This window comes from Dendrobates tinctorius, unplaced genomic scaffold (genome assembly GCF_039654945.1).
Source record: "Dendrobates tinctorius isolate UK_male_01 unplaced genomic scaffold, ASM3965494v1 ptg000202l, whole genome shotgun sequence".
NCBI classification, from domain to species: Eukaryota; Metazoa; Chordata; class Amphibia; order Anura; family Dendrobatidae; genus Dendrobates; species Dendrobates tinctorius.
In genome coordinates this window covers 7,382,155-7,526,333 of record NW_027361869.1, presented here as the reverse complement: position 1 = coordinate 7,526,333, position 144,179 = coordinate 7,382,155, and the positions used below count along the sequence as shown (strand labels likewise).

General features: G+C 47.5%; 6 protein-coding genes across 6 annotated transcripts; 3 read left to right on the top strand and 3 right to left on the bottom strand.

The window, feature by feature from the left end:
- Positions 1 to 34,584: 34,584 nt before the first annotated feature.
- LOC141057137 (lysine-specific demethylase 8-like) lies at positions 34,585 to 80,842 on the bottom strand. Its single transcript, XM_073553682.1, has 8 exons — positions 80,283 to 80,842; positions 75,259 to 75,341; positions 73,715 to 73,875; positions 56,231 to 56,363; positions 36,683 to 36,730; positions 35,198 to 35,347; positions 34,887 to 34,979; positions 34,585 to 34,785 (listed from the first exon to the last, which is right to left on the bottom strand). Exons 1-8 carry the CDS (start codon positions 80,764 to 80,766, stop codon positions 34,621 to 34,623), a joined length of 1,317 nt encoding a protein of 438 aa, XP_073409783.1. The 5' UTR covers positions 80,767 to 80,842; the 3' UTR covers positions 34,585 to 34,620.
- A 10,792-nt stretch (positions 80,843 to 91,634) lies between these two features.
- Positions 91,635 to 94,359, top strand: LOC141057135 (histone H1.3-like). Its single transcript, XM_073553680.1, has one exon. It carries the CDS (start codon positions 91,682 to 91,684, stop codon positions 92,297 to 92,299), a length of 618 nt encoding a protein of 205 aa, XP_073409781.1. The 5' UTR covers positions 91,635 to 91,681; the 3' UTR covers positions 92,300 to 94,359.
- On the top strand, positions 93,677 to 94,359 carry LOC141057136 (histone H3). The gene has a single exon (XM_073553681.1). It carries the CDS (start codon positions 93,896 to 93,898, stop codon positions 94,304 to 94,306), a length of 411 nt encoding a protein of 136 aa, XP_073409782.1. The 5' UTR covers positions 93,677 to 93,895; the 3' UTR covers positions 94,307 to 94,359.
- Positions 94,360 to 98,554: 4,195 nt separating this feature from the next.
- On the bottom strand, positions 98,555 to 98,866 carry LOC141056998 (histone H4). Its single transcript, XM_073553471.1, has one exon. It carries the CDS (start codon positions 98,864 to 98,866, stop codon positions 98,555 to 98,557), a length of 312 nt encoding a protein of 103 aa, XP_073409572.1.
- Positions 98,867 to 100,830: 1,964 nt separating this feature from the next.
- LOC141057134 (histone H2B 1.1-like) lies at positions 100,831 to 101,302 on the bottom strand. Its single transcript, XM_073553679.1, has one exon. The coding sequence runs from the start codon at positions 101,260 to 101,262 to the stop codon at positions 100,885 to 100,887; it is 378 nt and encodes a 125-aa protein (XP_073409780.1). The 5' UTR covers positions 101,263 to 101,302; the 3' UTR covers positions 100,831 to 100,884.
- Positions 101,303 to 101,546: 244 nt separating this feature from the next.
- LOC141057133 (histone H2A type 1-like) lies at positions 101,547 to 102,024 on the top strand. The gene has a single exon (XM_073553678.1). The coding sequence runs from the start codon at positions 101,580 to 101,582 to the stop codon at positions 101,970 to 101,972; it is 393 nt and encodes a 130-aa protein (XP_073409779.1). The 5' UTR covers positions 101,547 to 101,579; the 3' UTR covers positions 101,973 to 102,024.
- Positions 102,025 to 144,179: the final 42,155 nt, after the last annotated feature.

Genomic DNA, 144,179 nt, shown 5'->3' with positions numbered 1-144,179 from the left:
TGGATTTCTGGGACTCTTAAAGGACTATGGTTTTGTGATCTGGCACAAGGATTGTCGGGAGGTGCCCCCGAATCAGTTTCCTGTGGACTTATTTTGGGACTCTGCAAATTACCTTTGTGTTGTTCCTGTTTTTTGGTCAATAAATCTGTTGGATTATTCCCAGGCCTGCTGTCCCTCCTTGCTCTGGAGAATACTCCCGTCACAAACTGGTTGGCAGCGCTGGGATCAGAGCAGAAGGAATGGAGGACAACGGCCCATCAACATCTGGAACCAGCACCGCAGAGTACAAGAACTGGACTGTGGTGAACCTACAAACAAAGGCCCGTGAACTGGGAGTCAGCTACAAGGGACTCTCCAAGGAGCAGCTGATTGAGGCTTTGGAAGCAGTTCACCTGCAAGATGATGCTGAGGAAGGATCCTCACAGCACAGAGAGGAAAGGCGGCAGTCGGAGGTAAATACCCAAAAAAGTCAGTGGGTTGTGTGGTACGAGGAGGAGATGGCCTTGCTGGGAGAAGAGGCTACCATAGAAGATAAGAGGGAGGTCATGCGCACAGCCAAGGAGAGGCAGCGCAGGATGGAGGAGAGGGCAATGTTGGAGAGGGAGATCACTTTGGAGGCAGCGAGAAGCTCCAGACAGACTGTACCCACAGCATCCCCCATGAGGGAACTCCCCAGAGTGTCCCACAAAGACTTCAAGCCGTTTAATGAGGCTTCCGGTGACATTGAGGGCTTCTTCCAGGACTTTGAGCATCAGTGTCGATTAATGGAAGTCCCGGAAAGGGAGCGCGTCCGACATCTTGTGGGGCTCTTAGAGGGTGGAGCTGCCGCAGCCTATAGAGCTATGGACCCTCGGTTGAACTGTGAGTATGCGGAGATTAAACAGACTATTCTAGAACATTATGCTGTGACCCCAGACACTTACAGGACTCAGTTCCGTACTTTAGCCTGTGATGAGGAAGTGTCCTTCAAGATGTATGCTCACAAACTCAAACATATATGTCATCGCTGGCTGGAGGCAGAGGAGGCCATAACCTGGGAAACGTTCCTGCAGGTCATCCTAAAAGAGCAGTTTTATTTTAAGTGCCCCGCTGAGATACGGGAATGGGTGCGTGAAAGGAGACCAGCAACAGTGGAGGAAGCTGCAGCTCTAGCTGATGAGGCTCTCACCATCAAGCCTCAGTGGAAAAAAATACTACTCAGGGAGTAGTTAATCCTGAATGCTATCTATGTGTTTTCAACTCTGCAAACTTATATCTGGTAACCAGCTTTTCCAATCTCTGCTCTGAATCCACTCCTGTGTCTCCATTCAATGTCAGCAAGCAGTTAATCCTGAATGCTATCTATGTGTTTTCAACTCTGCAAACTTATATCTGGTAACCAGCTTTTCCAATCTCTGCTCTGAATCCACTCCTGTGTCTCCATTCAATGTCAGCAAGCAGTTAATCCTGAATGCTATCTATGTGTTTTCAACTCTGCAAACTTATATCTGGTATATAGTTTTTTTCAACTTACTCTGCTAGTGCCCTTATGTTGTGAGGTCAAGAAACTTTTCAAAGTGCTTTATGATCCATGTAGTGCTGGACATGTGTTTATTTGACCACAACATTTTATTGGGTCCTGGTGTCTCAATTTAGTGTGATTGATTAACGAGAAGAGAGAGCCAAAAAAAAAAAAAAAAACTTAGCCTTAACCTCCTATATATTCAGACCTAGCTAGGGGGAGCATTTATGCAGGGGTGGCATTTATGCACATGTAATCGAAGTACATGTATCAAAGTACTTCTGGCAGTTATAACATGGCAGTTAGACAGGTAAGACATTTATATACATCTACTCCCTGTACATTTGGAGTACAACAAATATATACCATATGCATTTGTGTAATTTATATCCTGGCCGCTGCATTCACACACATCCACCGCCCTGGCATTAACTCTCCACACTCCATCCATATTGGCCCCTCGCTTCTTTCCTCTCCTATGTATAGCACTCACGCTCTTTTCACATTGTTAAATTGCACAGATCCAGGCAGTCCCACCATTCAACACCAGAGACGCTCTCACAAATCACTTAACCATCTGCTCACTCTTTCTATCCTCCTTCTCCTAGTCGCAGGAGACATTGCTCCCAACCCTGGTCCCCCATGTTATAGAAAGTCAAACCCCTCCACTGCTACACTCAGAAACCCCTCTAATCTTACTAATATTCCCTGCATGCCATCTGTCTCTCTTAATTGTGCACTTTGGAATTCTCGCTCAGTGTGTAACAAACTCTCCTTCATCCATGACTTCTTCCTTTCTAATTCTCTTAACCTCCTGGCTCTTACTGAAACCTGGATCCAGCAGTCAGATACTACCGCTGCTGCTGCTCTTTCATATGGGGGGCTACACTTCTCTCATACCCCAAGATCAGACAATAGAGCTGGTGGAGGCGTTGGTCTGCTCCTATCACCAAAATGTACCTTTCAGGTTATCCCTCAAGTACCCTCACTTGTCTTCCCTTCTTTTGAGGTCCATGCCGTCAGACTCTACACCCCCTTCTCCATGCAAGTGGCGGTGGTGTATCGTCCTCCCGGCCCCTCCCATCAGTTCCTGGATCATTTTGCCACTTGGCTTCCACATTTTCTCTCCTGTGACATCCCTACCCTCATCATGGGAGATTTCAACATCCCCATTGCTCTTCCCCTCTCACCATCTGCTACTCACCTTTTATCTCTAACCTCCTCATTTGGCCTTTCGCAGCTTACTAATTCTCCAACGCATGAAGACGGAAACTCCCTCGACTTGGTCTTCTCTCGGCTTTGTGCAGTGGATGATTTTGCAAACTCCCCTCTCCCGCTCTCTGACCACAATCTTCTTTCATTCTCTATAAAGAACTGCCAGGCTGCTCAGGTCACCCCCACTGTCCAGACTTATAGAAACATACAGGCCATTAACACCCAGAAACTTCTGAAGAACTTGCAGTCTTCATTGGCCCCTATCTCCTCCCTCTCATGTCCTGATTCTGCATTGAAGCATTACAATGAAACACTTCAAACTGCCCTGGATGAATTTGCACCCCCTATAAATAGAACACCACAACACAGACGGCGACAACCCTGGCACACGGTGCAAACACGTCTCCTGCAGCGGTGCTCCAGGTGCGCCGAACGTCTGTGGAGAAAATCCAATCTACACGAAGATTTCATCCATTTTAAGTTTATGCTTAGAACATACAACACTGCCCTTCACCTCTCCAAACAAACCTATTTCAACACCCTCATCACCTCACTGTCCAATAACCCGAAACGTCTCTTTGACACTTTTCATTCTTTACTCAATCCAAGAGTACAGGCCCCAACCACGGAGCACCGAGCTGACGATCTGGCCAATTACTTCAAAGAAAAAATTGACCAGATCCGACAGGAAATTATCTCCAAATCCCCTCATACCATGCACTGTCCTCCCTCCCCCACTGCATCTAACTCACTCTCTGATTTTGAACCAGTCACAGAAGAAGAAGTAAGCAGGCTCCTTGCATCTTCTCGCCCAACTACTTGTACCAGTGACCCATTTCGTCACATCTCCTCCAGTCCCTTTCCCCTGCTGTCACCCCTCACCTAACTAAAATATTTAACCTCTCTCTCTCTTCTGGTATTTTTCCCTCCTCATTTAAGCATGCCATCATACATCCACTACTTAAAAAAACCATCCCTCGACCAAAACTGTGCCGCTAACTATAGACCTGTCTCTAATCTTCCCTTCATCTCTAAACTCCTGGAACGCCTGGTCCACTCCCGTCTTATCCGCTATCTCTCAGAAAACTCTCTTCTCGACCCTCTCCAAACCGGTTTCCGCTCTTTACACTCCACTGAAACTGCCCTCGCTAAAGTCTCTAATGATCTGCTAACAGCTAAATCAAATGGTCATTACTCCATGCTAATTCTCTTGGATCTCTCTGCAGCATTCGACACTGTGGATCATCAGCTCCTCCTCACTATGCTCCATTCCATTGGCCTCAAGGACACCGTTCTCTCCTGGTTCTCCTCCTATCTCTCCGACCGCTCCTTTACTCTTTCTTTTGCCAGTTCCTCCTCCTCTCACCTTCCCCTTACTGTTGGGGTTCCTCAAGGATCGGTTCTAGGCCCCCTCCTCTTCTCCTTGTACACTGCCCCTATTGGTCAAACAATCAGTAGATTTGGTTTCCAGTACCATCTCTATGCTGATGACACCCAATTATACGCTTCTTCTCCTGACATCACGCCAGTCTTTCTAGAAAACACTGGCGATTGTCTAAACGCTGTGTCTAATATCATGTCCTCACTATATCTGAAACTGAACCTGTCAAAGACTGAACTCCTGGTGTTTCCTCCCGCTACTAATGCACCTATACCCGACATTGCTATTTCTGTGTGTGGTTCCACTATTACTCCCCAGCAACATGCCCGCTGTCTTGGGGTCATACTTGATTCCGAGCTCTCCTTTGCCCCCCACATTCGATCACTGGCTCGCTCTTGTCATCTGCACCTCAAAAACATTTCTAGAATTCGACCTTTTCTTACTTTTGACTCTGCAAAAACTCTTACTGTTTCTCTTATTCATTCTCGTCTCGACTATTGTAACTCTCTTCTAATCGGTCTCCCTCTTACCAAACTCTCCCCTCTCCAATCTGTCTTGAATGCTGCAGCCAGGATCATATTCCTCACCAATCGTTACACCGATGCCTCTACCTTGTGCCAGTCATTACACTGGCTACCCATCCACTCCAGAATTCAGTATAAACTTATTACCCTCACCCACAAAGCCCTCCATGGCTCAGCACCACCCTACATCTCCTCCCTTGTTTCAGTATACCACCCTACCCGCGCCCTCCGTTCTGCTGATGACCTGAGGTTAGTATCCTCAATAGTCAGAACCTCCCACTCCCGTCTCCAAGACTTTACACGTGCAGCGCCAATTCTTTGGAATGCACTTCCCAGGTCAATACGATTAGTCCCCAATCCCCACAATTTTAAGCGTGTCCTGAAAACGCATTTATTCAGACTGGCCTATCGCCTCAACACATTAACCTAACCTATCCCTGTGTGGCAGAGCCAAAAGTTTTACCATAACCAGGTTCCCAGCATCATGTTCCCACATGCTTTATGCATCCATTAGCCCTCTGTGTCTGTACTGTTACACACTTAACATTATGGCTGGTCCATACAATCAGAGCAACTGTTACCACCCACCTTTCGTGTCTACCTCTTTCCTCATAGACTGTAAGCTTGCGAGCAGGGCCCTCACTCCTCTTGTTATTTGTTATAATCTACTGTATGTGATTTTTGTTATGCTGTAATGTCTATTGTCTGTACAAATCCCCTCTGAAATGTAAAGTGCTGCGGAATATGTCGGCGCTATAAAAATAAAATTTATTATTATTATTATATTATTAGAACAACACTACCAGCCCCCCAACGCTGGCGGCCCCTGGTCCTTCTGCCTCCAATATTCACCATCCCACTAGACCATCAACTCATGGTGACCTTCGTGTGACTGTGCCTCGCATTACTCCTGCTCCACCTTTGGGACTACGACGTGGAGGAAGAATCCCAGAGCGCAGATGCTATGGATGTGGGCAGCCCGGGCATATGCAATTCCAATGTCCAGGTGTACGGAGGCAGAAAACCTACAGACCGCCTTTGCCTGTTCATTATCTACAGACTCCCTCACCTGGAGAAGAGATGGATTCAGTGCCTGATGACTTGCCAAGTGACTCTGATATCCTGGCTTCCCTACCAGGAGTCTATGGGGTGCGAGCCCCAGCCACCTGTTCTTCTGATCTTCAGCACAAACATCTACAGGAGGTCGTGCTGGATGGTCAAAAAGTTGTTGGCTTCCGTGACACTGGGGCTTTTCTCACCATAGCCGATCCCCGAGTAATTCAACCAGAAGCAATTCAAAAGGGACCAGGAATTGCCATTGAATTGGCTGGAGGTACCCAGAGATATATTCCAAGAGCGAGTGTGACCCTGGATTATGGCTTTGGGGCCAAACAATGCATGGTCGGTGTGATGAGCGGCCTCCCTGCAGACGTTCTTCTAGGAAATGATGTGGGGAATCTTCATTGCCACTTTGTCGGTGCGGTAACCCGAAGTCAAGCCAAGAGAGCAGCAAATGTGGACGTGTACAACCCATCCATGGAAATGAGGCCACCAGAACCGCCGTCACAGCCGGTGAGTGATTCTTCTTGTGGGGATAATATGAATGTTACCTGGGATAATGTTCAGTTTAGACAAGACGTGGAGACTGACCCCACCCTAGCTAGTTTTAGAGCTCGAGCTGAAATAGGGCAGCTAGGGGAGAATGGAGAAAGAATTATCAGAGAAAATGGACTTCTGTATCGGGTTACCAATGCCGACTCCCTAGATAAGCCCTGGACTTATAGCAAACAGCTGATTGTTCCTCAGAAATACAGAATTCCCCTATTACACCTTGCTCATGATATTCCTACTGCTGGCCATCAAGGCAAAACCCGCACCGAGAGGCGATTGACTCAATCTTTCTATTGGCCTGGGATTTCCCAAGCAGTGGCGCATTTCTGCCGAACTTGCAACATATGTCAGCGTAGAGGGCAACCCGGAGATCACCCAAAGGCACCCCTGCAACCGCTCCCTATAATAGAAGAACCCTTTCAAAGAGTAGCTGTTGATATCATTGGACCTCTGGCTAAACCAAGTAAATCTGGAAAGCAGTACATTCTCACTGTTGTGGACTATGCCACCCGATATCCAGAAGCGGTGGCCTTGTCAAGTATTTCTGCAGCCAAGGTGGCCGAGGCCCTGGTTACCATTTTCACCAGAGTAGGATTTCCCAGTGAGATCTTGTCGGACCAAGGCTCCCAGTTCATGTCAGAGCTGGTCCAGTGTCTGTGGCGCACCTGTGGAGTACGAGCGATCCGCACGACCCCGTATCATCCCCAAACAAATGGACTTTGTGAACGATTTAATGGCACTCTGAAGAATATGCTGAGGGCCTTCACTGACAGAGATTCAAACTGGGAGAAGTACCTACCCCATCTCTTGTTTGCCTATCGGGAAGTTCCCCAGGAGTCCACTGGGTTCTCCCCCTTTGAACTACTCTATGGAAGAAAGGTCAGAGGACCCTTAACCCTGCTCAAGGAATACTGGGAGGGGCAAGTTGAAGATACAGGGGCCCCTGTTGTTCCTTATGTCCTAAAGCTGCGAGAAACCCTGGCCCAACTTGCTAGTTTTGCCCAGAGTCATGTGCGGATGGCTCAAACCAGACAGAAGACATGGTATGACCGTAAAGCACGCTACCGGGAGTTTGTAGAAGGACAACAGGTCTTAATGATTGTTCCTCATCGGCAGAATAAACTGCAGACAACATGGGAGGGTCCCTTCCGGGTTCTCAGAAAACTGAATGACACCAATTACCTTCTTGCTTTAGATGATCAGGGGCTAAGACAAAAGACTGTCCATGTGAATATGATTAAGGAGTACCATGACCGGACCCTTCCAATGATAGCAAGCTGTTGGCTAGCTTCAGAGGACGGTCAAGAGGATGAGGACTCCCTACCTGATCTCGTGGAAGCAGCGAGAGCCCCATCCACTGTGGAACAGGTTCCTCTGGGAGATCACCTGGATTCCTTACAGAAAAAACAGATGCTGGGAGTGCTTCAACAGAGACGTGCTGCTTTCTCATCCCAACCAGGTCGAACCACCGTCACCCAACATCATGTGGACACTCAGGGCATCCGTCCCATACAACAGGCTCCTTACCGGGTACCTGAATCAGTTCGAAACACCATGCAGCACGAACTGGAGAAGATGCTACAGCTTGGGGTAATCCAGGCCTCCCATAGCCCTTGGGCCTCTCCTGTGGTGTTAGTACCCAAGAAGGATGGGAGTACTCGATTTTGTGTGGACTATCGACGACTAAACGACCATACCGTCAGTGATCCTTACCCAATGCCTCGTATTGACGAACTTCTAGACCGACTGGCTGGATCCCGATATGTCACTATCTTTGATCTCAGTAAGGGATACTGGCAAATCCCCCTGACGGAGGAGGGGAGAGAACGGTCCGCTTTTATAACCCCCTTTGGTCTGTATGAATTCCTAAATATGCCCTTTGGAATGAAGAATGCCCCGGCCACCTTCCAGAGAATGGTGGACCAGATCCTCCGGGGATGTGGTGACTTTGCTTGTGCCTACTTGGATGATATCGCCATCTTCAGCCAGACGTGGGAGGAACATCTGAACCAAGTAGCCGTTATTCTTGACCTGCTTCTTGCAGCAGGCCTAACCATTCGACCAGATAAATGCCAATTGGGGATGGGTGAAGTCGAGTACCTAGGGCATAGAGTAGGCGGAGGGAAGCTCCGTCCCGAACCTGCCAAAATCCAGGCTATTAGAGACTGGCCTGTACCCCAAACTAAGAAACAAGTTATGGCTTTTTTGGGCACTGCCAGTTATTACCGAAAATTTGTTTCTCATTTCAGCACTGTGGCCAAGCCTCTTACCGACCTGACCAAGAAAACGATGCCCTGGTTGGTGATCTGGACTCCAGCCTGTGATGAGGCTTTTAACCAGCTGAACGACGCTCTGGTCTGTGACCCTGTTCTGGCTGCTCCAGACTACAAGAGGAGATTCATTGTGCAGACGGACGCTGTCATGATTTGTAGTCTTGCCCTGTCCTGTATTTTGTATAATATGTCATTTAACTTTCCTCTGGTTCATTTGCTGTAAATTAACCATGTCTCCTTCCCCCAATACTTTGCAATGTCTTGTGATGTACCTGGACCATAATCTAATTTAGGCTTGTGTCAACAGCTAGTGGAACTTTGGCTATTGTTTTCCTAAGCAGAAGATAACCTACAATACACATCCTGTAGACTAAGTGGAGCCCTTACATTTCTAGAATCTTCTGATGGACCAAACCATTGAATAGTAGGTGTGACCCCTACCCCCCTTCAGATGGACTGATCCCAGGAGCCCTGACAATACATTCTTGCTTTAAGATCAGATGTGAGTTGGATGCTAAAAGAGAAGGACGAGGCTGTCTGAGGAAGCTTCGGCCTCTGTGCGATCGTGGTGGATTTCTGGGACTCTTAAAGGACTATGGTTTTGTGATCTGGCACAAGGATTGTCGGGAGGTGCCCCCGAATCAGTTTCCTGTGGACTTATTTTGGGACTCTGCAAATTACCTTCGTGTTGTTCCTGTTTTTTGGTCAATAAATCTGTTGGATTATTCCCAGGCCTGTTGTCCCTCCTTGCTCTGGAGAATACTCCCGTCACAAACTGGTTGGCAGCGCTGGGATCAGAGCAGAAGGAATGGAGGACAACGGCCCATCAACATCTGGAACCAGCACCGCAGAGTACAAGAACTGGACTGCGGTGAACCTACAAACAAAGGCCCGTGAACTGGGAGTCAGCTACAAGGGACTCTCCAAGGAGCAGCTGATTGAGGCTTTGGAAGCAGTTCACCTGCAAGATGATGCTGAGGAAGGATCCTCACAGCAAAGAGAGGAAAGGCGGCAGTCGGAGGTAAATACCCAAAAAAGTCAGTGGGTTGTGTGGTACGAGGAGGAGATGGCCTTGCTGGGAGAAGAGGCTACCATAGAAGATAAGAGGGAGGTCATGCGCACAGCCAAGGAGAGGCAGCGCAGGATGGAGGAGAGGGCAATGCTGGAGAGGGAGATCACTTTGGAGGCAGCGAGAAGCTCCAGACAGACTGTACCCACAGCATCCCCCATGAGGGAACTCCCCAGAGTGTCCCGCAAAGACTTCAAGCCGTTTAATGAGGCTTCCGGTGACATTGAGGGCTTCTTCCTGGACTTTGAGCATCAGTGTCGATTAATGGAAGTCCCGGAAAGGGAGCGCGTCCGACATCTTGTGGGGCTCTTAGAGGGTGGAGCTGCCGCAGCCTATAGAGCTATGGACCCTCGGTTGAACTGTGAGTATGCGGAGATTAAACAGACTATTCTAGAACATTATGCTGTGACCCCAGACACTTACAGGACTCAGTTCCGTACTTTAGCCTGTGATGAGGAAGTGTCCTTCAAGATGTATGCTCACAAACTCAAACATATATGTCATCGCTGGCTGGAGGCAGAGGAGGCCATAACCTGGGAAACGTTCCTGCAGGTCATCCTAAAAGAGCAGTTTTATTTTAAGTGCCCCGCTGAGATCCGGGAATGGGTGCGTGAAAGGAGACCAGCAACAGTGGAGGAAGCTGCAGCTCTAGCTGATGAGGCTCTCACCATCAAGCCTCAGTGGAAAAAATTACTACTCAGGGAGAAAAACACTACCAGCCCCCCAACGCTGGCGGCCCCTGGTCCTTCTGCCTCCAATATTCACCATCCCACTAGACCATCAACTCATGGTGACCTTCGTGTGACTGTGCCTCGCATTACTCCTGCTCCACCTTTGGGACTACGACGTGGAGGAAGAATCCCAGAGCGCAGATGATATGGATGTGGGCAGCCCGGGCATATGCAATTCCAATGTCCAGGTGTATGGAGGCAGAACACCTACAGACCGCCTTTGCCTGTTCATTATCTACAGACCCCCTCACCTGGAGAAGAGATGGATTCAGTGCCTGATGACTTGCCAAGTGACTCTGATATCCTGGCTTCCCTACCAGGAGTCTATGGGGTGCGAGCCCCAGCCACCTGTTCTTCTGATCTTCAGCACAAACATCTACAGGAGGTCGTGCTGGATGGTCAAAAAGTTGTTGGCTTCCGTGACACTGGGGCTTTTCTCACCATAGCCGATCCCCGAGTAATTCAACCAGAAGCAATTCAAAAGGGACCAGGAATTGCCATTGAATTGGCTGGAGGTACCCAGAGATATATTCCAAGAGCGAGTGTGACCCTGGATTATGGCTTTGGGGCCAAACAATACATGGTCGGTGTGATGAGCGGCCTCCCTGCAGACGTTCTTCTAGGAAATGATGTGGGGAATCTTCATTGCCACTTTGTCGGTGCGGTAACCCGAAGTCAAGCCAAGAGAGCAGCAAATGTGGACGTGTACAACCCTTCCATGGAAATGAGGCCACCAGAACCGCCGTCACAGCCGGTGAGTGATTCTTCTTGTGGGGATAATATGAATGTTACCTGGGATAAAGTTCAGTTTAGACAAGAAGTGGAGACTGACCCCACCCTAGCTAGTTTTAGAGCTCGAGCTGAAATAGGGCAGCTAGGGGAGAATGGAGAAAGAATTATCAGAGAAAATGGACTTCTGTATCGGGTTACCAATGCCGACTCCCTAGATAAGCCCTGGACTTATAGCAAACAGCTGATTGTTCCTCAGAAATACAGAATTCCCCTATTACACCTTGCTCATGATATTCCTACTGCTGGCCATCAAGGCAAAACCCGCACCGAGAGGCAATTGACTCAATCTTTCTATTGGCCTGGGATTTCCCAAGCAGTGGCGCATTTCTGCCGAACTTGCGACATATGTCAGCGTAGAGGGTGACCCGGAGATCACCCAAAGGCACCCCTGCAACTGCTCCCTATAATAGAAGAACCCTTTCAAAGAGTAGCTGTTGATATCATTGGACCTCTGGCTAAACCAAGTAAATCTGGAAAGCAGTACATTCTCACTGTTGTGGACTATGCCACCCGATATCCAGAAGCGGTGGCCTTGTCAAGTATTTCTGCAGCCAAGGTGGCCGAGGCCCTGGTTACCATTTTCACCAGAGTAGGATTTCCCAGTGAGATCTTGTCGGACCAAGGCTCCCAGTTCATGTCAGAGCTGGTCCAGTGTCTGTGGCGCACCTGTGGAGTACGAGCGATCCGCACGACCCCGTATCATCCCCAAACAAATGGACTTTGTGAACGATTTAATGGCACTCTGAAGAATATGCTGAGGGCCTTCACTGACAGAGATTCAAACTGGGAGAAGTACCTACCCCATCTCTTGTTTGCCTATCGGGAAGTTCCCCAGGAGTCCACTGGGTTCTCCCCCTTTGAACTACTCTATGGAAGAAAGGTCAGAGGACCCTTAACCCTGCTCAAGGAATACTGGGAGGGGCAAGTTGAAGATACAGGGGCCCCTGTTGTCCCTTATGTCCTAAAGCGGCGAGAAACCCTGGCCCAACTTGCTAGTTTTGCCCAGAGTCATGTGCGGATGGCTCAAACCAGACAGAAGACATGGTATGACCGTAAAGCACGCTACCGGGAGTTTGTAGAAGGACAACAGGTCTTAATGATTGTTCCCCATCGGCAGAATAAACTGCAGACAACATGGGAGGGTCCCTTCCGGGTTCTCAGAAAACTGAATGACACCAATTACCTTCTTGCTTTAGATGATCAGGGGCTAAGACAAAAGACTGTCCATGTGAATATGATTAAGGAGTACCATGACCGGACCCTTCCAATGATAGCAAACTGTCGGCTAGCTTCAGAGGACGGTCAAGAGGATGAGGACTCCCTACCTGATCTCCTGGAAGCAGCGAGAGCCCATCCACTGTGGAACAGGTTCCTCTGGGAGATCACCTGGATTCCTTACAGAAAATCCAGATGCTGGGAGTGCTTCAACAGAGACGTGCTGCTTTCTCATCCCAACCAGGTCGAACCACCGTCACCCAACATCATGTGGACACTCAGGGCATCCGTCCCATACAACAGGCTCCTTACCGGGTACCTGAATCAGATCGAAACACCATGCAGCACGAACTGGAGGAGATGCTACAGCTTGGGGTAATCCAGGCCTCCCATAGCCCTTGGGCCTCTCCTGTGGTGTTAGTACCCAAGAAGGATGGGAGTACTCGATTTTGTGTGGACTATCGACGACTAAACGACCATACCGTCAGTGATCCTTACCCAATGCCTCGTATTGACGAACTTCTAGACCGACTGGCTGGATCCCGATATGTCATTATCTTTGATCTCAGTAAGGGATACTGGCAAATCCCTCTGACGGAGGAGGGGAGAGAACGGTCCGCTTTTATAACCCCCTTTGGTCTGTATGAATTCCTAAATATGCCCTTTGGAATGAAGAATGCCCCGGCCACCTTCCAGAGAATGGTGGACCAGATCCTCCGGGGATGTGGTGACTTTGCTTGTGCCTACTTGGATGATATCGCCATCTTCAGCCAGACGTGGGAGGAACATCTGAACCAAGTAGCCGTTATTCTTGACCTGCTTCTTGCAGCAGGCCTAACCATTCGACCAGATAAATGCCAATTGGGGATGGGTGAAGTCCAGTACCTAGGGCATAGAGTAGGAGGAGGGAAGCTCCGTCCCGAACCTGCCAAAATCCAGGCTATTAGAGACTGGCCTGTACCCCAAACTAAGAAACAAGTTATGGCTTTTTTGGGCACTGCCAGTTATTACCGAAAATTTGTTTCTCATTTCAGCACTGTGGCCAAGCCTCTTACCGACCTGACCAAGAAAACGATGCCCTGGTTGGTGATCTGGACTCCAGCCTGTGATGAGGCTTTTAACCAGCTGAAGGACGCTCTGGTCTGTGACCCTGTTCTGGCTGCTCCAGACTACAAGAGGAGATTCATTGTGCAGACGGACGCCTCTGCTTATGGACTGGGAGCTGTCCTCAGCCAGGTGAATGCAGCTGGGGACGAGCACCCCATTGCCTACCTCAGCCGGAAACTGCTGGACCGAGAAGTGGCCTATGCAACTGTTGAAAAAGAATGTCTGGCTGTAGTGTGGGCCCTTAGGAAACTAAGGCCGTATCTGTATGGACGAGAATTCACTGTCATTACTGATCACAATCCCCTCACCTGGCTGAACAGAGTCTCTGGGGACAATGGACGCTTACTACGATGGAGCCTGGCACTGCAGCCCTATAACTTTACCATACAGTATAGAAGAGGCAGCCAACCCCAAAATGCAGATGGACTGTCCAGGCAAGAGGAGCCCTGAGTCCTGTCAGCCATGCCTGTGTGTACTTAACCAGTGACCTGTAGAGGTCCCTAGTACGTACACAAATTGGGAGGGGAAGGGATTGTCATGATTTGTAGTTTTGCCCTGTCCTGTATTTTGTATAATATGTCATGTAACTTTCCTCTGGTTGTATTTGCTGTAAATTAACCATGTCTCCTTCCCCCAATACTTTGCAATGTCTTGTGATGTACCTGGACCATAATCTAATTTAGGCTTGTGTCAACAGCTAGTGGAACTTTGGCTATTGTTTTCCTAAGCAGAAGATAACCTACAATACACATCCTGTAGACTAAGTGGAGCCCTTACATTTCTAGAATCTTCTGATGGACCAAACCATTGAATAGTAGGTGTGACCCCTACCCCCCTTCAGATGGACTGATCCCAGGAGCCCTGACAATACATTCTTGCTTTAAGATCAGATGTGAGTTGGATGCTAAAAGAGAAGGACGAGGCTGTCTGAGGAAGCTTCGGCCTCTGTGTGATCGTGGTGGATTTCTGGGACTCTTAAAGGACTATGGTTTTGTGATCTGGCACAAGGATTGTCGGGAGGTGCCTGTGACAGAAGTATTCTCCAGAGCAAGGAGGGACAACAGGCCTGGGAATAATCCAACAGATTTATTGACCAAAAAACAGGAACAACACGAAGGTAATTTGCAGAGTCCCAAAATAAGTCCACAGGAAACTGATTCGGGGGCACCTCCCGACAATCCTTGTGCCAGATCACAAAACCATAGTCCTTTAAGAGTCCCAGAAATCCACCACGATCACACCGAGGCCGAAGCTTCCTCAGACAGCCTCGCCCTTCTCTTTTAGCATCCAACTCACATCTGATCTTAAAGCAAGAATGTATTGTCAGGGCTCCTGGGATCAGTCCATCTGAAGGGGGGTAGGGGTCACACCTACTATTCAATGGTTTGGTCCATCAGAAGATTCTAGAAATGTAAGGGCTCCACTTAGTCTACAGGATGTGTATTGTAGGTTATCTTCTGCTTAGGAAAACAATAGCCAAAGTTCCACTAGCTGTTGACACAAGCCTAAATTAGATTATGGTCCAGGTACATCACAAGACATTGCAAGTATTGGGGGAAGGAGACATGGTTAATTTACAGCAAATGAACCAGAGGAAAGTTAAATGACATATTATACAAAATACGGGACAGGGCAAGACTGCAAATCATGACAATCCCTTCCCCTCCCAATTTGTGTACGTACTAGGGACCTCTACAGGTCACTGGTTAAGTACACACAGGCATGGCTGACAGGACTCAGGGCTCCTCTTGCCTGGACAGTCCATCTGCATTTTGGTGTTGGCTGCCTCTTCTATACTGTATGGTAAAGTTATAGGGCTGCAGTGCCAGGCTCCATCGTAGTAAGCGTCCATTGTCCCCAGAGACTCTGTTCAGCCAGGTGAGGGGATTGTGATCAGTAATGACAGTGAATTCTCGTCCATACAGATACGGCCTTAGTTTCCTAAGGGCCCACACTACAGCCAGACATTCTTTTTCAACAGTTGCATAGGCCACTTCTCGGTCCAGCAGTTTCCGGCTGAGGTAGGCAATGGGGTGCTCGTCCCCAGCTGCATTCACCTGGCTGAGGACAGCTCCCAGTCCATAAGCAGAGGCGTCCGTCTGCACAATGAATCTCCTCTTGTAGTCTGGAGCAGCCAGAACAGGGTCACAGACCAGAGCGTCCTTCAGCTGGTTAAAAGCCTCATCACAGGCTGGAGTCCAGATCACCAGCCGGGGCATCGTTTTCTTGGTCAGGTCGGTAAGAGGCTTGGCCACAGTGCTGAAATGCGAAACAAATTTTCGGTAATAACTGGCAGTGCCCAAAAAAGCCATAACTTGTTTCTTAGTTTGGGGTACAGGCCAGTCTCTAATAGCCTGGATTTTGGCAGGTTCGGGACGGAGCTTCCCTCCTCCTACTCTATGCCCTAGGTACTGGACTTCACCCATCCCCAATTGGCATTTATCTGGTCGAATGGTTAGGCCTGCTGCAAGAAGCAGGTCAAGAATAACGGCTACTTGGTTCAGATGTTCCTCCCACGTCTGGCTGAAGATAGCGATATCATCCAAGTAGGCACAAGCAAAGTCACCACATCCCCGGAGGATCTGGTCCACCATTCTCTGGAAGGTGGCCGGGGCATTCTTCATTCCAAAGGGCATATTTAGGAATTCATACAGACCAAAGGGGGTTATAAAAGCGGACCGTTCTCTCCCCTCCTCCGTCAGAGGGATTTGCCAGTATCCCTTACTGAGATCAAAGATAGTGACATATCGGGATCCAGCCAGTCGGTCTAGAAGTTCGTCAATACGAGGCATTGGGTAAGGATCACTGACGGTATGGTCGTTTAGTCGTCGATAGTCCACACAAAATCGAGTACTCCCATCCTTCTTGGGTACTAACACCACAGGAGAGGCCCAAGGGCTATGGGAGGCCTGGATTACCCCCAGCTGTAGCATCTCCTCCAGTTCGTGCTGCATGGTGTTTCGAACTGATTCAGGTACCCGGTAAGGAGCCTGTTGTATGGGACGGATGCCCTGAGTGTCCACATGATGTTGGTTGACGGTGGTTCGACCTGGTTGGGATGAGAAAGCAGCACGTCTCTGTTGAAGCACTCCCAGCATCTGGTTTTTCTGTAAGGAATCCAGGTGATCTCCCAGAGGAACCTGTTCCACAGTGGATGGGGCTCTCGCTGCTTCCACAAGATCAGGTAGGGAGTCCTCATCCTCTTGACCGTCCTCTGAAGCTAGCCGACAGCTTGCTATCATTAGAAGGGTCTGGTCATGGTACTCCTTAATCATATTCACATGGACAGTCTTTTGTCTTAGCCCCTGATCATCTAAAGCAAGAAGGTAATTGGTGTCATTCAGTTTTCTGAGAACCCGGAAGGGACCCTCCCATGTTGTCTGCAGTTTATTCTGCCGATGGGGAACAATCATTAAGACCTGTTGTCCTTCTACAAACTCCCGGTAGCGTGCTTTACGGTCATACCATGTCTTCTGTCTGGTTTGAGCCATCCGCACATGACTCTGGGCAAAACTAGCAAGTTGGGCCAGGGTTTCTCGCAGCTTTAGGACATAAGGGACAACAGGGGCCCCTGTATCTTCAACTTGCCCCTCCCAGTATTCCTTGAGCAGGGTTAAGGGTCCTCGGACCTTTCTTCCAAAGAGTAGTTCAAAGGGGGAGAACCCAGTGGACTCCTGGGGAACTTCCCGATAGGCAAACAAGAGATGGGGTAGGTACTTCTCCCAGTTTGAATCTCTGTCAGTGAAGGCCCTCAGCATATTCTTCAGAGTGCCATTAAATCGTTCACAAAGTCCATTTGTTTGGGGATGATACGGGGTCGTGCGGATCGCTCGTACTCCACAGGTGCGCCACAGACACTGGACCAGCTCTGACATGAACTGGGAGCCTTGGTCCGACAAGATCTCACTGGGAAATCCTACTCTGGTGAAAATGGTAACCAGGGCCTCGGCCACCTTGGCTGCAGAAATACTTGACAAGGCCACCGCTTCTGGATATCGGGTGGCATAGTCCACAACAGTGAGAATGTACTGCTTTCCAGATTTACTTGGTTTAGCCAGAGGTCCAATGATATCAACAGCTACTCTTTGAAAGGGTTCTTCTATTATAGGGAGCGGTTGCAGGGGTGCCTTTGGGTGATCTCCGGGTCGCCCTCTACGCTGACATATGTCGCAAGTTCGGCAGAAATGCGCCACTGCTTGGGAAATCCCAGGCCAATAGAAAGATTGAGTCAATCGCCTCTCGGTGCGGGTTTTGCCTTGATGGCCAGCAGTAGGAATATCATGAGCAAGGTGTAATAGGGGAATTCTGTATTTCTGAGGAACAATCAGCTGTTTGCTATAAGTCCAGGGCTTATCTAGGGAGTCGGCATTGGTAACCCGATACAGAAGTCCATTTTCTCTGATAATTCTTTCTCCATTCTCCCCTAGCTGCCCTATTTCAGCTCGAGCTCTAAAACTAGCTAGGGTGGGGTCAGTCTCCACTTCTTGTCTAAACTGAACTTTATCCCAGGTAACATTCATATTATCCCCACAAGAAGAATCACTCACCGGCTGTGACGGCAGTTCTGGTGGCCTCATTTCCATGGATGGGTTGTACACGTCCACATTTGCTGCTCTCTTGGCTTGACTTCGGGTTACCGCACCGACAAAGTGGCAATGAAGATTCCCCACATCATTTCCTAGAAGAACGTCTGCAGGGAGGCCGCTCATCACACCGACCATGCATTGTTTGGCCCCAAAGCCATAATCCAGGGTCACACTCGCTCTTGGAATATATCTCTGGGTACCTCCAGCCAATTCAATGGCAATTCCTGGTCCCTTTTGAATTGCTTCTGGTTGAATTACTCGGGGATCGGCTATGGTGAGAAAAGCCCCAGTGTCACGGAAGCCAACAACTTTTTGACCATCCAGCACGACCTCCTGTAGATGTTTGTGCTGAAGATCAGAAGAACAGGTGGCTGGGGCTCGCACCCCATAGACTCCTGGTAGGGAAGCCAGGATATCAGAGTCACTTGGCAAGTCATCAGGCACTGAATCCATCTCTTCTCCAGGTGAGGGGGTCTGTAGATAATGAACAGGCAAAGGCGGTCTGTAGGTGTTCTGCCTCCGTACACCTGGACATTGGAATTGCATATGCCCGGGCTGCCCACATCCATAGCATCTGCGCTCTGGGATTCTTCCTCCACGTCGTAGTCCCAAAGGTGGAGCAGGAGTAATGCGAGGCACAGTCACACGAAGGTCACCATGAGTTGATGGTCTAGTGGGATGGTGAATATTGGAGGCAGAAGGACCAGGGGCCGCCAGCGTTGGGGGGCTGGTAGTGTTTTTCTCCCTGAGTAGTAATTTTTTCCACTGAGGCTTGATGGTGAGAGCCTCATCAGCTAGAGCTGCAGCTTCCTCCACTGTTGCTGGTCTCCTTTCACGCACCCATTCCCGGATCTCAGCGGGGCACTTAAAATAAAACTGCTCTTTTAGGATGACCTGCAGGAACGTTTCCCAGGTTATTGCCTCCTCTGCCTCCAGCCAGCGATGACATATATGTTTGAGTTTGTGAGCATACATCTTGAAGGACACTTCCTCATCACAGGCTAAAGTACGGAACTGAGTCCTGTAAGTGTCTGGGGTCACAGCATAATGTTCTAGAATAGTCTGTTTAATCTCCGCATACTCACAGTTCAACCGAGGGTCCATAGCTCTATAGGCTGCAGCAGCTCCACCCTCTAAGAGCCCCACAAGATGTCGGACGCGCTCCCATTCCGGGACTTCCATTAATCGACACTGATGCTCAAAGTCCAGGAAGAAGCCCTCAATGTCACCGGAAGCCTCATTAAACGGCTTGAAGTCTTTGCGGGACACTCTGGGGAGTTCCCTCATGGGGGATGCTGTGGGTACAGTCTGTCTGGAGCTTCTCGCTGCCTCCAAAGTGATCTCCCTCTCCAGCATTGCCCTCTCCTCCATCCTGCGCTGCCTCTCCTTGGCTGTGCGCATGACCTCCCTCTTATCTTCTATGGTAGCCTCTTCTCCCAGCAAGGCCATCTCCTCCTCGTACCACACAACCCACTGACTTTTTTGGGTATTTACCTCCGACTGCCGCCTTTCCTCTCTTTGCTGTGAGGATCCTTCCTCAGCATCATCTTGCAGGTGAACTGCTTCCAAAGCCTCAATCAGCTGCTCCTTGGAGAGTCCCTTGTAGCTGACTCCCAGTTCACGGGCCTTTGTTTGTAGGTTCACCGCAGTCCAGTTCTTGTACTCTGCGGTGCTGGTTCCAGATGTTGATGGGCCGTTGTCCTCCATTCCTTCTGCTCTGATCCCACCGCTGCCACCAGTTTGTGACGGGAGTATTCTCCAGAGCAAGGAGGGACAACAGGCCTGGGAATAATCCAACAGATTTATTGACCAAAAAACAGGAACAACACGAAGGTAATTTGCAGAGTCCCAAAATAAGTCCACAGGAAACTGATTCGGGGGCACCTCCCGACAATCCTTGTGCCAGATCACAAAACCATAGTCCTTTAAGAGTCCCAGAAATCCACCACGATCACACCGAGGCCGAAGCTTCCTCAGACAGCCTCGCCCTTCTCTTTTAGCATCCAACTCACATCTGATCTTAAAGCAAGAATGTATTGTCAGGGCTCCTGGGATCAGTCCATCTGAAGGGGGGTAGGGGTCACACCTACTATTCAATGGTTTGGTCCATCAGAAGATTCTAGAAATGTAAGGGCTCCACTTAGTCTACAGGATGTGTATTGTAGGTTATCTTCTGCTTAGGAAAACAATAGCCAAAGTTCCACTAGCTGTTGACACAAGCCTAAATTAGATTATGGTCCAGGTACATCACAAGACATTGCAAGTATTGGGGGAAGGAGACATGGTTAATTTACAGCAAATGAACCAGAGGAAAGTTAAATGACATATTATACAAAATACAGGACAGGGCAAGACTGCAAATCATGACAGTGCCCCCGAATCAGTTTCCTGTGGACTTATTTTGGGACTCTGCAAATTACCTTCGTGTTGTTCCTGTTTTTTGGTCAATAAATCTGTTGAATTATTCCCAAGCCTGCTGTCCCTCCTTGCTCTGGAGAATACTCCCGTCACATACTGTACACACTGCTCTATATACTATACACACTGCGCTATATACTGTACACACTGCTCTGTATACTATACACACTGCGCTATATAATGTACTCTCTACTCTATATACTGTACACACTGCTCTATATACTGTACACTGCCCTATATACTGTACACATTGATCTATATACTGTACCCACTGCTCTATATACTGTACCCACTGCTCTAAATACTGTACCCACTGCTCTATATACTGTACACTCTGCTCTATATACTGTACACTCTGCTCTATATACTGTACACTGCCCTATCTACTGTACTCACTGTTGTATATACTGTATACACTGTTCTATATACCGTATACACTGCTCTGCATACTATATTCTGTTCTATATACTGTACTATCTGCTCTATATACTGTACACACAACTCTATACACACTGCTCTACATACTGTACACACTGCTCTATATCCTGTACACACTGCTCTATACACTGTGCACACTGCTCTATATACAGTACACTGTTCTATATACTGTACACACTGCTCTATATACTGTACACACTGCACTATATACTGTACACTGTTCTATATCCTGTGCACACTGTTCTATATACTGTACACGGCTCTATATACTGCATACACTACTCTATATACTGTACACACTGCTCTATACACTGTAAACACTGCTCTATACACTGTACACACTGCTCTATACACTGTACATTCTACTATATATACTGTACACATTGCTCTATATACTGTACACTGCTCTATATACTGTACACACTGCCCTATATATTGTACACACTGCTCTATACACTGTACATTCTACTATATATACTGTACACATTGCACTATATAATGTACTCTCTGCTCTATATACTGTACACTGCCCTATATACTGTGCATCCTACTTTACATACTGTACACACTGCTGTATATACTGGTAACACTGCTCTATATACTGTACTCACTGCCCTATATACTGTACTCACTGATTTATATACTGTATACACTGCTCTATATACAGTATACTGCTCTATATACTGCACACACTGCTCTATATACTGTACACACTGCTCTGTATACTGAACACTGCCCTATATACTGTACCCACTGCTCTATATACTGTACACTGCCCTATATACTGTGCATCCTACTTTACATACTGTACACACTGCTCTATATACTGCTAACACTGCTCTATATACTATACACTGCTCTATATACTGTACACACTGCTCTATATACTGTACACACTGCTCTATATACTGTACACACTGCTCTATGTACTGTACAATGTTCTATACTGTACACACTGCTCTATATACTGTACACACTGCTCTATATACTGTACACACTGTTCTATATACTGTACACACTGCTCTATATACTGTACACACTGTTCTATATACTGTACACACTGCCCTATATACTGTACATACTGCACTATACACTGTACATTCTACTATATATACTGTACACATTGCGCTATATAATGTACTTGTGACGGGAGTATTCTCCAGAGCAAGGAGGGACAACAGGCCTGGGAATAATCCAACAGATTTATTGACCAAAAAACAGGAACAACACGAAGGTAATTTGCAGAGTCCCAAAATAAGTCCACAGGAAACTGATTCGGGGTCACCTCCCGACAATCCTTGTGCCAGATCACAAAACCATAGTCCTTTAAGAGTCCCAGAAATCCACCACGATCGCACAGAGGCCGAAGCTTCCTCAGACAGCCTCGTCCTTCTCTTTTAGCATCCAACTCACATCTGATCTTAAAGCAAGAATGTATTGTCAGGGCTCCTGGGATCAGTCCATCTGAAGGGGGGTAGGGGTCACACCTACTATTCAATGGTTTGGTCCATCAGAAGATTCTAGAAATGTAAGGGCTCCACTTAGTCTACAGGATGTGTATTGTAGGTTATCTTCTGCTTAGGAAAACAATAGCCAAAGTTCCACTAGCTGTTGACACAAGCCTAAATTAGATTATGGTCCAGGTACATCACAAGACATTGCAAAGTATTGGGGGAAGGAGACATGGTTAATTTACAGCAAATACAACCAGAGGAAAGTTACATGACATATTATACAAAATACAGGACAGGGCAAAACTACAAATCATGACAGTACTCTCTGCTCTGTATACTGTACACTGCCCTATATACTGTGCATCCTACTTTACATACTGTACACACTGCTCTATATACTGCTAACACTGCTCTATATACTATACACACTGCTCTACATACTGTACACACTGCTCTGTATAATGTACACTGCTCTATATACTGTACACACTGTTCTAGATACTGTACACTGCTCTATCTACTGTACACACTGCTCTGTATAATGTACACTGCTCTATATACTGTACACACTGCTCTATATACTGTATACTGCTCTATATACTGTACACACTGCCCAATATACCGTACACTGCTCTATCTACTGTACACACTGCTCTATATACTGTTCACTGCTCTATATAATGTACACACTGCTCCATATACTGTACAATGTTCTATATACTGTACACACTGCTCTATATACTATACACACTGTGCTATATACTGTACACACTGCTCTGTATACTATACACACTGCACTATATAATGTACTCTCTGCTCTATATACTGTACACTGCCCAATATACTGTGCATCCTACTTTACATACTGTACACACTGCTCTATATACTGTACATACTGCTCTATACACTGTACATTCTACTATATATACTGTACACACTGCTCTATATACTGTACACTCTGCTCTATATACTGTACACACTGCTCTATATACTGTACACACTGCTCTATATACTGTACACAGTTCTATAAACTGTACACTGCTCTATATACAGTAAACTGATCTATATACTGTACACACTGCTCTATATACTGTACACTGCTCTATATACTGTACATTCTACTATATATACTGTACACATTGCGCTATATAATGTACTCTCTGCTCTATATACTGTACACTACCCTATATACTGTGCATCCTACTTTACATACTGTACACACTGCTCTATATACTGTACACACTGCTCTATATACTGTACACACTGCTCTACATACTGTACACTGCTCTATACACTGTACGCACTGCTCTATATACAGTACACTGCCCTATATACTGTACCCACTGCTCTATATACTGTACACTGCCCTATATACTGTACCCACTGCTCTAAATAATGTTCACTGCCCTATATACTGTACCCACTGCTCTATATACTGTACACTCTGCTCTATATACTGTATACTCTGCTCTATATACTGTACACACTGCCCTATATACTGTACCCACTGCTCTATATACTGTACACTTCCCTTTATACTGTACCCACTGCTCTATATAATGTACACTGCCCTATATACTGTATACTCTGCTCTATATACTGTACACTCTGCTCTATATACTGTACACTCTACTCTGTATACTGTACACACTGCTCTATATACTGTATACTGCTCTATATAATGTACACACTGTTCTATATACTGTATACACTGCCCAATATACTGTACACTGCTCTATATACTGTACACATTGATCTATACACTGTACCGACTGCTCTATATACTGTACACTCTGCTCTATATACTGTACACTGCCCTATCTACTGTACTCACTGTTCTATATACTGTATACACTGTTCTATATACCGTATACACTGCTCTGCATACTATATTCTGTTCTATATACTGTACACACTGCTCTATATCCTGTGCACACTGTTGTATATACTGCACACACTGCTCTATATACTGCACACTCTGCTCTATATACTGCACACTCTGCTCTATATACTGTACACACTGCTCTATATACTGTACACAGTTCTATAAACTACACTGATCTATATACTGTATACACTGCCCTATAAACTGTACAATGTTCTATACTGTACACACTGCTCTATATACTGTACACACTGCTCTATATACTGTACACAGTTCTATATACTGTACACACTGCTGTAAAAACTAAACACTGCTCTATATACTGTACACTGCTCTTTATACAGTACTCACTGCTTTATAAACTGTACACACTGCTCTATATACTGTACTCTGCTATATATACTGCACACTGCCCTATATACTGTACATACTGCTCTATATACTTTACACACTGCTTTATATACTGTACACACTGCTCTATATACTGTACTCTGCTCTATATACTGTACACACTGCTCTATATACTGTACACACTGTTCTATATACTGCACACACTGCTCTATATACTGTACACACTGCTCTATATACTGTACACTGCTCTATATACTGTACACTATACTATATACACTGCTCTATATATTGTACACGCTGCTCTACATACTGTGCACACTGTTCTATATACTGTACACACTGCTCTATATACTGTACACTGCTCTATATACTGTACTCACTGCTTTATATACTGTACACACTGCTCTATATACTGTACTCTGCTATATATACTGCACACTGCCCTATATACTGTACACACTGCTCTATATACTGTACACACTGCTCTATAAACTGTACACTGCTCTATATACTGTACTCACTGCTTTATATACTGTACACACTGCTCTATATACTGTACTCTGCTATATATACTGCACACTGCCCTATATACTGTACATACTGCTCTATATACTGTACACACTGCTCTATATACTGTACACTGCTCTATATACTGTACACTATACTATATATACTGTACACACTGCTCTATATACTGCACACTTGGCTGTATATACTGTACACACTGCTCTATATACTGTACACATTGCTCTATATACTGTACACACTGCCCTATATACTGTACTCACTGCTCTATATACTGCATACACTGCTCTATATACTGTACCCTCTGCTCTATATTATGTACACTCTGCTCTATATACTGTACACTGCTCTATATACTGTACACTATACTATATATACTGTACACACTGCTCTATATACTGCACACTTGGCTGTATATACTGTACACACTGCTCCATATACTGTACACTATGCTCTATACACTGTACATTCTACTATATATACTGTACACACTGCTCTATATATTCTACATTCTACTATATATATATATATATATATATATATATATATATTTTGTCCACACTGCTCTATATACTGTACACATTGCTCTATATACTGTACACACTGCCCTATATACTCTACTCACTGCTCTATATTATGTACACACTGCTCTATATACCGTACACACTGCTCTATACACTGTACACACTGCTCTATATACTGTACACTGCTCTATATACTGTACACTGCTCTATATTATGTACACTCTGCTCTATGTACTGTACACTGCTCTATATACTGTGCACACTGCTCTATATTCTGTACATACTGCTCTATATACTGTACACTGCTCTATATACTGCACACACTGCTCTATATACTGCACATACTGCTCTATATACTGTACATTCTACTCTATATACTGTACACACTGCTCTATATTCTGTACATACTGCTCTATATACTGTACATTCTACTCTATATACTGTACACACTGCCCTATATACTGTACACACTGCTCTATATACAGTACACACTGCTCTATATACTGTACTTACTGCACTATATACTGTACACACTGCTTTATATACTGCTCTCTATACTGTACACACTGCTCTATATACTGTACACACTGCTCTACATACTGTACACTGCACTATATACTGTACATCCTGCTTTATATACAGTACACACTGCTCTATATACAGTACACACTGCTCTATATACTGTACACTGCTCTATATACTGTACACACTGCTCTATATACTGCACACACTGCTCTATATACTGTACACTGCTATATATACTGTACACACTGCTCTATATACTGTAGTTACTGCGCTATATACTGTACACACTGCTCTATATACTGTACACACTGCTCTACATACTGTACACTGCACTATATACTGTACATCCTGCTTTGTATACAGTACACACTGCTCTATATACAGTACACCAATTACATTACAGGAAGTAGCAGAAAGAATCTCTTCCATAAGATGTAGAAAAGCCGGTAGCCTGGATGGAATCCTACCAGAAATGCTGAAGTACAGCCCACCAGAAATACAGGCTGCAATGGGTAAACTCTTCAATATTGTGCTAAGTGCCGGCTACTTCCCTCCTACCTGGAACCAAGGCCTCATCACACCCATCCACAAGAATGGTGACAGGTACGACCCTGCCAACTACAGCAGCAACCTGGGAAAACTGTTCAACAGCATCCTGAACAAGAGGATCCTCAGTTTCCTCACTGAGCACAACGTCCTCAGCAAGAGCCAAGCAGGGTTCCTGCCAAACCACCGCACTACTGACCACATCTACACCCTGCACAGCCTCATTCAGAGACACGTCCACAATACAAAGAACGGGAAGATATACGCCTGTTTCGTGGACTTTAAAAAGGCCTTTGATTCTGTGTGGCACCCAGGCTTACTCCTGAAACTGCTGGAGAGCGGAATAGGAGGAAAGACCTACGATGTTATCAAAAACTCCTACACCGAGAACCTCTGCAGCGTGAGTGTGAACGGCAGAAGTACGGCCTATTTCCAGCAGAGTCGGGGAGTCAGACAAGGCTGCAGCCTAAGGCCCGTGACACACATATGCTTTTCGTGCCCGTTGGCAGCCGCCAAAAAGGCGGAGAACGGATCCGTGGCTGATGAAACACCAACAGGAGCCACCGGACCGTTGGTGCGCCGGGATCCGCCGATATGGCAAAGTTAAAGGAACTGCGCCTGAGAAAAAAAAACACTGGCGATGTAGCGGTATCCAAGAGCGGACATTTGGCGGTATCTGGGAGTCGGCATCTCGCGGGTACTGTAGGAGAGATCTCGCGGGGATCGGGCAATGTCGCGGGGAGTGGAGGAGAGATCTCGCGGGGAGCGGGCAATGTTGCGGGGGGGGGGGGGGGGAGAGAGAGAGATTTTTTTCTCCAGCAGCCAAAGTGGATTCAGGGTTAAATATGTGGCAAAAGGCAAAAATGCGGATCCGGCCACAAAAAAAACGTTGCATTGTCAGTCTGGTGATGTCAGCGGACACCAAAATTTTGGCGGATCCGCTGACATACGGATGCAACAGACAAGAGTCAGTCAAAATCCGCCGATAATGCAAGTCAATGGGGAAATAAACGCATCCGCCAAGAAAAATGGCGGATCCATTTTTTTTTCAAAACGGCGGATTTTGACTGATAGTGACAAACGGATGTGTGAAACAGGCCTAAGCCCAACGCTCTTCAACATTTACATCAACGAGCTGGCTACCGCTCTAGAATTTTCCACAGCACCAGGTCTCACCCACCACGACGCACAGGTGAAATTCCTGCTGTACGCAGATGAACTGTGACAGAAGCACTGTCACCAACCGAGAAAGGCCTCCAAGAAAACCTGAAAATCTAAGAGAAATTCAGCTCCACCTGGGCACTACCGGTCAACCTAAAGAAAACCAACATCATGGTGTTCCAGAAGAGAAAGAGAAAATCAGACCAGCACCCTTCATTTGTCCTCAACAACTGCGCCCTTACAACAGACAAATATACCTACCTGGGCCTAGAGATTCACTGCTCAGGGAGCTTCAAACAAGCCATGAAGACCCTGAAAGACAAGGCCTGCAAAACCTTCTATGGCATCCGAAGGAAACGCTACCATCTGAAGCCACCAGTGAGGGTCTGGTTAAAAATCTTTGACTCTACCATCGCCCCAATCCTCCTATATGGCATCGAAGTCTGGGGCCCTCACACCTACCCAGACTGGTCAAGGTGGGATTTCAGCCCAACAGAAATATTCCACCTGGAATTCTGCAAGCACCTTCTCCAAGTCCATCGGAGTACCTCCAACTGTGCTTGCCGGGCCGAGCTGGGCAGATTCCCTGTACACCTAACGGTTCTAAAGAGGGCACTGTCATTCCGGGCTCACCTTCAAAGGAGCAAACAAAGCTCCTATCACCATAAAGCCCTGACACATGTAGGTGAAACAGAAAAACAAGGATCCTCGGAATAGCCCACACAAACCCAACCTGACCAGAACACTAATCACAAACAACCTGACAAAAGCCGGAATCAGGAAGATGGTAGACGAAGGCCAGGAGAGGTATGTCAGCGACTGGAAGAACGAGATCATCAGCTCACAGAAACTGATCATGTACCGGAGTCTACAGAGAGACTACAGACTGGCACCATACCTGGAGAAACTTCCGCACCCCAGAGACCGCAAGATCCTGAGCCGATATAGACTCAGTGCCCACAGTCTGGCCATCGAATCCGGCTGACACAGGCAGAGCTACAAGCCCAGGGAGGAAAAAGACTGTGCCAACACTGTGACCAGGAGGCCCTGGAGGATGAGACCCACTTCCTGCTACACTGCCCCAAATACTCAGCAGTGAGGGACACTCACTTCAGGAGACTCTCACATCTCTTCCGGAGATTTCATCACCATGAAGGAGTAAGAGAAAACATACATCCTGCTGGGGGAAGAAGAGAGAGCAGTGGAGATAGCAGCACAATATGTGAGCAAATGTCATAGACTGCGAGAAAGAGAACTATGATATGCCATGGACTTCTATGGCCCCCACCCTGGATCTGCCCCATCCCCCCCATCCACCTTCCCTATGCCATGGACTTCTATAGCCATCCACCTTGGATCTGCCCCCGTCCACCTTCCCTATGCCATTGACTTCTATAGCCCCACCCTGGATCTGCCCCATCCTCCCATCCACCTTCCCTATGAAATGGACTTCTATAACCCCTACCCAACATCCCTACAGTCCCTATCCCCATTCCCTTTTGTTCACTGCTTTGGCAAAACTAATGTGTATTTAGTCCTGCCAATAAAGCTTCTTTGAATTTGAATCTGTACACACTACTCTATATACTGTACTCTGCTCTGTATACTGTACACACTGCTCTATATACTTTACATACTGCTCTATATACTGCTCTATATACTGTACACACTGCTCTATATACTGTACACTGTTCTATATACTGTACACTCTGTTCTATATACTGTACATGCTGCACTATATACTGTACACTGCTGTATATACTGTGCACTGCTCTATATACTGTACACTCTGCTTTATATACTGCACACTGCTCTATATACTGTACACACTGCTCTATATACTGTACACACTGCTCTATATACTGTACACACTGCTCTATATATTGTACACACTGTTCTATATACTGTACACTGCTCTATATGCTGTACACACTGCTCTATATACTGTACAATGTTCTATATACTATACACACTGTTCTATATACTGTACACTCTGCTCTATATACTGTACATGCTGCTCTATATACTGTACACTGCTGTATATACTGTACACACTGCTCTATATACTGTACACACTGCTCTATATACCGTACACACTGCTCTATATACCGTACACTGCTCTATATACCGTACACACTGCTCTATATACTGTACACACTGCTCTATATACCGTACACTGCTCTATATACCGTACACACTGCTCTATATACCGTACACACTGCTCTATATACTGTACACACTGCTCTATATACTGTACACACTGCCCTATATAATGTACACTGCTCTATATACTGTACACACTACTCTATATACTGTACTCTGCTCTGTATACTGTACACACTGCTCTATATACCGTACACACTACTCTATATACTGTACTCTGCTCTGTATACTGTACACACTGCTCTATATACTGCTCTATATACTGTACACACTGCTCTATATAATGTACACTGTTCTATATACTGTACACTCTGTTCTATATACTGTACATGCTGCACTATATACTGTACACTGCTGTATATACTGTGCACTGCTCTATATACTGTACACTCTGCTTTATATACTGCACACTGCTCTATATACTGTACACACTGCTCTATATACTGTACACACTGCTCTATATACTGTACACACTGCTCTATATACCGTACACACTGCTCTATATACCGTACACTGCTCTATATACCGTACACACTGCTCTATATACTGTACACACTGCTCTATATACCGTACACTGCTCTATATACCGTACACACTGCTCTATATACCGTACACACTGCTCTATATACTGTACACACTGCTCTATATACTGTACACACTGCCCTATATAATGTACACTGCTCTATATACTGTACACACTACTCTATATACTGTACTCTGCTCTGTATACTGTACACACTGCTCTATATACCGTACACACTACTCTATATACTGTACTCTGCTCTGTATACTGTACACACTGCTCTATATACTGCTCTATATACTGTACACACTGCTCTATATAATGTACACTGTTCTATATACTGTACACTCTGTTCTATATACTGTACATGCTGCACTATATACTGTACACTGCTGTATATACTGTGCACTGCTCTATATACTGTACACTCTGCTTTATATACTGCACACTGCTCTATATACTGTACACACTGCTCTATATACTGTACACTGCTCTATATACTGTACACATTGCTCTTTATACAGTACACTGCTCTATATACTGTACACACTGTTCGATATACTGTACAATGTTCTATAAACTGTACACACTGCTCTATATACTGTACACACTGCTCTATATACTGTACACACTGCTCTATATACCGTACACACTGCTCTATATACTGTACACACTGTTCGATATACTGTACAATGTTCTATATACTATACACACTGCTCTATATACCGTACACACTGCTCTATATACTGTACACTGCTCTATATACTGTACACACTGCTCTATATACCGTACACACTGCTCTATATACTGTACACTGCTCTATATACAGCACACACTGCTCTATATACTGTACACACTGCTCTGTATACTGTACACACTGCTCTATATACTGTACACACTGTTCTATATACTGTACACACCACTCTATATACTGTACTCTGCTCTGTATACCGTACACACTGCTCTATATACCGTACACACTACTCTATATACTGTACTCTGCTCTGTATACTGTACACACTGCTCTATATACTGCTCTATATACTGTACACACTGCTCTATATAATGTACACTGTTCTATATACTGTACACTCTGTTCTATATACTGTACATGCTGCACTATATACTGTACACTGCTCTATATACTGCACACTCTGCTTTATATACTGCACACTGCTCTATATACTGTACACACTGCTCTATATACTGTACACTGCTCTATATACTGTACACATTGCTCTTTATACAGTACACTGCTCTATATACTGTACACACTGTTCGATATACTGTACAATGTTCTATATACTGTACACACTGCTCTATATACTGTACACACTGCTCTATATACCGTACACACTGTTCGATATACTGTACAATGTTCTATATACTATACACACTGCTCTATATACCGTACACACTGCTCTATATACTGTACACACTGCTCTATATACCGTACACACTGCTCTATATACTGTACACTGCTCTATATACAGCACACACTGCTCTATACACTGTACACACTGCTCTATATACTGTACACACTGCTCTATATACTGTACACACTGCTCTATATACCGTACACACTGCTCTATATACTGTACACTGCTCTATATACAGCACACACTGCTCTATACACTGTACACACTGCTCTATATACTGCACACCAAGAACAACATCTGCAAGGAGTTTGTATGTTCTCCCCGTGTTTGTGTGGGTTTTCTCCGGGCACTCCGGTTTCCTCCCACACTCCAAAGACATACTGATAGGGAATTTAGATTGTGAGCCCCATCGGGGACAGTGATGAAAATGTGTGCAAACTGTAAAGCGCTGCGGAATATGTTAGCGCTATATAAAAATAAAGATTATTATTATTATTTCCCTCTACTCCTCTTTTGTCAGACCTCATCTGGAATACTGTGTCCAGTTTTGGGCGCCACATTTAAAAAAAGATATTAACAAAGTGGAGCAAGTTCAGAAAAGAGCGACCAGAATTGTGACCGGTCTGCAAACCCTGTCTTATGAGGAAAGGTTGCAGGATTTGGGAATGTTTAGCTTGCAGAAGAGAAGACTGAGAGGAGACTTAATAGCTGTCTACAAATATCTAAAGGGCTGTCACATTGTAGAAGGATCAACTTTATTCTCATTTGCACAAGGAAAGACTAGAAGCAATGGGATGACACTGAATGGGACGAGACACAGATTAGATATTAGAAAAAACTTTTTGACAGAGTGGTCAATGATTGGAACAGGCTGCCACGAGAAGTGGTGAGTTCTCCTTCACTAGAAGTCTTCAAACAGAGGTTGGACAGACATCTTTCTGGGATGATTTAGCGAATCCTGCTTTGAGCAGGGGGTTGGACCAGATGGCCCAGGAGGTCCTTTCCAACTCTAACACTCTAGGATTCTATTCTATGGAAGTGACACTTATTAGGCTGCTGGTCTGGGCTGTACAGATGTGATGTGGTGCACTCTGTGCTCTGTATACAGCTGTGCTCTGTGTGTAGACGTTGGGTTTTGTGTCTCCTCTTTTCTCCCAATATTCCCCTTTTGCACAATAGTTGGGTCACATAAATCCAGGAATATCTCACAGTTTTCTCCCCGGAGATGCGTCTGGTTGGGGAGTGAGTCGCATTATGAAGCTGCCCCTTATCAGTTCTCTTCCACCATTACAGGCCACTGCGGTCACAGCTCCACAATGGGTGAGACCAGATATTAGCAGGTCATTGCAATCAGCCGCCGATGTGGATCATCTCCTGATGTGGAGCAGGTGTCACCCCCAATACTCCGCACATACGGGGTACAGGTCACAGGTCAGGGAAGCAGTCAGCGAAGCCATCGCCTGTGTTACCCTTCTGGGCTCTCAGCAGCTCCAGGTCGTCCCCTCATCGTACAATCAGCGTCCTGTACGATAGACATTGTAGTAAAGATCCCTGTGATGGTGACAGGAGCCGGGAATAGGGGGAACAAGCTCCCGCAGCAGATTTATCTTCCCGCATATACAACGATGTGCAGATCGGGAGGACGACGGCGATGATCTCGGGACCTCCTCTCCGCTCTTCCCCGGCATCTCTGCTAGTGACAGCTACAGACGGTCGGTGGAGATATTGGAGAAGGAGAAGCGACGGAGGAAGCGCGCTCTGCTGTCTGGTCAGGGGCGGACACTGAGAGCTTGTGCCCCCCAGTGCAAAAAGCGTGTCTGGGCCGCCTTCCTTTTATGGAGACAAAGCTACATATATACAGTTGTGCCTAAAAGTTTTCATACCCCAGCAGAATTTTTTCTTTCTTGGCCCTTTTTCTGAGAATATGAATGATAACGTTTTGGTGTTTTCTCCACTAATGGTTAGTGGTTGGGGGAAGCCATTTATTGTCAAACTACTGTGTTTCCTGTTTTTAAATCATGACAACCCAAAACATCCAAATGTCCCTGATCAAAAGTTTACATACCCCATTTCTTAATACCGTGTATTGCCCTCTCTAACAGACAGCTTGAAGTCTTTTGTGGTAGTTGTGAATGAGGTTCTTTATTTTCTCAGATGGTAAAACTGCCCACTCTTCTTGGCAAAAAGCCTCCAGTTCCTGTAAATTCCTGGGCTGTCTAGCATGAACTTCTTTTCTTTAGCCCACAGTTAGTGGCCAACACATCAGCACCCTGGAAGTACATTGTTGGGGTAGGAGTAATAATTTTTGGGCCATTGTCACAGGAACATTTTAATGATTAAATAGCAGCAATGTGAGCTGGCTCCTAGTGCCTGCACTAAAGAGCAGGTTCAGCCCCTGAGCCCGCTCCATACACCCACATATATGTGTATGTCACAAATCGTTAATGGATTAATTCTGAATTTCTGCTGTAGGTCCTCTTGTACAATACATATGATTTGCCATAGGTAAGGCTGTGGTGTATAAACATTAGGCCTCATTCAGACAGGAGTATTGTACCTGGGTTTTACTGTCCTGGTTTCATTCGGCTTGGGCAGACTCCCTGTGACTATATGAGCCTGAATGTGCACATTTATGATGCACAGGAAAAGGACACGTAACTATAAGATGACAAAGGCAAGGGGGGCGGTTATTTCATTAAATGCACAAATAGGAAAGTTTATTGTCAAGACCACCAAAAACTGACACTAAAACTGATATCCAGAGCCTTGACATAATGCCACCATTTCACCGGGATGAACAGGATCTGCCCCGGGCACAGGATACATTCTTGATAAGCTGCCTGAGCAAAGTCAGGGAACTGGTCTGTATCTGGGTTGTCAATGTCCACCTGCGATGGAGAAAAGGCCGTGATCAGAGCTGTAATATAAAACTAGAAAGTTATTGGTGGTGGTCATGGTGGAAGAGGAGGAGGTGGTGGTGGTCACCTACCTGGCTGGTGTTGTGGAGAAGAGAGCTATCGAATGGGTACAGGCGCTCCGTCTCACTCACCGCATATAAACGGAGATACTTCCTTCCTACAATCTGTAGCACAGAAAAAATATACAAAAATCAGGTAAGAGTCAGCTGACTGGTATCGGCACGTTCCCCAGGCCAACCAACGCCCAGCTCGGATCACGGTGAGCAGCCACAGTAATCAACAAAAAAGGGGAAGAGTGATCCAGCTACAGATGGAGGTGGCTAAAACTTTACGAGTTATGGAAAGATAGATAGATAAAAAAAAAAAAAAGTTTGGAACCCACCTGTGCCAGGAAGTTTTGCTGAGGGTCCTGATGAAGTGGAGATACAGTCCCTGCTGGCCCAAACCAAGCATTGATGGTGATCTCCTCTTCATCTCCTTCCCCGAGGCAGCAATAATCCGGAATACTAATATCCTCCTTAAGTTCATGTATCTGTTCAGACGACACAAGAAAAAGTCACAACGATATCTACAACTATCCGTCTGCAATCTCCGAGCAGTGCCAAAGGGGTTTGATCTCTCCATAGAGATCTGGTCATTGTGGAGATTTGGTCCAATATCGTAGACTGATCTGCTCTCATGTGTCTGTGCTCGATTTCATATTTTAAAAGGTTTCCTAGAAAAAGGTTATTCCCATCTTCACAGATCGTGCATATAAGCACATTTGCGATTTTCCATTTATTGAAATTTTCAGTTGTTCCAGAGATATTAATATTTTTCTTTATAGGTCGTTGCTTAGGAGACTGACCACCACTGATATCTAGCTCATTAAGCACGGTGCTGAAGATTGCCAGGATTCAGAGGTAACAGCCAGCTCGCACGATCCCAGCTTGATTTAAAGCAGAGCCTACAAGTTCAGCTAGCAGTGGTGGTCGGTCGCCAAGGCAACCGGCTGTAAACAAAAGAAGAAAAAAAAAAAACTAACTATCTATCAAGAACGGCTGAAAACTTTAACAATTAGCAAATTGATAGTGCTTGGAATTACTATCTGACAATAGCCATTAATGAAAAACTCTTAGCCCACGTTCACACTGTGAGTATTTGTAAGTCAAAACCAGGAGTGGAACAAATAGATAATAAGTAGAATAGAAGTACGTCACCACTTCTGTATTTATCACCCACTCCTGGTTTTGGCTTACAAATACTGATGTAAAATACTGACCAAATACTGAACGTGGCCTTAATGTTATTACAGTATTGTGCAAACATATGAGAAACCAAATTCTCATAAAAATTAAAGAAAAAAAAAAAAAACAAACAACACTTTATAGAAATATTCTGGGAAAATAATGGGGCTCTCTTCACCCATGATCTGGTGTCTCTTGCGCCTGCACCCAGAGCTGCCGCTGCCGTTGTTGAACTGACAGTTATCAGCAGGTCTTGCGATTATAAAAGTCACAAAATTAAAGAGACTTCAGTTGCCTTTAACCCAAAATCTGCCATCTTCTTACCAACTTTGTACAGAAAATTATGCAAGAGGATAAAAGTTTTCCAGTATTAGAAAAACATGATCAACTTCTGTCTAAAAACAGCGCCACCCATGTCCTGCAGGTTGTGTGTGGTATTGCAGCTCTGCTTCATTTATAGAGCTGGGCTGTAGATGGGATGACGCTGGTTTGGACAGAAGGAAAAATGTTTTTTTCTAATCCTTAACAAGCCATTTAACTATGAAAAAGCGATTGCTCCCTGCCCCAGCCGTCGTGGTCCTGTCTGCTGGGACTTGGACATCTTCCATATTAGGATAATAAAAACAATTAAATCTAATTACCTGTTCAAACAGTTGATGCTGAGCGAGGTATCCCCTGCGGGCCGGCTCCTGAGAGCAGACAGCAATGAATCAGAGCAATTACAACACAGACCGGTCACACATTTATTATTGCATTTGGTCCGGGGTTTGTCTTGGAGGTTTTTTTTTAATGGAAATAAACATTAAAAGGGTTATTCACTACTAGGACAACTCCCTTCTTGATCTAAATGTTGGGTGCCCATATAACAAGAGAGCTTACACTTACCTCCCGTGTCGGCGCCGTTCCAGCGGTGTCAGCACCCGCGGTCCCGGAGCTATCATCCGGCGGCCCAATCAGGGCTGGTGTCACTGTCCCCACCTTTGTGCAAATTAAAAATGAAGACGTCAGAGATCAGCTGCAGCCCGGACTTCCTCTTCATGTTCAATTCGACAGAAGGCGGAGACAGTGACACCAGCGCTGATTGGCTGCAGGACACCACCTGTCATGCAAATGAATGAGAGCTCCAGGACCGCGAGTGCCGACACCGCTGGAACGGCGCTGGCACAGGAGGTGAGTATAAGTGTCTCTATTTTCTCAGGGCCAAACATTTCGATCAAAAAGGGGATGTTATAGTAATGGACGATCCCTTGATGGCTACATTCCAAAGATGAGCTTTTTGGCGAGTTTTTGATGTTGCAGAAATTCTGCAACATTTCTGGACCCATTAAGTAATAAGTTTGTGGGAACGTAGCCTAACCCCTTCGCGACCAGGCAATATTTACGCATTTTGCATTTTTTTCCTCCCATTCTGCCAAGAGCTTTTTTTTTTCTTTTTTTTCGTTTTCCTCTGTCAAATGACAGGTTGTTTTGCAGGAAGAGATCTAGTTTTGTTCACTATACAATAAACAAGAAAAAGAAAAAATCCAAATGCGGCAAAACAGTGCAAAACAACAACAAAAAAAAACACAAAAAACATAATTTGCAATTGCTTTTTTTGCATTTTTTTTTAGTCAATCATTTGTTCTATATAGTGCCATCCAAAAGTATTACAGAATAGCCAACATGGGTGCTCCAGCTGGCATGATAACACATTGGCTCCCTGCAATTGTGTTATTAAGGGCCTGATTACTATAGAGGTTACATACACCCTGGCACAGAATTTGTTTCCCACTTATTTCTTTCATAAATAAAAAGTGAAGCAGTCTAAACAGTTTTCATTAAAAATTTTCTACCATTTTGCTGCGGCAGAGAGTCAGTAAGCCCTTTATCCAGCTGATAGAGTCGCAGAAAAAGAAACAGGTCAGTCAGATCTACTGCTCGGTTATGAACACTCTGGCCTATCCCCTTCGAAGTCTGAGCGTTGGGCTGTTATAAAACTCAGGCCAGTCCATCCACAAATGGGAAATCAGGTCAGACTTGAGAATGCTGCAAATGTGCTCACCTGGACCAGAGGTCTGTGTGAAAAATAGCACCAGATCTAGAACATAGACTTAATATTAAATCTGTGTGTGGGCAGTTGTCCACAAAGAACAAAAAAAGAAAAAAAAACAAAAAACATCAGAATGGATACCAAGATATAGCAGCAGCGAGAGGGTTGTACGCAGATCTCCACAGAATGGGCAGAAAAAAAAGCTTGTACAGAGTCAGAGAAGGCAGAGAAAGCACAAGGAGAGGAAATAAGCGCAGAAAATAGACTGCTGCCATTTGAGATATAGAAGACAACAGCACCCTGGATCCTCACAGATCTCATACCCAGCCTGTATTACTGGGAAGGACACTCCCACAAAAGAAAAACCTGAAACGAGTACAATGCTAAAAACTGAATGTGAGGAGGTCGGAAAATTAAAAAGAGTGGGAGTAACAAAGTGCTGCTGAAGAATAGGAATAATCCAGGGTATCCTTACAAGGCCTTCTATAGCTTTTAAAGTTGTTTTTTTATATATATCATTCATCTCTATAGCAGACCAGTACTGTATAATATTAATTATTTACACTTATTTTGTATCTCCTAGCCATTACCTAGCATCTTCCTTCTGTTGTGTCGAGTGAAGTCCTGCCACATCATTTTTTCTTTCCTCTGGTTTTCTGCAGTCTATTATTTTATATTTCATAATTAGGGGATCATACAGAAGTTAGATGCCCCCAAGTCAGGGACTCCCTGTATTGTTACCAATGAACTTGACACCTGCAGTTTTCAGCAGACCTTTGTTATTCCCATGCTTACTTTTTAATTATCTTTGGATCTAACTGCAGCATCCTTAACCTGACCTGCTTAGGCTATGTTCACACACTGAGTTTTAGGGTTTTTTTTCAAATGCAAATTTTAAGCTGCTTTTTACAGTATCAATATGGTATTTGCAGGTACGCAGGATGCAGTGACGAGTCTTAATAGCTGTCTACAAATATCTCAAGAGCTGTCACATTGTAGAAGGATCATCTTTATTCTCATTTGCACAAGGAAAGACTAGAAGCAATGGGATGAAACTGAATGGGAGGAGACACAGATTAGATATTAGAAAAAACTTTTTGACAGTTAGAGAGATCAATGAGTGGAACAGGCTGCCACGAGAAGTGGTGAGTTCTCCTTCAACAGAAGTCTTCAAACAGAGGCTGGACAGACATCTGTCTGGGATGATTTAGCGAATCCTGCTTTGAGCAGGGGGTTGGACCAGATGGCCCAGGAGGTCCCTTCCAACTCTACGATTCTATGATTCTATGTCCTATCCTCAGGATAGCAAAATAGCTTAGTTACTCACCGATAACGGTGTTTCTCGGAACCCATGACAGCACCACGGAGAGAGGGGGTCCGCCCATCAAGGACAGGAACCTACAGACAAAAGAGCGGCACCTCTCCTCCGCCCCCAGTTGGTTACAGAGCATCAGAGGGTCTCCCAGTTAATTAACAACAAAAGTATATACATAACATTATAATTTGTATACTTATAGAGAAGCCTCGTGTCTAAGAACACACTCTACACACATTAAATCGTGCTCACCGCACACGTGAAAAAAGGGGGGGAATTAAGCGGGTGCTGTCATGGGTTCCGAGAAACACCGTTATCGGTGAGTAACTAAGCTATTCTCCCTCACCCATGACAGTACCACGGAGAGAATTTCAGAGATTGGTAGCTTAGGGAGGGACCACTCCTGCTGCCGTGGTTCACCCGTCAAGGACAGGAACCCAACTGGGGGCGGAGGAGAGGTGCCGCTCTTTTGTCTGTAGGTTCCTGTCCTTGATGGGCGGACCCCCTCTCTCCGTGGTGCTGTCATGGGTGAGGGAGAAAAAAAAATGGAGACAAAGACTAAGCTAATGATGGTATGCACATGCCAATAGACAATAAAAAAACCTTTATTTCATATAGAATACAATAAGCTAAAAACATTTAAAATACAAACAAAGAACCAATGACCCAGACACCCCCAAAAAACAGGTAATGAAAATTTGTAAATCCTAACTGCCCTAAAGCAGGGGTCCCCAACCACTGGTCCGCGGCCCAGCACCGGGCAGTTGCAGTGCCCTTGGGGAGCCAGCGGCGGTGCAGCAGCTGATACTCACCTAGCGGTCCCTGTCGGGGCGGCGGCTTCATCCAGTGCTGAGCGGTCAAGTGTACCGCTCATTTAAGGTCATGAATATGGACGCCACTCATCTCCCATAGGCGTGGCGTCCATATTCATAGACCTTAATGAGCGGTAGCATGTGACCGCTCCGCAAAGGAGCTGAAGTGCCGCGAGATGCAGGGAGGGAAGTTCAACGATGTGAGGGTAAGTATGATGGGGGAGCCGAGCGGAGCCATATATACAAGGGAGGGAGAGTGGGAGCGGAGCCATATATAAAAGGGAGGGAGAGTGGGAGCGGAGCCATAAATACAAGGGAGGGAGAGTGGAAGCAGAGCCATATATACAAGGGAGGGTGGGAGCGGAGCCATGCACACAGTATGGGACAGGGGAGCCATGCATACAGGATGGGAGGGCGGGAGCAGAGCCATGTATACAGGATGGGAGAGTGGGAGCAGAGACATATATACAGGATGGGAGAGTGGGAGCAGAGCCATGTATACAGGATGGGAGAGTGGGAGCAGAGCCATGCATACAGGATGGAAGAGTGGGAGCAGAGCCATGCATACAGGATGGGAGAATGGGAGCAGAGCTATGTATACAGGATGGGAGAGTGGGAGCAGAGCCATGCATACAGGATGGGAGAATGGGAGCAGAGCTATGTATACAGGATGGGAGAGTGGGAGCAGAGCCATGTATACAGGATGGGAGAGTGGGAGCAGAGCCATGCATACAGGATGGAAGAGTGGGAGCAGAGCCATGTATACAGGATGGGAGAGTGGGAGCAGAGCCATGTATACAGGATGGGAGAGTGGGAGCAGAGCCATGTATACAGGATGGGAGAGTGGGAGCAGAGCCATGTATACAGGATGGGAGAGTGGGAGCAGAGCCATGTATACAGGATGGGAGAGTGGGAGCAGAGCCATGTATACAGGATGGGAGAGTGGGAGCGAAGCCATGTATACAGGATGGGAGAGTGGGAGCGAAGCCATGTATACAGGATGGGAGAGTGGGAGCGGAGCCATGTATACAGGATGGAAGAGTGGGAGCAGAGCCATGCATACAGGATGGGAGAATGGGAGCAGAGCCATGTATACAGGATGGGAGAGTGGAAGCAGAGCCATGTATACAGGATGGGAGAGTGGGAGCAGAGCCATGTATACAGGATGGGAGAGTGGGAGCAGAGCCATGTATACAGGATGGGAGAGTGGGAGCAGAGCCATGTATAAAGGATGGGAGAGTGGGAGCAGAGCCATGTATACAGGATGGGAGAGTGGGAGCAGAGCCATGTATACAGGATGGGAGAGTGGGAGCAGAGCCATGTATACAGGATGGGAGAGTGGGAGCAGAGCCATGTATACAGGATGGGAGAGTGGGAGCAGAGCCATGTATACAGGATGGGAGAGTGGGAGCAGAGCCATGTATACAGGATGGGAGGGAGGGAGCGGAGCCATGTATACAGGATGGGAGGGAGGGAGCGGAGCCATGTGTACAGGATGGGAGAGTTGATGCAGAGCCATGTATACAGGATGGGAGAGTGGGAGCAGAGTCATGTATACAGGATGGGAGGGAGGGAGCGGAGCCATGTATACAGGATGGAAGGGTGGGAGCGGAGCCATGTGTACAGGATGGGAGAGTGGGAGCAGAGCCATGTATACAGGATGGGAGAGTGGGAGCAGAGCCATGTATACAGGATGAGAGGGAGGGAGCGGAGCCATGTATACAATGATGGGAGAATGGGAGCAGAGCCATGTATACAGGATGGGAGGGAGGGAGCGGAGCCATGTATACAGGATGGGAGAGTGGGAGCAGAGCCATGTATACAGGATGGGAGGGAGCGGAGCCATGTATACAGGATGGGAGGGAGGGAGCGGAGCCATGTATACAATGATGGGAGAATGGGAGCAGAGCCATGTATACAGGATGGGAGGGAGGGAGCGGAGCCATGTATACAGGATGGGAAAGTGGGAGCAGAGCCATGTATACAGGATGGGAGAGTGGAAGCGGAGCCATGTGTACAGGATGGGAGCAGAGCCATGTATACAGGATGGGAGAGTGGAAGCAGAGCCATGTATACAGGATGGGAGAGTGGGAGCAGAGCCATGTATACAGGATGGGAGCAGAGCCATGTATACAGGATGGGAGAGTGGAAGCAGAGCCATGTATACAGGATGGGAGAGTGGGAGCAGAGCCATGTATACAGGATGGGAGAGTGGAAGCGGAGCCATGTGTACAGGATGGGAGAGTGGGAGCGGAGCCATGTATACAGGATGGGAGAGTGGAAGCGGAGCCATGTGTACAGGATGGGAGAGTGGGAGCGGAGCCATGTATACAGGATGGGAGGATGGGAGCAGAGCCATGTATACAAGGATGGGACAGGGGAGCCATGCATACAACAGGGGGAGCCACATAGAGCTGGACAGGACGGGGGGAACCACACATACCTTTTCTGATGATAAGAAAAATTGTAGTGGAGTACTGTACATGCTGATTATTTTCTAAAGTGCTCAATGCTCCATTTCCTTGTAGGTTCCAATCATCATTAGCAGTGATGGTCATCAGTAGAAGTAGCCCGATTCTCCCACTGAAACAGAGAAACAAGCCAGGTGCTCCCACTCATTCAAAACCTATGGTGAGTTGAGTCACATTATAAATGTTATAATTAAACGATAAGTATGCACTGCTAAACTACAACCGCGTCCATAGCCCCGCCCCCTTATGACCAAATCCCCGCCCCTGTCACACCTCCATCCCCGCCCTGCCGGGCCATGGAAGAATGGTCTTGCTTGAAGCCGATCTCTGGTGCAAAAAAGGTGGGGGACCACTGCCCTAAAGCATGTGGAACTAACCACAGAATGAAATTGCCTAGTGTAAAAGACGCCCAAGAATGGTTATACCATGGCTGAAATTGCAAAGTTGCAGTGGATGCATAATGAGCAAATTAGAACCACCTGACACAGGTCAGAGCAGCAAGAGTCCCAAAGGGGTTGAAGAAAGGGGGTGGTAGGCAGGCCCCACGCGTATCGCTGCTGCGACTAGCGACTTCGTCAGGGGAAGCGAGTCCAATATTGAAAAGAGTAGGTTTAAATACCTGTACCAGTGATCAGCGATGCACAGCAAAGACACCTGGAACTCGTGGACGCACCAGCGTTACAGCTGTATCGCTGGAAGTAATAATCAGACATCCTAACAGCAGCACATGCGCACTGTATGACACTGGTCAGAAAGTTTATCATGGTGGCCATAGTAACGGCCGCACGTGCGCATATCATGCCACAGACTGCAAACAAGGCTGCCTGCAAAACCAAAGGAAAAAACAATGGGTGTATATAGCCTAATGAAAATAAATAAGTAAAAAAGCAAGTGCATTAAATAACATAGGGTACTTGGTAAACACTATTTTGATCAAAAAAAGTATAAAGCTGTCCGCCACGGCAAGGTGTACCCATTTGAGACAGCAACTACACTAACGGTTAAAACCTACCTAGTGTGAATAGTGGCAGAGTCTCTGGGTCCCAAACGGACACCCAGCTTCAGAGGGTCTAAGTGAACTACACAGCTCAGTAGAAAGGAGGCCATACCCTATTTGTACTGAATACAAAAATGCTGAAGAAAAACCAAAAAAACTGAACTGGAGTAAACTTGAATGACATGCATGATGTAAAAGCATGTGCACACTGGCCATAAAAGCAAGCAAAACCAAAGGAAAAAACAATGTGTGAATATACCCTAATGAAAATAAATAAGCAAAAAAGCAAGTGCATTAAATAACACAGGGTACTTGGTAAACACTATTTTGATCAAAAAAGTAAAGGTTTTAACCGTTAGTGTAGTTACTGTCTCAAATGGGTACACCTTGCCGTGGTGGGACAGCTTTATACTTTTTTGATCAAAAAAGTGTTTGCCAAGTACCCTATGTTATTTAATGCACTTGCTTTTTTACTTATTTATTTTCATTAGGCTATATACACACATTGTTTTTTCCTTTGGTTTTGCTTGCTTTTATGGCCAGTGTGAACATGCTTTTACATCATGCATGTCATTCAAGTCTACTCCAAACAAGGCTGCCTCCAAAGACAAAAATATGGACAGACGCAGAAGTTTATTTGTAGTGGTCCAGGTAACGGCCATGAGAAAAAAAAAAAAGTTTATATAAATGTAGGAGGCCGGAATCACTGCTATGCTGTCACCGTCGCAATAGCACATGCGCGCTACGTATCAATGGCCCAAAGATAGTATCAGCCATGCTTACACTGGTCAGAGATTTTACTGTGGCGGTAATAATGGTGGCCGTGCGTGCGCACAAAATGCCACAGGCGGCAATCCATGACCCAAAGGTAGTGACAGCCGTGCATAGACTAGTCAGAGCGTTAGCTGTAGCGGTCATAGCAACGGCCGCACAAAAAGTCACAAGCGGCAAGCAGGGCTGCCCCCAGAGCAAAAATCCAGAAATGCTCAGAAATCTGTGCATGATGGCCCAAGTGATGGCCATAATAACGGCCTCAGGTGCGCATGAAAAAATAATAAGACACCAGGGTCGCAGCTATGTCATCAAGATGGTAATAAGTTGAGCATTGTGATACCGCAAGTACCGGGTATCGGCCGATATAGTTCCGATACTTTTAGCATATCGAATACCGGAATCGGAAGTTCCCATAATGCTATGAGCCAGTTTGATTTGATTCAGCCAATGACAATCCTCAGAAGTGTGGGCACATCCTGTTAGGCATGTAGGCATGTTAACTAATGGCATGGCTGTGATTGGCTGCTGAAATGATGTCATGATGCACTATAAAAGCCGCCGCCATTTCTGGTCACTCTGCTGTGAATGCCGTTAGGGACAGGCTGCTGTTCAAGACTGTGAGGGACAGTTAGAGATAGCGATTTTCATAATCATAGTGTGCTTTACCCCAGGCTACATAATCCACCACTGTAGCTTTCTTTCGCCCTGCAGCAGTGTTCACAGCTGTCTGCAAGGACTGTGTGAGTGCAGCTCACGCTGAGTAGTGTGTCCTGCAGCCACGTCTGGTTGTAGGCCGCTCAGCGTGTGTCACTGCCTCATACATATTTTCCTTTTTTTGCTGCTCATTTTTTCATTCTCCTATTAGTGTGCACTGTGCATCCATCCGTATCCATATACGTTGGTTGCAAACACTATAGGAGTAGACAGCGGAGCCTCTCTGCAGCCTTTCAGTGCTAGTGCCCAGTTTGCTGCACTGTTCACGGCTGTCTGAGAGGTCTCTGTGTGTGAGTGCAGCTCACGCTGAGTAGTGTGTCCTTCAGCTACGTCTGGTTGTAGGCTGCTCAGCGTGCGTCACTGCCTCACACATATTTTTCTTTTCTTGCATCTCATTTTTTTTATTCTCCTATTAGTGTGAATCCATCCGTATCATCTACATTGGTTGGTTGCAAACACTATATAGGAGTAGATAGAGGAGCCTTTTTTCTGGCTTGTGCCCTTCAGCTGCAGCCAGATTAGTATTACCCTAATTTTTGGAGCCTCATCTTTTGCATTGTAGGTTACCCTCCTGCATTGTAATAGCTCCAAAAAGTTTGTGATACTATCGCAAACAAATCTTTGGTCACATCCTTTTAGTATTTAAAAAAAAATCAAAAACAAAATAAAGTTCACCAAACACTCCATTTGATAGTTGTGTAGGCCACATTAGCTCCACACACACACTTCATAAAATTAGTGTTTCTTATACCTGTTACCAGCTGTTCAGGAATAAGCACACTAAGGCCCCCCTTTGTACTTTTCTGCCTATCTTTGTCAGTCTACCAAGATGAAGAAGGCAGGGAGTAAGGCACGTGGGCGTGGAGTTTCAGCAGGGAGAGGACGTGGGGATTCTGCAGGGAGAGGACGTGGGGATTCTGCAGGGAGAGGACGTGGGGATTCTGTGCCTGCTGCGGACACCAGTGAGTCAGCATCCCCAGTTTTAGCAGGCAACAGTACTTTATGCGCAGCTTTGCAGGATCTCGCCGTACCCCACTGCTGCGGGAGGAACAAATTGAAGCCATTGTCGGATGAATGGCAGCTAACACATCGACTTCAATGACTTCCATGTCCTCTCAGGGCCAGAGCACTGAACAGCAACCATATGTCTCTTCACCACCTGCAAAAGTGCCCAGGCAGTCAGAGAGCCCTGGACAGGAGCCATCACAGTCTCTACTTCTGTTCTCTGAATCTGTTGGCTTGGAAAGAGGGGGCCAGCCAAGCAGCATTCAAGAATGTGAAGAAGAGGGAGTATGCAGTGATGCGCAGCTTCTTTGTCCCTCTGAATCTGAAGAGGTGGGTGGGCCAGTGCCTATGGTTAGCACACCTCAGTACGCATCAGATGATGACGAGACTCAGGTGCCACTTTCTGGTGCGTAGGGTGCTGGCGAGACAACCCAGGAGAAGCAGGTGTTTGAAGAGGGGAGTGTAGATGATGAGGTCCTTGACCCATCATGGCGTGAGGAACAGGAAGGTGGTGGGAGCAGCTCTGAGGAAGAGATTCCCCGAACGGCCAAAACGGGAGGGAGAGGGAGGGGGCAGACTTGTTTGCCTGTAGCCTCCACTTTGGCACCTGTTAGGAGCATTCCTCTTTCAAAAGCCAAAACGGGCGCTCCCAAGACTTGCAGTGTGTGGTCCTTTTTTGACAGTGTCAGATGACATTTGCTTTGTCAAATGCAAGCTGTGTCATCAGAAAGTCAAGAGGGAAAAATGTCAGCAACCTCAATACCACAAATATGTGGAAACATGTGCGGACCAAGCACGAGGTGGAGTTACACAGACACACTGAAGACGTAGGCCAACGTACAGCACCACCTACCACCTCTTCAGCTCATGTTGAGGCCTCTTCCTCCAGCTCACACACAGCTGGTTCGGCTTCCTCACAGGATCGCCAAGGAAGAACCTCTGGCACTGTTGTCCGGAGACCCAGTGACATTCCACCCACAGCAACACGTTCCCAGTCATCCTCACACTCCCAGGCCACTCTACAGCCATCGGTAGCACAGGCATGGGATAAAAGGCGGCCATACTCGGCAAACCATCCCCGAGCACAGGCTCTGAATGCTGGCATTGCCAAACTACTGGCCCTTGAAATGCTCTCATTCAGGCTGGTGGAGACTGACACATTCCGGAACTTCATGGCATTGGCAGTCCCACAATACACCGTGCCCAGCCGCTTTTATTTCAGCAGGCAAGCCGTCCCTGCCCTGCAAAAACATGTGGAGGGAAAACTAAAACATGCGCTACTAAACGCCGTCAGTAGCAAGGTCCACCTGACCACCGATGCGTGGACCAGTAACCATGGACAGGGACGATACCTTTCCCTCACTGCCCATTGGGTCAATGTTGTGGAGCCGGGTACAGATCTGGAGAGTGGCGCTGTACGTGTTCTGCCAACTCCATGGATTGCAGGAATCCAGTCTGTACACTGACTCCTTCTCCTACTCAAGTTCCTCAGAAACAGCGCTGCAGGAGCCTGTTAAGACCGATATGAGCACAGCCGTGGCCAAACGTCAACAGGCCATACTCAAACTAATTTCTTTGGGGAATAGAAGCCACACAGAGCGGGAGCTCTGGAATGCCATCAAGCAGGAGAGCGACGTGTGGTTTGTGCCAGCGAGTCTCCAGCCGGGCTTGGTAGTGTGTGACAATGGCCGAAATCTGGTGGCAGCTCTGGGCCTAGGCAACCTCACTCACATCCCATGTCTGGCACATGTGCTGAACTGGTCGTGCAGAGCTTTCCGAAGGACTATCCAGATCTTGATGCACTGCTGCACAAGGTCCGCATAGAGTGCGCTCACTTGCGGCGTTCCAGCACGGCAAGATCGCGCCTTGCTGCTCTGCAGCACTGATTACGCCTTCTGGAACATCGCATCATATGTGACCTACCCACCAGGTGGAATTCAACGTTACATATGTTGGAACTGTTGTGTGAGCAGCAGGCAGCAGTCATGGAGTACCAGCTGCATCAGGCGCAAACAAGTCACACTGTGCGCCGGTCACACTTCAGCACCACTGAGTGGGCCTCTATGAAGGACATCTGCCACGTTTTGCGTGCCTTCGATGATTCCACGCGGATGGCGAGTGCAGATGATGCACTAGTCAGCATGACTGGCCCCCTTTTTCTGCCTGCTTCAAAAAACACTGCAAGCACTAAGGGAGGAGGTTTTAGAAGAGGTGGAGGATGAGGAGTCACAAATGCCATCTGCTTCTGGACAGTCTGCGCTACGTGGTTCCTCACAAAGGCCTAGGCAGGGGACACTTTGTGAGGAGGATGAGGACGAGTCAATGGAGGAGGAAGACATCTCTCCAGAGGAGGGAGGTACACAATGCTCTAGTCAGTATGTACAGCGAGGGTGGGGTGATGCAGAGCAGGCAGAGATGACAACGCAAGAAGGGGACAGCATTTCTTTGGCAGTTGGGAGTCTGCAGCACATGGTTGATTTCATGCTGCAGTGCCTGAGAAACGACCGCCGCATCGCCCACATTCTCAACACGACTGATTATTGGGTGTACACCCTCCTAGATCCTCGCTACCGGGGCAACTTACAAAGCCTCATACCACCGTTGAAAGGGGAGCGTAAACTGCGGGAGTACCAAGACACACTGGTGCAGTCCATCATGTTCTCCATTCCAACCGACAGCAGTGCTGCTAGTGCTTTACAAAGCAGCTCTGTGCATCGAGGCAGTGGAGGAAGCTCTGCACAAAGAGGGAGCAGAGGCAGCGTCTCAGCACAAGGCAAGACCACAATGGCCCAAATGTGGCAAAGTTTTGTGTGTCCGCCACAAATGTCTACAAATGTTTACACCATCACAGACGGCTCCAATCAGCAGGAGGCAACGTTTCGTCAGATGGCGACAGACTACATGTCTTGCCCTGTCAGTGTACTCCCAGATGGCTCTTCCCCCTTCAAGTTTTGGGTCTCAAAGATGGATACATGGCCAGAGCTTAGCCAGGAGGCATTGGAAGTGCTGGCTTGCCCTGCTGCCAGTGTATTATCGGAACGCGTCTTCAGTGCCGCAGGTGGTGTACTAACAGACCGTCGCAAGCGACTATCCTCCGATAACGTTGACCGGCTTACCTTTCTGAAAATGAACAAGGCCTGGATCTCGCTAGAATTTGCCAGTCCTCTACCAGAATAAATAATTGGTTGGCAAGAGTATCCAGGTCTCCTGTTGTGTTCATGTTTCTACCACCTGAACTGTAATCCCTGGGCTTTAACACAGCCAGTTGTCGCTCAGAAGTGCCGTCTGCACAGAGAAAAACACTAGCTCCTGTGTTAGTGGGGTTCAATAACGCCATCTGCTCCCCTGCTGTGTGGACGGCAAAGTCTCCTGCTCCCTCCACAATTGAACTACTACTGATTTTTAACCGTGCTCCACTTAGGCCTCTGGCTCCACTGTCTCTAGTATTTCCCCTGGCCTCCAACCCCGCCGGTTGCTGCTCTGAAGTGGCGTCTGCACAATCCACACTTGTTCCTGTGTTACTGGGGCTCAGTCACGTCAGTTGATCCCCTGATGTGTGTCCGGCAATGTCTCCTGCTCTGTCCACACTCCCATTACTAGTAATGGCAATGTCTCCTGCTGCCTCCACATTCAAAAACCATCAGGCCTCTGCCTGCTCCATGCTTGATCCCGGGCTCCAACAACGCCAGTTGGTGTTCAGAAGTGCCGTCTTCACAGAGAAAAACACACTAGCTCCTGTGTTAGTAGGGTTCAGTAACGCCAGCTGCTCCCTTGCTGTGTGGACGACAAAGTCTCCTGCTGCCTCCAAAATCACACTACATCTTATTTTCTACTTGCTCCAAGTTGGCCTCAGCCTGCTCCTTGATTGATCCTGGGCTTCAACACAGCCAGTTGTTGCTCGGAAGTGCCGTCTACACAGAGAAAAACACATGCTCCAGTGTTAATGGGGTTCAGTAACGCCAGCTGCTCCCTTGCTGTGTGGACGACAAAGTCTCCTGCTGCCTCCAAAATCACACTACATCTTATTTTCTACATGCTTCAAGTAGGCCTCAGCCTGCTCCATGATTGATCCTGGGCTTCAACACAGCCAGTTGTTGCTTGGAAGTGCCGTCCGCACAGAGTGAAACACTAGCTCCTGTGTCAGTGGAGTTCAGTAACGCCAGCTGCTCCCCTGCTGTGTGGATGGCAAAGTCTCCTGCTGCTTACACAGTCACACTACTACTGATTTTTAACCGTGCTCCACTTATGCCTCTGGCTCCACTGTCTCTAGTATTACCTCTGGCCTCCAACCCTGCCAGTTGCTGCTCTGAAGTGGCGTCTGCACAATCCACACTTGTTCCTGTGTTACTGGGGCTCAGTCACGTCAGTTGATCCCTGATGTGTGTCCGGCAATGTCTCCTGCTCTGTCCACATTCCCATTACTAGTAGTGGAGCACGGTTACAATCAGTAGTAGTGTACAACCGATATAAAACTTGCTTCAAGTAGGCCTCAGCCTGCTCCATGATTGATCCTGGGCTTAAACACAGCCAGTTGTTCCTCGGAAGTGCCGTCTGCACAGAGAAAAACACATGCTCCAGTGTTAGTGGGGTTCGGTAACGCCAGCTGCTCCCCTGCTGTGTGGACGACAAAGTCTCCTGCTGCCTCCAAAATCACACTACATCTTATTTACTACTCGCTCCAACTAGGCCTCAGCCTGCTGCATGATTGACCCTGGGCTCCAACATCGCCTGATGCTGCTCAGAAGTGTCTTTGGCATGGGTACTCCCTCCTGCCCAGCCTGGTTCCAGCATGCCTGCTGTTTCCGGGTAGTGTCAACGTCACTTTGCCACCAATACATAGTCCTGTCGTGTTGCGGTGGGGTTTGCCGAGTATATGGTGCCTGCCGTTTAGGTGCTTCCTATGTGGGCTGCGGGTTCTGGTAATAAAGGCTAGTTCCGTAGTGCCAATGGGACAAGCACCTCCTGTTGGACTGTGGGTTTCGGTAACTGCGGCCTGCTCGCGGCCTTGCAACTTTGTTTATTCTGGGTACCTTGTGCTACCCATCCGTGTTCCGGCACCGTTAGCTGGTTCTCGGCAGTGCCTTTGGCCTAGGTGCCTCCTTCTCGGTATCCGAGTTCCAGCAACGTCAGCTGGTCCTTGGTAGTGCTTTGTAGCACAGGTACCTCCTGCTTATTAACCGTGTTCCAGCACCGTCAGCTGGTCCACGGTTGTGCCATTGGCTCTTGTTCCTTCAGCTGCCACTCTGGGTTCCAGCACCGTCAGCTGGTTCTCGCTAGTTTTATTGACTCTTGTAGCTTCTGCTACCCATCCGGGTTCCAGCACCGTCAGCTGGTTCTCGGCAGTGTCTTTGGCACGGGTACTCCCTTCTGCCCAGCCTTGTTCCAGCATGCCTGCTGTTTCCGGGTAGTGTCAACGTCACTTGAGCCACCAATACGTTGTCCTGTCGTGTTGCGGTCGGGTTAGCTGAGTCTATGATGCCTGCCGTTTAGGTGCTTCCTATGTGGGCTGTGCGGGTTCTGGTAATAAAGGCTGGTTCCGTAGTGCCAATAGGACAAGCACCCCCTGTTGGACTGTGGGTTTCGGTAACTGTGGCCTGCTCGCGGCCTTGCAACTTTGTTTATTATGGGTACCTTGTGCTACCCATCCAGGTTCCAGCACCATCATCTGGTTCTCGGCAGTGCCATTGGCCTAGGTGCCTCCTTCTCCGTATCAGAGTTCTAGCAACGTCAGCTGGTCCTTGGTAGTGCTTTGTAGCACAGGTACCTCCAGCTTAGTAACCGTGTTCCAGCACCGTCAGCTGGTCCACGGTTGTGCCATTGGCTCTTGTTCATTCTGCTGCCCCTCCGGGTTCCACCACCGTCACCTGGTCCTCGCTAGTTTAATTTGCTCTTGCAGCTTCTGCTACCCATCCGGGTTCCAGCACCGTCAGCTGGTTCTCGGCAGTGCCTTTGGCCTAGGTGCCTCCTTCTCGGTATCCGAGTTCCAGCTATGTCAGCTGGTCCTTGGTAGCGCTTTGTAGCACAGGTACCTCCAGTTTAGTAACCGTGTTCCAGCACCGTCAGCTGGTCCACGGTTGTGCCATTGGCTCTTGTTCATTCTGCTGCCCCTCCGGGTTCCACCACCGTCACCTGGTCCTCGCTAGTTTAATTTGCTCTTGCAGCTTCTGCTACCCATCCGGGTTCCAGCACCGTCAGCTGGTTCTCGGCAGTGCCTTTGGCCTAGGTGCCTCCTTCTCGGTATCCGAGTTCCAGCTATGTCAGCTGGTCCTTGGTAGCGCTTTGTAGCACAGGTACCTCCTGCTTAGTAACCGTGTTCCAGCACTGTCAGCTGGTCCACGGTTGTGCCATTGGCTCTTGTTCCTTCTGCTGCCCCTCCGGGTTCCAGCACCGTCAGCTGGTCCTCGCTAGTTCCATTGGCTCTTGTTCCTTCTGCTACCCATCCGGGTTCCAGTACCGTCAGCTGGTTCTTGGCAGTTACTCAGCCTTCTTGTACCTTCTGCTACATTTCCAAGTTCAAGCTTGTGGAAATGGTTTTTGGTTCTCACTCTGGATATCCCTGACAATGACCCTGAAGACGACGACCCTGAAGACCACACCGAAGACGAACAAAAAGATGACCCTGAAGAAGATGACCAAGAGGACAAAGAACATGAAGACAACCACCAAGATGCAGAACAACAAGAGTCAGAAGACGAAGAAGCAGAAGAACCAAAAGCAGAAGAACATTAAGCATAAGACTAAAAATCAGAGCAAAAAATATTATCTAAATTATAAGCAGAAGAAGACTAAGCAGTGTATGGGGGTGAGTCCATTCCTCCTCGTGGTGCCCCTGGAAAATGCCTGCTGCTGCAGGCCAAACTGAACGCGGACAAATCCTGTTGTAAATCTTTTGTGACAGGCAGAACGGAAGGTGTAATCTTCAAACTTTTATAGATAACAACTACAGGAATGCCTGACACAAATAAGAATATGATGAAGAAGAATAGGAAGAAGACGAAGAAGTAGAATATGAAGAAGAATAATCGCTGAATAAGAAGATGAATAATGTACAAAAAATGAATAATAGGAAGAAGGTGAAGAAGAAGAAGAAGATGAATAAGGTGAAGAAGAAGTTGATGAAAAAGATGCTGCTACTGAGGATCATGAAGGAGAAAGTGTGGGAGAAGTAAAAAAGAAGGTGAAGAGTATGGAAGTAGTGAAACATACATATCTGACAAAATATAAAAGAGGTTAACATAGTCAATATCTTTGTAACTCCGAACATCTTGAAAAAAAAAATAATTCCTGCTATTCCATTTGATTGGGCTAAACCTCTATGCCTTTAATGTCTCCTACACCTCCCACAATACATTCTACATTATTATTAGTTGTTTTTCTTCATGTAGAATTAACCTACAAGGAAAGAAAGGTTTTTTTTAATTCCGATATTTCTGTTCCATTGACTTGAATGGGACTTCTGGGATCCGTATCGGCGATACCCGATACTTTTTTGATATCGGCCGATCCAATCCAATCCGATATTTTTCAATACCGGGTGGTATCGCTCAACACTAGTCATAATGCACATTATGCATAGATAACCCAGGAGTTTGTTGAAGGAGGCATAATAGCCATGCATGCATACAAAGCGCCACCAGGGGCAGTTAAGCCACCTTCAACAGAAATCTGCAGCTGTGTGCAGAGAGTCTAACAGCGGCCACATTCTCGACCACACATGCACATATGAAGCCGCATAAAATGAAACACAATTATATGGTCATAACCAAAAATTGCTTGGCGGTGACCAAAGTCACAGCACAAAATGAACATAAAGTGGCATGTGCAGACAATAAGGCTGCCCCCAACATATGAATGTCACACATGTATTTTATATCCGCCTCAAAAAAAAAAAAAAAATCTGGATATAAAATCATGACAAAGTGCATTTGTTCACCCATACTCACTAATATGCATAATGATCACCACTTATGAAGTGCTTAATGGATAATATATGAAAGGGCAGCGTTTGTGCACGCGCTGGTACCAGCAGTAAGCAAGGGAATAGATATGAACAATGCAAGACCCTTTTATTTTTACATTTTGCATGATGTGAGCAAATACCAAAAGAAATATAGTAAGATGAATAAATCCAAAAGAAAAAATAATAAATAAACCCACAATCTCAAAAGGGGGGCAACAAGTCCTACTAAGATATCCCTGTAATGCATAGGTAACCAACCATTCCTAATACCCCTATAATCCTGTTATATTACAAGCAAAGATATATCAAGGTGCATAAACATAAAAAAAAAAAATCAGACGATGGGTGAATAACCTGGAAGTGAACAGCCGGTGAAAGATTAGTATTCAAGAAAATTGTTAAACTAATGAATCGGATAATTTAACTAAATATATATACACACACACACACATCTATCTGTCCAGGGTTGAAAGTCCATAAAATGCTAGGATTAATCCGGCCAAGAAATTCACCAGGAACCGAACCAATTCCAAATCATGTGAATGTGGCCGCTGTTAGACTCTGCACACAGCTGCAGATTTCTGTTGAAGGTGGCTTGACTGCCCCTGGTGGCACTTTGTATGCATGCATGGCTATTATGCCTCCTTCCAACAAACTCCTGGGTTATCTATGCATAATGTGCATGATGACTGATTACCATCTTGATGATATAGCTGCACAGATTTCTGAGCATTTCTGGATTTTTGCTCTGGGGGCAGCCCTGCTTGCCGCTTGCCTTTTTGTGCGGCCGTTGCTATGACCGCTACAGCAAACGCTCTGACCAGTCTATGCACGGCTGTCACTACCTTTGGGTCATGGATTGCCGCCTGTGGCATTGTGTGCACGCACGGCCGCCATTATTACTGCCACAGTAAAATCTCTGACCAGTGTAAGCATGGCTGATACTAGCTTTGGGCCATTAATACGTAGCGCGCATGCGCTATTGCGACGGTGACAGCATGGCCGTCATTCCGGCCTCCTACATTTATATAAACTTTTTTTTTTTCTCATGGCCGTTACCTAGACCACTACAAATAAACTTCTGCGTCTGTCCATATTTTTGTGTTTTGCAGGCAGCCTTGTTTGCAGTCTGTGGCATGATACGCGCACGTGCGGCCGTTACTATGGCCACCATGATAAACTTTCTGACCAGTGTCATACAGTGCGCATGTGCTGCTGTTAGGATGTCTGATTATTACTTCCAGCGATACAGCTGTAACGCTGGTGTGTCCACGAGTTCCAGTGTCTTTGCTGTGCATCGCTCCGCCTCTCTGATCACTGGTACAGGTATTTAAACCTACTCTTTTATACGCGTGGGGCCTGCCTACCACCCCCTTTCTTTAACCCCTTTGGGACTCTTGCTGCTCTGACCTGTGTCAGGTGGTTCTAATTTGCTCATTATGCATCCACTGCAACTTTGCAATTTCAGCCATGGTATAACCATTCTTGGGCGTCTTTTACACTAGGCAATTTCATTCTGTGGTTAGTTCCACATGCTTTAGGGCAGTTAGGATTTACAATTTTTCTTACATTATATGCTTGATATCAAGTCTGTCTTTCTGCCTTATCTTTGCCTGCAATGTACATGGCTGTCTTGCTATATAGAATTGCATGATATGTACCTGCTTATGGGAGGCTATGAATAGTCCAATATGGGCCACATCTTAGGTTCATATTACCTGTTTTTTGGGGGTGTCTGGGTCATTGGTTCTTTGTTTGTATTTTAAATGTTTTTAGCTTATTGTATCCAATATGAAATAAAGGTTTTTTTTTATTGTCTATTGGGATGTGCATACCATCATTAGCCTAGTCTTTGTCTCCATTTTTTTTTTGCTTCTCTGCTCACAGGCTAGGTATTGCACGCCACTGGAGATTGAGATATGACAGTAGTGCACCCCTCCTTTTCCATTTCATGTATCTATCCTCAGAATAGACCATCAATAACAAAGCCCTAGAGAAGTCATGGCTGTAACCAGAGCTTTTCCAGCAGCCCTACATGTCCTTCTGGTGATGGATCAGGGCCAGTAGCCCGTCAGTGTATGTTGGATCACACTTATATGCTCCGTTACCTACCTGATCCAGAATATAATTAGTGATGAATTCATTGACAGTCATCAGACTCTGCGACCATTCTGCGTCAGTGTATCTGGATCCCAGCTCTACGGGTACAGTCCGACAACCAGCCACCTTCTGGATATACTCTACACTGTAGGTATAAACACAATAAAAGGGAGCCAGACTTCTCCTGATGCAGCCTACGATCAGGTTTACTATTTTATTCGGTATTATGCAAATACTGCCTGGAAATAAAAGCCTGTGGAGTCCTGCTTTCCCCACCCACGCAGAATGATTGACAGCTCTACCTGTATACAGTCAACCCGTGTGGCCAGGGAAAGCAGGACTCACAGGCTCATTCTGCTGAACCATTTTCTGAGACCCGTAAGTGTTTCATTTTTCTTTGCGTGACAAGCTGTAGTTACCGTATATGCTCGCGTATAAGCTGAGATTTTCAGCCCATTTTTTGGGGGGCTGAAAGTCCCCCACTCGGCTTATACGCAAGTCATAAACCGGGTTTGCGGCGAAGGAAAAGCGGGGGTGCCAGATCATACTTACCCCCCGGCGTGTCTCTGCAGCCCCCTGCTTCTCCCGGTCTCAGGCTCCTTCAGCGGTCACGTGGTACCGCTCATTAAAGACATGAATATGCGCATATTCATGCATTTAATGAGCGGTACCACGTGACTGCTGAAGGGAGGAAGGGAGACCGTGGGAGAACGGGGCTGCAGAGACCGCACCTGGAGGGGGTAAGTATATTCAATATTCACCAGTCCCCGGTCCATCACTGTGCGCTAATCTGTCCTCCGCATCCTCTGGCTGTGATGTTAGGTCAGAGGGCGCGGTGACGTAGTTAGTGTGTGCCGCGCCCTCTGCCTGTACAGTCACTGACAGAGGGACCCGGAAGAGACAGAGCGGGCGCAGCGATGGACCGGGGACAGGTGAATATCGCCAGTGCCAGGGTCCTCAGCCAGAAGCAATACCAGCACCTGTCCCAGCCTGCTCAGGGCCCTGGCACCTGTCCCCCAGCAACAGAGGTGAGTATGTATTTTTTTTTAATTAGCAGCAGCAGCATATGGGGCATAATCTATGGAGCAGCATATGGGGGCATAATCTATGGAGCATCTTATGGGGGCAGCATATGGGGGCATAATCTATGGAGCATCTTATGGGGCCATAACCTTTATGGAGCAGCATTATATGGGGCATATTCTATGAAGCATCTTATGGGGCCATTATTAACCTTTGTGCAGCATTATATGGGGCGTATTTTGTATGGAACATCTTATTGGGCCCATCATGAACTGTATGGAGCATTATATGGAGCTCCTGATTCAATATGGATATTCAAAAAACATGTAACCTACTGATGTCTCTATTAATTTTACTTTTATTGGTATCTTTTTATTTTTGAAATTTACCAGCAGCTGCTGCATTTTCTACCCTAGGCTTATACGCGAGTCAATACGTTTTCCCAGTTTTTTGTGGCAAAATTAGGGGGTTGGCTTATACATGGGTCGGCTTATACCCGAGTATATACGGTACATATTTATCATTATCATTTAGGACATTTTGATCATGTTGCAATGAATTTTTTTTTGTTTTTTTCAGAGGGAGATATGATTACTGAAAAATATAAATTCTGGCTTTCAGATATATTTTATTTTTTTTAGTGGTTCACTGTATAGGTATTTTTTTAACTATAAGACACTTTTTTCCCAAAAATTTTTTTGGGAAAATGGGGGTACGTCTGATAGTCGGAATATACTTACAAATACTAAGAAATTTCCCCTGCTATCATCCTGCCCTAATGTGGATCTCTTTGTGCAGATTGTAGCCAAAGGATTCTTGGAAATTCCACAATATATTTCTAAAGATAATCTATCTATGGAGGAGCGGGGTCGTCAGCGCGTCTTACAAAATCTATCTGATGTTGTTTACAAACCCGCAGACAAGGGGGGAAATGTAGTTTGGCCTAAGACACTATGAGAAGGAGGCCTTTCGACAACTCAACAACAGCATCTGTTACAAAAAAATTGACATTTAACCCCTTGTCTGCTTTCTCTACTAAATTAGTCTGCATTATTAATCGGGCGTGCGAGGTGGGTGCAATAACAAAAGAGCTGGCTATGGCATTGGTTGCACAGGAGCCGACCAACCCGATCTTCTACTTATTACCTAAAATCCATAAAGACGCGCAAACGCCCCCTGGTCGCCCGATTATTTCGGGCAGTGGGAACTACCTTGAACATGTTAATCGATGGATAGACTCCAAGTTACAGCCATTGGTAGAGGGGTTGCCATCTTTTTTGAAAGACACTGGAGTTGCTAAGGCGGGTAGATGGCCTGCAATTGGAGGATGATATGATGCTGGCGACAGGTGACGTAGAGTCCCTGTAGGCTGTACACCAGCTTTGATGAAGAAATACAGCGTGAGCGAAAAATCCCGGTACACCTTCTTTTGAACTTTTCAGGATATGATAGATATATAGATGTATATATGTGATATTAAAATGTGTATATATATTTTGTGGTGAAATTTTGTAATATCTATACTTTTTGCCAATATTAATATACCTTGTCTTATGCTGTTTGGTATGGTGATCAGGTTTTATCTATATTATTAATTATCCTGTTTCGATAGGTGACTAGTTACTTTGATATCATATTTACTAGTTCAGTGTTATTACATTGTGTGGCTAAGTCCATTCCAGGTCCCGTTATGAACGGTTCTTTTAATAAGATGTGCACTGTCTTTTCACAGTATGTATGGAGATGTGTGTCTCCGCGCTCTCATCCTGTACGCGCATGCGGCTCGGTTGCCGCCATGCCCGCTGGCTCTCGACGTCAATTAGTGGACTAGACCCGACCAGGCTCAGCCCACCACGTGACCTCGCCGGTATCCGAGCAACAGAGTGCGTCATTTCCGGGTGGTGAGCGTCACTTCCGGCCGGGCGGCTATGCACGCTACAGCCGTGGGATATATAATGGAGAGACACAGTTTGAATGTCAAGCCCCTTGAGAAAGGAGTCGAAACGCACGTCGGGGCGGACGCGCTGGCCCTGGGACCACGGCACCCTGTACCGCCGACGCCATTAGGTAATGACCACGCAATATGCTATGAATTCCTTAATAGTCATAGGTATGAGGGACTCACAGGGTACTACTACTAGGCTAATTAACCATGTGTGAGTGCATGACACAGGGTATAGGCACTATGCCATGTGTTGTGAGTTCATTTTCTGATCCACCAGTTGTGAGTTCTCCTGCCAGGCTCCCTCTGGTGGTAACAGGAGGTAGTGAGGCTGATTTAATCAGTAGAGATTTGCCACCTGATATTGAGGATGACGATTGGACCTCAGGAATCTCAGACTGGATTTAAGACAGCCGACTCCCTATTCTGGTGCTGGTGATTCCTTCTGGCTTGTCAGGTCTTGTTTTTCAGCTCTGTTCCAGTCATTTAAAGCTAAGTTTTTCTGCTAATGTTCACACTTGATTTTGTTGGTCTATTCAGTTCTTTGTGTGGTCAGCCAGCCCCGGCTGGGGCTGTGCTGAATTTCCACTCTTATTTACCTGTATTTGCCAATTTGCTTTTTGTCCCTTATTAGATTGGCCTCTTTTTGCTCTGTCTCAGAATATTTCAGAGTGCTGATATAGTGGGAGAAGTCTAGTGACTTCAGGGTTAATTTTGCTATCAGAAGTGTTGGACATTATTTTTGTAGGGTTTTTTGCAGTTTGCAGACAGTGTCTTTCCTTTCCTTTCTAGTTAGTTTAGGCCCCATCGTTTGCTCAGCCTATTTTCCTGCCTGTGTTTGTGCTTTCATCTTGTTTCACCGTCAATACATGTGTGGGGGCTGTCTTTCCTTTGGGGTCTGCTCTGGGGCAGTTAGTTTTCCCCTTTTCTTGCTTTAGGGTGATTTAGTCCTCCGGCTGTGACGAGGCGTCTAGATTCATCGTAGGTACGCTCCACGGCTGCTGCTAGTTGTGTGTTTAGGATCAGGGATCTGCAATCTGCATAGTTACCAAACTCTCTGGTTTTCTGTGACTTAGCTTGTTTTTTTTTTTTTTCTCCTCGGTGACCCATTAATAACAGCCATGTGATTAATATCAGGGACATTGAGTATATAGACTTTTTAAAAAAACGGTGCCTAAACTGTGTGCTCTCCTCAAATATAGCCATATATGGGACATACTAATTAGCGTGGTGTGTATAGTAACACTTAGTAATATAATGCGTGCTGAAGTCTTAATAATTATATGTTATAAAATGTATTGTAGTACCCACTATGCCCATTTGTTTCACCTGTGGTGCCTGTTACCCCGGACCTAAGCGTCTTTGAGTGTTTTGAGCGATTCACACTTTACACTGCTCTATCTGTACCAGTAATTGGTAATATGATTTTAATCTTGTATTAATAAAATTGTGTTTTATACATGACTAGTTTGCCCTTTGATCATCTTTCTTTATGCAGTCCTTACAAATACTGTAGTATAGGAGTAACCCCGGCACACTAATAACATGAAAGTAAAGTCTTCTCAACGACAGTCTTTAATTGTTGTGATTTTATTGATTGTGAAAAAAAGGGTGGTGTTACAATCCAAAAAAGGGTGGTGTTACAATCCAACGTTTCAGCTCTACTTCTCGAGCTTTCATCAGGGATATGACTAGATCCTTGGTTTTGAGGTGTGTGTATAAGTGGTATAGGTTTGCCTTTGTAATCCAGCTGCTGGAACGGTACCTATAGTAACCACGATGTGTAGGGTCAGCACGTGACTCCCGTCCTTGTGTCCTAAATCTAGTCAGGTGTGGAGGAGGCCGGCCTCCTCCACACCTGACTAGATTTAGGACACAAGGACGGGAGTCACGTGCTGACCCTACACATCGTGGTTACTATAGGTACCGTTCCAGCAGCTGGATTACAAAGGCAAACCTATACCACTTGTATAAGGTGTGTATACACACCTCAAAACCAAGGATCTAGTCATATCCCTGATGAAAGCTCGAGAAGTAGAGCTGAAACGTTGGATTGTAACAACCCTTTTTTGGATTGTAACACCACCCTTTTTTTCACAATCAATAAAATCACAACAATTAAAGACTGTCGTTGAGAAGACTTTACTTTCATGTTATTAGTGTGCCGGGGTTACTCCTATACTTTAGTCTTGTTTTTTCCCAGAGCACCTAAGTTGGGGTTTGAGCCTGTCATATCTATTTTATACTTACAAATACTGTGGCGGCAGCAGGAGTCGGGCGTTTCTGTGGCGGTCCGAGGCTGATCACATTCTCTTCCCAGGCTGCTGCTGGCTTGTGTAGCAGGTTCAGCGGTGGTGCTATGTGGTGCGGGGGGCTCCACCGGCATTTTGCGAAAGCCTGGAATCCCCGTGTATCCATTGCTGCGATGCGGTGGCCTCCGGGAAAATGGCCGCCAGTGGCGGCACATGCTCAGATTGAGATCTCGGGATGAGATCTGGTTGCTGATATCTCAATTTTAGCCATTTTCCTAGAGGCCACCGCATCGCAGCAATGGAAATGCGGGGCCTCCGGGCTTTCACAAGATGCCGGCAGAGCCCACCGCACCACAGAGAACCAACGCCGAACCTGCCGCGCCAGCCTAGGATGGGATTTCTCGGAGGCCACGCCATCACAGCAATGGATATGCGGGGCCTCCGAGCTTTCCCCAAGATGCCGCCAAAGCCTCGAGCACCACCGCCAAACCTGCCGCACCAGCTTGGGATGAGATTTCCCGGAGGCCACCGCACCTGCCGCACCATCCAGGGATGGAAGTCATATCGCCGGACCACTGTACACCCCCTGTGATCCCGCTCCAGCAAAGCTGCTGATCCCCCAACCCACCCCGGTAAACTGAATTCGGACTGTAGACTAAGACAGATCCCCATTTGGCACATTATTCCTATTTTCCTTCTGAAAATTTGAGGCGAGTCTTATGGTCTGGTGCATCTTATAATACGAAAAATATGGTAATTATATTTTCACAGATCAGTCTTGTGATACCCAATATATATTCATTTTTAAAAACATTTTTTTTTATCTATTCTCACTTCGTTTTTTAGCCCGTTTTAACCTGCAACAATTTTATAGTTTGCACTATATACTTTTCAGCAGGGCTGTGGAGTCGGAGTCGTGCTCATTTTGGTGGAGTCGGAGTCGGTATAAAATGGACCGACTCCTAAAATCTAATATATAAAGCTCAATGAGTGTGTGTGTCTGTATGTCCGGGATTGGGATCTGCTATGTTGTGACGCAAAATTTTAACCCCGCGCGTTCCAATTCACCAAACAATTTTACCCCTATGTACATAATCGGGAAAAATGATAATTACTTACTGGTAATCTGATTTTCCAGAGCCATGACAGCACCGCAGACATGAGAGATGGTATCCCCCCCCCCCCCCAGGAAACAGGAAACCTGTAGCAGAGACATAAGAAGGGGGGGGGGCACCTCTCTTCCTCAGTTTGTTTCAGAGTATGCAAGGGTAACTGCCTTATTAGTTTACATACATGTTATATAACAGTGTCACTAATATTCACCATCTTTTTCCTTTATTATTTATTTATTTCCTTAATATATTTTTTCCACATAGATTTACATATCCAGATGCACCAGAAAATTTAAAATTGTACCACACAACCATCACCAAGATAGGGCAGGAACAATGCGGAGCTGTCATGGCTCTGGAAAATCAAATTACCGGTGAGTAATCATCATTTTTTCCCTTCCCCATGACAGCACCGCAGACATGAGAGGAAAGATAGAATAGACTCCTAGGGTGGGACAACAGCAGACAACACTTTTCTCCCAAAGGCCAGATTTGAGGGCCCTAGGTCTAGTCTATAGTGTCGGAAGTGGATGGTGAGGACCATACTGCTGCTTTACAGATCTGCTCAACCAAAGCATTTGCCCTTTCAGCCCAGGACGTGGCTATGGCTCTCGTAGAGTGAGCTGTTACACCCAGTGGGGGAGTCTGATCTAAAGAAGAATAAGCCAGTGCAAAACCCATACGTAGCCATCGTGCAATTGTTGATTTTGAAACTTTCTTACCCCTGTTTGTCCCCTGAAAGGAGACAAAAAGGGCTGAAGACTGTCGCCATGATTTTGAGGCTTCTATATATTGAAGCAGGCAACGTCTGACATCTAAGCAATGGAAGGTTTTCTCTCCCTGGGATTTGGGGTTTGGACAAAACGAGGGCAAAATTATCTCCTGCTCCCTGTGGAATTTGGAATTTACCTTCGGTAGGAAGGCTGGATCAGTTTTTATGATCACTCTATCATCCAAAAAGGTGGTATATGGTGGATTTACAGATATTGCCTGCAGCTCGCAGACACGACGAGATGAGGTTAGGGCCACCAGGAGTACTGTTTTTAGCGTTAGCACCTTTATTGAGATGGAAGCAATAGGCTCAAATGGAGATGCTGTCAGTGCCCTTAATACTAAATTTAGATCCCAGGGAGATACCTTAGATGTTAATTTTGTGGGCCTGGATGTAAAGGAGGCCCGAATGAATCTATAGATCCATGGGTGATCAGCCAGTTTTTGATCAAACAACGCACCCAGGGCCGATACCTGCACTTGTGCTTGTGGATAGTCCTTTATCCAGTCCTTTCTGGAGGAACTCTAGGATCTCTTTTATTGGTATTTTCTGGGCTGCCCCAGTCCATTGTCGGCCCGTGAACTGCAAGAATTTTTCCCAAATTTTTTGGTATTTACGTGAAGTTACCTCCTTTCTGCTAGCGAGCAGGGTGGTTACTAACGGGACTGAGAACCCTTTTGCTAGAAGGAGTCCCCTCTCAAGTTCCACGCAGTGAGGTGCAGCCTGTGAACCCTGGGGTGTTCTACTAGGCCCTGGTATAGCAGATTCGGGGTATCTGGGAGGATCCATTGGTCCGAGATAGACATGCATCTGAGCCATGTGAACATGCCCTTTTCGGCCAGAAGGGCGCAACCAGGATTATTCAAGCTTTGTCCTGTCTGTTCTTTTTCAAGACTACTGGAATCAATGGAAATGGGGGGGGAATGCATAGGCCAGATGAAATTTCCACCGGTGTAGTAGCGAATCCACCCCCTCTGGTTGCTCTCTTGGATTTAGGGAGTAGAACCTGTCCACTTTTCGATTTTCCCTGGTAGCAGACAGGTCTACTTCTGGTGTGCCCCAGGCAGCACAGATTTCCCCAAATATTTTTTGACTTAGGGACCATTCTCCCTGATGTAGTACATGACGGCTTAAATAGTCGGCCAAATAATTGTCTGCCCCCTTTAAATGTGTACCCAATAAGCCCATGTGAATAATTCCCTGGCCTCTGCCATAAGGGTTGCCGACCTTGTACCCCCTTGTCTGTTTATGTATGCTATGACCGTGTTGTTGTCGGATAATATGGTGACATGTCTCCCTTGCACTTCTCGCTTTACTAGGGGAAGGGCTCGCCTCACAGCCGCCAGTTCTTTTAGATTTGAGGATGCATCCCTCATTCTGGGTTCCCACTGGCCCTGTAGGGTTCGTTTCTCTATGTGTGCCCCCCAACCACTCGGACTTGCGTCCGTGGTCAGTACCACCGAGTTTTGAGTAGTCCAGGGCACTGATCTGTTTAAGTTTTCAGTGCTCAGCCACCATTTTAATTACTCCTGCACTTGAGGTGAGAGAATGATCTCCCGATTTAAATTGGAAGGACCCTTCTCCTGTTCGGATAGGATCTGCCACTGTAGTTCTCTCGTATGGGCTTGTGCCCACCGGACCGCTGGGATTGTTGCTGTTAACGTGCCCAGGACCGACATTGCCTCTCTTACTGATATGGCTCGACCGGATTGTATCCTTGGTATTTTTTGTTGGATAGCCCCAACTTTCCTTTCTGGAAGAATGCACTGCTGTTTTAATGAGTCCAATTGAATTCCAAGGAATTCTTGTGACTGCACTGGAGTTAATTTGGATTTTTTTAGATTGATCATCCAGCCTAACCTGGTTAATATTTCCAGGACCTTTTTAACTGCATTTTTGCAATTTTGCTTGTCGTTTGCTATGACGAGGAAATTGTCTAGATAGGGTACCAACAGGACATTTTCCCTTCTTATAAAGGACGCTACTTCCCCGACGATTTTTGTAAATATACGAGGGGCCACTGATACCCTGAAGGGTAGGCACTGGTACTGTAGATGAGTGGGGACTTTAGCAATCTCTACTACCAATCTTAGATATTGTTGGTGTTCCCCCCCATATTGGGACATGGTAATAGGCGTCGGTAAGATCTATTACTGCCATGTAGCAACCCGGGTCGAGTAGCTTCACTGCTGACCCCATGGTCTCCATTTTGAATTTCTCTGTTCTGATGTATTGATTCAGGGCTTTGAGATTGAATATTGTTCTTAGTGACCCATCTGGTTTTGGCGTGAGGAACAGAGTGCTGTACAATCCTCTCCCTACTTGATAACACGGTACTTTTATTAGTACCTCCTTTTGCATGAGGAGTTGAATCTCCTTTTCTAGCGTGGCCTGATTCTTTTTGGCTACCCGGGTCACTTTTACTCTTTGAGGTGGAAGGCTTAGAAAACTTAGTCATAGGCCCTCGGCTAACAGGTCGGTTACCCACTTTGAGGCGGGCAATGCTACCCATTGATGGACAAAGAACCGAAGCCTTCCCTCAACCGCCCTGGCGTCATTGCTTAGTATCGGGTCTCGGTGTGGTTTTACTAAAGGGGAATCCTTTCTCTTCTCCCCTCCAGGGTCTGCCCCGCGTGGTTCTATCGTCTGGCCGCCCTCGGCTCCCTCTGTTCCCTGCTCCACGAAAGGACGAGCGAGCTTCAGTCCACCGACGCCTAGGGAAGGGGAGTGGAAACCGTTTTTTCTTATCTGACACTTTTTCTAAAATTTCGTCCAATGCTTTCCCAAACAGGTATTGACCCTCACAAGGGACGGCGCAGAGTTTAACCTTTGACTGGAAGTCTGCCGACTAGTTCTTTAACCAAAGTGCTCTGCGGTCTGAATTTGAAAGGGCGCATGCACGGGCGGCACCTCGGACAGAATCTACTGCGGCGTCAGCCAGGAATCCCGCTGCCTTCTGTAGGGAAGGTATTGCCTCCAGTAGTGTCTCCCTAGGGCATTTATTCTTAATTTGGTCACTTAATTCGTCTAACCACTTGACCATAGCGTGCGCTGTACAAGTGGCAGCCACCCCCCGGCTTAAATGACTAGGCCAATGCGTCCCAAGCAGATTTTAGAAAAGCGTCTGCTTTCTTGTCAAGGGGATCTTTTAAGGTGCCCATGTCCTCAAATGGCAATGCTATTCCCCTGGATGTACTAGCAATAGCGGCATCTAGCCTGGGAGCTTTTTCCCATTTATCGCATACCTCCTCATCAAACAGGTATTTACGTTTGAGCGCCTGCGGTATGGACATTTTTTTGTTGGGTTTCTTCCATTCCCTCTTGATCAAATTTAACAGGTTATCATGGAAGGAAAAAACCTTTGTATTGTCCCCTCAAGATTGCTAAACATAGCATCTTGAGTTGACTTTGGCTCTTTTGGTGTTTGAAGTCCCATTGTGGACCTTACAAGCTTTAGTAATTTCCCAATGTCCTCAGAAAGGAAATATGGACGACCATTTTCCTCGTCCGAGGAGTCTAGGTCCGAGTCCGAGGGCCCTATCTCCCCTTGTTCTTCCTCAGACTCTATGTCTGTAGTTATTTCTGTGGGAGGGAGAGGAGGAGGTGGGGGCGGGGGTGAAGCAGTAGTTATATCGGAGCCAAGTGTAGTCTGCTCCTTTAATTCATCTTTTACCGTCGACTTTACTTGATCCCGGATCATAGTTTTAATGCTCTGGAGCAGGGATGGTGACTCTTCGGCCACTGTTTTTTTTAATGCACGAGCGACAAAGTCGCTTCTCATAAGATTTAGCTAGGGCCGTTTTGCATAATGCAGATTCCTTGTTGTGCTTTGATGTGGCCTTTCCCTACAGAAGACATACATAGGGCAGTTGTTAATATATTGTGCTGCCTTACAAAAGGCACTCACCTGGCCCTCTGGGTACCCCGGTAGCAGGTGGCTCTTCCTCCTGCGCGCGCATCTCGCCTTCAGGATCCATATCTGCGCTCCGCTGCTGATCTGGCTCTACAACTCCGAAGCCTGTGTGCAGCCTCTCAGGGACCAGTGGCACCTGCCTTGCCTCCTTTTTATGGAGGAGCGGTGCGCACTTCTGGGACTGCTCCCGCCCGGAAGAGCCCAGTACACCGCTCCCCCGTCGTGTGACGTCACTTCCGGTGAGACCCCAGAAGCCGTCGCCACTCAGTCGGCGCCAGCGTCATGGTGGCCACGCCTCCCCCGGCCCAGCCTCCCACTGGAGCGGCCACCAGGGAGTCTCACGAGGAGGACACCACTCACAGCGCCCACCGAGCTGGTCTGACAGGCGCGCGCCACCACGCCTCGCTGCCTCTCCCCGCGGAATTCGGCCTCCTGACCGGACGACATCAGAGGGGGATCCCTCCGGAGGTACGGACTCTGCAACCGGCATCCGCCTGCGGGAAACAGGAAACCAAACTGAGGAAGAGAGGTGCCGCCCCCTTCTTATGTCTCTGCTACAGGTTTCCTGTTTCCTGGGGGCAGATACCATCTCTCATGTCTGCGGTGCTGTCATGGGGAAAGAAAAAAAGTGTATGTATGTATGTGTGTATGTCCGGGATTGGCATCCGCACCGTCGCAGCTACAGCCGCAAAATTTGGCACAGTCACACGTCTGGACCCCGAGAGCGTCACAGGCTATGTTGTGAGGCGAAATTTTAACCCAGCGCGTTCCAATTCTCCAAACAATTTTGCCTATTATTCTTAACATTTCTATGGTGTTATCGTCCTTCTGTAAAGCTGGAAATAACACAATTTATTACCGTGCCAACACAGACCACCCTCTGACACAGACTGCAGGGGGAGCCTAGTATCACACAGGATAGGATTAGATATACAGCTCAGCAGTCAGTATCACACAGGAGAGGATTAGACACATGGCTCAGCAGTCAGTATCACACAGGACAGGATTAGATACACAGCTCAGCAGTCAGTATCACACAGGATAGAAATAGATACATGGCTCAGCAGACAGTATCACACAGAATAGGATTAGATACACAGCTCTGCAGTCAGTATCACACAGGATAGGGTTAGATACACGGCTCGGCAGACGGTATCACACAGGATAGGATTAGATACACGGCTCAGCAGTCAGTATCACAGGATAGGATTAGATACACGGCTGAGCAGTCAGTAACACACATGATAGGATTAGATACACAGCTCAGCAGAAAGTATCACACAGGAGAGGATTAGGTACACACCTCTCAGCAGACATTATCACACAGGATAGGGTTAGATACACAGATACACGTTTATCAAAAGGCTCTTGAATGAGTTGAAAAAAAATACTGTCAATAATTGGGTAATCATTTAGTTAATTTGTGTTGCAAATCTGTAGTGTTGAATATATGATGTGAAATGTTTTTATGTGCAATATAATCATTATAATTTGCTATAACTAACCACATTTAGTTACTATGCCCAGGCAACGCCGGGCTCTTCAGCTAGTATATAATAAATTGGGTACAGTAATTCAGTGCAGAATGTGCTGAATATTTTTTCATAGGAATTTGGGAAAGTTATGAAATATCCTATAAATGGCTGTTCTATTCCTGATCTAAGGCTACATTCACACACAGCGTTTTTTGAGGATACGTTTTTCAGCTGCAAAAGCAGATCAGATTTTCAAAAAAAACTTATCACCTGAAAGGTTTTTGAGCTCATAGATAATGTTTTTCAATAGCAAAAGCAGATTAGAAAAACGCCACACAAACTGACATGCTCATTCAGCCCAAAAACGGATCCTCACAAAACGATGTGTCTGAATGTCATATCTTGAAACCCATTGACTTTGCTGGGATGCCCTGTCACTGCATTTTACTGCAAAAAACGGATCCGCAAACACGCTGTGTGTGAATCATGGCCGTAGCCAGCGAGGGGCAGGGGGGGAACCTATCAAAACTCACTTGTATGCTGCAGTGCTCCCGTCCTGCACCGGCTCCAGACTGCAGGGGGCAATCTCCCCTCCTCTGTCCTGTCTTCTGCCATCTTCACCAGAGAGAGGAGGGGTGCCTGCCCTGCACAGGATCTGATTCCTGGGCCCCGAGCTGGAGAAAGTGAGAAAGTTGTGCACACGCTGCAGCTGGCAATAAGAGATAGTCTGCAAGAGGGACATGCTGGAAATTTGATTGGAAAATTCCATTTTGAGGAGACGTGTTGGGAAAGGGGCAATTGTCGATCAAGCCACTCGGTGCGGCAGCACTTATTTAATGATTGAGCGATTGCTTGAACTAAAACCGTTTCTTATAGATATGGCGAACCCTCAGGTAACCCTAAATGAAGGTCAATGGACACAGGTGGCTGAATTGAAGGAATTGCTTAATCACCTATTTACCGTGACTAAAAAATTACAAGCTGAGGATTTAACTCCTGGCATTTTCATAAGGGAGTGGAAGAACTTGCTATTTTGCCTGTCCCAAAGAGGAGGTTTAATCGCAGATGGCATTTCTGCTTCAATGAAATGGAGAGAGACACAGCTGTTGGAAAATAATTTTTTTCTGGCAGCTGTTTATGTGGACCCAAGTTATCGTATATTGCTTGATGATCAACAGCTTACTAAATGAAAAGAAGCTCTGACTGAGGTAGCAGTTAGGAAGAGTGGCCTACAGGAGGACTGCCAGGCGCAAGAGGACTTGGGTCCTGAGAGTGCTACTGCTGCCATATGTTCTCATCAGATGAGGAGTTTGACTTTGGCATGTATTTTGAAGACATGGAGCAGCCAAAGCGTTGCCGCAAGGAAAAAGATTTCACTCCGTCTCCTATAGCAAGCAGATTGACCATATTTCAGCAAAATGTTTCATCAAAACTGACTGTGCATAAGGCAATTCCTTTATACCCGTAAATTGTTAGAGATGTTGTCCATGTGGTTACGGCTTTGCCTCCAACCCAAGTTACTGTAGAGAGGTTGTTCTCTAGCCTTAAAATTATTAGGTCAGATTTGAGGTCATCTATGAAGGAGGATCTGATGGAGGCAATTCTATGTCTTAGAAAAAATTAATAGACTGCACAAATGTTATTTAGTATGTTTTTGTTGAAAACTGTTTTTTTGCCACTTATATAGTTTATTAAATAGTGTGTGTGTGTGTGTGTGTGTGTGTGTGTGTGTGTGTATATATATATAATATATATATATATATATATATATATATATATATATATATATATATACACACATACATACACACACACACACACACACACAGTGGCATTTAAAAGTTTGGGCATCCCTGGTCAAAATTACTGTTATTGTAACCAGTTAAGCAAGTTGAAGATGGAATGATCTCTAAAAGGGCTAAAGTTAAAGATGACACATTTTCTCTGTATTTTAGGCCAAAAAAATTATATATTGTCATTTTTTACATTTTAAAAATGACAATAAGGAAAATAGGCCAATGCAAAAGTTTGGGCATCCTGCATAGTTAGTACCTAGTAGCACTCCCTTTTAAAAATATCACAGCTTGTAAACGCTTTTAGTAGCCAGCCAAGAGTCTTTCAATTCTTGTTTGATGGATTTTCATCCATTCTTCCTTGGAAAATTCTTCCATTTCTGTGAGATTCCTGGGTCGTCTTGCATGCACTGCAATTTTGAGGGCTAGCCACAGATTTTCAATGATGATCGAATCGGGGGACTGTGAGGGCCATAGAAAAACCTCTAGCTATCGCCTTTTGAGGTAGTCTATTGTGGATTTTGATGTGTGTGATCATTATCCATTTGTAGAAGCAATCCTGTTTTCAAATTCAGCTTTTTTTTTTTACACATGGTGTTATGTTTGCATCAAGAATTTGTTATTGACGCCATTTTTCCCTCTACCTGTGAAATGCTCCCTGTGCCATTGTCTGCAACACAACTCCAAAGCATGATTGATCCATCCCCATGCTTAATGGTTGGAGAGATGTTCTTTTCCTGAAATTCTATGCAATTTTTTCTCTGCACATACCTTTGATCATTGCGACCAAAGAGTTTTATTTTAACTTCAACGATTCACAGGACTTGTTTCTAAAATGCATTGGGCTTGTTTAGATGATCTTTTGCATACCTCTGATGCTAAATTTTATGGTGAGGGTGCAGGAGAGGTTTTCGTCTGATGACTCTTCCATGAAGGCCATATTTGATAAGGTGCCTCTGAACAGTAGAACAATTACCACAACTCCAGAATCTGCTAAATCTTTCTGAAGGTCTTTTGCAGTGAAGTGGGGGTTCTGATATGCCTTTCTAGCAATCCTACAAGCAGCTCTCTCTGAAATTTTGCTTGGCCTTCCAGACCTTATCTTGACCTCCACTGTTTCTGTAAACTGCTATTTCTGAATTACATATTGAACTGAGGAAAGGACAACTTGAAAACGCTTTGCTATCTTCTTATAGCCTTCTCCTGCTTTGTGGGCCTCCACCATTTTCATTTTCAGAGTGCTAGGCAGCTGCTTAAAAGAACCCATGGTGGCTGTTTTTTCGCACAAGGTTGGAGGAGGCTATGTGTTTCTAAACCTGTGGAATCTGCATCAGCTGGCCTTTCCTAACATTGAGGGTGAACAAGCCATATCCCTTACAGGCTAATTAAGGTCAGAAACCTTGGTCAAAGTTATCTGAGCACACAAATCTCCAAAGGTGCCCAAACTTTAGCATCGGACCATTTTTCGTTTGTCATTTTTTCACATTTTAAAAATTACTAATGTGTATTACTTTTTAGCCTAAAATACAAAACAAATGTGTCATCTTTAACTTTAGGCCTTTTAGAGATCATTTTATCTTCAACTTGCTTAACTGTTCACAATAACAGTAATTTTGACCAGGGGTGCCTAAACTTTTGCATGCCACTGTGTGTGAATAATATATATATATATATATATATATATATATATATATATATAAATAAAAAAACTGACCAGCACCTCCTAGTGTGAACACGTGCAAGCTGCAAAAACTGCACAATATAGAGAAAAAGAATACAGCAGCACATTTACATGAATCTAGGCCATGTGAAAACACTGAAAAACATTATAACCATTCAATTTAGATAATAATCCTCAAAAATATTTTTTTCAAAAACCATTTTTTTTTTTTTTACTTACAGTAATATAAAAATGAAGGTTCTTAGTGCACAAATTGGTCAATTCATGTAAGCCCACCAACCACGGCAAGGTGACCTCCCCTGATGGGTCCCTGCTCTACCGTACATAAGCCACTTCTGGGCCACCAGCCTTTTTCTCTATATTGTGCAGTTTTTGCAGCTTGCACATGTTCACAATAGGAGGTGCTGGTCAGGTTTTTTTTTTTTCTATTTAGTTGCTGGATGCTAGCTGCCTCTAGCCTGATCTTGCACCCCTCCCACTGGCCTTGCAGGTGGCCGCAATCAGCTATACCTGCCCATAAATTGTAGGCTTAGCCCGGTAGTGACATGTTTGTCCAAAATTGTAGGCTGGTGGCCCAGAAGTGGCTTATGTACGGAATAGCAGGGACCCATCAGGGGAGGTCACCTTGCCGTGGTTGATGGGCTTACATGAATTGGCCAATTTGTGCACTAAGAACCTTCATTTTTATATTACTTTAAGTAAAAAAAAATGTTTTTTTGAACAAAATATTTTTGAGGATTATCTAAATTGAATCGTTATAATGTTTTTCTGTGTTTTCACATGGCCTGAATTCACGTACATGAGCTGCTGCATTCTGTTTCTCTCAATAAATATATATATATATATATATATATATATATATATATACATATATATATACACATATATATATACATACATATATATATATATATATATATACACACACACACTGTATATATATATATATATATATATTTTATGTATAAAATCGATATTACATAGTGTATTGCATATTTACAATGTATTCGTTTTTTGTGTTCTAAAGTTGTATTCTAATAAATATATATTATGTTCTATCTAAATATCTTGATCATTGTATCATAAAAATGATTAAATGTCTGATGTTCACATTGTACTACAATAAATTTTTCACTTAAATACAAGCAATATATGTGGGAGTCGGAGTCAGAGTCGGTGTAAGGGAAATTGAGGAGTCGGAGTCGCAGGTTTGGTTTACCGACTCCACAGCCCTGCTTTTCAGTACACTTGGAAACTACTGGTCTCCTATAACCCCACCGCAGACAGGGCTTCCCACGAGGCCGAAGATGGCGGTGACAAAGGCTTTCAGGGTTGCGGGTAGGGTGAATGGAGGGGATGAGAGTCTGAACTACCACTCACACAGATGGTAACGATTTAAACTCGTCTTTCAGAAATTAAAGGTGCATCTAAATGGTTAACAGCAGCATTCAGAGCAAGTTAATTGACACCCGCCATGTACATAGCACTCTACGCTGCTGGGCCTGCTCCTTACACCCCGATGTACCATCTTACCTCCATTTCTTCATGCATGGCCAGTGATCGATGACCCCATCCAATATTACAGCTTTCTGGGGTATCAGGTAATTGCGCCTGAAGTGTTCCAGTGAGGGGCAGCGCACTGTAGGAATTGTGGTATCGGCACACAGGACCGGGGAGAGTGGACGGGGTATTTTCTGCACAGAGAAATAACCATAAGATTGTTACGCCACCATCTTCTATAAAACACACATTGGGACTCATTTATTATAATGGTCTCCGTTTCCCATAGCAACCAGAGATCAGCTTCCATTTTGTTTTTTTAAACAGATTTAGAAAAATCAAAGCTGATCTGTGATTGGCTGGAAGGAACAGAGACAGTTTTAACAAACTACAACATCTCACAAACAAATATGTCTAATCTCTAAGGTCGGTTTCACACGTCAGTGGCTCCGGTCCGTGTAGTGACAGTTTCCTCACGTACCGGAGACACTGACACACGTAGACACATTAACATGAAAATGTCTCTGCACATGTCAGCGTGTTTTCACGGACGCACGGTCTGTGTGTAAAACATGGAGACATGTCAGTGCTTGTGGGAGCGCACAGTCCGCAAAACGTGCTGAACACAGCACACGGAGAACAGTTCACACTGTAAATGGAAGCAGCGGGCGCAGTGATGAGCGTTGACGTCACTGCTAGTTAATGAGCATGCGCCGGCTGCTACCATTCATTCCCCAGTAGTTTACAGTCTGAGCGGTCGCATTAGCATCACTCCGCCAGTAAATTGATTAACCCCTGAGATGGATTTACGCCATGAGACTTGACTAATTGTGGGACAGGTATGGGATATTGTTAGTTTATTATTTTACACTTTTTTACAGAACGATGGCGTCGATATGGAATTAGGAGTATAATAAAGCTTTAAACAATGTGTGTAGTGTATTTTTTCATTAAAATACTTTGCTCTAATTGTGTGTGTTTATTTAACCCTTTTCTTACAAATAGGATTAGTAATGGAGAGGTGTCTTATTGACACCTCTCCATTACTAATCCGGGCTTAATGTCACCTTACAATAGAAAGGTGATATTAACCCCTTATGACCCCACTTGCCACCACTACAGAGCAAGTGGGAAGAACCTGACAAAGCTCCAGAAGAGGAGCATCTAATAAATGCGCCTTTTCTGGGCAGCTGTGGGCTGCTGTTTTTATGCTGGGGGGGCCAAGATCAATGGCCTCTTACAAGCCTCAGAATAGCAGCCCCCAGCTGTGAGTTTTGCCGGCTTGGTTTACAAACAGAGGGGGGCCCAACGTCAGGGTTTTCATTCATTCTTCTCTCCTGCTCGCTGTTGCCAGCAGAGCAGGAGAGAACAATGACAGCCGCGTTCAGCACCAGCCGCTGGGGAACAGCGCTTACTGTAGCACTTCTTCCCCGGTGGCCTCCTGTGTGGTCCTGATGTGGCACACGGTTGCCACATGGAGGTACCACATATCCACATGGACACACGGCCAGCTCCGATAACGTTTTTTCCGGTACCGGAATTATCTGGACGTGTGAGACCACCCTAAGAAAAACTACCTTTGGGATTTGGCCGTGTGGTTCCACATCCACCCGATGCCCTTGAGTATCTCTCAGACGTTTCTGTCTTCTGTGGGTCAGGACTGAAAGAGAGGAAGGAAATATCAGCAAATGAACAAACAGATGAAAAGTTTCACCAAGATGGATCAGATTTAAGTTAAACTTGAAAATAAAATAACAAAAAAAGTTTTACCTGAAGACAGAATTAGTCATCTTTTTATTTTTGCAAATCACACTATGTGGTATAGGGCCATCTATGCAAGATGTTCATAAGCTGCTTGGACAAACTAGATTTTTGGGCATCCAATTGTCAGATGAGATTCAATGTGGAGAAATGTAAAGTTTTGAACTTGGGCACTAACAATATGGGGGGGGGTAAAATTAGGTGAGTCACTGGTAGACAAGAATCTGGATGTGCAAGGGAGTAAAACTAGAAGAGTTACTGGTAGGGAAGGATCTGGATGTAGGGGAGAGAAAAATTAGGAGAGTCACTGGTAGAGAAGGATTTGGGTGTAGGAGGGAGTAAGGGCCCCGTCACACACAGCGATCTCGCTAGCGAGATCACTGCTTAGTCACAACTTTTGTGACACAACAGCAATCTCACCAGCGAGATCGCCGTGTGTGACAGCGATCAGCGACCAGCCCCCCTGCCGGTATCGCTGATCGCTGCAAGAAACCTCTGGACATTTTTTTCGTCGCTGATCTCCTGCTGGCCAGCACGCATCGCTGCGTGTGACAGGCGGGAGACCAGCGATCAGGTGAAATGAAAAAAAATTAAAAAATATTGTTATTCTCACCTTCCGGCGTCCCGCGCAGTCTTCCCGCCTCTCTCCACGCTCCGGTCCCAGTAATCCTTTGCAAGAATGACCGTGAGACTTTGCCATCCAGCGAGAACGGACGTCATCGCGATAATTCTCGCAAAGGATTACTGGGACCGGAGCGTGGAGAGAGACGGGAAGGCTGCGCGGGACGTCGGAAGGTGAGAATAACAATATTTTTTTATTTTAATTTATTTTTGACATGAATATTTCATCAGCGCTAACGAACACAGTGATGCCGCGCGCTCGGCGTCGCTGTGCTAATCGCTGGTGAAGCTGTCTGTTTGACAGATCACCAGCGATCACATAGCGACTCACCAGCGATCCTGACACGTTGATATCGTTGTCGGGATCGCTGGTAAGTCGCTATGTGTGACTCCAGCTTAAGACTAGGAGAATCTCTGGTACAGAAGGATCTGAATGTATGGGACAGTAAAATTAGGAGAGTCACTGGAAGAGAAGGATCTGGATTTATTTGTGGATCACAGGCTATATAACTTGCAATGTCAAGTAGCATTATATTGTCATGTATTAAAGGGGGCATGGACTCGCGAGACAGGGACAGGATATCACAAGTTTACTAGGTTTTAGACTATGATCGCATGCTTTTGCTGTGTTTTCTTTCTGCAGGCAAAATAAGATCTCTTGGCAGCAAAGACACTTCTTACAAAAGGCAGGATTTGGTGTGTTTCTGATGCATTCTTGCTGCACATTACAGCTGTCATTTGTCTACAGTACATGTTTCATAAAGTTAGTTTTATTCACCAAAAACACACGGTTGTGTCTTTTTTGCACTCTCTTGTTGCTTTCTATGGTAAAAAGAACTGACACGCTACAGATTTTTTTTTTTTTTTAAAGCGGCAGTTTTCCAATTGAGTCAGGGCAAAAAAAAAAGCAAGTGTGTGCATAAGATTTCTGAGATTTCATAGCTTTTGCTAGTACTGTGAAGATCTTAATTTCCATTAAAAAAAAAAAAAAAAATCCTGTAAAAAATACAATGTGTGAGCATAGCCTTTAGCACCAGTTCAGAGAAAGAATAGCCAAGGTAAAAAAAGAAGAGCCACAAAACTGATAAGAGGCATGGGGGATATTAACTATGATGAAAGATTAAAATAATTTAAGTCTTGAGAAGAGAAGGAAAATATGATGTAAATAAATAAGACACCACAAGGGGGCACTTCTGCCTGGACCATGCTGCATTAAAGGGGTTATCAAAGTCTGTTTCATTTCTTTTTTGTACTATGAGTGTAAGTAGTAACAGGCCTGTTCTACCCGGCGCCGGCTCATAGCGGTAACGGACCACTCTGAGACGGCAAAGATTTCCAGCAGACTGAACAGGCAGGTAATCAGCAACTACCTGCAAGATCTTAGCTTCATAATAGAAAAAATAAATAGAAAGTCCAGGATAACCCCATTTATTTATGCACCGTAACCCCTTCCCTTTTTTCTTTCCCATCCCTCAACTGAAATTAATAAAGAGGTTCGGACTGGCTCATCGGAGAACAAGAGGATTCTCCGGTGGGCCCAGGCACTGACATTTGCTGGCATACAAGGTCGGCAGCTGCCTAGGACCCCCGCTGCCCCAGTCAGTGGCTTGTCTCCAATAGCGGCACACTAACACAGCTGCAATAAGGCACGAGTCAGGAGAACCCGCTGCCGTTGGAGCAAAAGGTGACAGGGGCAGATTGCTGCGGCTAAAGTCTGTGCCCGATGCTCAAGAGCAGTGAATATTCTCTCCTTTTCACGCGCCTGCCTCCTGCCACCCGCTGCTGCTCCCCAGCATTCCACTATATCGGCAGATGCCAATACAACTGAAAGCAATAATGGAGGAGAGCGCGTCAGATAACGCTCCCCTCTCCCATCATTCCCCTCTGACACAGCTGATGCGCGATCACGTCCCTTCATCGTGTAACCGCTGTGTGTCGGGCAGACTACAGTACAGCTGCTGAGACGGAAACAGACCGGGATCAGCGGGGGGAACGAGGAGGAGAGATGAGTATTGAACCTATTGTTTGCTATATAAACTAGTGAGTGAGTACTGATGGTCATAATACTGTGCAGGGGGCTATATTATATTCTATAGAAGGGGGGCTGCATTATATTCTATGGAGGGGGAGGCTGCATTATACTCTATGAGGGGGCTACATTACATTCTATGGAGGGGGGGGATGCGTTATACCCTATGAGGGGGCTATATTATATTCTATGGTGGGGGGCTGCATTATATTCAATTATATTCTATGGGGAGGCTGCATTATATTCTATGGAGGGGGCTACATTATATGCTATGGGGAGGCTGCATTATACCCAATGAGGGGGCTACATTATAATCTATGGGGAGGCTGCATTATACTATATGAAGGGGCTACATTACATTTTATAGAGGGGGGCTACATTATATTCTCTGGCGCTGCTTTATAGTGTATGAGAGGTCTACATTATATTCTAGGGGGGAGAAACTTCATTATACCCTGTGAGGTGGCTGCTTTATACTATATTAGTGGGGCTGCATTATATTATATGGGGATGGCTACATTATACCTTATGAGGGCTGCATTATATTCTATGAGGGGGCTACTCCAACAGCTGCTATATCATTAAGATGTGTACTACCTTATATTATACCCTGATATTAGCGTGTTTTACCGCACAATTGGTGGTTTTGTATTTATTTTTATGCAGCTACATAGTCGGCACACCATAGAAAATCCTTCTTGGGTTCCAAGGTGCACCAGTCCGACGCTGTTAATAAACGTGTATTTTTTCAACTGTACCATTTAACTTTTCAAAAAAAAAAAAAGTTTATGGCCATGGGGACCAATTACATCCAGGGTTGTCTAAGGACGTAACTAGAAATCATGGGGTGTCATAGTGGACATACCAGAAAATGCCATCTATTTATGATTGAAGGGGGCTGGACCTCTGAGATCCCCTCCAAAAGAGGATGAAGGGGAGTTACTGCACTTGCCGTGCAGAGAATTGCAGCCCCCTTCCCCTTGAATAAAGCTATGCTTCCGCTCCCCTGCAGAGTGTGTGGCCATAATACTGCAGCGGGAAAACCGGTTGAGCGGCAATGGTACCTATTTAGAGCTGTATGCCCTTTTATTTTTCAGGACGGAGCTGTGGGTCCCACTGGTTGTCATAGGTCTTCATGTATCAGATAGGCATGCTCCTTTAACCCCTTAATCACCCACGAGCCGCTAAAAGCAGCGAACAAACTAGCTCCGTTCGCTGCTGTTTAACCCCTTAAATGCCGTTACTAATTTCCAACAACGGCATTTAAAACAGTTTGAACAGTGTGCGGGCTTCCGATCAGCCGCACGTCGGCCCATCACACAATGCTTTTAACCCAGAATCAGCGCCAGTCGCTGCACTCGTCCCTGCCCAAAAAAGATAACAATGGTTTATGTACCCTAAAATGTCACCCATAAAAATTACAGCTCTACACGCAAAAAGCAAGTTGTCCTGCAGCTCCATCCATAGGAACAAAAGTTACTGGTCAGAAAATGGCGACACAATCCAACCTTACAAAGTCAGAAATTTCAAAAGAAATAAAAGAAATAATATATTCCACTTAGAAGGATGGTATCGCCACAGTCACACGGAGAATCATATCACCGCAAAATGAATGCTGTAAAAATAAAACCAATGGTGGATTTTTTGTTTCCTCTCCGCTACCATTACACTTTTTTTTTCCTTTTTTTCCGGTGTCATTTAAAACTTCAATTTGTCCTGCAAAAAAAATCATGCCCTCATATATTTGTATTGACGGATAAAAAAAAATTACATGAAATTAAAAAAATTAAATAAAAATGTACTTGGCTCTTGGAAAGTGGCCTCTGGGGGGGGGGTTAGAAAAGAATAATCATATCACTAGCGTTCATGGCATGGCAGCACAGTACATCCCACCTAAAAAATTGGGGGCCCCAACTCTTACATGGCTGCTGATAAGTCAAGTTGCAAAGGCTCCGCCATAGCTGTGGTCATCCATATTGACTACTGTTATGTAAAGAGTTCGCACTCCCCATGGATCCACATGGTAAGAGCGCCTGCTCTGGGACTTATGTTCTTCAAACGGAAAAGGGTTTCAGAGACGGGACCCTCAATTATTAGGGATAATTCTTTACAAAGGCTTCCCATCTGAGTAGGTGACGGCATGCAGCTAGGTGCTTCCCACTGACTCCACATTACCCATGGATGAATTACCTGTTGTGGACTTTGGAGGCCGCACAGAGTCCTTGGAGAGCGAATCCCTCAATATTTGGATTATTTTACTTATCACATTGTCCATGATCTCAGCTCCCAGGAGCAATGACATGTCACACACCCGCAGAACCTCGTCCTTACTGAATACCGGCTCCCCACAATGCCCGACCACTTTAAACAGGCAGCCATAAGAATACGCAATCCTCCAGTCCCGGGACATGTCCCTCCAGTTACGGCCATTCAGCTTCTCCCAGCTATAGTCCATAATCATCTCCCCCAGGTGTCCACACCGGCCCAGATCACACGTATAGACGCAGGCTGCTGCCTCGTTCACACACATGACAATGGCCCCGTCCACCTCCGGGCCCAGCTGATGCAGAAACTCATCGAGGTTAGAAGGGAATAGGGACCGGATCTGGGTCCACACCGAGCTCTGCATTTGCTCCTCTAGGTTTATCCTTGAATCCTGGGCACTCTTCATCATCTCATACTGGTTCCACCAGTTACATACTGGGTCCCGCTGTCACCCCTGTGAATAGAAAGAAAAATATTCACCAATACAACATATATGGCTCGTTACATCAATGCTTCCCTTTGTAACAAATCATAGAGTGATGCAATCATAGAATCATAGAATCGTAGAGTTGGAAGGGACCTCCTGGGCCATCTGGTCCAACCCCCTGCTCAAAGCAGGATTCGCTAAATCATCCCAGTCAGATGTCTGTCCAGCCTCTGTTTGAAGACTTCCATTGAAGGAGAACTCACCACTTCTCGTGGCAGCCTGTTCCACTCATTGATCACTCTAACTGTCAAAAAGTTTTTTCTAATATCTAATCTTTGTCTCCTCCCATTCAGTTTCATCCCATTGCTTCTAGTCTTTCCTTGTGCAAATGAGAATAAAGTTGATCCTTCTACAATGTGACAGCCCTTTAGATATTTGTAGACAGCAATTAAGTCTCCTCTCAGTCTTCTCTTTTGCAAACTAAACATTCCCAAATCCTGCAACCTTTCCTCATAAGACAGGGTTTGCAGACCGGTCACCATTCTGGTCGCTCTTTTCTGAACTTGCTCCAGTTTGTTGATGTCTTTTTTAAAATGTGGTGCCCAAAACTGGACACAATATTCCAGATGAGGTCTGACCAAAGAGGAGTAGAGGGAAATAATGACTTCACGTGATCTAGACTGTATGCTTCTGTTAATACATCCTAGAACTGCATTTGCCTTTTTTGCTGCTGCATCACACTGTTGACTCATATTCAGTCTGTGATCTATTAGTATACCCAAGTCTTTTTCACATGTGCTGTCACTTAGCCCTATTCCTCCCATTCTATATATGCTTTTTTCATTTTTATTGCCCAGATCTAGTACTTTGCATTTCTCCCTGTTAAAAACCATTCTGTTAGTTACTGCCCACTTCTCCAGTTTATTTAAATCTTTTTGAATCCTCTCTCTCTCTTCTCTAGTATTAGCTATCCCTCCTAGCTTTGTGTCATCAGCAAATTTAATCAGTTTACCCTCAATTCCTTCATCTAAATAGTTGATAAAGATGTTGAACAATACAGGGCAGAGGACAGAGCCCTGTGGTACCCCACTTGAGACATTCTTCCAACTGGATGTGCAGCCATTTACGACCACTCTTTGGGTCCGATCACTAAGCCAGCTATGAATCCACCTAACAGTTGCCTTGTCCATTCCATACTTAGTCATTTTTTCAATAAGGATTGTATGAGAGACTTTGTCAAATGCTTTGCTGAAGTCAAGATATACTATATCTACAGCATTTCCTTGATCCACCCAATCAGTGATACCGTCATAGAAGGAAATTAAGTTAGTCTGACATGACTTATTAGTTACAAACCCATGCTGACTCTGTTTGATCACTTCATTCTTATCCAGGTATTGACTTACATGTTGTTTAATAATTTGTTCAAAGATCTTTCCTGGTATAGAAGTCAGACTCACCGGCCTATAGTTGCCTGGGTCCACCTTCTTCCCCTTTTTGAAGATAGGAACAACATTTGCTCTTCTCCAGTCTTCTGGCACTTCTCCTGTTCTCCAAGAATTTTCAAAGATTATGGAGAGTGGTTCAGAAATTTCTTCTGCTATCTCCTTCAGTACTCTGGGGTGTAATTCATCTGGACCTGGAGACTTGAATTCATTTAGGTTAGCTAAGTGTTTCCTCACTATCTTTCTGTTTATAGATATCCTGGATTCTTCTATTCCCTTAATAGGACAGTGAATAACAGTTGGTGTTACATTTCCTTTCTGAGAGAAAACAGATGCAAAATAGGAATTTAAAAGTTCAGCCTTCTCAACATCCTGTCTTACCATTTCATCATTTTCATCCTGTAAAAATCCTATAGCATCTTTGACTTTTCTTTTACTTTTGACATATCCCCAAAATCCTTTATTATTGCTTTTGACATCTCTTGCAAGCCTCAATTCATTTTTAGCTTTAGCTAATCTGATTTGTGCCCTGCAGATTCTGCAGACAGCATTATATTCTTCTTTAGATATGCCTCCCTCTTTCCATTTTATAAACATTTTTTTCTTCCTTTTTAGCATGTGCTTTAGTTCTGTGTTCACCCATCCTGGTTTCCTTAAATGCTTCCTATTCTTCCCTCTTTTCGGAATTGTTAACAACTGTGCTTTGAGAATTTCATTTTTCAAGATTTCCTATCCTTCCTGGACATTTTTGTCTTTAAGGATATCCAGCCATTGGATCCCTCCAATTATCTTTCTGAATCCCTTAAAATCTGCCTTTCTGAAATCTAACCTTGACGTCTGAGTCTTCACAGGTCTTCCGCCTCTAGTTATCCAAAATTCTAAAATAGCATGGTCGCTACCTCCTAGGGTTCCAGCCACTTTTACCTCCTCAACCATTTCCTCCCTGTTTATAAGGATTAGATCCAAGGTAGCAGTTCCCCTTGTTTTCTCCCCTACCTTTTGGAAGATAAAGTTGTCAGCAAGAGAGGATAAGAATTTCCTTGACCTGTTAGTTTTGCCTGAGAGAGATTCCCAACAAATGTCTGGATAGTTGAAATCTCCCATGACAACTATGTCATATTTTTTGGAGAACTTGGCCATTTGATGCATAAAGAGTTCATCCATATCTTCAGCTTGCACAGGCGGCCTGTAGTAAATGCCTACAATGGTGTCCTTTCCATTGTTCTGTCCTTGTATTCTTACCCAAACAGTTTCCACAGATCTCCCAGTCTCTGAAGCTTCAATCTCTGTGCAGATATACGCGTTTCTAACATACAATGCAACACCTCCTCCTCGTTTATCAAGTCTGTTTCTTGCAAATAAGTTGTATCCTTCTAGTCTTGTATTCCAATCATGTGTATCGTCCCACCAAGTTTCAGTGATTCCAATGACATCATATTTCTTTTCCTGTGTTAGTAGTTCCAATTCTCCTTGTTTGTTGCCCATGCTTTGTGCATTAGTATAGAAACATTTTAGTTTGTGATTGGTTTCTCTTTCTCCAATATTTTTATTAATTAGATTCTTTCGTCTTTGTTCTTCCTTTCCACTTCTAATAGCAGAGTTCTCAATAGCATTTGTCAGGTGTATGGCTTTTTCTGGTCTTTTGCTTCCCTTCCCATGTTGTTCTAGTTTAAAGCTCTCCTTACAAGTGTAGCAAGGCGACTTCCAAATACATGCTTTCCAGTCTTCGTAAGGTGCACCCCATCTCTAGCAAGTAGTCCATCGTATAAGTAGTTCACTCCGTGATCCAGAAATCCAAATCGTTGCTGACGGCACCATCGACGTAGCCAGTTGTTCACCTGCAGAATCTTATTCCACCTCCTTGTTCCATGGCCATCCACTGGGAGGATGGAAGAGAAGACCACCTGCGCTCCCAGTTCTTTCACTTTCTTGCCTAAGTCTTCAAAGTCTCTGCAGATGTTTCCAGGTCGTTTCTTGCGGTGTCATTTGTCCCCACATGTAGTAGCAGGAATGGGTAGTCATCTGTAGGTCTGAAGAGTCCTGATATCCTGTCAGACACATCTTTAATTTTTGCACCTGGAAGACAGCACATTTCTCTTGTAGTTATATCCGGTCTGCAGATAGCGGCCTCTGTTCCTCTCAGCAGGGAATCCCCCATGACCACCACTCTCCGTTTCTTCTTCACAACATTTTTCTTTCTCCATCCAGGAGGACTCTGAGGGCGTACAAGGTTGCTGTTTGTTGGCAAAGTCTTATCCTGATGTATTTCTTCATCGTTTTCCTGCGTGAGAGCCTGGTACTGGTTTCTTCAGGTGCACTTCGAATTTCTTCTCTTTCTGTAACATGAAGAGATAATTCTGCTCTGTCCAAGAACTCTTCACCTTCCTTAATGATCTTCAACGTAGCCAACCTCTCTTCGAGATTTTGCAACTTTTCCTCCAACAGGGACACAAGCTTGCATTTGTGGCATGTGAAATTTGGCTTTTCCACTGGTAAGTCTGTGAACATGTAGCAAGAAATGCAGCTCACCAAATGGCTCCTGGCCTCTTCCATGTTGAGATCTCTTAAAAACGATGAAAGATGAGCCAAAATTTGCGCGCCGATAGGCGCGCGGTTTTTCCGATTTCCTCTTTTCAGCTGCAACGGCCAAAACCCAGTGATCGTAGAGCTCGCGGAGACTCTTCACTTATCCCAGAAGGCACTGGGAATATGCAAATGATCTCCTCAAGACTCTTCCCCTGGTTTTCCGATTTCCTCTTTTCAGCTGCAACGGCCAAAACCCAGTGATCGTAGAGCTCGCGGAGACTCTTCACTTATCCCAGAAGGCACTGGGAATATGCAAATGATCTCCTCAAGACTCTTCCCCTGGTTTTCCGATTTCCTCTTTTCAGCTGCAACGGCCAAAACCCAGTGATCGTAGAGCTCGCGGAGACTCTTCACTTATCCCAGAAGGCACTGGGAATATGCAAATGATCTCCTCAAGACTCTTTCCCTGGTTTTCCGATTTCCTCTTTTCAGCTGCAACGGCCAAAACCCAGTGATCGTAGAGCTCGCGGTGACTCTTCACTTATCCCAGAATGCACTGGGAATATGCAAATGATCTCCTCAAGACTCTTCCCCTGGTTTTCCGATTTCCTCTTTTCAGCTGCAACGGCCAAAACCCAGTGATCGTAGAGCTCGCGGAGACTCTTCACTTATCCCAGAAGGCACTGGGAATATGCAAATGATCTCCTCAAGACTCTTCCCCTGGTTTTCCGATTTCCTCTTTTCAGCTGCAACGGCCAAAACCCAGTGATCGTAGAGCTCGCGGAGACTCTTCACTTATCCCAGAAGGCACTGGGAATATGCAAATGATCTCCTCAAGACTCTTCCCCTGGTTTTCCGATTTCCTCTTTTCAGCTGCAACGGCCAAAACCCAGTGATCGTAGAGCTCGCGGAGACTCTTCACTTATCCCAGAAGGCACTGGGAATATGCAAATGATCTCCTCAAGACTCTTCCCCTGGTTTTCCGATTTCCTCTTTTCAGCTGCAACGGCCAAAACCCAGTGATCGTAGAGCTCGCGGAGACTCTTCACTTATCCCAGAAGGCACTGGGAATATGCAAATGATCTCCTCAAGACTCTTCCCCTGGTTTTCCGATTTCCTCTTTTCAGCTGCAACGGCCAAAACCCAGTGATCGTAGAGCTCGCGGAGACTCTTCACTTATCCCAGAAGGCACTGGGAATATGCAAATGATCTCCTCAAGACTCTTCCCCTGGTTTTCCGATTTCCTCTTTTCAGCTGCAACGGCCAAAACCCAGTGATCGTAGAGCTCGCGGAGACTCTTCACTTATCCCAGAAGGCACTGGGAATATGCAAATGATCTCCTCAAGACTCTTCCCCTGGTTTTCCGATTTCCTCTTTTCAGCTGCAACGGCCAAAACCCAGTGATCGTAGAGCTCGCGGAGACTCTTCACTTATCCCAGAAGGCACTGGGAATATGCAAATGATCTCCTCAAGACTCTTCCCCTGGTTTTCCGATTTCCTCTTTTCAGCTGCAACGGCCAAAACCCAGTGATCGTAGAGCTCGCGGAGACTCTTCACTTATCCCAGAAGGCACTGGGAATATGCAAATGATCTCCTCAAGACTCTTCCCCTGGTTTTCCGATTTCCTCTTTTCAGCTGCAACGGCCAAAACCCAGTGATCGTAGAGCTCGCGGAGACTCTTCACTTATCCCAGAAGGCACTGGGAATATGCAAATGATCTCCTCAAGACCCTTCCCCTGGTTTTCCGATTTCCTCTTTTCAGCTGCAACGGCCAAAACCCAGTGATCGTAGAGCTCGCGGAGACTCTTCACTTATCCCAGAAGGCACTGGGAATATGCAAATGATCTCCTCAAGACCCTTCCCCTGGTTTTCCGATTTCCTCTTTTCAGCTGCAACGGCCAAAACCCAGTGATCGTAGAGCTCGCGGAGACTCTTCACTTATCCCAGAAGGCACTGGGAATATGCAAATGATCTCCTCAAGACCCTTCCCCTGGTTTTCCGATTTCCTCTTTTCAGCTGCAACGGCCAAAACCCAGTGATCGTAGAGCTCGCGGAGACTCTTCACTTATCCCAGAAGGCACTGGGAATATGCAAATGATCTCCTCAAGACCCTTCCCCTGGTTTTCCGATTTCCTCTTTTCAGCTGCAACGGCCAAAACCCAGTGATCGTAGAGCTCGCGGAGACTCTTCACTTATCCCAGAAGGCACTGGGAATATGCAAATGATCTCCTCAAGACTCTTCCCCTGGTTTTCCGATTTCCTCTTTTCAGCTGCAACGGCCAAAACCCAGTGATCGTAGAGCTCGCGGTGACTCTTCACTTATCCCAGAATGCACTGGGAATATGCAAATGATCTCCTCAAGACTCTTCCCCTGGTTTTCCGATTTCCTCTTTTCAGCTGCAACGGCCAAAACCCAGTGATCGTAGAGCTCGCGGAGACTCTTCACTTATCCCAGAAGGCACTGGGAATATGCAAATGATCTCCTCAAGACTCTTCCCCTGGTTTTCCGATTTCCTCTTTTCAGCTGCAACAGCCAAAACCCAGTGATCGTAGAGCTCGCGGAGACTCTTCACTTATCCCAGAAGGCACTGGGAATATGCAAATGATCTCCTCAAGACTCTTCCCCTGGTTTTCCGATTTCCTCTTTTCAGCTGCAACGGCCAAAACCCAGTGATCGTAGAGCTCGCGGAGACTCTTCACTTATCCCAGAAGGCACTGGGAATATGCAAATGATCTCCTCAAGACTCTTCCCCTGGTTTTCCGATTTCCTCTTTTCAGCTGCAACGGCCAAAACCCAGTGATCGTAGAGCTCGCGGAGACTCTTCACTTATCCCAGAAGGCACTGGGAATATGCAAATGATCTCCTCAAGACTCTTCCCCTGGTTTTCCGATTTCCTCTTTTCAGCTGCAACGGCCAAAACCCAGTGATCGTAGAGCTCGCGGAGACTCTTCACTTATCCCAGAAGGCACTGGGAATATGCAAATGATCTCCTCAAGACTCTTCCCCTGGTTTTCCGATTTCCTCTTTTCAGCTGCAACGGCCAAAACCCAGTGATCGTAGAGCTCGCGGAGACTCTTCACTTATCCCAGAAGGCACTGGGAATATGCAAATGATCTCCTCAAGACTCTTCCCCTGGTTTTCCGATTTCCTCTTTTCAGCTGCAACGGCCAAAACCCAGTGATCGTAGAGCTCGCGGAGACTCTTCACTTATCCCAGAAGGCACTGGGAATATGCAAATGATCTCCTCAAGACTCTTCCCCTGGTTTTCCGATTTCCTCTTTTCAGCTGCAACGGCCAAAACCCAGTGATCGTAGAGCTCGCGGAGACTCTTCACTTATCCCAGAAGGCACTGGGAATATGCAAATGATCTCCTCAAGACTCTTCCCCTGGTTTTCCGATTTCCTCTTTTCAGCTGCAACGGCCAAAACCCAGTGATCGTAGAGCTCGCGGAGACTCTTCACTTATCCCAGAAGGCACTGGGAATATGCAAATGATCTCCTCAAGACTCTTCCCCTGGTTTTCCGATTTCCTCTTTTCAGCTGCAACGGCCAAAACCCAGTGATCGTAGAGCTCGCGGAGACTCTTCACTTATCCCAGAAGGCACTGGGAATATGCAAATGATCTCCTCAAGACCCTTCCCCTGGTTTTCCGATTTCCTCTTTTCAGCTGCAACGGCCAAAACCCAGTGATCGTAGAGCTCGCGGAGACTCTTCACTTATCCCAGAAGGCACTGGGAATATGCAAATGATCTCCTCAAGACCCTTCCCCTGGTTTTCCGATTTCCTCTTTTCAGCTGCAACGGCCAAAACCCAGTGATCGTAGAGCTCGCGGAGACTCTTCACTTATCCCAGAAGGCACTGGGAATATGCAAATGATCTCCTCAAGACCCTTCCCCTGGTTTTCCGATTTCCTCTTTTCAGCTGCAACGGCCAAAACCCAGTGATCGTAGAGCTCGCGGAGACTCTTCACTTATCCCAGAAGGCACTGGGAATATGCAAATGATCTCCTCAAGACCCTTCCCCTGGTTTTCCGATTTCCTCTTTTCAGCTGCAACGGCCAAAACCCAGTGATCGTAGAGCTCGCGGAGACTCTTCATTTATCCCAGAAGGCACTGGGAATATGCAAATGATCTCCTCAAGACCCTTCCCCTGGTTTTCCGATTTCCTCTTTTCAGCTGCAACGGCCAAAACCCAGTGATCGTAGAGCTCGCGGAGACTCTTCACTTATCCCAGAAGGCACTGGGAATATGCAAATGATCTCCTCAAGACCCTTCCCCTGGTTTTCCGATTTCCTCTTTTCAGCTGCAACGGCCAAAACCCAGTGATCGTAGAGCTCGCGGAGACTCTTCACTTATCCCAGAAGGCACTGGGAATATGCAAATGATCTCCTCAAGACCCTTCCCCTGGTCGTACTAAGGAGGGGGTGGATGTATGAAGCGGGCTCAGGTGCTGAGCCCACTCCATACACTGTAGGTGCCAGGTGCAGGCGCCCAATTCTCCTTTAGCGCAGCCAAATATTTATGGTAAGGGTATTTTCCCAGTTGCTTGTTTTCTTGCCCTTTTGATCCCATGGTGCTGATGGGGGCTATGACAGGGGGGCCTGATGAACGCCCCAGTTTGTTTCACACACACACAATTATATATATATATATAAAATATATATGGTGCAACCACCTCATCCAGGCACAGCTGTATCTTCAGTGCCACCTCCTCATACCTGCAGAGCTGTATGATCAGTGCCACTACCTCATCCCTGCAAACCAGTATGTTCAGTGCCACAACCTCCTCCATGTAGAGCTGTCTGATCAGTGCCACCACCTTGTCCGCGCTGAGCTGTATGTTCAGTGCCACCACCTTTTACCTGCAGACCTGTATGATCAGTGCCACCACCTTGTCGCCGCAAAGTTGTATGATCAGTACCACCGCCTACTCCTTGCAGAGCTGTACGATGAGTGCCACCACCTAATCCCTGCAGAGCTATTTGATCAGTGCCACCACGTCATCCCCTCAGAGCTTTATGATCAGTGCCACCATCTTGTCCCCGCAGAGCTGTATGATCAGTGCCACCACCTCCTCCCTGCAGAGCTGTATGATTAGTACCACCACCTCATCCTTGTAGAGCTGTATTATCATTGCCACCACCTTGTCCCTGCAAAGCTGTAACATAAGTGCCACCACTTTGTCCGAGCAGAGCTGCATGATCAGTGCCACCACCTCCTCTCTGCAGAGCTGTATGATAAGTGCCACCACCTGGTCCTTGCAGAGCTGTATGATCAGTACCAACACCTTGTCGCCGCAGAGGTGTATGATCAGTGCCACCACTTCCTCTCTGCAGAGCTGTATGATAAGTGCCACCACCTGGTCCTTGCAGAGCTGTATGATCAGTACCAACACCTTGTCCCCGCAGAGCTGTATGATCAGTGCCACCACCTTGTCGCCGCAGAGGTGTATTATCAGTGTCACCACCTTGTCCCCGCAGAGCTGTATGATCAGTGCCACCTCCTCATTCCTGCAGAGCTGTATGATCAGTGCCACCACCTCCTCCCTGAAAAGCAGTATGATTAGTGCTACCAACTCGTCACTGCAGAACTTTATGATCAGTGCCACCACACATTCCCTTCAGAGCTGTATGATCAGTGCCACCACCTCCTCTCTGCAGAGCTGTATGATCAGTACCACCACCTTGTCGCCGCAGAGCTGTATGATCAGTGCCACCACCTGGTCCTTGCAGAGCTGTGTGATCTGTGCCACTACCTCATCCCTGCAGAGCTGTATGATCAGTGCCACAACCTCATCCCTGCAGAGCTGCATGATCAGTGCCACCATCTTATCCACACAGAGCTGTATGATCAGTGCCACCACCTACTCCCTGCAGAGCTGTATGATCAGTGCCACCACCTCGTCCCTGCACACCTGTATCATCAGTGCCACCACTTCATCCCTGCAGAGCTTTATGATAAGTGCCACCACCTCATCCCTATACAGCTGTGCTCTGTGTGTAGAAATTGGATTTTGTGTCTCCTCTTTTCTCCCAATATTCCCCTTTTGCACAATAGTTGGGTCACATAAATCCAGGAATATCTCACAGTTTTCTCCCCGGAGATGCGTCTGGTTGGGGAGTGAGTCGCATTATGAAGCTGCCCCTTATCAGTTCTCTTCCACCATTACAGGCCTCAGCGGTCACAGCTCCACAATGGGTGAGACCAGATTTTAGCAGGTCATTGCAATCAGCCGATGTGGATCATCTCCTGATGTGGAGCATCTGTCACCCCCAATACTCCGCACATACGGGGTACAGGGAGGTCACAGGTCAGGGAGGCGGCAGTCAGCGGAGCCATCGCCTGTGTTACCCTTCTGGGCTCTCAGCAGCTCCAGGTCGTCCCCACATCGTACAATCAGCGTCCTGTACGATAGACATTGTAGTAAAGATCCCTGTGATGGTGACAGGAGCCGGGAACAGGAGGAACGAGTTCCCCCAGCAGATGTATCTTCCCGGATACACAGCGATGTGCAGATCTGGAGGACGACGGCGATGATCCCGGGACCTCCTCTCCGCTCTTCCCCGGCGTCTCTGCTAGTGACAGCTACAGACGGTCGGTGGAGAAGATGGCGAAGAAAAAGCGGCGGAGGAAGCGCGCTCTGCTGTCCGGTGTCAGCCGGTAAAGGGCTTTTATTCCGGGCAGGGAAGCACAAGGGGAGAGCGGAGCTTCACTCGTTCTCAGCTGGGAAGAGGCGGGGCATGTATGCAGTGTCAGCCAATAGATGCTCAGGACGGTGTAGCTCAGCAGCCAATCAGTGCACAGTAAGCCTGTAGCTCAGCAGCCAATCAGTGCACAGTAAGCCTGTACATATAACAGACTCCTCCAGCTCCGGCCTTAGTGTTTTCCTATCGGGAGATTTTTGTGTTTTGGCTCCGTAGCATAAGGATGGCAGAGACCGCGCTAGCCGCCGCTCCCCCTCCCGCAGAACCGGCTGCCAAAGCCAAGAAGCAGCCAAAGAAATCCGCCGCCAAGAGCAGCAAGAAATCCTCCGGTCCTGGCGTCTCCGAGCTGATCGTGAAAGCCGTGTCAGCCTCTAAGGAGCGCAGTGGGGTGTCTCTGGCCGCCCTGAAGAAGGCGCTGTCTGCCGGAGGGTACGATGTAGAGAAGAACAACAGCCGCCTGAAGCTGGCCGTCAGGTCTCTGGTCACCAAGGGCACCCTCCTCCAGGTGAAGGGCAGCGGCGCCTCCGGGTCCTTCAAACTCAACAAGAAGCAGGAGACTAAAGTGGCCAAGAAGTCAGCAGCCAAGCCCAAGAAACCCGTTGCTGCTAAGAAAGCCGCCAAATCTCCGAAGAAGCCCAAGAAGGCTCTGACCACGGCCAAGAAGAGCCCGAAAAAGGCCAAGAAGCCCGCAGCTGCCAAGAAAGCGGCCAAGAGCCCCAAGAAGTCGAAAGCCGCTCCCAAGCCTAAGAAGGCGACGAAGAGTCCGGCTAAAAAGGCGGCCAAACCTAAAGCTGCCAAGAGTCCGGCTAAGAAAGCCAAGAAGCCCGCGGCCAAGAAATAAGTTGCGGACCCAGTTATTTTACACAAAGGCTCTTTTCAGAGCCACCACCCTGTCCCCGCAGAGCTGTATGATCAGTGCCACCACCCTGTCCTCGCAGAGCTGTATGATCTGAGCCACCACCCTGTCCTCGTAGAGCTGTATGATCGGTGCCACCACCCTGTCCTCGTAGAGCTGTATGATCTGAGCCACCACCCTGTCCTCGCAGAGCTGTATGATTAGTGCCACCACCCTGTCCCCGCAGAGCTGTATGATCAGTGCCACCACCCTGTCCCCGCAGAGCTGTATGATCTGAGTCACCACCCTGTCCCCGCAGAGCTGTATGATCAGTGCCACCACCCTGTCCTCGTAGAGCTGTATGATCAGTGCCACCACCCTGTCCCCGCAGAGGTGTATGATCAGTGCCACCACCCTGTCCCCGCAGAGCTGTATGATTAGTGCCACCACCCTGTCCCCGCAGAGCTGTATGATCAGTGCCACCACCCTGTCCTCGCAGATCTGTATGATTAGTGCCACCACCTTGTCCCCCGCAGAGCTGTATGATTAGTGCCACCACCCAGTCCCCGCAGAGCTGTATGATTAGTGCCACCACCCTGTCCCCGCAGAGCTGTATGATCAGTGCCACCACCCTGTCCTCGCAGAGCTGTATGATTAGTGCCACCACCTCCTCCCCGCAGAGCTGTATGATCAGTGCCACCACCCTGTCCCCGCAAAGCTGTATGATCAGTGCCTCCACCTCCTCCCCGCAGAGCTGTATGATCAGTGCCACCACCCTGTCCCCGCAGAGCTGTATGATCAGTGCCTCCACCTCCTCCCCGCAGAGCTGTATGATCAGTGCCTCCACCTCCTCCCCGCAGAGCTGTATGATCAGTGCCACCACCCTGTCCCCGCAGAGCTGTATGATCAGTGCCTCCACCTCCTCCCCGCAGAGCTGTATGATTAGTGCCTCCACCTCCTCCCCGCAGAGCTGTATGATCAGTGCCAACACCCTGTCCCCGCAGAGCTGTATGATCAGTGCCTCCACCTCCTCCCCGCAGAGCTGTATGATCAGTGCCACCACCCTGTCCCCGCAGAGCTGTATGATCAGTGCCTCCACCTCCTCCCCGCAGAGCTGTATGATCGGTGCCTTCAGGTGACAGTTCTGTGTAATGGAGGGAAGGGGCCGATGTGCAGCAGAAATCACGTTACTTCCATCATCCTAATTATCACCACCTGTAACCCACATCTTAGTAAGAGTGGTGTGAGGTTATAACTCCGATGTGAGAGTTGGAGCGTCAGTGACTGATTATAGAGGAGCTGCTGTACCTCTCTGGGTACTGGGAATATAGAATCGGAGCTTCCGCTGTAGAAGCCGCCTGGAGATTGGATGTGACCCTGTGTATCAGAGCAGTGGGTGATAGCTGAACTGTGAGTCAGGTTGAGCCTTCTCTGTACAGTGATTGGTCGCGGACATCAAACGCTATTCGCTGCTCACATTCTACAAAATAACCAATGGAATGCAGGGGACGTGTCCTCATGAAGCGTGAATAGGGGCAGAGGAGTATAAATAGCCGCTCACTCTGCTCCTCTCATCACTTCTGTTCTCTTCTATACAGAGCTATGGCCAGAACTAAGCAGACCGCTCGGAAATCCACCGGAGGGAAAGCGCCCCGCAAGCAGCTGGCCACTAAAGCCGCCAGGAAAAGCGCTCCCGCCACTGGCGGAGTGAAGAAGCCGCACAGATACCGGCCAGGGACAGTTGCTCTCCGTGAGATCCGCCGCTACCAGAAGTCCACCGAGCTGCTGATCCGTAAGCTTCCCTTCCAGCGCCTGGTGAGAGAAATCGCCCAGGACTTCAAGACCGATCTCCGCTTCCAGAGCTCCGCTGTCATGGCCCTGCAGGAGGCCAGCGAGGCTTATCTGGTGGGGCTGTTTGAGGACACAAATTTGTGCGCGATCCACGCTAAGAGGGTCACCATCATGCCCAAAGATATCCAGCTGGCCCGCCGGATCCGTGGGGAGAGAGCTTAGATCTGTCCTGCCCACCTGACTGCAACACAAAGGCTCTTTTCAGAGCCACCCAATCCTCCCTCAAGAAGAGCGAATTCCTGACCTTTAATACTGCCGGCTTTGCTACCAACCATGGTCCTGATCATGCTCGTGGTGGTGAGGCTGGTAGTTTTGCTACCCCTGCTGATGCTGGCATGGCAGGTGGTGCAAATGACCTCTTTTGGGGTTATGGGCAGAGTATTAAAAAACAACTAGACTTGAGAAGGCCTAACAGATGGACAGGCAACTTCCATCATGTTGGTGTTACTGTTAATAGTCGCCGGCCTTCTGTCTGCGGCAACCACACTGCTTCTTCCTGGCTGTTGGGGCGCTATGCCTCCCTCCCCCTATGCTGCTGTCCTCACTTTGCATGTCCTCCTGCTAGCTTGGGTCAGTTACTATATCATCCACCACTTCATCCTGCTAAACACTGTCTCTTGTGCCTCCTTCGAGCCTGCCACCTGGTTCCAGCAGTCATGGTACTTTATTTCCCAGGGCGTTCTGATGCTTCCTGTATCCCTGGGTGGTCCTTACCAGGTCAGCTCGCCCAGGGTGGGTTGGAATCATGGCCCACAGGGTCCACTCCAGGAGTCCTCACACGAACAAGGGTGGGTGGTTTTGCTGGGCGTAAAATACTGGTTATGGAAAAGGTTGAGGTGTAACCCACAGGGCAACATGTTTGCCAGCCAACACACTTAGTGTATGGGCATTACAAGTCTAGGAGATCCGGTTCTTTTTTTAATGAGACATTTTTTAAAAGGCCCTCTATATTTTATTCCAAGGGGGGATTGGAGTTATTGGGGTGCATATGACTTGGTAGCAGGGCAGGCCTTGCCGTGAATCCATAAGAAAACAGAATTGGAGTACGAAAGTAATAATGTTCTTTGATTCTATGTGAAGTGGATTGTCCTGGGCCCAACCAGTATGTGGGTTCAAAGGTTTATTGGGGTGCACATGACTTTGTAGCAGGGCAGGCCTTGCATTCAATGCAACATTTTTTATGGAGGCCCTCCTGGACATCTCGTGAAAGGGGTATTGGGTGTGTTGTAATTCTTGGTAGCCCATCCAGTCACTGCATAGACAATAACCATTTAGGAGACCCACTGTTTAATAATGGCCCTTTAAGTAGATTAATGCCGCCTGAGGCCCCTGTAAAAATAGGCTCTGTGACCGAGTCCCTCCTTCATAAATAAAACAAGATGTGTCTGCTTATGTGTCACACACCGCATGGCCAGCTGGGGTTGTTAAATGTTACAATGACATTTCCAAGTGAATGCATTAGTTTTGATTGAAAGCAATGTTAAAGTTGCAAAACGCTTCAAAAACGCTGCGTCTGAACATAGACCAAGTGGTGGAGGAACATTTTGACTTGGGGTTATTTATTTTGCCTTATATACTAGTCTTTAACCTGGAAAGGATGTACCTTAAAATTTATCCCAGCAAAATCCGTTTTGGTATATTATTTGGTGCACTGGTAACAATGGCATGAAACTCTGACAACATTGTTTGAAACTGTGACCTAGGAGTCAGGAATGGTTCCAGAAGCGATCCGCATTATGTCCCCGTGTCATTTGAGCAGTGTTTCCTTCATTTTCAGATGTTTTTAGACCTTAAATGGACCCCCGGGGGGAATCGCTGCAAAAATGCTCAGGTCTCCCATAGACTTACATGGGGCTCGTTGTCCTGACCGAGTACCCGAGTATTCTAATTTGCTTGACCTTAACAACGAGCACCCGATGAGCTCGCCCATCACTAATCCGAAATCATCCTGACCCGCAATAATGAGGTCAGAAAACGTGAGGAGAAGTGACGAGATCCCGCAGTAACTTCATCTCTGTGGTGCGCAGTGTTGTGGGGATTGTAGATCAGGAGCTCGGAGTCCAGAATATCCGATATATGGATTATTCAGCCCTTTCAGGAGCATACATGTCACTCTATGGGGGTATACAGCAATACATGAGGGTGTGCACGAATATATGGGGAGTATACAGCACTGTATGGATACAGGATATTCAACTATAAAATACTATATGTTGGATTATCAGCACTATATGGAGGTATATAATACTACTTGAAGGGTATACTGCACAATGTGTCCGTATACAACAGTATTTGGCAGCTTACAGCACTATATGGGGGTATACAGCCACATATGATGTTATATAGAACAATATGGAGGGCCCACAGCACTTTGTGCAGAGTATTCAGCAATATGTAGGTATCAGCACTACCTTATGCTCATGTCACTATATGGAGGGTATCCAGCACTATGTGAGCCTATACATACAATAGCTATTTGGGGTTTACAGCACTATATGGGGGTATTCTGTAGATGATTCTGAATGGGAGGAGACACGGATTAGATATTAAAGAGAACTTTTTGACAGTGAGGATGATCAATAAGTGGAACAGGCTGCCACTGGAGGTGGTGAGTTCTCCTTCAATGGAAGTCTTCAAACAGAGGCTGGACAGACATCCGTCTGGGAGGATTTAATGAATCTTGCACTAAGCTGGAACATTCCATGATTCAGGCTTATATAGAACAGATGCTCTCGGATTTGTGTCTGCAGCACTAGATGGGGAGTATACAGCACACGTAGGCTTTGTAGTGCTGTATACCACCCAGTAGGTGGTATGGAGGATGTGCAGCACCGTACGGGGTGTGTATACATTGCCTGCAGCTCCAGGGCTGATCAGTCTCAACTCCACTTCCAGCAGTGATCGGAGCGGACCCCACACGGAGACCCGGTAACGTTATATCTGGGCGTCTCCGTGTGGGGTCCGCACTGATCACAGGAGGCCGCATCTAGCACAGATCGGATGATACAATCCGCACATGTTCTACCAGGAGGAGCCCGATGTGCTGAGCGCTGCCGGGAGAACACGTGTACATGAGGAGCAGCAGGTAGAAGGGCAATAAGGAGTTAAACGTAGGAGGAAGCACGTCTATCGATTGGTCGGTTCCTGTGGGCGGAGCTTTATAACCGTTTGATGATTTGAATCTCCCGCTCAGTCGTGCTCTCGGCCCTCGATCATTAACCCTTCAGTGACTGTTCTCTGCTTGTGGAAGAGACATCATTTCCCAATCACTGTCAGGAGTAAGCGGCCATTATACCTGCAGCTCATGTGGTAAAGTGAGATTGTATTAACCCCTCAATCCCCAGAACGGTGGCCGCTGCTCATTATCTCACCAACCACATTTATGCAGTTATCTTGTATGCGAGACTTTTTCTCCTCTGGAGGGATGGCGCTCTCCGCACTCAGAAATACACAGGCTCCGGAGCCGCCTCATCTCCAGTCCTCGCTATGGTCCGCCGGGCTCGGATGACGGCGCTGTACATTCGGGGTGCGGACTCTGTTCTCTCTTCTGGCTCCGACTACTGATAAATAGGATAAGACACCAGAAACCTCCCCGTCATGAGGGGAACGAGCCGCTAATGTCCGGCTGCGGGGAGGGAGCGGCTTCATCCATCAGCCCGAGCACAGGAGACCGCTGCCGGCTGTAGCTCCAGTCCATGTTATTAGGAGCAGTCAGGAGGTCACAATCAGTGGCCACATGTAGATGGTAAATGAGGAGGGTGGTAGTGATGAGATGCAGGCGCTGGACATACCGGGGAGCCGCCACTAACAAGGGGGAGCAGTTACCGGTACAGGAGGTGACCGCTCCTCACTGGATTTACACCAATCCTGAGAAATAGGATCTGACCAGACTCCATCACCGCAGTCATCAAATATCAGGAATTGTAGCTTCTCCAGAACACATGTGTGCGGCTCTGATAGGAGCCTTTGGGGGAGGCGCATCTATCCAGCGACAATCCCCGGGAGTATTCGCTGCCTCCTGACACACACACTGATCTGATCAGTAAGACCTGTAGCAGAATCACGTTCATCTCACGGCAGAACTTGGATTTCTGCTCTGTAGTGACCACATCACAGCGAGGTATGTACTGTGGTGCAGAGATGTCTGTGCTGCACAGTGCGGATATACTGTATGCCCCCAGAACCTGGCAGCTGTATATTATAGGTCAAGGAGAATAAACCACATCACCCCAAGTCCGCGGTGCCAGCTCCAGTATGGAAGGAGGAAAGTGCAAGACACATGCCAGGCTGTGACAACTAGTATACTTACAGGCACCAGAATGCAGGAATAGGAAATCGTAGCCTCTCAGGTAGAAGATGTGGGTGGCTCTGAAAAGAGCCTTTGGGTTATCAGCACAGAAGAGAATACAATTAACCTCCGAAGCCGTAGAGAGTGCGGCCCTGGCGCTTGAGCGCGTACACCACGTCCATAGCGGTGACGGTCTTCCTCTTGGCGTGCTCGGTGTAGGTGACGGCGTCACGGATCACGTTCTCCAGGAAGACTTTCAGGACCCCGCGAGTCTCTTCATAGATGAGGCCGGAGATGCGCTTGACGCCTCCTCTGCGAGCGAGACGGCGGATGGCAGGCTTGGTGATGCCCTGGATGTTATCACGGAGCACCTTCCTGTGCCGCTTAGCGCCGCCCTTCCCAAGACCTTTTCCTCCTTTGCCGCGACCAGACATCTTCCAAGTAGTCAGCTGTAACTGAAGCTAAAACCGAACGACCCCTCCTTTATATACAGGAGAGACGGACCAGAGAGAGAAATGCAGAGATGACGCGCCCCAGGGCGGGGCTTACAGAATCCACATGAGCTCCTCCCTTCCTCTGCTGTTTGGCTGAGCACAGAACTGTTGGAGAGTTTGAATTTCCCGCTCATTGTTCAGTTTCCCTTTTCTTTCCAGCTTGTAATATAATGTCACTTCTTCCCCTGTGATGAGAATTATTCCAGATTCAGCCTATAGATAAATGGGCAGCACAAATAGAGGGGAGCAGACACGGCCCCAGTATATGTCAGGAGGACAGAACAGACTGTAACCACAGATATTACAGGCAGCCGCCCAGGGGATCTCACACCGGTAGATACACTGCCTGATCTAAGGCTCAGTCCTCAGTAATCACAGGATCTCCGGTTTTCATAGAGAATATTACATTTATATTAACCCCAGGGCTAAGCCCTCTCTGCCTTTATTCAGGTCTTATATTCCCGCATTAGGGACATTTGTGCTATGATAGGAGTCATCATTACTTCGGGCAATTATGACACTATTGTCCTTATATTTGTGTTTTCTTCTTCCCCTGGCAATGATTCTTTTTTCCACCACATCATAGCTCACATTGCTGCAGAGTAGGGACCTGCTGTCAGCTACAATTAATTAGGAAAAACAATTATTAACAATGACAGAAAAGGCTGAAAATCAGAGCTCAGCAGTGATCCTGACTGATCCCAGCCGCCAATATCGCCCCATATCCTGCAGTAATTATTTAAAAAACATCTGTGAGGAGGATGTGATGGGAGATGATGTCATGACATGTCTGACCTAGAGGATCCTGACATCAATAATAATAATAATAATAATAATAATTTTTATTTATATAGCGCCAACATATTCCGCAGCACTTTACAATTAAGCGGGGACATCACAGTGTAATGTATTGTGCACTGAGCTCTCGGCAATCTTCTCTACATGATCGCACATTTCCCATCTCAGACCTCCTGCCTGGAGCTGCAGGTGGGATCTGCTTGGAAGAGCAGAATTGGTCTCCCCTGAAATATCTCTTGTAGGATACATCTCTAGCCAATATATTGTCTCCACAATACGGATTATGACGAGAAAGGGAGATGTGATCGCCTGCAGGTCAGACACACGGGGCATCACAGCATCTGCCTAACGCGGATTCATTCTCTAACCAGGAACAGCTGCAGACTCCTGTATGGGATGTAAGCGACCTCTCAACACCTGCAGATTCCCCGACATCGCTCCGTCCTGGGACCGCGCGTTATATGGAGACAAAGAACAGAAAAAGCGGGAACTGCAAACGTGTCAACCATTGGGAACATTAGCTCCTCCCCTCCCTCTGCGGATTGGCTGAACACAGGACGGTTAGGGGGTTTGAATTTCCCGCTGCTTCTAAAATGTCGTCACCGCTTCCCTTTACAGTGAAGACTCCAGCATAATCTCTAGATAAAACTGCACCGACTACAAATGTCTCCTGTTATTTGAGGAAAAACACGAGAATCATGAACTAAGTGCAGAGAGGAAAATCGTCAGCTCACTGTCTGGTGCTGCATGGGGGAGAAAATTCAGTCTCAAAGCATCCCGGCTTAGAAAGTGTTATTAGTCATCATGGTGTATCATGAACTAAACCGAATCATGTTATACCAAATGAATGAGACCCCAGAATATCAAGATCTGTGGAGCAAGGGGTTAAAGAGTAGTCCCTGAACACAGAGCAACTTATGGAGAAGTGACCAGGTTATTATTTAGAAGGTCCTCGGTTCTCACAATCTCCTTGGTAGCATTCATCATCCCTACTTCCTTCACCTGTCACTTCCCGTCACTAGACGCAGAGACCCAGGCGGTGGAGCAGACAACTCGGGGAGACGGGAAAGGACACAGGAGCAGCCACAGCTCTGATGGAGATGGGGTGGTGGCTCTTAGAAGAGCCTTTGGGGTGATGGCGGAGCAGCAGACTGAGCAGATCACTTGGCGCTGGTGTACTTGGTGACGGCCTTGGTGCCCTCGGACACGGCGTGCTTGGCCAACTCTCCAGGCAACAGCAGGCGCACGGCGGTCTGAATCTCCCGGGAGGTGATGGTGGAGCGCTTGTTGTAGTGAGCCAGGCGGGAGGCTTCCCCTGCGATGCGCTCGAAGATGTCGTTGACGAAGGAGTTCATGATGCCCATGGCCTTGGAGGAGATGCCGGTGTCGGGGTGGACCTGCTTCAGCACCTTGTACACGTAGATGGCATAGCTCTCCTTTCTGCTCTTCCTACGTTTCTTGCCGTCCTTCTTCTGAGTCTTAGTGACGGCTTTCTTGGAGCCCTTCTTGGGCGCTGGCGCAGATTTGGGATCAGCCATAACGAAAGCAAAGTTCTCAAAAGAGAGAAGAATAATGATCCCAAGCCTCCCAGAGCGGCGATATTTATAGGCCCGCCATGCAAATGACACTGTTGTCAGATCGCCGTGCTATTGGGTGACAAAGTCATGTGACCAACAGAACCGTCAATCGCTCCGCTCACTGCAGCTGATTGGTAGCTACACAAGTCTGTTTTCCATTGGTAACTTGAGATCCATCCAATGACAGGAGAGGAGGGCGGGGCAGACGATTATGAAAGCGACAGCAGCCGCAGCTAGTTCTTCATTTCGCCCAGATTCTTTATTGTTTGTTATCAACCATGTCTGGACGCGGCAAACAAGGAGGGAAGGTCCGAGCTAAGGCCAAGACCCGCTCATCCCGGGCAGGACTCCAGTTCCCAGTCGGCCGTGTGCACAGGCTTCTCCGCAAGGGCAATTATGCCGAGAGAGTCGGCGCCGGCGCTCCGGTGTATCTGGCTGCTGTGCTGGAGTATCTGACTGCTGAGATCCTGGAATTGGCCGGCAATGCTGCCCGGGACAACAAGAAGACCCGCATCATCCCCCGTCACCTGCAGCTGGCGGTGCGCAATGACGAGGAGCTCAACAGGCTGCTGGGTGGGGTGACCATTGCCCAGGGGGGCGTCCTGCCCAACATCCAGGCCGTGCTGCTGCCCAAGAAGACCGAGAGCAGCAAGGCGAGCAAGAGCAAGTGAGCGCTGCCGCCGATCTCTGTCCACAACACCAAAGGCTCTTCTAAGAGCCACCCACACCGTCGCCACAAGAGCTGACACCGCTGATCTCTGCGTGCTCACATGGGACTGACGTTAGGCACCACGGGCTGCCGCCACCAGTTTGTAGGTTGGTGCCCATACACACTTGATTCCGGGGTTCAACACAAAACACTGAGGATGCCCATGTCTGGGTTATCACATGAAGCCTCAGACCTGTGTGGGGAGAGGAGTCCTCGAATAGTCACAGGAAATGTCCCTCATTAGTGAATGTCTTGATACTCGGGCCCCTGACTCCGCTGTGGAGATTACATGCGGTTATCACGTCCCGGAGTATCGGGGGATGGCGGCCGGTGATTGTCCACATCAGTGACTGCTGCTCCTCCCGGAGGGCGATCCCGTGATGGCGGCTCTGGAGGGCCGGACTCTGCGCGGTTCTCTGTGTGACCGGATTGTGATGTCCGCTAATAATCCTCGGCGGAAGAAGAGCGGGAAGTTCAAATCCCCAAACGGATCCTGCGATCAGACAATGAGCGGGAATCCTCGGTTAAGCGCCGCCTTCAGCGATGTACATAGACGCCTTTCCTCCTCTGTTTAACCTCTTACTTGCCTTGTTCCTGCTGATCCCCTCTTATTTACCAGTGTTCATAGATGCGCCACCTTCATCTCACATCGGGCTCCTCGAGAACATCTGCTGCTTATAGCCCCCTGTAATCAGTGCAGAAACAGCTGGGAGTCCCGATAATACTGTAAGTGACTGAGGAGATTGCGGCACGTGCAGATCGAGCTAATTGCCATCATTGGTGAAAAGTCCTAGAGCTACACAGAGGGTTAACCCCACATTAGTGTAGTGTAATTATCCGCAGGTTCACTGAACAAATATTATGTAACAGAAGAAAATTAATTAAGCCAATAAACCACAAATCCTCCTGCTTTTCTGTAATTACTAAAAAAAAAAAAAGCACAGATGAAAACCTATGTACTGATGGGGGAGCGTGATAGGCGACGCGCTGGTTCCAGCATCAATGTGCTCTCCATCCGCATGCCATACTCCATACCCCGTCCCCCATTTTTGGCCTGTATGATCAGTGCCACCACTTCACCCCTGCAGAGTTCTATAATGAGTGCCACCACCTCGTCCCTGCTGACCTGTATGTTCAGTGCCACCACCTTTTCCCTGCAGAGCTGTATGTTCAGTGCCACCACCTTTACATGCAGAGCTGTATGATCAGTGCCACCACCTTTTCGCCGCAGAACTGTATAATCAGTGCCACCACATTGTCAACGCAAGCTGTATGATCAGTGCCACCACCTACTCCTTGCAGAGCTGTATGATCAGTGCCACCACCTAATCCCTGCAGAGCTTTTTGATCAGTGCCACCACGTCATCCCCTCAGGGCTACCTGATTAGTGCCACCACCTTGTACACGCAAAGCTGTCTGATCAGTGCCACCACCTTGTCCACGAAAAGTTGTATGATCAGTGCCACCACCTCGTCTCTGCAAACCTGTATGATCAGTGCCACTACATCATCCCTGCAGAGCTTTATGATCAGTACCACCATCTTGTCCCAGCAGAGCTGTACGATCAGTGCCACCACCTATTCCCTGCAGAGCTGTATGATCAGTGCCACCACCTCCTCCCTGCAGAGCTGTATGATCAGTGCCACAACCTCATCCCTGCAAACCAGTATGTTTAGTGCCACAACCTCCTCCCTGTAGAGCTGTCTGATCAGTGCCACCACCTTGTCCGCGCTGAGCTGTATGTTCAATAACACCACCTTTTCCCTGCAGACCTGTGTGATCAGTGCCACCACCTTGTCGCCGCAGAACTGTATAATCAGTGCCACCACCTTGTCGCCGCAGAGGTGTATGATCAGCGTCACCAACTTTTCCCTGAAGAGCTGTATGATCAGTGCCACCACCTCATCCCTGCAGGGCTGTATGATCTGTGCTACTGAAACATCCCTGCAGAGCTGTATGATCGGTGCCACTACCTCATCCCTGCAGAACTGCATGATCAGTGCCACGACCTCATCACTGCAGAGCTGTATGATCAGTGCCAACATCTTGTACCCACAAAGCTGTATCATAAGTGCCACCACTTTGTCCGAGCAGAGCTGTATGATCAGTGCCATCAAATTATCCCGGGAGAGCTCTATTATCAGTGCCACCACCTACTCCCTGCAGAGCTGTATGATCAGTGCCACCATCTCCTCCCTGCAAATCTGTATAATCAGTGCCACCACCTCCTCTCTGCAGAGCTGTATGATCTGTGCCACCACCACATCCCTGCAAACCAGTATGTTCAGTGCGACAACCTCCTCCCTGCAGAGCTGTATAATCAGTGCCACCACCTTGTCTCTGCAGAGCTGTATGATTAGTGCCACCACCTGGTCCTTGCAGAGCTGTATGATCAGTAACACCACCTTGTCGCCGCAGAGGTGTATGATCAGTGCCACCACCTCATCCCTGCAGGCTGTATGATCTGTGCTACTGAATCATACCTGCAGAGCTGTATGATCGGTGTCACTACCTCATCCCTGCAGTACTGCATGATCAGTGCCACCACCTTGTCCCCACAAAGCTGTATCATAAGTGCCACCACTTTGTGCGAGCAGAGCTGTATGATCAGTGTCACCAACTTTTCCCTGCAGAGCTGTATGATCAGTGCCATCACCTCATCCCTACAGGGCTGTATGATCTGTTCTACTGAATCATCCCTGCAGAGCTGTATGATCGGTGCCACTACATCATCCCTGCAGAACTGCATAATCAGTGCCACAACCTCGTCACTGCAGAGCTGTATGATTAGTACCACCACCTTGTGGCCGCAGAGGTGTATGATCAGTGCCACCTCCTCGTCCCTGCAGAGCTGTATGATCTGAGCCACTATCTCATCCCTGCAGAACTGCATGATCAGTGCCTCCAACTTATCCCTAAAGAGATGTATAATCAGTGCAACCACATTATCCCCGCAAAGCTGTATGATCAGTGCCACCACCTTGTCCCTGCTGAGCTGTATAATCAGTGCCACCACGTCCTCCCTGCTGAGCTGTATGATCAGTGCCACCACCTCCTCCCTGCAAAGCAGTATGATTAGTGCCACCACCTCGTCACTGCAGAACTTTATGATCAGTGCCACCACATATTCCCTTCAGAGCTGTATGATCAGTGCCACCACCTCCTCTCTGCAGAGCTGTATGATCAGTACCACCACCTTGTCGCCTCAGAGGTGTATTATCAGTGTCACCACCTTGTCCCCGCAGAGCTGTATGATCAGTGCCACCTCCTCGTCCCTGCAGAGCTGTGTGATCAGTGCCACCACCTGGTCCTTGCAGCACTGTGTGATCTGTGCCACTACCTCATCCCTGCAGAGCTTTATGATCAGTGTCACCACCTCTTCCCTACAGAGCTGAATGATCAATGCCACCACCTACTCCCTGCAGAGCTGTAAGATCAGTGACACAACCTTGTCCCTACAGAGCCTTATGATCAGTGCCACCGCCTCCTCCCCATAGAGCTGTATGATCAGTGCAACCACCTCATCCCTACAGAGCTGTATCATCAGTGCCACCACCTATTCCCTTCAGAGCTGTATGATCAGTGTCACCACCTCCTCTCTGCAGAGCTGTATGATCAGTACCACCACGTTGTCGCCGCAGAGGTGTATTATCAGTGCCACCACCTTGTCTCCACAGAGCTGTATGATCAGTGCCACCTCCTCGTCCCTGCAGAGCTGTATGATCAGTGGCTCCAACTTATCCCTAAAGAGATGTATAATCAGTGCAACTACATTGTCCCCACAAAGCTGTATGATCAGTGCCAACACCTCGTCTTTGCAGAGCTGTATGATCAGTGTCACCACCTCTTCCCTGCAGAGCTGTATAATCAGTGACACCACCTCATACCTGCAGAGCTGCATGATTAGTGTCACCATCTTATCCACACAGAGCTGAATGATCAATGCCACCACCTACTCCCTGCAGAGTTGTAAGATCAGTGACACAACCTTGTCCCTGCAGAGCCTTATGATCAGTGCCACCGCCTCCTCACCACAGAGCTGTATGATCAGTGCCACCTCCTCGTCCCTGCAGAGCTGTGTGATCTGTGCCACTACCTCATCCCTGCAGAGCTGTATGATCTGAGCCACTAACTCATCCCTGCAGAGCTGTATGATCAGTGCCACAACCTCATCCCTGCAGAGCTGCATGATCAGTGGCTCCAACTTATCCCTAAAGAGATGTATAATCAGTGCAACCACATTGTCCCCGCAAAGCTGTATGATCAGTGCCAACACCTCGTCCTTGCAGAGCTGTATGATCAGTGCCACCATCTTATCCACACAGAGCTGAATGATCAATGCTACCATATCCTCCCTGCAAAGCTGTATAATCAGTGCCACCACCTCCTCTCTGCAGAGCTGTATGATCAGTGCCACCACCTCATCCCTGCAGAGCTTTAAGATCAGTGCCACCACCTGGTCCTTGCAGAGCTGTATGATCAGTACCACCACCTTGTCGCCGCAGAGGTGTATGATCAGTGCCACCACCTCATCCCTGCAGGGCTGTATGATCTGTGCTACTGAAACATCCCTGCAGAGCTGTATGATCTGTGCCACTACCTCATCCCAGCAGAACTGCATGATCAGTGCCACAACCTCGTCACTGCAGAGCTGTATGATCAGTGCCACCATCTTGTCCCCACAAAGCTGTATCATAAGTGCCACCACTTTGTCCGAGCAGAGCTGTATGATCAGTGCCATCAAATTGTCCCCGCAGAGCTGTATGATCAGTGCCACCACCTACTCCCTGCAGAGCTGTATGATCAGTGCCACCATCTCCTCCCTGCAAAGCTGTATAATCAGTGCCACCACCTCCTCTCTGCAGAGCTGTATGATCTGTGCCACCACCTCATCCCTGAAAACCAGTATGTTCAGTGCGACAACCTCCTCCCTGCAGACCTGTATGATCAGTGCCACCACCGTGTCGCCACAGAACTGTAAATCAGTGCCACCACCTTGTCACCGCAAAGTTGTATGATCAGTGCCACCACTTTGTCCGAGCAGAGCTGTATGATCAGTGCCACAACCTCATCCCTGCAGAACCACATGATCAGTGCCTCCAACTTATACCTAAAGAGATGTATAATCAGTGCAACCACATTGTCCCTGCAGAGCTGTATGATCAGTGACACCACCTCTTACCTGCAGAGCTGCATGATCAGTGCCACCAACTACTCCCTGCAGAGCTGTATGATCAGTGCCACCACCTTATCCACACAGAGCTGTATAATCAGTGCCACCTCCTACTGCCTGCAGAGCTGTATGATCAGTGCCACCATCTAATCCCTGCAGAGCTGTATAATCAGTGCCACCACCTCGTCTCTGCAGTGCTGTATGATTAGTGCCACCACCTGGTCCTTGCAGAGCTGTATGATCATTACCACCACCTTGTCGCCGCAGAGGTGTATGATCAGTGTCACCACCTTGTCCCTGCAGGTCTGTAGGATCTGTGCCACCACCTATTCCCTTCAGAGCTGTATGATCAGTACCACCACCTTGTCGCCGCAGAGGTGTATGATCAGTGTCACCAACTTTTCCCTGCAGAGCTGTATGATCAGTGACACGCCACCACCTCATCCCTGCAGGCTGTATGATCTGTGCTACTGAATCATCCCTGCAGAGCTGTATGATCGGTGCCGCTACCTCATCCCTGCAGAAGTGCATGATCAGTGCCACCACCTTGTCCCCACAAAGCTGTATGATAAGTGCCACCACTTTGTGCGAGCAGAGCTGTATGATCAGTGCCATAAAATTGTCCCCGCAGAGCTTTATGATCAGTGCCACCACCTACTCCCTGCAGAGCTGCAAGATCAGTTCAACCACCTCATCCCTGCAGAGCTGTATCTTCAGTGCCATCACCTCATACCTGTAGAGCTGTATGATCAGTGCCACTACCTCATTCCTGCAAACCAGTATGTTCAGTGCCACAACCTCCTCCCTGTAGAGCTGTCTGATCAGTGCCACCACCTTGTACACGCTGAGCTGTATGTTCAGTGCCACCACCTTTCCATGCAGAGCTGTTTGCTCAGTGCCACAACCTCCTCCCTGCAGAGCTGTACGATTAGTACCTCCACCTCATCCTTGTAGAGCTTTAAGATCAGAGCCACCACCTTGTCCACGCTGAGCTATATGTTCAGTGCCACCACCTTGTCCCCGCAAAGCTGTATCATAAGTGCCACCACTTTGTCCGAGCATAGCTGTATGATCAGTGCCATCAAATTGTCCCCACAGAGCTGTATGATCAGTGCCACCATCTGCTCCCTGCAAAGCTGAATAATCAGTGCCACCACCTCCTCTCTGCAGAGCTTTATGATCAGTGCCACCACCTGGTCCTTGCAGAGCTGTATGATCAGTACCAACACCTTGTCGCCGCAGAGGTGTATGATCAGTGTCACCAACTTTTCACTGCAGAGCTGTATGATCAGTGCCACCACCTCATCCCTGCGGGGCTGTATGATCTGTGCTACTGAATCATCCCTGCAGAGCTGTATGATCGCTGCCACTACCTCATCCCTGCAGAACTGCATGATCAGTGCCACAACCTCGTCACTACAGAGCTGTATGATCAGTGCCACCACCTTGTCCCCACAAAGCTGTATCATAAGTGCCACCACTTTGTCCGAGCAGAGCTGTATGATCAGTGCCACCATCTCCTCCCTGCAAAGTTGTGTAATCAGTGCCACCACCTCCTCTCTGCAGAGCTGTATGATCTGTGCCACTACCTCATCCCTGCAGAGCTGTATGATAAGTGCCACAACATCATCCCTGATCAGTGCATCCAACTTATACCTAAAGAGATGTAGAAACAGTGCAACCACATTGTCCCCGCAAAGCTGTATGATCAGTGCCAACACCTCGTCCTTGCAGAGCTGTTTGATCAGTGCCACCACCTTGTCCATGAAAAGCTGTATGATCAGTGCCACCAACTCGTCCCTGCAAAGCTGTATGAGGAGTGCTACCACCTCATCTCTGCAGAACTGTATCATCAGTGCCACCACATCATCCCTGCAGATCTTCATGTTCAGTGCCACCATCTTGTCCCCGCAGAGCTGTATGATCAGTGCCACCACCTCATCCCAGCAGAACTACATGATCAGTGCCACAACCTCGTCACTGCAGAGCTGTATGATCAGTGCCACCATCTTGTCCCCACAAAGCTGTATCATAAGTGCCACCACTTTGTCCGAGCAGAGCTGTATGATCAGTGCCATCAAATTGTCCCCGCAGAGCTGTATGATCAGTGCCACCACCTACTCCCTGCAGAGCTGTATGATCAGTGCCACCATCTCCTCCCTGCAAAGCTGTATAATCAGTGCCACCACCTCCTCTCTGCAGAGCTGTATGATCTGTGCCACCACCTCATCCCTGAAAACCAGTATGTTCAGTGCGACAACCTCCTCCCTGCAGACCTGTATGATCAGTGCCACCACCGTGTCGCCACAGAACTGTAAATCAGTGCCACCACCTTGTCACCGCAAAGTTGTATGATCAGTGCCACCACTTTGTCCGAGCAGAGCTGTATGATCAGTGCCACAACCTCATCCCTGCAGAACCACATGATCAGTGCCTCCAACTTATACCTAAAGAGATGTATAATCAGTGCAACCACATTGTCCCTGCAGAGCTGTATGATCAGTGACACCACCTCTTACCTGCAGAGCTGCATGATCAGTGCCACCAACTACTCCCTGCAGAGCTGTATGATCAGTGCCACCACCTTATCCACACAGAGCTGTATAATCAGTGCCACCTCCTACTGCCTGCAGAGCTGTATGATCAGTGCCACCATCTAATCCCTGCAGAGCTGTATAATCAGTGCCACCACCTGGTCCTTGCAGAGCTGTATGATCATTACCACCACCTTGTCGCCGCAGAGGTGTATGATCAGTGTCACCAACTTTTCCCTGCAGAGCTGTATGATCAGTGACACGCCACCACCTCATCCCTGCAGGCTGTATGATCTGTGCTACTGAATCATACCTGCAGAGCTGTATGATCGGTGCCGCTACCTCATCCCTGCAGAAGTGCATGATCAGTGCCACCACCTTGTCCCCACAAAGCTGTATGATAAGTGCCACCACTTTGTGCGAGCAGAGCTGTATGATCAGTGCCATAAAATTGTCCCCGCAGAGCTTTATGATCAGTGCCACCACCTACTCCCTGCAGAGCTGCAAGATCAGTTCAACCACCTCATCCCTGCAGAGCTGTATCTTCAGTGCCATCACCTCATACCTGTAGAGCTGTATGATCAGTGCCACTACCTCATTCCTGCAAACCAGTATGTTCAGTGCCACAACCTCCTCCCTGTAGAGCTGTCTGATCAGTGCCACCACCTTGTACACGCTGAGCTGTATGTTCAGTGCCACCACCTTTCCATGCAGAGCTGTTTGCTCAGTGCCACAACCTCCTCCCTGCAGAGCTGTACGATTAGTACCTCCACCTCATCCTTGTAGAGCTTTAAGATCAGAGCCACCACCTTGTCCACGCTGAGCTATATGTTCAGTGCCACCACCTTGTCCCCGCAAAGCTGTATCATAAGTGCCACCACTTTGTCCGAGCATAGCTGTATGATCAGTGCCATCAAATTGTCCCCACAGAGCTGTATGATCAGTGCCACCATCTGCTCCCTGCAAAGCTGAATAATCAGTGCCACCACCTCCTCTCTGCAGAGCTTTATGATCAGTGCCACCACCTGGTCCTTGCAGAGCTGTATGATCAGTACCAACACCTTGTCGCCGCAGAGGTGTATGATCAGTGTCACCAACTTTTCACTGCAGAGCTGTATGATCAGTGCCACCACCTCATCCCTGCGGGGCTGTATGATCTGTGCTACTGAATCATCCCTGCAGAGCTGTATGATCGCTGCCACTACCTCATCCCTGCAGAACTGCATGATCAGTGCCACAACCTCGTCACTACAGAGCTGTATGATCAGTGCCACCACCTTGTCCCCACAAAGCTGTATCATAAGTGCCACCACTTTGTCCGAGCAGAGCTGTATGATCAGTGCCACCATCTCCTCCCTGCAAAGTTGTGTAATCAGTGCCACCACCTCCTCTCTGCAGAGCTGTATGATCTGTGCCACTACCTCATCCCTGCAGAGCTGTATGATAAGTGCCACAACATCATCCCTGATCAGTGCATCCAACTTATACCTAAAGAGATGTAGAAACAGTGCAACCACATTGTCCCCGCAAAGCTGTATGATCAGTGCCAACACCTCGTCCTTGCAGAGCTGTTTGATCAGTGCCACCACCTTGTCCATGAAAAGCTGTATGATCAGTGCCACCAACTCGTCCCTGCAAAGCTGTATGAGGAGTGCTACCACCTCATCTCTGCAGAACTGTATCATCAGTGCCACCACATCATCCCTGCAGATCTTCATGTTCAGTGCCACCATCTTGTCCCCGCAGAGCTGTATGATCAGTGCCACCACCTCCTCCCTGCAGAGCAGTATGATTAGTACCTACACCTCATCCTTGTGGAGCTTTAAGATCAGAGCCACCACCTTGTCCACGCTGAGCTATATGTTCAGTGCCACCACCTTGTCCCCGCAAAGCTGTATCATAAGTGCCACCACTTTGTCTGAGCAGAGCTGTTTGATCAGTGCCATCAAATTGTCCCCACAGATCAGTGCCACCATCTCCTCTCTGCAAAGCTGTATAATCAGTGCCACCACCTCCTCTCTGCAGAGCTTTATGATCAGTGCCACCACCTGGTCCTTGCACAGCTGTATGATCAGTACGACCACCTTGTCGACGCAAAGGTGTATGATCAGTGTCACCAAATTTTCCCTGCAGAGCTGTATGATCAGTGCCACCACCTCATCCCTGCAGAACTGCATGATCAGTGCCACAACCTAGTCACTGCAGAGCTGTATGATCAGTGCCACCACCTTGTCCCCACAAAGCTGTATCATAAGTGCCACCACTTTGTCCGAGCAGAGCTGTATGATCAGTGCCATCAAATTGTCCCCGCAGAGCTGTATGATCAGTGCCACCACCTACTCCCTGCAAAGTTTTATGATCAGTACCACGATCTCCTCCCTGCAAAGCTGTATGATCTGTGCCACTACCTCATCCCTACAGAGCTATATGATCTGTGCCACTACCTCATCCCTGCAGAACTGCATGATCAGTGCCACAACCTAGCCACTGCAGAGCTGTATGATCAGTGCCACCACCTTGTCCCCACAAAGCTGTATCATAAGTGCCACCACTTTGTCCGAGCAGAGCTGTACGATCAGTGCAATCAAATTCTCCCCGCAGAGCTGTATGATCAGTGCAATCAAATTCTCCCCGCAGAGATGTATGATCAGTGCCACCACCTACTCCCTGCAGAGCTTTATGATCAGTGCCACCATCTCCTACCTGCAAAGCTGTATAATCAGTGCCACCACCTCCTCTCTGCAGAGCTGTATGATCTGTGCCACTACCTCATCCCTAAAGAGCTGTATGATCAGTGCCACAACCTCATCCCTGAAGAACCGCATGATCAGTGCCTCCAACTTATACCTTAAGAGATGTATAATCAGTGCAACCACTTTGTCCCCGAAAAGCTGTATGATCAGTGCCAACACCTCGTCCTTGCAGAGCTGTTTGATCAGTGTCACCACCTCTTCCCTGCAGAGCAGTATGATCAGTGACATCACCTCTTACCTATAGAGCTGCATGATCAGTGCCACCTCCTCGTCCCTGCAGAGCTGTGTGATCTGTGCCACCAACTCCTCCCTGCAGAGCTGTATGATCAGTGCCACCATCTTATCCACACAGAGCTGTATAATCAGTGCCACCTCCTACTTCCTGCAGAGCTGTATGATCAGTGCCACCATCTCCTCCCTGCAGAGCTGTATAATCAGTGCCACCACCTCGTCTCTGCAGAGCTGTTTGATTAGTGCCACCACCTGGTCCTTGCAGAGCTGTATGATCAGTACCACCACCTTATCGCCGCAGAGGTGTATGATCAGTGTCACCACCTTGTCCCTGCAGAGCTGTATGATCAGTGCCACCACCTTGTCCCTGCAGGTCTGTAGGATCTGTGCCACTACCTCATCCCTGCAAAGCTGTTTAATCAGTGCCACCACCTCCTCTCTGCAGAGCTGTATGATCTGTGCCACTACCTCATTCCTGAAGAGCTGTATGATCTGTGCCACTACCTCATCCCTGCAGAGCTGTATGATCAGTGCCACAACCTCATCCCTGAAGAACCGCATGATCAGTGCCTCCAACTTATACCTTAAGAGATGTATAATCAGTGCAAACACATTGTCCCCGCAAAGCTGTATGATCAGTGCCACCACCTGGTCCTTGCAGAGCTGTATGATCAGTACCACCACCTTATCGCCGCAGAGGTGTATGATCAGTGTCACCACCTTGTCACTGCAGAGCTGTATGATCAGTGCCACCACCTTGTCCCTGCAGGTCTGTAGGATCTGTGCCACTACCTCATCCCTGCAAAGCTGTATAATCAGTGCCACCACCTCCTCTCTGCAGAGCTGTATGATCTGTGCCACTACCTCATTCCTGAAGAGCTGTATGATCAGTGCCACCACCTCCTCCCTGAAGAGCTGTATGATCAGTGCCACCACTTCCTCCCCGCAGAACTGTATGATCAGTGCCACCACCTCATCCCTACAGAGCTGTAAGATCAGTGACACAACCTTGTCCCTGCAGAGCCTTATGATCAGTGCCACCGCCTCCTCCCCACAGAGCTGTATGATCAGTGCAACCACCTCATCACTGCAGAGCTGTATCTTCAGTGCCACCACCTCATCCCTGCAGAGCTGTATGATCAGTGCCACTACCTCATCACTGCAAACAAGTATGTTCAGTGCCACCACCTCCTCCCTGTAGAGCTGTCTGATTAGTACCACCACCTTGTCCACGCTGAGCTGTATGTTCAGTGCCACCACCTTTTCCCTGCAGAGCTGTATGTTCAGCACCACCACCTCCTCCCTGCAGAGCTGTATTATCAGTACCACCACCCTGTCCCCGCAGAGTTGTATGATCAGTGGTGGCATTTATGCACATGTAATCGAAGTACATGAATCAAAGTACTACTGTCAGTTATAGCATGGCAGTTAGACAGGGCAGGAGACAGGTAAGACATTTATATACATCTACTCCCTGTACATTTGGAGCACATCAAATATATACCATAAGCATTTGTATAATTTATATCCTGGCCGCTGCATTCACACACATCCACCGCCCTTGCATTAACTCTCTACACTCCATCCATATCGGCCCCTCGCTCCTTTCCTCTCCTATGTATAGCACTCACGCTCTTTTCACATTGTTAAATTGCACAGATCCAGTCAGTCCCACCATTCAACATCAGAGACGCTCTCACAAATCACTTAACAATCTGCTCACTCTTTCTATCCTCCTTCTCCTAGTCGCAGGAGACATTGCTCCCAACCTTGGTCCCCCATGTTATAGAAAGTCAAACCCCCCAACTGCTACACTTAGAAACCCCTCTAATCTTATTAATATTCCCTGCATGCCATCTGTCTCTCTTAATTGTGCACTTTGGAATTCTCGCTTAGTTTGTAACAAACTCTCCTTCATCCATGACTTCTTCCTTTCTAATTCTCTTAACCTTCTGGCTCTTACTGAAACCTGGATCCAGCAGTCAGACACTACCGCTGCTGCTGCTCTTTCATACGGGGGGCTACACTTCTCTCATACCCCAAGATCAGACAGTAGAGCAGGTGGAGGCGTTGGTCTGCTCCTATCACCAAAATGTACCTTTCAGGTTATCCCTCAAGTACCCTCACTTGTCTTCCCTTCTTTTGAGGTCCATGCCGTCAGACTCTACACCCCCTTCTCCATGCGAGTGGCGGTGGTGTATCGTCCTCCCGGCCCCTCCCATCAGTTCCTGGATCATTTTGCCACTTGGCTTCCACATTTTCTCTCCTGTGACATCCCTACCCTCATCATGGGAGATTTCAACATTCCCATTGCTCTTCCCCTCTCACCATCTGCTGCTCACCTTTTATCTCTAACCTCCTCATTTGGCCTTTCGCAGCTTACTAATTCTCCAACGCATGAAGTTGGAAACTCCCTCGACTTGGTCTTCTCTCGGCTTTGTGCAGTGGATGATTTTGCAAACTCCCCTCTCCCGCTCTCTGACCACAATCTTCTTTCATTCTCTATCAAGAACTGCCAGGCTGCTCAGGTCACCCCCACTGTCCAGACTTATAGAAACATACAGGCCATTAACACCCAGAAACTTACGAAGAACTTGCAGTCTTCATTGGCCCCTATCTCCTCCCTCTCATGCCCTGATTCTGCATTGAAGCATTACAATGAAACACTTCAAAGTGCCCTGGATGAATTTGCACCCCTTATAACTAGAACACCACAACACAGACGGCGACAACCCTGGCACACGGTGCAAACACGTTTCCCAAACACGTTTCCTGCAGCGGTGCTCCAGGTGCGCCGAACGTCTGTGGAGAAAATCCAATCTACACGAAGATTTCATCCATTATAAGTTTATGCTTTGAACATACAACACTGCCCTTCACCTCTCCAAACAAACCTATTTCAACACCCTCATCACCTCACTGTCCAATAACTCGAAACGTCTCTTTGACACTTTTCATTCTCTTCTCAACCCAAGAGTACAGGCCCCAACCACGGAGCTCCGAGCTGACTATCTGGCCAATTACTTCAAAGAAAAAATTGACCAGATCCGACAGGAAATTATCTCCCAATCACCTCATACCATGCACTGTCCTCCCTCCCCCACTGCATCTAGCTCACTCTCTGATTTTGAACCAGTCACAGAAGAAGAAGTAAGCAGGCTCCTTGCATCTTCTCGCCCAACTACTTGCACCAGTGACCCATTTCCGTCACATCTCCTCCAGTCCCTTTCCCCTGCTGTCACCCCTCACCTAACTAAACTAGTTAACCTCTCTCTCTTCAGGTATTTTTCCCTCCACATTTAAGTTTGCCATCAAACATCCACTACTTAAAACACCATCCCTCGACCAAAACTGTGCCGCTAACTATAGACCTGTCTCTAATCTTCCCTTCATCTCTAAACTCCTGGAACGCCTGATCCACTCCCGTCTTATCCGCTATCTCTCAGAAAACTCTGTTCTCGACCCTCTCCAATCCGATTTCCGTTCTGTACACTCCACTGAAACTGCCCTCACTAAAGTCTATAATGATCTGCTAACAGCTAAATCAAATGGTCATTACTCCATGCTAATTCTCTTGGATCTCTCTGCAGCATTCGACACTGTGGATCATCAGCTCCTCCTCACTATGCTCCGTTCCATTGGCCTCAAGGACACCGTTCTCTCCTGGTTCTCCTCCTATCTCTCTGACTGCTCCTTTACTGTATCTTTTGCCGGTTCCTCCTCCTCTCACCTTCCCCTTACTGTTGGGGTCCCCCAAGGATCGGTTCTAGGCCCTCTCCTCTTCTCCTTGTACACTGCCCCTATTGGTCAAACAATCAGTAGATTTGGTTTCCAGTACCATCTCTATGCTGATGACACCCAATTATACGCTTCTTCTCCTGACATCACGCCAGCCTTTCTAGAAAACACCGGCGATTGTCTAAACACTGTGTCTAATATCATGTCCTCACTATATCTGAAACTGAACCTGTCAAAGACTGAACTCCTGATGTTTCCTCCCTCTACTAATGTACCTATACCCAACATTGCTATTTCTGTGTGTGGTTCCACTATTACTCCCCAGTAAAAGGCCCGCTGTCTTGGGGTCATACTTGATTCCGAGCTTTCCTTTGCCCCCTACATTCGATCACTGGCTCGCTCTTGTCATCTGCACCTCAAAAACATTTCTAGAATTCGACCTTTTCTTACTTTTGACTCTGCAAAAGCTCTTACTGTTTCCCTTATTCATTCTCCTCTCGACTATTGTAACTCTCTTCTAATCAGTCTCCCTCTTACCAAACTCTCCCCCCTCCAATCTGTCTTGAATGCTGCAGCCAGGATTATATTCCTCACCAATCGTTACACCGATGCCTCTACCTTGTGCCAGTCATTACACTGTCTACCCATCCACTCCAGAATTCAGTATAAACTTATTACCCTCACCCACAAAGCCTTCCATGGCTCAGCACCACCCTACATCTCCTCCCTTGTTTCAGTATACCACCCTACCCGCGCCCTCCGTTCTGCTGATGACCTGAGGTTAGCATCCTCAATAGTCAGAACCTCCCACTCCCGTCTCCATGACTTTACACGTGCAGCGCCAATTCTTTGGAATGCACTTCCCAGGTCAATACGATTAGTCCCCAATCCCCACAATTTTAAGCGTGCCCTGAAAACGCATTTATTCAGACTGGTCTATCGCCTCAACACATTAACCTAATCTATCCCCGTGTGGCACAGCCAAAAGTTTTACCATAAGCAGTTTTCCCGCATCATGTTCTCACATGTTTTATGCATCCATTAGCCCTCTGTGTCCGTACTGTCACATACCTAACAGTATGGCTGGTTCCTACAATCAGGGCAACTGTTACCACCCACCTTTCGTGTCTACCTCTTTCCTCATAGACTGTAAACTTGCGAGCAGGGCCCTCTTTCCTCTTGGTATTTGTTATAATCTACTGTATGTGATTACTGTTATGCTGTAATGTCTATTGTCTGTACAAATCCCCTTTGAAATGTAAAGTGCTGCGGAATATGTCGGCGCTATAAAAATAAAATTTTGTATTATTATTATTATTATTATTATTATTATTATCATTATCAGTGCCACAACCTCATCCCTGCAGAACCGCATGATCAGTGCCTCCAACTTATCCCTAAAGAGATATATAATCAGTGCAACCACATTGTCCCCGCAAAGCTGTAAGATCAGTGCCACCACCTAATCCCTGCAGAGCTATTTGATCAGTGCCACCACGTCATCCCCTCAGGGCTACATGATCAGTGCCACCAACTCATCCCTGCAGACCTGTATGATCAGTGCCACCACCTTGTAGCCGCAGAACTGTATAATCAGTGCCACCACCTTGTCACCACAAAGTTGTATGATCAGTGCCACCAGTTGGTCAGCACAGAGCTGTATGATCAGTACCACCACCAAGTCCCCGCAGAGCTGTATGATCAGTGCCACCGCCTACTCCCTGCAGAGCTGTATGATCAGTGCAACCACCTCATCCCTGCACAGCTGTATCTTCAGTGCCACCACCTCTCACTGCAGAGCTGTATAATCAGTGCCACTACCTCATCCCTGCAAACCAGTTTAGTGCCACAACCTCCTCCCTGTAGAGCTGTCTGATCAGTGCCACCACCTTGTCCGCGCTGATCTGTATGTTCAGTGCCACCACCTTTTCCCTGCAGACATGTATGATCAGTGCCCCCACCTTGTCGCCGCAGAACTGTATAATCAGTGCTACCACCTTGTCACCGCATGAACAGTGCCACCAGTTGGTCAGCACAGAGCTGTATGATCAGTACCACTACCTACTCCTCGCACAGCTGTTGAATCAGTGCCACCGCCTACTCCTTGCAGAGCTGTATGATCAGTGCCACCACCTAATCCCTGCAGAGCTATTTGATCAGTGCCACCACGTCATCCCCTCAGAGCTATATGATCAGTGCCACCACCTTGTCCACGCAAAGCTGTATGATGAGTGCTACCACCTCATCCCTGCAGACCTGTACGATCAGTGCCACCACATCATCCCTGCAGAGCCTTATCATCAGTGCCTCCATCTTGTCCCCGCAGAGCTGTATGATCAGTGCCACCACCTCCTCCCTGCAGAGCTGTATGATTAGTACCACCACCTCATCCTTGTAGAGCTTTAAGATCAGTGCCACCACTTTGTCCACGCTGAGCTGTATGTTCAGTGCCACCAACTCCTCCCTGCAGAGCTGTATGATCAGTGCCACCACCTTGTCCCCGCAAAGCTGTAACATAAGTGCCACCACTTTGTCCCCGCAGAGCTGTATGATCAGTGCCACCACCTACTCCCTGCAGAGCTGTATGATCAGTGCCAACTGGTATGATTGAGTCACCGTAGGAGGCAGACACAAAAATAGAAGCTACGTCCAGAAAAAAAGAGAAGTTGGCAACTATCAGATTGAATACCCCTGAACCTATCAACACAACTAGCAGTAGCCGTGGGGGATTCCTACGGTGCCCTAGACCCCTCGATCACAGCCGGAGAGCTAATTAGGCTAAAGACAGAAAAGGAAATCTAAACTGCCCCAGAGCAGACCCCAAAGTAAAAGGCAGCCCCCAACATATAATGACGCTGAAGCAAGATGAAAAAACACTCACACAGATAGAAATATAGGCTGAGCAAACGATGGGGCCCAAGCTAACTAAACAGAACAGGAAAGAAAGGTTGCTGTCTGCAATCTGCCAAAACCCTATCAAAGACATAAGCCAACAAGCTGATATGGAAAAAGACCCTGAAGCAGCTAGGCTTCAAAAACTAAATCAGCACTCAGTTATTTTCAGAAGACAGAGCTAAAGGAATTCAGCTCACCCCATCAGGGAATGGCAGAAATCCAGAAAAACAAAGCAAAACAAAGTCAAAGCACAAATGCAAAAAGCCGAGCAGAAAACTTAGCTTTAGAAGAGCAGGAATTCAGACTGGTCTCCAAGGATCCCACAGAGAATTCACCCGCAGGGCAGAAGGGCGTCGGCGGCCTTATATCCAGTCAGTAACTCCACTCAGCCAGTCATCATCATTAGGCTCAGGTGCTTGATAATCAGGCTCACTACCTTTCTTTACCAGAAGAGGGAGTTCATCGGGCCTCAGTAGTGAAGGGGAAAATGAACTCACAACAGTACCTCCCCCTTGAGGAGGGGTCACCGAACCCTCATCCATGCCACCAGGGCGATCCGGGTGAGACCGATGAAAGGCACGCACCAATCTTTTGGCATGAATATCAGAGGCAGAGACCCAGGAATTATCCTCCTGACCATAACCCTTCCACTTAACCAAATACTGGAGTCTCCGTCTAGCCAGACGGGAATCCAGTACTTTCTCTACCTCATATTCCATGTTACCTTCAACCAATACAGGGTCTGGAGGTGCCACCCCCGGAACAACAGGTTCAACAAACCTCTTCAACAAAGATTTATGGAACACATTATGGATTTTAAATGTGACAGGAAGAGCCAAACGAAAAGAGAACGGATTAATAATCTCCAAAATCTTGTAAGGTCCAATAAATCTAGGCTTAAACTTAGGAGGAGCCACCTTCATAGCAATATTTATTGATGATAACCACACCATATCACCAACCTTAAACTGGGGACCAATGGTCCTATGTCGGTTGGAAAACCGCTGGGCCTTTTCCTGGGAGAGAGATAACTTATCCACCACTTGGTCCCAGATCTGGTGCATTCTCTCCACCACAGTGTCAACACCTGGGCAGGCAGAGGGCTCCACCTGCCCTGAAGAAAATCGAGGATGAAACCCAAAGTTACAAAAAAAGGTGACATCAAAGTGGCAGAACTAGCTCCATTATTTAAAGCAAATTTGGCCAAGGGCAAAAATGAAACCCAATCATCCTGATCAGCAGAAATAAAACATCTCAAATATGACTCAAAGGTCTGGTTTGTTCTCTCTGTCTGCCCATTGGTCTGATGGTGAAAAGCAGTGGAGAAGGACAACTGAATTCCCAGCTTGGAACAGAAAGTTCTCCAAAATCTAGACACAAACTGAACTCCTCTGTCAGATACAATGTTCTCAGGAATCCCTTGCAAGCGAACCACCTGTTGCAAAAACAGGGGCACCAACTCAGAGGAAGACGGCAACTTAGGGAGTGGTACAAGATGAACCATCTTAGAGAACCTATCACAAATCACCCAAATAACAGTCATCCTTTGAGAGACAGGCATATCAGAGATGAAATCCATTGAAATATGGGTCCATGGCCTCTTGGGGACAGGCAAAGGCATCAACAACCCACTAGAGCGAGAACACGATTTAGACCGGGAGCACGTCCCACAGGACTGCACAAAATTCCTGACATCACGAGACAAGGAGGGCCACCAAAAAGATCGACTCACCAGATGTCTAGTAAAAAAAATACCTGGATGACCAGCCAAAGCAGAGCAATGAACTTCAGACATCACTCTCTTCTTCCACTGGTCAGGAACATACAACTTTCCACTGGGACAACGCTCAGGTTTGTCCTCCTGGAACTCTTCCAGAGCACGTCTCAAATCGGGCAAGATGGCAGAAAGAACTACCCCTTCGCCTAAGATGGTAGCAGGCTTGGTCACCACAGGAGAATCAGCAAAGAAGCTCCTAGAGAGGGCGTCTGCCTTGACATTCTTAGTTCCAGGAAGAAAAGAAACCACAAAATCAAAACGTGTAAAAAAACAAGGCCCACCTAGCCTGTCTAGGGCTCAAGCGCTTAGCCGACTCTAGGTAAATCAAATTCTTGTGGTCAGTGAGGACCACGACTTGATGCTTAGCTCCCTCCAACCAATGTCTCCACTCCTCAAATGCCCCTTTCATGGCCAACAGTTCCCGATTCCCCACATCATAGTTACGTTCAGATGGAGAGAACTTTCGGGAAAAGAAAGCACAGGGATTCATTTTAGATGTTACAGGATCCTTTTGGGACAAAACAGCTCCTGCACCAATCTCAGAAGCATCCACCTCTACCTGGAACGGAAGTGAGACATCAGGTTGCCGCAAAACCGGGGCGGAGGTGAATCTTCGCTTCAGCTCCTGAAAGGAAGAAACAGCCTCCGGAGACCAATTTAACACATCAGCACCCTTCTTAGTCAAATCAGTCAATGGCTTGGCAATACTAGAAAATTTTGCTATAAATTTCCGATAAAAATTAGCAAAACCCAAAAACTTCTGGAGGGCCTTCAAAGAAGTGGGCTGAACCCAATCGTAAATGGCCTGTACCTTGGCCGGGTCCATTTCAATAGTTGACGGGGACAAAATAAATCCCAAAAAAGAAATCCTCTGTACTCCAAAAAGACATTTAGATCCTTTGACATACAGGGAATTCTCCCTCAAGATCCGGAACACAGTCCGAATATGTTCCACATGAGAATCCCAGTCCTTGGAGAAGATCAAAATATCATCCAGATAGATAATCAAAAATTTATCGACAAAATCTCAGAAAATATCGTTCATGAAGCACTGGAAGACAGAAGGGGCATTAGTGAGCCCAAAAGGCATCACCAGGTACTCAAAATGTCCCTCCGGAGTATTAAACGCCGTCTTCCATTCATCCCCATGCTTAATGCGAATAAGATTATACGCCCCCCTGAGGTCAAGCTTGGTAAACCAGCAAGCACCTTTAACTCTGGAGAATAGATCAGAAATCAGGGGTAACGGATACTGATATTTAACAGTAATTTTGTTGAGGGCACGATAATCAATACAAGGTCTTAATGATCCATCCTTTTTGGCTACAAAAAAAAACCCGGCACCTAAGGGTGACGAGGATGGTCTAATATGACCCTTCTCCAACGCCTCCTTAATATAGGATCGCATAGCCTCATGCTCGGGTACAGATAAATTGAAGAGCCGACCCTTGGGAAATTTACACCCCGGGCTCAGTTCAATTGCACAGTGATAACTCCTATGAGGAGGCAGAGACGCAGACTCATTCTCACTAAATACATCATAAAAGTCCGCCAAATAATCAGGAACATCATGCGACTGAGGAGAGGTGGAAAACACCGGAGCCTCACTAAAGGCACACCGACAACCCCAACTCACCATAGACACAGATTTCCAATCCAAAACTGGATTATGAATTTGTAACCAGGGAAACCCCAGAACAATAGTATCATGCAGATTATGCAACACCAAAAATCTGCAATTTTCTTGATGGTCTGGGGCGACCCGCATTACCACCTGGGTCCAAAACTGAGGTTTATTTTTAGCCAAAGGAGTAGCATCAATCCCCCTCAAAGGGATAGGCGTCTGCAGAGGTGTCATCGGAAATCCACAACGTTTAGCAAAATCCAAGTCCATTAGGTTTAGGGCTGCTCCCGAATCCACAAAAGCCTTGGCGGAAAATGTGGACAGGGAGCAGATCAGAGTAATAGCCAGAAGAAACTTAGGTTGAACACTACCAACAGAAAACGTGTGTGCAAAGCGTTTCTCTCGTTTAGGGCAGACAGAAATAACATGCGAGGCATCTCCACAGAAAAAAAAACACAACTTATTACGCCTTCTGAACTCCTGACGCTGCTCTCTGGACAAAACTCTATCACATTGCATAGGTTCAGACATTTGTTCAACAGGTGGCAACACCTCTCGTGCAGTTTTGCGTTCGCGCAAACGCCGATCAACCTGAATAGCTAATGACATAGAATCGTCAAGACCAGAGGGAACAGGAAATCCCACCATAGTATCTTTTACGGCTTCTGACAACCCCTTCCGAAAGAGAGCAGCCAAGACATTATCATTCCAGGTAGTAAGTACTGCCCATTTTCGGAATTTTTGACAGTACAATTCTGCAGAATCTCGATCCTGGTTCAATGCCAGCAGGGTCTTTTCAGCCTGATCAATGGCATTAGGTTTGTCATACAACAACCCCAAGGCTTGAAAAAATGCGTTCACATTAGTCAGAAAAGGATCATCTGGTTTCAAAGAAAACGCCCAATCCTGGGGATCGCCACGCAGCAAAGAGATGACAATTTTAACCTGCTGCGCGGAGCTCCCTGACGAGTTAGGCTTCAAGGCAAAAAATAATTTACAATTATTTTTGAAATTCAAAAATTTAGACCGATCCCCAAAAAATACATCAGGTGTAGGAATCTTTGGTTCAGCAGCATGTGAATGAGCAAGGTAGGCGGAAATTCCACGCACTTCCGCAGCGAGCTGCTCCACACGATCAGACAATTGCTTTATCTCCATTGAGAGAAAAAAAAAAAATCCCCCTACGGCCTCAGAGATATAGAGGAAAAAATATACACACTTTTTTTTTTTTTTTTTTTTACAATTCTTTCCTGCTATTGAGTACCCTAGGATCTGCGGTATGGCGGGTGATTCTGTTATGATTGAGTCACCGTAGGAGGCAGACACAAAAATAGAAGCTACGTCCAGAAAACCAGAGAAGTTGGCAACTATCAGACTGCAGACCCCTGAACCTATCAACACAACTACCAGTAGCCGTGGGGGGTTCCTACGGTGCCCTAGACCCCTCAATCACAGCCGGAGAGCTAAATAGCCTAAAGACAGAAAAGGAAATCTAAACTGCCCCAGAGCAGACCCCAAAGTAAAAGGCAGCCCCCAACATATAATGACGGTGAAGCAAGATGAAAAAACACTCACACAGATAGAAAGATTGGCTGAGCAAACGATGGGGCCCAAGCTAACTAAACAGAACAGGAAAGGAAGGTTGCTGTCTGCAATCTGCCAAAACCATATCAAAGACATAAGCCAACAAGCTGATATGGAAAAAGACCCTGAAGCAGCTAGGCTTCAAAAACTAAATCAGCACTAAGGTATTTTCAGAAGACAGAGCTAAAGGAATTCAGCTCACCCCAGCAGGGAATGGCAGAAATCCAGAAAAACAAAGCAAAACAAAGTCAAAGCACAAATGCAAAAAGCCGAGCAGAAAACTTAGCTTTAGAAGAGCAGGAATTCAGACTGGTCTCCAAGGATCCCACAGAGAAATCACCCGCAGGGCAGAAGGGCGTCGGCGGCCTTATATCCAGTCAGTAACTCCACTCAGCCAGTCATCATCATTAGGCTCAGGTGTTTGATAATCAGGCTCACTACCTTTCTTTACCAGAAGAGGGAGTTCATCGGGCCTCAGTAGTGAAGGGGAAAATGAACTCACAACAGCCAACATCTCCTCCCTGCAAAGCTGTCTAATCAGTGCCACCACCTCCTCTCTGCAGAGCTTTATGATCAGTGCCACCACCTGGTCCTCGCAGAGCTGTATGATAAGTACCACCACCTTGTCGCTGCAGAGGTGTATGATCAGTGTCACCACCTTGTCCCTGCAGAACTGTATGATCAGTGCCACCACCTCGTCACTGCAGGGCTGTATGATCTGTGCCACTACCTCCTCTCCTCCCTGCAGAGCTGTATGATCAGTGCCACAACCTCATCCCTGCAGAACTGCATGAACAGTTCCACCACCTCGTCAATGCAGAGCTGTATGATCAGTGCCACCATCTTGGCTGTTTGAGGACACAAATCTGTGCGCGATCCACGCTAAGAGGGTCACCATCATGCCCAAAGATATCCAGCTAGCCCACCGGATCCGTGGGGAGAGAGCTTAGATCTGTCCTGCCCTCCTGACTGCAACACAAATGCTCTTTCCAGCATCAATGTGCTCTCCATCCGCATGCCATACCCAGTACCCCAATTTTGGCCTGTATGATCAGTGCCACCTCCTCCTCCCCGCAGAGCTGTATGATCAGTGCCACCACTTCATCCCTGCAGAGCTCTATAATGAGTGCCACCACCTCGTCCCTGCTGACCTGTATAATCGGTGCCACCACCTCGTCTCTGCAGAGTTCTTCAGTGTTTTGTTCGCTGGCTCCACTTCATCTCCTCTTCCTCTTGCTTTCTGGGTACCTCAGGGCTCAGTCCTTGGCCCCCATCTCTTCTTGCTCTATACAGCCCCAATTGGACAGACCATCAGCAAATTTGGCTTTCGGAACCATCTTTATGCTGATGACACACAACTGTATACGTCTTCCCCCGACCTTACCCCTCTGTAATACAGAACGCCAGTGACAGTCTGTCCGCAGTCTCCAATATCATCAGAACTCTATGATCAGTGCCACCATCTATTCCCTGCAGAGCTGTATGATCAGTGCCACCACCTATTCCCTTCAGAGCTGTGTGATCAGTGCCACCACCTCCTCCCTGCAGAGCTGTATGATCAGTACCACCACCTTGTCGCCGCAGAGGTGTATGATCAGTGTCACCACCTTGTCCCCGCAGAGCAGTATGATCAGTGCCACAACCTCATCCCTGCAGAACCGCATGATCAGTGCCTCCAACTTATCCCTAAAGACATATATAATCAGTGCAACCACATTGTCCCCGCAAAGCTGTATGATCAGTGCCACCACCTCCTCCCTGCAGAACTGTATGATCAGTGCCACCACCTCATCCATGCAGAGCTGTAAGATCAGTGACACAACCTGGTCCCTGCAGAGCCTTATGATCAGTGCCACCGCCTCCTTCCCAAAGAGCTGTATGATCAGTGCAACCACCTCATCCCTGCAGAGCTGTATGATCAGTGCTACTACCTCATCCCTGTAAACAAGTATGTTCAGTGCCACCACCTCCTCCCTGTAGAGCTGTCTGATCAGTACCACCTCCTTGTCCTCGCTGAGCTGTATGTTCAGTGCCACCACCTTTTCCCTGCAGAACCGCATGATCAGTGCCTCCAACTTATCCCTAAAGAGATATATAATCAGTGCAACCACATTGTCCCCGCAAAGCTGTATGATCAGTGCCAACACCTCATCCTTGCAGAGCTGTATGATCAGTGCCACCAACTCCTCCCTGCAGAGCTGTATGATCATTGCCACCATCTTATCCACACAGAGCTGTATGATCAGTGCCACCACCTCCTCCCTGCAGAACTGTATGATCAGTGCCACCACCTCATCCCTGCAGAGCTTTAAGATCAGTGACACAACCTTGTCCCTGCAGATCCTTATGATCAGTGCAACCACCTCATCCCTGTAGAGCTGTATCTTCAGTGCCACCACCTCTCACTGCAGAGCTGTATAATCAGTGCCACTAACTTATCCCGGCAAACAAGTATGGTCAGTGCCACCACCTCCTCCCTGTAGAGCTGTCTGATCAGTGCCACCACCTTGTCCGCGCTGAGCTGTATGTTCAGTGCCACCACCTTTTCCCTGCAGAGCTGTTTGTTCAGTGCCACCACCTTTCCATGCAGAGCTGTATGATCAGTGTCACCACCCTGTCGCCGCCGAACTGTATAATCAGTGCCACCACATTGTCACCGCAAAGCTGTATGATCAGTGCCACCAGTTGGTCAGCACAGAGCTGTATGATCATTACCACCACCTAGTCCCCGCAGAGCTGTATGATCAGTGCCACCGCCTACTCCTTGCAGGCGTATCTATCCACCTGACGAAGGAGATTTATTTCCGAAACGCCCGTCGGGGCATGTTCTTATACAACTCACGTAGCGTCAATCGGCTTACAGGTATTTTACACTTTGTGTTTTGTTGCACACGCCTTAGTGCGATTTGAATTTTTTGCACAGCTGCACCTCTGCACTTTGGGCACATTCATTATACATATATTTATTTTCTTTTTATATAATTATCCTTGTGTCTCTATATATATGCATTTTTGTACCTGGTTCATTAATTAAGAATTTTTGATATGGATTGGTTTTCCATTATCCATAAACACATGGCTAATGTGATTGTATACTCTAATATATATCTATATATATATATATATATTTTTTTTTTTTTTATGCACTTAATTGTTGTGTCAATATTTTAATAAAGGCATCTTTATTTAAAAAAATAAAAATTGTGCCATTTATTATTATCATTGTTATTATTTTTATCATTCATGTAGCATCTTTTTTATCCTGTGGGATTTCTCATTCCCATCCATCTTCGAGTTATTTTTTCCTTGCAGAGCTGTATGATCAGTGCCACCACGTCCTCCGCTCAGGGCTACATGATCAGTGCCACCACCTTGTCCCCGCAGAGCTGTATGATCAGGGCCACCACCTCCTCCCTGCAGAGCTGTATGATTAGTACCTCCACCTAATCCTTATAGAGCTTTAAGATCAGAGCCACCACCTTGTCCACGCTGAGCTATATGTTCAGTGCCACCACCTTGTCCCCGCAAAGCTGTATTATAAGTGCCACTACTTTGTCCGAGCAGAGCTGTATGATCAGTGCCATCAAATTGTCCCCACAGAGCTGTATGATCAGTGCCACCATCTCCTTCCTGTAAAGCTGTATAATCAGTGCCACCACCTCCTCTCTGCAGAGCTGTATGATCAGTGCCACCACCTCATCCCTGCAGAGCTTTATGATCAATGCCACCACCTGGTCCTTGCAGAGCTGTATGATCAGTACCACCACCTTGTCGCCACAGAGGTGTATGATCAGTGTCACCAACGTTTCCCTGCAGAGCTGTATGATCAGTGCCACCACTTCATCCCTGCAGGGCTGTATGATCTGTGATACTGAATCATCCCTGCAGAGCTGTATGATCGGTGCCACTACCTCATGCCTGCAGAACTGCATAATCAGTGCCACGAACTCGTCACTGCAGAGCTGTATGATCAGTGCCACCACCTTGTCCCCACAAAGCTGTATCATAAGTGCCAACACTTTGTCCGAGCAGAGCTGTATGATCAGTGCCATCAAATTGTCCCCGCAGAGCTGTATGATCAGTGCCACCATATCCTCACTGCAAAGCTGTATAATCAGTGTCACCATCTCCTCTCTGCAGAGCTGTATGATCTGTGCCACTACCTCATCCCTGCAGAGCTGTATGATCAGTGCCACAACCTCATCCCTTCAGAACCGCATGATCAGTGCCTCCAACTTATACCTAAAGAGATGTATAATCAGTGCAACCACATTGTCCCCGCAAAGCTGTATGATCAGTGCCACCACCTTGTCCCTGCAGGTCTGTAGGATCTGTGCCACTACCTCATCCCTGCAGAGCTGTATAATCAGTGTCACCACCTCCTCCCTGCTGAGCTGTATGATCAGTGCCACCACCTCCTCCCTGCTGAGCTGTATGATTAGTGCCACCACCTCGTCACTGCAGAACTTTATGATCAGTGCCACCACCTATTCCCTTCAGAGCTGTATGATCAGTGCCACCACCTCCTCCCTGCAGAGCTGTATGATCAGCACCAGCACCTTGTCGCCACAGACGTGTATAATCAGTGTCACCACATTGTCCCCGCAGAGGTGTATGATCAGTGCCACCTCCTCGTCCCTGCAGAGGTGTATGATCAGTGCCACCACCTGGTCCTCGCAGAGCTGTATGATCCGTACCACCACCTTGTCGCTGCAGAGGTGTATGATCAGTGCCACCACTTCATCCCGGCAGAGCTCTATAATGAGTGCCACCACCTCGTCCCTGCTGACCTGTATGATCGGTGCCACCACCTCGTCCCTGCAGAGTTCTTCAGTGTTTTGTTCGCTGGCTCCACTTCATCTCCTCTTCCTCTTGCTGTCTGGGTACCTCAGGGCTCAGTCCTTGGCCCCCATCTCTTCCCTCTCTATACAGCCCCAATTGGACAGACCATCAGCAAATTTGGCTTTCGGTACCATCTTTATGCTGATGACACACAACTGTATACGTCTTCCCCCGACCTTACCCCTCTGTAATACAGAACGCCAGTGACTGTCTGCCCGCAGTCTCCAATATCATCAGAACCGTATGATCAGTGCCACCATCTATTCCCTGCAGAGCTGTATGATCAGTGCCACCACCTATTCCCTTCAGAGCTGTATGATCAGTGCCACCACCTCCTCCCTGTTGAGCTGTATGATCAGTACCACCACCTTGTCGCCGCAGAGGTGTATGATCAGTGTCACCACCTTGTCCCCGCAGAGCTGTATGATCAGTGCCACAACCTCATCCCTGCAGAACCGCATGATCAGTGCCTCCAACTTATCCCTAAAGATATATATAATCAGTGCAACCACATTGTCCCCGCAAAGCTGTATGATCAGTGCCACACCTCATCCTTGCAAAACTGTATGATCAGTGTCACCACCTCTTCCCTGCAGAGCTGTACGATCTGTGCCACTACCTCATCCCTGCAAAGCTGTATGATTAGTGCCACCACCTCCTCACTTCAGAACTGTATGGTTAGTGCCACCACCTCGTCACTGCAGAACTGTATGATCAGTGCCACCACCTATTCCCTTCAGAGCTGTGTGATCAGTGCCACCACCTCCTCCCTGCAGAGCTGTATGATCAGTACCACCACCTTGTGGCCGCAGAGGTGTATGATCAGTGTCACCACCTCTTCCCTGCAGAGCTGTATGATCAGTGCCACCAACTTCTCCCTGCAGAGCTGTGTGTTCAGTGCCACCACCTCCTCCCTGAAGAGCTGTATGATCAGTGCCACCACCTCCTCCCTGCTGAACTGTATAATTAGTGCCACCACCTCATCCCTGCAGAGCTGTAAGATCTGTGACACAACCTTGTCCCTGCAGAGCCTTATGGTCAGTGCCACCGCCTCCTCACCACAGTGCTGTATGATCAGTGCAACCACCTCATCCCTGCAGAGCTGTATCTTCAGTGCCACCACCTCATCCCTGCAGAGCTGTAAGATCAGTGACACTACCTCATCCCTGCAAACAAGTATGTTCAGTGCCACCACCTCCTCCCTGTAGAGCTGTCTGATCAGTACCACCACTATGTCCGTGCTGAGCTGTATGTTCAGTGCCACCACCTTTCCCTGCAGTGCTGTATGTTCAGTGCCACCAACTCCTCCCTGCAGAGCTGTATGATCAGTACCACCAGTTTGTCCACGCTGAGCTGTATGTTCAGTGCCACCACCTTTCCCAGCAGTGCTGTATGTTCAGCGCCACCACCTCCTCCCTGCAGAGCTGTATGATCAGTACCACCACCTTGTCCCCGCAGAGATGTATGATCAGTGCCACAACCTCATCCCTGCAGAACCGCATGATCAGTGCCTCCAACTTATCCCTAAAGAGATATATAATCAGTGCAACCACATTGTCCCCGCAAAGCTGTATGATCAGTGCCAACACCTCATCCTTGCAGAGCTGTATGATCAGTGCCACCAACTCCTCCCTGTAGAGCTGTCTGATCAGTACCACCAGTTTGTCCACGCTGAGCTGTATGTTCAGTGCCACCACCTTTCCCAGCAGTGCTGTATGTTCAGCGCCACCACCTCCTCCCTGCAGAGCTGTATGATCAGTACCACCACCTTGTCCCCGCAGAGATGTATGATCAGTGCCACAACCTCATCCCTGCAGAACCGCATGATCAGTGCCTCCAACTTATCCCTAAAGAGATATATAATCAGTGCAACCACATTGTCCCCGCAAAGCTGTATGATCAGTGCCAACACCTCATCCTTGCAGAGCTGTATGATCAGTGCCACCAACTCCTCCCTGCAGAGCTGCATGATCATTGCCACCATCTTATCCACACAGAGCTGTATCATCAGTGCCACCACCTACTCCCTGCAGAGCTGTGTGATCAGTGCCACCACCTCCTCCCTGCAGAGCTGTATGATCAATGCCACCACCTCCTCCCCGCAGAACTGTATGATCAGTGCCACCACCTCATCCCTGCAGAGCTTTAAGATCAGTGACTCAACCTTGTCCCTGCAGATACTTATGATCTGTGCAACCACCTCATCCTTGCAGAACTGTATCTTCAGTGCCACCACCTCACCCCTGCAGAGCTGTATATTCAGTGCCACTACCTCATCCCGGCAAACAAGTATTTTCAGTGCCACCACCTCCTTCCTGTAGAGCTGTCTGATCAGTGCCACCACCTTGTCCGCGCTGAGCTGTATAATCAGTGCCACCACCTCTTCCCTGCAGAGCAGTATGATTAGTACCTCCACCTCATCCTTGCAAAGCTATAAGATCAGAGCCACCACCTTGTCCATGCTGAGCTATATGTTCAGTGCCACCACCTTGTCCCCGCAAAGCTGTATCATAAGTGCCACCACTTTGTCCGAGCAGAGATGTATGATCAGTGCTATCAAATTGTCCACACAGAGCTGTATTATCAGTGCCACCACCTCCTCTCTGCAGAGCTGTATGATCAGTGCCACAACCTCATCCTTGCAGAACCACATGATCAGTGCCTCCAACTTATCCCTAAAGAGATGTATAATCAGTACAACCAAATTGTCCCCGTAAAGATGTATGATCAGTGCCACCACCTTGTCTGCGCAAGGCTGTATGATAAGTGCCAACACCTCGTCCCTGCAGAGCTGTATGATCAGTGCCACCAACTCTTCCCTGCAGATCTTTATGATCAGTGCCACCACCTGGCCCTTGCAGGGCTCTATGATCAGTGTCACCACATTATCCCCGCAGAGCTGTATGATCAGTGCCACCAACTCTTCCCTGCAGATCTTTATGATCAGTGCCACCACCTGGCCCTTGCAGGGCTCTATGATCAGTGTCACCACATTGTCCCCGCAGAGCTGTATGATCTGTGCCACTACCTCATCCCTGCAGAGCTGTACCATTAGTGCCACCAAATCGTCACTGCAGAACTGTATGATCAGTGCCACCAACTATTCCCTTCAGAGCTGTGTGATCAGTGCCACCACCTTCTCCATGCAGAGCTGTATGATCAGTACCACCACCTTGTCACCGCAGAGGTGTATGATCAGTGCAACCACATTGTCCCCGCAAAGCTGTATGATCAGTGCCAACACCTCATCCTTGCAGATCTGTATGATAAGTGTCACCTCCTCTTCCCTGCAGAGCTGTATGATCAGTGCCACCAACTCCTCCCTGCAGAGCTGTATGATCAGTGCCACCATCTTAGCCACACAGAGCTGTATTATCAGTGCCACAACCTACTCCCTGCAGAGCTGTGTGATCAGTGCCACCACCTCCTCCCTGAAGAGCTGTATTATCAGTGCCACCACCTCCTCCCTGCAGAACTGTATGATCAGTGCCACCACTTCATCCATGCAGAGCTGTAAGATCAGTGACACAACCTTGTCCCTGCAGAGCCTTATGATCAGTGCCACCGCCTCCTCCCCAAAGAGCTGTATGATCAGTGCAACCACCTCATCCCTGCAGAGCTGTATCGTCAGTGCCACCACCTCATCCCTGCAGAGCTGTATGATCAGTGCCACTACCTCATCCTTGTAAACAAGTATGTTCAGTGCCACCACCTCCTCCCTGTAGAGCTGTATGATCATTGCCACCATCTTATCCACACAGAGCTGTATGATCAGTGCCACCACCTCCTCCCTGCAGAGCTGTATGATCATTGCCACCATCTTATCCACACAGAGCTGTATGATCAGTGCCACCACCTCCTCCCTGCAGAACTGTATGAACAGTGCCACCACCTCATCCCTGCAGAGCTTTAAGATCAGTGACACAACCTTGTCCCTGCAGATCCTTATGATCAGTGCAACCAACTCATCCCTGCAGACCTGTATCTTCAGTGCCGCCACCTCATCCCTGCAGAGCTGTATAATCAGTGCCACTACCTCATCCCGGCAAACAAGTATGTTCAGTGCCACCACCTCATCACTGCAGGGCTGTATGATCTGTGCCACTACCTCCTCTCCTCCCTGCAGAGCTGTATGATCAGTGCCACAACCTCATCCCTGCAGAACTGCATGAACAGTTCCACCACCTCGTCAATGCAGAGCTGTATGATCAGTGCCACCATCTTGGCTGTTTGAGGACACAAATCTGTGCGCGATCCACGCTAAGAGGGTCACCATCATGCCCAAAGATATCCAGCTAGCCCGCTGGATCCGTGGGGAGAGAGCTTAGATCTGTCCTGCCCTCCTGACTGCAACACAAATGCTCTTTCCAGCATCAATGTGCTCTCCATCCGCATGCCATACACAGTACCCCAATTTTGGCCTGTATGATCAGTGCCACCTCCTCCTCCCCGCAGAGCTGTGTGATCAGTGCCACCACTTCATCCCTGCAGAGCTCTATAATGAGTGCCACCACCTCGTCCCTGCTGACCTGTATGATCGGTGCCACCACCTCGTCTCTGCAGAGTTCTTCAGTGTTTTGTTCGCTGGCTCCACTTCATCTCCTCTTCCTCTTGCTTTCTGGGTACCTCAGGGCTCAGTCCTTGGCCCCCATCTCTTCTTGCTCTATACCGCCCCAATTGGACAGACCATCAGCAAATTTGGCTTTCGGTAGCATCTTTATGCTGATGACACACAACTGTATACGTCTTCCCCCGACCTTACCCCTCTGTAATACAGAACGCCAGTGACAGTCTGTCCGCAGTCTCCAATATCATCAGAACTCTATGATCAGTGCCACCATCTATTCCCTGCAGAGCTGTATGATCAGTGCCACCACCTATTCCCTTCAGAGCTGTGTGATCAGTGCCACCACCTCCTCCCTGCAGAGCTGTATGATCAGTACCACCACCTTGTCGCCGCAGAGGTGTATGATCAGTGTCACCACCTTGTCCCCGCAGAGCAGTATGATCAGTGCCACAACCTCATCCCTGCAGAACCGCATGATCAGTGCCTCCAACTTATCCCTAAAGACATATATAATCAGTGCAACCACATTGTCCCCGCAAAGCTGTATGATCAGTGCCACCACCTCCTCCCTGCAGAACTGTATGATCAGTGCCACCACCTCATCAATGCAGAGCTGTAAGATCAGTGACACAACCAGGTCCCTGCAGAGCCTTATGATCAGTGCCACCGCCTCCTTCCCAAAGAGCTGTATGATCAGTGCAACCACCTGATCCCTGCAGAGCTGTATGTTCAGTGCTACTACCTCATCCCTGTAAACAAGTATGTTCAGTGCCACCACCTCCTCCCTGTAGAGCTGTCTGATCAGTGCCACCACCCTGTCCGCGCTGAGCTGTATGTTCAGTGCCACCACCTTTTCCCTGCAGAGCTGTTTGTTCAGTGCCACCACCTTTCCATGCAGAGCTGTATGATCAGTGTCACCACCCTGTCGCCGCCGAACTGTATAATCAGTGCCACCACATTGTCACCGCAAAGCTGTATGATCAGTGCCACCAGTTGGTCAGCACAGAGCTGTATGATCATTACCACCACCTAGTCCCTGCAGAGCTGTATGATCAGTGCCACCGCCTACTCCTTGCAGGCGTATCTATCCACCTGACGAAGGAGATTTATTTCCGAAACGCCCGTGGGGGCATGTTCTTATACAACTCACGTAGCGTCAATCGGCTTACAGGTATTTTACACCTTGTGTTTTGTTGCACACGCCTTAGTGCGATTTGAATTTTTTGCACAGCTGCACCTCTGCACTTTGGGCACATTAATTATACATATATTTATTTTCTTTTTATGTAATTATCCTTGTGTCACTATATATATGCATTTTTGTACCTGGTTCATTAATTAAGAATTTTTGATATGGATTGGTTTTCCATTATCCATAAACACATGGCTAATGTGATTGTATACTCTAATATATATCTATATATATATATATATATATCTATATATATATATATATATATATATATATATATATATATATATATATTTTAATGCACTTAATTGTTGTGTCAATATTTTAATAAAGGCATCTTTATTTAAAAAAATAAAAATTGTGCCATTTATTATTATCATTGTTATTATTTTTATCATTCATGTAGCATCTTTTTTATCCTGTGGGATTTCTCATTCCCATCCATCTTTGAGTTATTTTTTCCTTGCAGAGCTGTATGATCAGTGCCACCACGTCCTCCGCTCAGGGCTACATGATCAGTGCCACCACCTTGTCCACGCAAAGCTGTATGATCAGTGCCACCACCTCATCCCTGCAGAGCTTTATGATTAGTGCCACCATCTTGTCCCCGCAGAGCTGTATGATCAGGGCCACCACCTCCTCCCTGCAGAGCTGTATGATTAGTACCTCCACCTAATCCTTATAGAGCTTTAAGATCAGAGCCACCACCTTGTCCACGCTGAGCTATATGTTCAGTGCCACCACCTTGTCCCCGCAAAGCTGTATCATAAGTGCCACTACTTTGTCCGAGCAGAGCTGTATGATCAGTGCCATCAAATTGTCCCCACAGAGCTGTATGATCAGTGCCACCATCTCCTCCCTGTAAAGCTGTATAATCAGTGCCACCACCTCCTCTCTGCAGAGCTGTATGATCAGTGCCACCACCTCATCCCTGCAGAGCTTTATGATCAATGCCACCACCTGGTCCTTGCAGAGCTGTATGATCAGTACCACCACCTTGTCGCCACAGAGGTGTATGATCAGTGTCACCAACTTTTCCCTGCAGAGCTGTATGATCAGTGCCACCACTTCATCCCTGCAGGGCTGTATGATCTGTGCTACTGAATCATCCCTGCAGAACTGCATGATCAGTGCCACGACCTCGTCAATGCAGAGCTGTATGATCAGTGCCACCACCTTGTCCCCACAAAGCTGTATCATAAGTGCCAACACTTTGTCCGAGCAGAGCTGTATGATCAGTGCCATCAAATTGTCCCCGCAGAGCTGTATGATCAGTGCCACCATATCCTCACTGCAAAGCTGTATAATCAGTGTCACCATCTCCTCTCTGCAGAGCTGTATGATCTGTGCCACTACCTCATCCCTGCAGAGCTGTATGATCTGTGCCACTACCTCATCCCTGCAGAGCTGTATGATCAGTGCCACAACCTCATCCCTTCAGAACCGCATGATCAGTGCCTCCAACTTATACCTAAAGAGATGTATAATCAGTGCAACCACATTGTCCCCGCAAAGCTGTATGATTAGTGCCACCACCTTGTCCCTGCAGGTCTGTAGGATCTGTGCCACTACCTCATCCCTGCAGAGCTGTATAATCAGTGTCACCACCTCCTCCCTGCTGAGCTGTATGATCAGTGCCACCACCTCCTCCCTGCTGAGCTGTATGATCAGTGCCACCACCTCCTCCCTGCAGAGCTGTATGATCAGTGCCACCACCTCCTCCCTGCAGAGCTGTATGATCAGTACCAGCACCTTGTCGCCACAGACGTGTATAATCAGTGTCACCACATTGTCCCCGCAGAGGTGTATGATCAGTGCCACCTCCTCGTCCCTGCAGAGCTGTATGATCTGAGCCACTATCTCATCCCTGTAGAGCTGTATGATCAGTGCCACAACCTCATCCCTGCAGAACTGCATGATCAGTGCCTCCAACTTGTCCCTAAAGAGATGTATAATCAGTGCAACCACATTGTCCCCGCAAAGCTGTATGATCAGTGCCAACACCTCGTCCTTGCAGAGTTGCATGATCAGTGCCACCAACTCCTCCCCACAGAGCTGCATGATCAGTGCAACCACCTCATCCCTGCACAGCTGTATCTTCAGTGACACCACCTCATACCTGCAGAGCTGTATGATCAGTGCCACTACCTCATCCCTGCAAACTAGTATGTTCAGTGCCACAACCTCCTCCCTGTAGAGCTGTCTGATCAGTGCCACCACCTTGTCCGTGCTGAGCTGTATGTTCAGTGCCACCACCTTTTCCCTGCAGACCTGTGTGATCAGTGCCTCCACCTTGTAGCCGCAGAATTGTATAATCAGTGCCACCACCTTGTCACCACAAAGTTGTATGATCAGTGCCACCAGTTGGTCAGCACAGAGCAGTATGATCAGTACCACCACCTAGTACCCGCAGAGCTGTATGATCAGTGCCACCGCCTACTCCTTGCAGAGCTGTATGATCATTGCCACCACCTAATCCCTGTAGAGCTATTTGATCAGTGCCACCACGTCATCCCCTCAGAGCTATATGATCAGTGCCACCGCCTTGTCCATGCAAAGCTGTATGATCAGTGCCACCACCTCGTCCCTGCAGAGCTTTATGATCAGTGCCACCATCTTGTCCCCGCAGAGCTGTATGATCAGTGCCACCACCTCCTCCCTGCAAAGCTGTATGATTAGAACCATCACCTCATCCTTGTAGAGCTTTAAGATCAGTGCCACCACCTTGTTCACGCTGAGCTGTAACATAAGTGCCACCACTTTGTCCGAGCAGAGCTGCATGATCAGTGCCACCATTTCCTCCCTGCAGAGCTGTATGATCCGTACCACCACCATGTCGCCGCAGAGGTGTATGATCAGTGTCACCACCTTGTCCCCGCAGAGCTATAAGATCAGTGCCACCACCTCGTCCCTGCAGGGCTGTATGATCTGTGCCACCACCTCGTCACTGCAGAACTGTATGATTAGTGCCACCACCTCATCACTGCAGAACTGTATGATCAGTGCCACCACCTCCTCCCTGTTGAGCTGTATGATCAGTACCACCACCTTGTCGCCGCAGAGGTGTATGATCAGTGTCACCACCTTGTCCCCGCAGAGCTGTATGATCAGTGCCATCAAATTGTCCCCACAGAGCTGTATGATCAGTGCCACCATCTCCTCCCTGTAAAGCTGTATAATCAGTGCCACCACCTCCTCTCTGCAGAGCTGTATGATCAGTGCCACCACCTCATCCCTGCAGAGCTTTATGATCAATGCCACCACCTGGTCCTTGCAGAGCTGTATGATCAGTGCCACAACCTCATCCCTGCAGAACTGCATGAACAGTTCCACCACCTCGTCAATGCAGAGCTGTATGATCAGTGCCACCATCTTGGCTGTTTGAGGACACAAATCTGTGCGCGATCCACGCTAAGAGGGTCACCATCATGCCCAAAGATATCCAGCTAGCCCGCCGGATCCGTGGGGAGAGAGCTTAGATCTGTCCTGCCCTCCTGACTGCAACACAAATGCTCTTTCCAGCATCAATGTGCTCTCCATCCGCATGCCATACACAGTACCCCAATTTTGGCCTGTATGATCAGTGCCACCTCCTCCTCCCCGCAGAGCTGTGTGATCAGTGCCACCACTTCATCCCTGCAGAGCTCTATAATGAGTGCCACCACCTCGTCCCTGCTGACCTGTATGATCGGTGCCACCACCTCGTCTCTGCAGAGTTCTTCAGTGTTTTGTTCGCTGGCTCCACTTCATCTCCTCTTCCTCTTGCTTTCTGGGTACCTCAGGGCTCAGTCCTTGGCCCCCATCTCTTCTTGCTCTATACCGCCCCAATTGGACAGACCATCAGCAAATTTGGCTTTCGGTAGCATCTTTATGCTGATGACACACAACTGTATACGTCTTCCCCCGACCTTACCCCTCTGTAATACAGAACGCCAGTGACAGTCTGTCCGCAGTCTCCAATATCATCAGAACTCTATGATCAGTGCCACCATCTATTCCCTGCAGAGCTGTATGATCAGTGCCACCACCTATTCCCTTCAGAGCTGTGTGATCAGTGCCACCACCTCCTCCCTGCAGAGCTGTATGATCAGTACCACCACCTTGTCGCCGCAGAGGTGTATGATCAGTGTCACCACCTTGTCCCCGCAGAGCAGTATGATCAGTGCCACAACCTCATCCCTGCAGAACCGCATGATCAGTGCCTCCAACTTATCCCTAAAGACATATATAATCAGTGCAACCACATTGTCCCCGCAAAGCTGTATGATCAGTGCCACCACCTCCTCCCTGCAGAACTGTATGATCAGTGCCACCACCTCATCAATGCAGAGCTGTAAGATCAGTGACACAACCTGGTCCCTGCAGAGCCTTATGATCAGTGCCACCGCCTCCTTCCCAAAGAGCTGTATGATCAGTGCAACCACCTGATCCCTGCAGAGCTGTATGTTCAGTGCTACTACCTCATCCCTGTAAACAAGTATGTTCAGTGCCACCACCTCCTCCCTGTAGAGCTGTCTGATCAGTGCCACCACCCTGTCCGCGCTGAGCTGTATGTTCAGTGCCACCACCTTTTCCCTGCAGAGCTGTTTGTTCAGTGCCACCACCTTTCCATGCAGAGCTGTATGATCAGTGTCACCACCCTGTCGCCGCCGAACTGTATAGTCAGTGCCACCACATTGTCACCGCAAAGCTGTATGATCAGTGCCACCAGTTGGTCAGCACAGAGCTGTATGATCATTACCACCACCTAGTCCCCGCAGAGCTGTATGATCAGTGCCACCGCCTACTCCTTGCAGGCGTATCTATCCACCTGACGAAGGAGATTTATTTCCGAAACGCCCGTGGGGGCATGTTCTTATACAACTCACGTAGCGTCAATCGGCTTACAGGTATTTTACACTTTGTGTTTTGTTGCACACGCCTTAGTGCGATTTGAATTTTTTGCACAGCTGCACCTCTGCACTTTGGGCACATTAATTATACATATATTTATTTTCTTTTTATGTAATTATCCTTGTGTCACTATATATATGCATTTTTGTACCTGGTTCATTAATTAAGAATTTTTGATATGGATTGGTTTTCCATTATCCATAAACACATGGCTAATGTGATTGTATACTCTAATATATATCTATATATATATCTATATATATATATATATATATATATATATATATATATTTTAATGCACTTAATTGTTGTGTCAATATTTTAATAAAGGCATCTTTATTTAAAAAAATAAAAATTGTGCCATTTATTATTATCATTGTTATTATTTTTATCATTCATGTAGCATCTTTTTTATCCTGTGGGATTTCTCATTCCCATCCATCTTTGAGTTATTTTTTCCTTGCAGAGCTGTATGATCAGTGCCACCACGTCCTCCGCTCAGGGCTACATGATCAGTGCCACCACCTTGTCCACGCAAAGCTGTATGATCAGTGCCACCACCTCATCCCTGCAGAGCTTTATGATTAGTGCCACCATCTTGTCCCCGCAGAGCTGTATGATCAGGGCCACCACCTCCTCCCTGCAGAGCTGTATGATTAGTACCTCCACCTAATCCTTATAGAGCTTTAAGATCAGAGCCACCACCTTGTCCACGCTGAGCTATATGTTCAGTGCCACCACCTTGTCCCCGCAAAGCTGTATCATAAGTGCCACTACTTTGTCCGAGCAGAGCTGTATGATCAGTGCCATCAAATTGTCCCCACAGAGCTGTATGATCAGTGCCACCATCTCCTCCCTGTAAAGCTGTATAATCAGTGCCACCACCTCCTCTCTGCAGAGCTGTATGATCAGTGCCACCACCTCATCCCTGCAGAGCTTTATGATCAATGCCACCACCTGGTCCTTGCAGAGCTGTATGATCAGTACCACCACCTTGTCGCCACAGAGGTGTATGATCAGTGTCACCAACTTTTCCCTGCAGAGCTGTATGATCAGTGCCACCACTTCATCCCTGCAGGGCTGTATGATCTGTGCTACTGAATCATCCCTGCAGAACTGCATGATCAGTGCCACGACCTCGTCAATGCAGAGCTGTATGATCAGTGCCACCACCTTGTCCCCACAAAGCTGTATCATAAGTGCCAACACTTTGTCCGAGCAGAGCTGTATGATCAGTGCCATCAAATTGTCCCCGCAGAGCTGTATGATCAGTGCCACCATATCCTCACTGCAAAGCTGTATAATCAGTGTCACCATCTCCTCTCTGCAGAGCTGTATGATCTGTGCCACTACCTCATCCCTGCAGAGCTGTATGATCTGTGCCACTACCTCATCCCTGCAGAGCTGTATGATCAGTGCCACAACCTCATCCCTTCAGAACCGCATGATCAGTGCCTCCAACTTATACCTAAAGAGATGTATAATCAGTGCAACCACATTGTCCCCGCAAAGCTGTATGATTAGTGCCACCACCTTGTCCCTGCAGGTCTGTAGGATCTGTGCCACTACCTCATCCCTGCAGAGCTGTATAATCAGTGTCACCACCTCCTCCCTGCTGAGCTGTATGATCAGTGCCACCACCTCCTCCCTGCTGAGCTGTATGATCAGTGCCACCACCTCCTCCCTGCAGAGCTGTATGATCAGTGCCACCACCTCCTCCCTGCAGAGCTGTATGATCAGTACCAGCACCTTGTCGCCACAGACGTGTATAATCAGTGTCACCACATTGTCCCCGCAGAGGTGTATGATCAGTGCCACCTCCTCGTCCCTGCAGAGCTGTATGATCTGAGCCACTATCTCATCCCTGTAGAGCTGTATGATCAGTGCCACAACCTCATCCCTGCAGAACTGCATGATCAGTGCCTCCAACTTGTCCCTAAAGAGATGTATAATCAGTGCAACCACATTGTCCCCGCAAAGCTGTATGATCAGTGCCAACACCTCGTCCTTGCAGAGTTGCATGATCAGTGCCACCAACTCCTCCCCACAGAGCTGCATGATCAGTGCAACCACCTCATCCCTGCACAGCTGTATCTTCAGTGACACCACCTCATACCTGCAGAGCTGTATGATCAGTGCCACTACCTCATCCCTGCAAACTAGTATGTTCAGTGCCACAACCTCCTCCCTGTAGAGCTGTCTGATCAGTGCCACCACCTTGTCCGTGCTGAGCTGTATGTTCAGTGCCACCACCTTTTCCCTGCAGACCTGTGTGATCAGTGCCTCCACCTTGTAGCCGCAGAATTGTATAATCAGTGCCACCACCTTGTCACCACAAAGTTGTATGATCAGTGCCACCAGTTGGTCAGCACAGAGCAGTATGATCAGTACCACCACCTAGTACCCGCAGAGCTGTATGATCAGTGCCACCGCCTACTCCTTGCAGAGCTGTATGATCATTGCCACCACCTAATCCCTGCAGAGCTATTTGATCAGTGCCACCACGTCATCCCCTCAGAGCTATATGATCAGTGCCACCGCCTTGTCCATGCAAAGCTGTATGATCAGTGCCACCACCTCGTCCCTGCAGAGCTTTATGATCAGTGCCACCATCTTGTCCCCGCAGAGCTGTATGATCAGTGCCACCACCTCCTCCCTGCAAAGCTGTATGATTAGAACCATCACCTCATCCTTGTAGAGCTTTAAGATCAGTGCCACCACCTTGTTCACGCTGAGCTGTAACATAAGTGCCACCACTTTGTCCGAGCAGAGCTGCATGATCAGTGCCACCATTTCCTCCCTGCAGAGCTGTATGATCCGTACCACCACCATGTCGCCGCAGAGGTGTATGATCAGTGTCACCACCTTGTCCCCGCAGAGCTATAAGATCAGTGCCACCACCTCGTCCCTGCAGGGCTGTATGATCTGTGCCACCACCTCGTCACTGCAGAACTGTATGATTAGTGCCACCACCTCATCACTGCAGAACTGTATGATCAGTGCCACCACCTCCTCCCTGTTGAGCTGTATGATCAGTACCACCACCTTGTCGCCGCAGAGGTGTATGATCAGTGTCACCACCTTGTCCCCGCAGAGCTGTATGATCAGTGCCACAACCTCATCCCAGCAGAACCGCATGATCAGTGCCTCCAACTTATCCCTAAAGATATATATATAATCAGTGCAACCACATTGTCCCCGCAAAGCTGTATGATCAGTGCCACACCTCATCCTTGCAAAACTGTATGATCAGTGTCACCACCTCTTCCCTGCAGAGCTGTACGATCTGTGCCACTACCTCATCCCTGCAAAGCTGTATGATTAGTGCCACCACCTCGTCACTTCAGAACTGTATGGTTAGTGCCACCACCTCGTCACTGCAGAACTGTATGATCAGTGCCACCACCTATTCCCTTCAGAGCTGTGTGATCAGTGCCACCACCTCCTCCCTGCAGAGCTGTATGATCAGTACCACCACCTTGTGGCCGCAGAGGTGTATGATCAGTGTCACCACCTCTTCCCTGCAGAGCTGTATGATCAGTGCCACCAACTTCTCCCTGCAGAGCTGTGTGTTCAGTGCCACCACCTCCTCCCTGAAGAGCTGTATGATCAGTGCCACTACCTCCTCCCTGCTGAACTGTATAATTAGTGCCACCACCTCATCCCTGCAGAGCTGTAAGATCTGTGACACAACCTTGTCCCTGCAGAGCCTTATGGTCAGTGCCACCGCCTCCTCACCACAGTGCTGTATGATCAGTGCAACCACCTCATCCCTGCAGAGCTGTATCTTCAGTGCCACCACCTCATCCCTGCAGAGCTGTAAGATCAGTGACACTACCTCATCCCTGCAAACAAGTATGTTCAGTGCCACCACCTCCTCCCTGTAGAGCTGTCTGATCAGTACCACCACTATGTCCGTGCTGAGCTGTATGTTCAGTGCGACCACCTTTCCCTGCAGTGCTGTATGTTCAGTGCCACCAACTCCTCCCTGTAGAGCTGTCTGATCAGTACCACCACTTTGTCCACGCTGAGCTGTATGTTCAGTGCCACCACCTTTCCCTGCAGTGCTGTATGTACAGCGCCACCACCTCCTCCCTGCAGAGCTGTATGATCAGTACCACCACCTTGTGCCCGTAGAGCTGTATGATCAGTGCCACAACCTCATCCCTGCAGAACCGCATGATCAGTGCCTCCAACTTATCCCTAAAGAGATATATAATCAGTGCAACCACATTGTCCCCGCAAAGCTGTATGATCAGTGCCAACACCTCATCCTTGCAGAGCTGTATGATCAGTGCCACCAACTCCTCCCTGCAGAGCTGCAAGATCATTGCCACCATCTTATCCACACAGAGCTGTATGATCA

Bases quoted from the DNA above. Each gene is read 5' to 3' on its own strand.
- LOC141057137 (XM_073553682.1), bottom strand. From the start codon at position 80,766: ATGATGAAGAGTGCCCAGGATTCAAGGATAAACCTAGAGGAGCAAATG. The intron at 75,342-80,282 runs GTAATTCATCCA...CCTCTCTTTCAG, and splicing joins GCCTCCAAAGTCCACAACAG to TCCTGACCCACAGAAGACAG. The intron at 36,731-56,230 runs GTAGGTAACGGA...GTCTGCTCTCAG, and splicing joins CTAATTATATTCTGGATCAG to GAGCCGGCCCGCAGGGGATA.
- LOC141057135 (XM_073553680.1), top strand. From the start codon at position 91,682: ATGGCAGAGACCGCGCTAGCCGCCGCTCCCCCTCCCGCAGAACCGGCT.
- LOC141057136 (XM_073553681.1), top strand. From the start codon at position 93,896: ATGGCCAGAACTAAGCAGACCGCTCGGAAATCCACCGGAGGGAAAGCG.
- LOC141056998 (XM_073553471.1), bottom strand. From the start codon at position 98,866: ATGTCTGGTCGCGGCAAAGGAGGAAAAGGTCTTGGGAAGGGCGGCGCT.
- LOC141057134 (XM_073553679.1), bottom strand. From the start codon at position 101,262: ATGGCTGATCCCAAATCTGCGCCAGCGCCCAAGAAGGGCTCCAAGAAA.
- LOC141057133 (XM_073553678.1), top strand. From the start codon at position 101,580: ATGTCTGGACGCGGCAAACAAGGAGGGAAGGTCCGAGCTAAGGCCAAG.